Source organism: Haliotis cracherodii, unplaced genomic scaffold (genome assembly GCF_022045235.1).
Source record: "Haliotis cracherodii isolate W230 unplaced genomic scaffold, xgHalCrac1.p SCAF_9, whole genome shotgun sequence".
Classification (NCBI taxonomy): Eukaryota; Metazoa; Mollusca; class Gastropoda; order Lepetellida; family Haliotidae; genus Haliotis; species Haliotis cracherodii.
The window spans coordinates 8,760,085-8,904,263 of NW_027266343.1; the positions used below are offsets into that span (position 1 = coordinate 8,760,085).

Genomic DNA, 144,179 nt, shown 5'->3' on the forward strand with positions numbered 1-144,179 from the left:
CTCTTGACTACAGGAGATCTACAACATATAGCGGATCTAACTGCAATTCTTGTTTTAACCAAGCCCGGGTTTGACATTCCAGTAACTGGATTCAGGTTGATTGCAAGATATGCAAACATCGTCATAGTGATTGTTGTGAATTCCTCAAAGTTTTGTTTGTTTGTTAGTTGTATAACGCCGCACTTAGCAATATTTCAGCTGTATGACGGCGGTCTGTAAATAATCGAGTCTGGACCAGACAATCTAGTGATTGACATCATGTGCAACGATCCACGCAATTGGGATACGATGACATGCATCAACCAAGTCAGCGAGCCTGACCACCCGATCCCGGTAGTCGCCTCTAACGAAAAGCGCTGTCGCCCTTTTACGCCAAGAATGGGTTGTTGAAGATCTGTTCTACCCCGGATCTTCACGGGTCCATTGACGCAGGGATTTGTGTAAAGTCATTCTGACAGCATACAATGCCAACTTAAAAGTTATACTCACTTACTTACTTACTTTGGAGATTTAACGTGCGCTTTCCGACTGATGCGTATTTCGCTCAATGTCTCCTCAGAGTAATATAGTACGGTACTTAGAGTTCATGTGAGATTATACTCAGGTTAGGGAGATGTCTAATCTATATAACGTGTTATTATTCTACCTAACAATGTATTTAATGAAATGAATGTAAAACAAACTCAACGGCTAAAAGGTTTCATTGAAAAAACTACCCCTGGTCTTGCCTAATAAAACAACTGACACAGATTAAACGCAACTTACAAACACAATCATAATCTGGTTAAAATCTGTATCACTCAACGAGTTGGAGTAGCTTACTCTGCCCACAGTATGACAGTATTGGGCAGCTCAGTAATTAGGAGGTAAAACCTGACAGGTACACTGGTCACACTTGACTGGTCTGTCTGATGATTAGGTCGTCTGACAATTGGGAGTGAACCATAGCAAGTTCAGCGGGATATCTGCGAAGCTATTTGCTCCTTTTATGGGACCGATTAGTTTTATGCGCACGGGCCTCGGCACAAGCGTGGTGTTGGAAGACAAGTTATACATGTACATCCAATATGGTGACTGTTTTTCGCTATTCATATTCTAAATTCATTCATAATACCACAACATTTTAGTACTCCTTGAAACTCTACAATCACTTCAATATGTACAATAGATTGAACAAGAACAAATGATATATTGCAGATTATTCAATCATTGTCTCTATTATCAGCCGCTACGTTTGTATCGTTTGCATTGTACAAAGAAATATTTTGTCTGTCCTTTTGCAGATTTAGCCTCAGAATGTGCTCATTCGAATTAGGAACGAAAATAATTGCTTATCATGAGTATATATATATATATGATACAGTTAAAAGTTACTTGTACACTGTAGATGTATTCACTTTAAAGTCGTGTACGACCTTCGCGAGCGAGTTGAATGATCCAGGTTAATTGAAACGAAGTCTAGAAAGGGTTATAGAATTTTGTATTTGGTAATGTGTAGGTTTGTTAAATATGATTTTTTTATTACTTTTATTCAGAATGTTAAAAAAATAATTATGCGCTTAAAAAAAGAGCGGACTTGATGGGAGATATGACGTTAGCCACCTGAGATTGTCTGGTGGACACGGTTTAACCTTACTGTGCCCTCATTAGGCACACGTAACTGGAATCTCCGTGTCCACAAGAAACTACGAAGTTTACAGTTAGACCATTTTATCCCTATTGGAAACACTTTTTATATACACTTTTTAACGAGTACGGTTGGAGAGAAGATAAAGCAGAACTTCATACAGGAATGGAGTAAGTCGGTCAGACAGGAGGAAAGTAGACATGGAACAGGAAAGAACAAGCTCCGACTTTATCGACATTTTAAGACAAGTTTTGAAGTTGAACGGTATTTACAGTTTCCCCTACCCCGGTCTCACCGCCGTGCTATAGCTCTATTCCGCTGTGGTGTTGCCCCGCTCCGTGTTGAGACAGGTCGCTACAATAATATACCATTGAATGAACGGGTGTGTTTTAACTGTCATGAATGCGTGGAGGATGAAAGCCATGTTTTATTTCATTGTCCTTTATATAGAAGAAGAAGAAGAAGAAGAAGAAGAAGAAGAAGAATATTTTATTATAGTGTCACCCGCTGTACATATAAAATGACAAGGCAAGAATGTAAAAATTCAGCGGCCGGCCAAAATGGCCTACGAGACACTAAAAGACTCATAAAAACACTATTTTATATATGTACACACCACATTTAATAGCAGTTATTAAAATAACATTCATAATATTATCCCCCATACAAACATCCTATATACACACAACCACATCCATTCCCACATCCAGGTCTTCACTCACAGCAGCTTACGCAAACCACGCAAACACACCCGCACATTCAGACACACCCAAACCCTCATTGACATCACTTCAATCACATCCGAACCCTCGCTCGAACCCTCACCGTCACACATCACTCTCACACACACCCTATTTCTTAAACACACCCTCACCTGTATCCGTTCCCGCATCCACACCAACTCCCTCATCCGCACCCATCAACCCTGTCCTCACTCGCATCCACATCCCTCCCCGTCTCCACAAAAAAGAAGCACCAACCACGCACAAAGACACCAACAAAGTAACAATCTACCGCCGCATACACACACTCCCTCCCAACGACACCCCCCCCCCCCCCCCCCCCACACACACACACACCCACCCACACCCACACCCGCGACAACATGAAACAAGCACCCATCACAACCCCTCGGGCCAGCCACCCATCACAACCCCTCGGGCCAGCCACCCATCACAACCCCTCGGGCCAGCCACCCATCACAACCCACAGCACCCCCACACATCAACCCTACAACACAGCAAAACATGATAGATGATAAGAATTATCACACGTACACAACTACCCAGTTTATTGTTTTATATATTTTCTTCTCCGATACATTGTGAAGATTAATGCAGCAAGTGGTTTAACCAGTTCGTCGCACTGCATTAAGAATACGGTTTGGTCTGCCGGAGACATGGTAATAAACGAGGGGTTAATAAGGGATACTTTCTGCCAAACATTAAGTCTTAGATCTCTATAACAGTCACACGTTACCAAAAAGTGAACTTCATCTTCAACAGTTTGGCCGTTACATAATTTACAGACGCGTTCAGAAACAGGGGTTTTCGGGCGTGTATAACGACCTCTTTCTAATTCTAAGGGTAAAGTTCCACAGCGAAGTTTAGCTAAAGTGCTTCGCCGTGATCTATCCAGAATATGACGTACATAAAATGAAACATTCAGTGTATTTTTAAACAATCTAAACGTTCTAAGCTTATTGCCTGTAGTATGGCCAGTGTCATTCCAAACTCCACGCAACCAGTTTTCTCTGTCAAGTTCTATCAGTTTTGATTTCAAAATTTGGAAATCTATATTACCAATATTATAGAGATCCAAAAATGGTAGATCAAAAGAACCAAACATTCTTACAACTCTGCTGTCCCAGGACTTTCGGTATGACAGAGACCAATTTCTGATACGAGCTATAATTCTCTGCGGGGGAGCTGAATTCAACTTCTTCCAGAAACGCACAACTTCGATTTTATGTTTAGTGATAATCGATGACCAACCCATCTCCCCTCTTACAGCCAAATTAGGAGTAGTTTTTCCTACACCCAAGAAAAAGCGACACGCTCTATTTTGGATGGCATTTATGCAACTAAATTCTCTGGTTCCCCAAATTGCTGCACCATACGTTAAGATAGGTTGTACAAGATTGTCATACAAAGTACTGAAAACATCATAGGTCATTCCTCCAACTAATTTAAATTTACTAATAATTACACTGAGGGCTCTTCCAGCAGATTTAGCAATTTGTTTAGCTGTGAAATTTAAATCTAGGTGTTCCTGGAGCCAAAGTCCCAAATATTTATATGCATTACAAATTTCAATATTCTCTCCTCCACAGTGAAAACTGATACTGGAACGCGTAACAGACTGCTGTCTATAATGGACAATTTTAGTTTTTTTTGTATTAATTTGAAGACGCCATCGTCTGCACCAGTTATCAACGCAATTTAACATTCGTTGTAATGAGTGCTCGTCGCCGGCTATAAGAGCAATATCATCGGCGTATAAGAGTAAACTAAGCATAGAATCATCGCCGAAGTCAACACCACAGTGCAGGTCATTAATTTCCTCAACCAAGTCGTTAATGAACACGGAAAAAAGTGTCGGTGATAACACACAGCCCTGCTTCACTCCACTGTACACAGGGAAATCCTCTGTCAAGTATCCGTTAAGGGACACACAGGATCGAGCGCCATCATATAACGACTTCACTGCAGAAAAATATTTTCCGTTAACACCAAGTTTAAGTAATTTGTACCAGAGACAATCCCTGTTTACTCTGTCAAACGCCTTCATTGCGTCTATATAGCATACAAATGTAGAGCGTTTTTGAGATTTCCTATTATTAATAACAGAATATAAAGAGTATATATGTTCTACAGTGTTCCGCTTTCTACGGAATCCATTCTGCTCATCGGCCAAAATAGTATTACGTTCAAGCCACTTTGTAAACCGTGTGTTTAAAATGTCAGAATAGACTTTACAAGGTACTGATATTAAGGAGATCCCACGGTATCCAAGTGGGTCTCGGGGATCGGCATCTGGTTTCAGGATTGGTGTAATAATACTATGGCGCCAAACATCAGGACAGGTATTATATTCAAAACAAAAAGTAAAAAGCCTCAGTAAAATGTCCACACAGGAACTATTTTTGAGCGCTTCTGCAGGTTCTGCAGGTATATAAAAACATTACTGATAGACTTTTAACTACGTGTACGAATCTCTGTGCTACTTTTCAAGTTTTATCTGATGTTGATAAGTTCTGTTTTATTATGTCCAATGATGATTTGTTGTTTCTAACGGCCAAAAACCTGCAAACTTTAACTCGAAAAACGCAAGAATATTTTATATAATGATTTACCTTCGTGATATATTTTACCACTTATAAATTCTACTTGTATTTATTTTTATGTGACCTCGTCTCTCATAACTCATACTGAGTGATTCTGTACTTTTATCTATGTTCTATGTATATATGTATGTAGTATGTTGTACAGAAGTGAGACATAAATAAACAATTGTCTGTCTGTCTGTCTGCCCTCACCCTGGTTGTTGTTGTCGTTGTTATTGTTGTTGCAGGTGAACTCTGTTCAATTAGTATATGAAATGCCCAAAAATGTGAACTCCAGACAATAATAACCTGAGAGTAAATCCACGTGCGTCTGCCTTTCCCCTCGTCCATCTTCGAAATTATTATATCATGCCAGAGTTCTGAAATTCAGTTACAATGTTGCTGAACACTAAAATCTGATGGACGTATTGTGCAGAACCTGTTTGACACTATGGGTTCCAGGACCACTAATATTGGGAAGAGTGGCACTCTGAGCTGAAAAAGTTTGGTCCTAACCGCCCGAACAGCTACAAGTTTGTAAGCTTGTAGACATCATTAAGAAAAAATTAACAGTCCCATGCTGAGACCTTTCTCAAAATTCAGGCCGGTGGCAGGCTGCCAACAAAGAGAAGAAAGTATCACAACCCCGACACAAGTGTGCTCAGTCAAACAATGAACTTACGCCCGGCAGAAAACAACTCCAGTTGAGTTATAATTATTTTTAATGGAAACCGTATCTTAATTTGTTCTTGCACTGTATCATATCGTGTATTTCATCTGTATATGTGTAATGTGTATATGTATAAATGACTACACTTATACCGCTTATTCTGCAACTGACTATAATTAATCATCATATTATTGTCTCTCCATTTACCATGGCTGACTGCACTAATAGCCTTTTAACAGTGGACACCAATTTCAGTATACATGTAGGCTTTTTGTTCAAAAAGGTTTATGCAGGAAATTATATGTTACAATTAATTGTGTACTAATTACATGTTTGAATGTTATCAGATTTGCGTTCTGAGATACGGTGAAGTAAGCATCTTCTACAATTAACAACACATGTATATATAAAAATACAAAACTCACTGTCGGAATTTTTCGTGGAAATCATTCGATCAAGTAAAAATGACTGCGTGACAAGACGAATAAACTATTTATACCCTATAAAAGAAACTGCCTTATTTTAGGAACAGTGCTATAAGAGGACATGTGAAATTTCTAACAAGAAGATAACCTGAAAATCATATCTGTCGGAGACCTACCAAATTACCAAGTTTTATCATTACTATATTTATTACAATGCAAATAATTTAGTGATACATTTTTCAGAGGAGAGGGCATACACACAGGTATATTGCTTCCGTGTGTGAATGCAGGTTGTACTTTGCATCTCAGTTCTCAGTTTCATACCGGCTGTATATCTGAATTTGTATATGGAACCATGCGTACAGCATGACAATTACTTGCTATTCGTCAGCCTACAACACACATAACACGGTCAAACAATTTTGGGCACCGCTTTTGCAAGTTATTTAGTACAATAATGTTTTATTAAAATCTATTTCAATTTGTGTTCACCATTTTACCTATTCCATGCATATTTATGTTGCTACATCTTATTGCTCATGTTGCCAACGTATTATAAAACACTTTAATGTTTCTCTGTCCTAATCTAACGTTATAACATTTCAGGTCATTACCATCATCTAATACACAAGAGATGATACCAAGACATATTTTATTCGGTTTTATGGTCTATGCGGTCTTACAATTGATTTTATTTGTCTTTAAATCTTATGTCTAGAACATATTTTCACAAACAGGGCTGTTAGCTGATATAAGGGAGGTAACATCCAGTTGAATTCCCAGTTGACGTACTTACTTTTTTTAATCAAATATGAGGACTGTATACGACTTACGTTTGTCTCTTAACGACGTTTCTACAATTACTATTTTGAATGAGCCGTTAATATGCCAGTTGTGACAGGGATGATAGTATGGTAGCTGTAGCAGACAGATTGACAGTCGTTGTTACGTGCGTCACTAGGTTATTAGTACGACATTGACCTCGTTGATTGGTACTATACTTTGAGGATTTCTGTGGCCAGTTGCGGACGTAATTCAAACTCCTTCCACACTGACACCGCATCAAATATATTTGCGTACCGATTACATAACTCTTATGGACAGGGTGGTGTGGTAGATCGTAATTGACCGAGAGCAGGTATTGTAGAATCACCTGTAAATAAGGCCGACACAGAATAAACGTAAGAAGGCTGTTTTTTTCTGAACTGTTACCATTTTCATACCAAAAGTAACAATGCATTTGAAAGTTGCTTTAGTGTTATAATATTCACTCAAGTTTTCCTCAATCGCCTGTAAACATAACTCTCTTTGGTCAGTTCGACACCACATATAATTAAATAGTTATTTCGAGATGTCGTTAGAATGTGAGATATTCAGCCAGACGTCATGCAATGAGAGACGAATCGGTTTTTGTTTCCATTAAAATACGCACACGCGTACCTGTATATTGCATACCTAGTGTCACTTAATTTCCCAGTGTGATGTATCAACGGGACATAAAATGGGAAATGAAAAAGAAACTAACTAAACTTTAATGTGTTGGAAAATAACTCCAATGAATTGGTGTACACGCACATGAATTCGTATGATAAACTGTCAAAACGTTTTGAGAGGTAAGGCCGGTTTAATTAAAGATCGTTGCAATATGTAAACAGGTGAAATTTGTAATACTTCTGTAAAGGAAACATCCAACCAAAGGCCCTTTTTAAATAGTAATGTAATGATATAATATAAAGTATATTTCACATGATACAATATACTTTGCACACATGGGCGAAATATTTTAATAACGCCATAAAATAGTTGAATTAAGTTAAAATGAGTTAAGTTTCGTGTCATGATACTTGAAAGATATACATATATGTATTTGCGAAACAAGAACGTGAGTTTTAAGTAAAGGAAAATATTCTCGCCAACTGGCCTGCCCATGGGCCAAACCCTTTTCTCGCCCATGGGCGAAATATTTAAAATCGCTATAAAATAGTTGAATTAAGTTAAAATGAGTTAAATTTTGTGTCATGATACTTGAAAGATACACATATATGTATTTGCGAAACAAAAACATGAGTTGTGTAAAGGAAAATATTCTCGCCCATGGGCCTGCTCATGGGCCTACCCATGGGCCAGTCTTCGCCCACGGGCAGGCGCATGGGCGACATAGTGTAAGTATTGAGTTTTTGAACCTTTTTTTCATTTTTTCTTCCTTGGTATGTTCCCATGAAAACAGAATGTTTATTTTTGTAAATACCTTTGACCGAGACTGGGCAAAGACCGTAGACTTTTGGATTTCCAGAATTAAAATGGGACGTGTTGGTCACTATGTATTATATCATGCATTATTAGTTAATAAAATACCATGACATGTATTGCGACTAACATATGCCAGCAACATTCCCATTGATGATATGAGCTGCTAGACAAGGAGCATAATCAAAACAGATGAAATGATCGAATCGTTTGTCCAGCTTACAATGGGAGGACAGCCTAAGATTACGCTGGTAAAGGATTCGAACTCAGGATAAATAGATCCTTCCACGACAAATTGAGGCAAAGTTTTCATATAGATACATGACATTACTTGGTCTTTTAGGTACATGCATCTAATTTCGATTTCATCTTTGAAAAGAATTTCCAAGTCAGTCGTTAGGCCTGTATGGATGCCATGAAGCCATATACATAGACGTGACGTGACGTGCTTGATACGCCACAATTGCCTGTTTGCTATTTTAGTTACTATACCCAAAGTCTCCTGGCGGTCACACGATAGATTTAATATGTCACGCAGAATATTTCATGAATAGGAAAGGATGAATCTCACTATTGACAAAATGCAACTTCGATTTTGCGCAGTTTGTTTTGAAAGTGTAGTTATCTTGACGATGCACATTTTGTGTTCCCTGTGTTACATTCACACAAAGCAGGTAGTGTGCAGAGGACGCCCATTCTGGTACCTCCTGAAACTGAGTCTTTGATGCATAAAGATCGATCGTATTGTGTTTTCGTTTGTACGTGATATTATTTGTCAAAATGAGATGAACTCCCATTTATTTAGTAGGGTATGTTTTTCATGTATATGAATGCACAGACCTTGAGCAATGTACATGTATATAGGCACTGAATGTTATATTGCTAATGTAATAATTAGTGTGAGGGGAACTTCCATTATGCACAATTTAACAACTACGAACATCACAAGATTATCTGATCAAGACTCAGTTGTATACATGCCGCCGTGGCATGGCAGGAGAACTAATCACTATTCTTATCCTAATTCTTACCAACAACGTCATCACCATCCTTATCTTGATTCTCATCAACAACGTCGTCACCATCCTTATCTTGATTCTCATCAACAATGTCATCACCATCCTTATCTGGACTTTCACCAACAATGTCAACACTAACCTTATCTTGATTCTTATCAACAATGTCATCACCATCCTTATCTGGACTCTTGCCAACAATGTCATCACCATCTTTGTCTTGCCTCTTGCCTCTTGCCAACAACGTCATCGTTAACCTTATCTGGACTCTTGCCAACAACGTCATCACCATCCTTATCTGAACTCTCAGCAACAATGTCATCACTAACTTTATTTTGATTCTTATCAACAACGGCATCACCATATTTATCTTGATTCTTACCAAAAGCGTCATCATTATCCTTATCTTTATTCTTACCAACAGCGTCATCAATATCCTTATCTTGATTCGCATCAACAGCGCCTTCACTTTCCTTATCTGAACTCTTGCCAACAACGTCATCACTAATCGTATATGAACTCTCACCAACAACGTCATCACTTTACTTGTCTTGATTCTTCCCAACAGCATCATCACCATCCTTATCTTGAATCTTCCCAAACAGCGTCATCACCATCCTTAAATGGACTCTTGCCAACAACGTAATCACTTTCCTTATCTGAACTCGTGCCATCAACATCATCGCCATCCTTCTATTGATTCTCACAAACAATGTAATTACTATCCTTATCTACACTCTCACCAACATCGTCATCACCATCCTTATCTACACTCTAATTAACAACGTCCTCACTATTCATATCTACACTCTCCCCAACATCGTCCTCACTATATATATCTACACTTAAATTAACAGCGCTATCACTATCCTTATTTACATTCTCACTATCAACGTCACCACTATTTATATTTACACTCTCCCCATCATCGTCCTCACTATACATATCTACACTTAAATTAACAGCGCCATCACTATCCTTATCTACATTCTCACTAACAATGGCATCACCATCCTTATCTGGATACTTACCACCAACGTCATCTCCATCAGCATCTACACTCTCACCAACAACGTCATCACTATCCTTATCTGGACACTTACCAGCAACATCATCTCCATCAACATCTACACTCTCGCCAACAACGTCATCTCCATCCATATCTACACTACTCTCTCACCAACAACTTCATCACTATACATATCTACACTCTAATTAACAGCGTCATCACTATCCTTATCTACACTCCACTAACAGTGTCCTCTCTATTCCTATCTACACTACACTCTCACCAATAATGTCACCACTATCCTCATCTACACTCTCAATAACAACTTCATCACTATACATATCTACACTCTAATTAACAGCGTCATCACTATCCTTATCTACACTCCACTAACAGTGTCCTCTCTATCCCTATCTACACTACACTCTCACCAATAATGTCACCACTATCCTCATCTACACTCTCAATAACAACGTCATCACTATACATAACTACACTCTAATTAACAGCGTCATCACTAAACATATATACACTCTCAATAACAACGTCATCACTATCCTTATCTACACTCTCACTAACACCGTCATCTCTATCCCTATCTACACTACACTCTCAGCAATAACGTCACCACTATCCTTATCCACACTCTAATTAACAGCGTCATCACTAAACATATATACACTCTCACTAACAACGTCATCACTATCCTTATCTACACTCTCACTAACACCGTCATCTCTATCCCTATCTACACTGCACTCTCAGCAATAACGTCACCACTATCCTTATCCACACTCTAATTAACAGCGTCATCACTAAACATATCTACACTCTCACTAACAACGTCATCACTAAACATATCTACTACACTCTAATTAACAGCGTCATCACTATCCTTATCTACACTCTAATTAACAACGTCCTCACTATTCATATCTACACTCTCCCCAACATCGTCCTCACTATACATATCTACACTTAAATTAACAGCGCCATCACTATCCTTATCTACATTCTCACTATCAACGTCATCTTTATTCATATCTACACTCTCACTAACAACGTCATCACTAAACATATCTACTACACTCTAATTAACAGCGTCATCACTATCCTTATCTACACTCTAATTAACAACGTCCTCACTATTCATATCTACACTCTCAACAACATCGTCCTCACTATACATATCTACACTTAAATTAACAGCGCCATCACTATCCTTATCTACATTCTCACTATCAACGTCATCTTTATTCATATCTACACTCTCAATAACAACGTCATCACTATACATATCTACACTCTAATTAACAGCGTCATCACTATCCTTATCTACACTCTCATTAACACCGTCATCTCCATACCTATCTACACTACGATCTCGGCAATAATGTCACCACTATCCTTATTTACAGTCTCACCAACAACGTCATAAATATCTTTATCTACAATCATAACTATAAAGTCATCTCCATATATTCCTGTCTATACTCGTACAAACAACGTCGTCGTCACCTCCATCCATATAAACATTCTCACAACATCGATATTCCTACCTACACTCTCACAAACAAAACTATCTCCATCTATATCTACAAACCCGCAACAAACCCAGCACCATACCGTTCAACATTAGCGAAAAACAGCGTTGGTAACGCTAAAGCACTAAGAATATATGCTCGTAAAGTTTGAATGTTGTGAGTGTTCGCGATAGTGTACATGTATGTAAGGTAGGGCACTAAATACGGTAGGAAAGTGAAATTCACAAAGAAGTAAAAAAAACCTCTGAGCACCCTGCCTCCAGCTAACCATTGCCATCAACGTCATCACTTTCCTTATCTTGATTCTTCCCAACAACGTCATCATTATCCTTATCTGGATTCTTCCCAACAACGTCATCACTTTCCTTATCTGGCCTCTTCCCAACAACATCATCACTATCCTTATCTGGACTCTTGCCATCAACGTCCTCACTTTGCTTATCTTGATTCTTTCCAACAACGTCATCCCTTTCCTTATCTGGCCTCTTGCCATCAACATCATCACTTTCCTTATCTTGAATCCTCCCAACAACGTCATCACCATCCTTATCTGGATTCTTCCCAACAACGTCATCACTTTCCTTATATGAACTCTTGCCATCAGCATCACCACCCTTATTTATACTCTTCCCAACAACGTCATACATATCCGTACATCTTGAAAGTTACCAAAATGCGTCAGCGTTAGCCAGACTTGTAACACGACATAAGAAATAGTGCTTCGCTATAGCACAATGTTTTGTTCCGAATGGTGTGTCTGTAACAGTATTAACTGCGCCGCTACCAATATCGTGTAGAAAACACTCGAGCAGACTAGGATGGTGTAAACCTCACTGAAATCGATGCCGACCCTCAACAACTTATCTATCTTATATATAACCAGTATCATGATCCAATCCCGAACTATTCAATATGTTCCAAGTGTTTCACTGGGAGCAGTACCGCCAGATGAACACGATATCAATGTGCAGGCGAATTCATGTAAGATCAAATCTTTTCGTCATTGTTCATTGTTCCATACTTGTCTATACATCATCCAATAGACATGTACACATGAACATGGAATCTTTTCTCTACTGCATGGAAACCTGTCGCGTTCTTGCCCTTACAAAAACAAGCGAAAAGTATCAATATTTACAAAAACGCGGCAATGCGAGATATTTTGACCTTGAACAATGTCGCATTGACGCCCTTTGCTAAAACGACCAAATATACAAAGCTCAACTGCGCGACAGCGTGACAATGAGCAAAATGTCACGTTGTCGCATTTTCGCACTCTCGCGCTTTGGTTGATTTTGACACTTTTTACCTATTTTTGTAAGAACGACAACGCGACAATGTCCCCCTTCTATACCACTGTGATATAAACATTGTCAAAAACAACACTGGCAAAGTTATATAGTTTTTTTCTGTTTTATTGTTTAAAAATGAAATAAAAGAAAAAAACATGGAAAAAATATGTGATGTGTCATCAATACATGACCAGGTAAAGTGGATGTGTTATTGTTTGTGGGACAGCGGACAGGGTTGCCTTTCAGGGATGCTGGCATCTTCTAGAGGCATGTCAGCTGCAAACGTCCAACAAACAGCCAAGGACAAAGTTTCCGAGCTATCAGCGCTGCTCAGTAATAACCCCCTCGTCTTCCTCGTCCTATTAATAAATGAAAATAATAATTACGAATACGGCAATATAGTATAAATAGTGTTGCATTTAAGTGAAAATAGTGGTATAAGAAGACTGTGAAACTTATGGCAGCACACGTATGGTACATAACCATGTATGGACGATCCTTCATCGTCTTGGGACATTTTTCAGTTTAGGTCCCGACGTCCATAAGTGAAAATGTGTAGTGTAAGTAGGGTCATTTTGGCTGCTACATTGATATAGCGCCCAGAGTCGTACACAGCAATGATCATGACTATCAAGAGTGAACATCTAAACATTACCAAAGAATACCGTTACTTCTTTGAATAAATATTGGGATTGTTGATACTTCTCAGGTCGGGTATGGTGCTGATAAACCAAGAAAACATAGTCAGGGACCAAAACCTGCAAATCGAATTGCAATGTCTTTAAGTTGGAAGTTTTTTGCTTCAGCAAAACAAAAGATACAGGTGAATGTGGGCATACCGTAGTCGCCGAAATCAGGGGAGTCACGGCCGTAGTCTCCATAATTATCGTTGTCATAGCCACCATATCGTCCTGGGCCTCCCATTCGGCCATATCCGTTGTCGTAGCCGTCATATCCGTCATAACCGCCGTAGCCACCTCCGTAGCCACCGCCGCCACCGCGGAATCTACCCATGCCACGACGCCCAATCCCGCGGTGCAACATGGGACGGCGGAAACCCATGAAGGCATCACATGTAGTCAAGGCAATCAGACAAAGGGCGACAATCACTGTTGATTGCATGGTTGGTAATATATTTGATCTGAGAAAGAAGAAGGTCACCGATAATGATGAGTATGTGACTCCAAAATGAATGTGAAGGACGAGGTTTGTATGTTATTTAGCGCCGCACAAATCAATATTTCAGCTATATGACAGCGATCTGTAAATAATCGAGTCTGGACCAGACAATCCAGTGATTAACACCATGAGCATCGATCTACACAATGGGGATACAATGACATGCATCAACAAAGTCGGCAATTCTGACCGCCCGATCCCGTTAGTCGTTTCTTAGGACAAACATAGTCGCCTCTTACGACAAGCATGGGTTCCTGAAGACCTTTTCTACCCCAGATCTTCACGGGTAAAAGCACGAGGTAGGATAAGGAACCGTGTTTCCCTTCTGAAATAGTGACATTATAAATTTGCATGGACATTACTATACACGTGATAACAGTAAGTGTAAAAAAAATAAAAAGTGTAATTCCCATGAACATAGGCAATAACATATTGAAACAAGACAATTAAATTTGATTTACCTGATCGAAATGGAACAGATACCACGCAATAAAATTCTCCATCCAAATAAGCTGCCTTCATACATATTTTTAACATTCGTTTTCGGTTTTGAACGTGCCAAAATAAACTGCCGGAAAAAGAAAATATGTACTTGAAAATTTGACCAAAATATTACAAACGTTATCTAAACCTTACTGGGCTGAACACAGAGAGCGAAGCACTGCAAGCTAAAGGCCCAGAACACAACTACGATATACGTACAAAATACATCACCATTGAATAACCATTTCTTGTTTGTTTCCTTTTAGCCACCTTCAAACATGGGTGTATTTCTAAATCATAGTCAAAGGTTGGTATAAACGACGGACGCGCGATGTCAACAATTACACAGTCAAAACGAAATGGCCGTAGAGTGTTGTTTAAATAGTTCAGTCCTCTTTAAGGATGAGCCGTATACGTGTCGTCGTTCAGATCAACATAGACGGAGGCTCTAAGAACCGAGACTATACTTGTAGACTGGTCTTAATACAGAAGGAAAAGAAATATTGAGGATTGGTACAAACATTATTTTCCGTAATTTTCATTGAATAAGGATTCCTGTAATACCATTACTTTTTAAATTGTTTCACATTACCAAATACCATTACGAATATTCTTCTATACATGTAAATTGTGAGCTCTATTGTTCTCAATTCGTAACATGTCCAGTTCCTTGTCTATTTCTTCATCACTTCAAAACTCTTGTTTAGAAATACTTGCAAATAGACATGCCAGTTGACTTAGTTTATCTCACATCAAGCTGATTCTGCTTACCTTCAGATGTGTGTCTTCAACGATGGAACACCAAAGATATGATAGCATTGACAATTTTCGATTATATTTATACCAAAATCTTGAACATGAATAGTGTAGATCGTTGTCGTCACAGATGTCAATGATTGAAGAAGCAATAACTCTTGGAGTGACAGTGCACTGTGTGTGAGGCAAACCATTGTTCCGTCATCATGGCTGATTGATGATGGTCAACTTCCGTCATTGCCCCCCGGCCTCCAGTCAATGACGACCTACTGTGTGACATCACATCTTACATGGAAGTCACGATTTATATGTTGCTTTGGTAAGTGTGCTGGTCGCGACGTGATGTATATCATGTGCTATTATATCAAGACAGTTTTGTATGAAACAGTTTTCTCTTCCATATCCAGATGTGTCGAGTCACGGCACCTGTGACGATGAAGGTTAAAGCGCTAAGAAATATCATTTTGAAACTTGATGAATTCACTTTTCTCTAAGCGAATACTTTGATTTAGTGTAAGATTATTTGAGCACGCCGTGATTTGTGTGTGAAATCAAGCTATATGAAATTAAAACACAGCGGCAACCGCGAAGTTCTCAAGTATAGTCGTGTCCGTTTGAATGTTTGATTTTAGAAAATGCTAGGTTCAACTGTATTTTGGACTATCGCCAGTGCCAGTTACGTATTGTCGTCTCTGCTTACGTTATTTCGCCTCTCGCTCAATACCTATTCAACACATTGGCACTTAAATACAGGTGATGACAATCGATGTGCGTGTTTCCTCAATGAACAATTCAGCTGCAAGAAACTGATTCTCAACATAATACACGTGTGGATCTTCTTGTCAAATATCATGTTCATATATGTCATCGAGTGCCCTGCCAGAGTTCCAATATTCATGAGTGTCGCATCCAGGCATCCTTACTCTCTGGTCAATGGATCAATGTTGTTATATGCAAGGCCTCCGCAAAGCTTTCAAAAGTTTAATGGTAAACATGCGGAGGATAATGTGACCAAACTGATGTCGGATGCAATTCCAACATCCATATGTTACAGTCAATGTGTAAAATTAGTCATTTTGTAAAATGATGGAAATATAAAACGCCAAAATATTTCAGTTATTTTACAAATATTTTTGCCATTTATTATATGATTTTTTTATGCTCTATTTCATTAACCATTGACTGATATGATAGAAAAAAAAAGAAAATGAAGGTCAATGTATGTTTTAACTTTGTTTTGCTTCTAATCCTAGACCTGAGTCATTTGTGATGTTTTTATACCCTTTTGAACTGCTTAATAACGTTTAGTCAATCTGAAGGAAAAATATTTTAAAATGAAAGAAATATCTGACGTTTTGTAAATGGCCTATGTAAAATGTCAGTCATTTTGCACATTGCCTGATTTTACATATTGACTTAACATATATATGCTTGACTTTGCTTTGGGGGGGGGGGGGGGGGGGGGGGTGGGGTGTCTTCTGAGTATGGCAAGGGTTTTGTCGATGTTTACACTGTCACTGAGACAGGCTGAAATTAGTCCTGGCTTAACGCTTTATTTTTTATTTATATTTTTTTTTTACATTAGGTGCCACGATTTTACACCAGACTCTACAGGACCACGTGGCTGGTCTAAATGAGAAATATAAATGAGAAATTGTTAATATTCATAATAATGCTAATGGTGTGAATGTCTTAAATATTATCACTGAATTAATAGCTTCAAAATCTAAAATGTATATATCAAGCATCTACATTTTATCAATATGTAATGCAAATGTGAAAAGGTAAAATTAGATATTGGGTTTTATGTATATTGTCCATTGAGATCTGTTGATAGCTTCAGTAAAATTCAGTTCAGGTTAGTTCCAACTGAACAGAATGGTTTGTGAAGAATGTTTTTAGAGTTGTTCTACTCCTCCGTTTTCGATGGGCATTCTTTCAATACAGAATTGCACGTTTCATCATACATGTAGCCTCAAACATCACTCAGTGTACCAGCAAAGTGGCAAAACCTGCGTCATTTGAGGCATCCGTCATCCATTACACTGACACCATGTAGATGTTATACCACAAAGCGGCTTAATGCCAACTCACGTACCTTCATGCAAGATTGTCTTTCGTGGTCACTTGGAAATTGCATGTCATCCTGCATCCTGCACATATATATATATATATATATCGTTATAACCGTAGTTCGTTATAAGCATATATACAGCTTAATACAGCTAATTATCGGGACCAAAAAAGTAGTTCGTTATATCCGTCAGTTCGTTATAAGCGTGTTCGTTATAACCGTAGTTTACTGTATTTGTAAAGTAACAGTGCAACATTAACGACTGAAATGACAAATCTATTAATACATCCTAGAGTTCAATTTGGGTTTCATCAACTGGATAAACATTTGTTCTTTTTCCAGTCTCAGCTGCTTGTTACTTGTATACAATTTATAAAACGGAAAAATAGTAAATTTCCCGTTTCCGCAATCATCAATGTGTTTGCTGACACCTAAGCATCGAACATTATGGTCTCTAATCTGCTGTTTGTGTACAGTGACTCTATCTTTTAATTCCATGCCGGTTTCACCGATGTAGTTTTCGCCGCATCCCGAACATCTCATAACATACACCACATCTTTGCTGCGGCAGTTCATGTCGGCTTTCACATTGAAACCCTGGCCATTTGCAAAAAAGGAAAGTAGTACCTTCACTTATGATGTTACACGTGCCGCATCTTGGTGTGTTATATCTACTTACACATGGTACACTCTCTGTACAAGAATATTTGGATGGACAAAGAATTTGCTTGAGATTGTTTGGTTGCCTGGTACTTTTTATAATTTTAAATTTATTCAGTCCTTATATATATGCTTGCCAGCCATACTCTGCACATCAGTTGCTTTTGAATAATATGTATCAAAATGTGAAGTCATGTGTTTTAATTTAGACTTGCTGGATCTCTTCATACTCTTATTTGTAGATGACATTATCCTATTTGATAGCACTGTTCTCGGGTTACAAAAACGTTTAGATAAGTTGGTGGATTATTGCAATAAGTGGCAATTAAAGTTAATTCTACCAAGAGTAAAATCATTATTTTTCGTAAGACAGGTAGGCTTAAAAGCTATGAAAAGTTTTTTCCTAATGGCAGCCCTCTTGAGATAGTCCAGTTATAAATATCTTGGAGTACAAGCTCGGGTTCCTGGTATAAAACTCAAAAGATATTACCCCAACAAGCTTGGCAGGTAATATTATTGTTACAATCACATATGTACAATTTTCCCCTGAAAATGTTACTTCGTATTTTTGATGTTAAAGTACTGCCCATATTATTATATGGTTCAGAGATAAGTGGATTTCATCCCTCTAAAGATATTTTAAATGTTCATGATAAATTCTGCAAGCTTATTTTGAAACTGAGAAAAACTGTTCCTAATATTGTAGCAACAGCTGAACTTGGGAGATACTCGTTAAAAGTAAACCAACATCTGAAAATTATTAAGTACTGGCTGCGTTTATTAACTCAGAACGAAAACAGTATATTATATCACAAGTATGTGTACCAGTATGACCGGTCAAAGGGTATGACCGGACCAAAGGGTCTAGATTGATGGGCACTGAAAGTTAAAAATCTGTTATTTTCCTTTGGTTATGGTGAAATTTGGAATAGACAATCAGTTTCTTGTATTCATTCTTTTATATCCGCTTTAAGAACACGATGTATTGATATTGATAACCAGTGTCTCTTTGAATCTTTTGACAAATTATCTTCATTATATTTGTATAAAACAAATAAGCTATCAAATGAATATGAAAATTATTTAAGTGTTGTGAATATTGCTGCATTTAGGATTACTCTCTCTCAGAGTCCACTTTGTCCATTTTGTATCATTCCAAATGTAGAAACAGAATACCATGTTGGTTTAATTTGTCCGTTTTATGACGATATTAGAAGTAACTTTCTACTCCATCAGAGCATAAATGTAAAGTTTTATTTACCACCAGTAATGCTTTCACAATCAATAATCTTGCCAAGTTTACATTCTTTGCTCTTAAAATGAGGAGCAAGCAGTTGTCCATTATATAAACTACTAATTCTACCACCGTATGTATATGGTCTCAGATACCCTTGTACTGATAAGTATTGATATTACTACATGCACTTGTGGCGCAACATGTTTGAATGCTTGAATATATATTGTAAAATGGGCCTGTGGCCTGATTTACTGAAATAAACCACAACCACTTGCTTGATAACGGTGTTAGAACCTACACCAAAACTAACTGTAAAAAAGACCGGGACGAACTGACGGATATAACTTAATATTTGGTCCCGGCCATTTGCTGTATGGGTGTTGTATATATGCTTATAACGAACTACGGTTATAACGAACAAAAATGAGTGGTCCATTGGAGTTCGTTATAACCGTAGTTTACTGTATATAATCAGTAATACAAAGGATTTTCCTTTGTGCATGCCTTCCAATGTGTAGTTACGCGTTTCTTTCTTCTTTTCCCCTGTCCAAAAAATGACAAATAAAGAAGGACGCGTTCCGGGCCCAACAAAGTATCTACTGATTATTCTTCTTATCTGTTTGTTTTTCTTCTAGTTCAAAGAGATTCGACTGTATGAATAAGTTACTTTTAAAAGTAAAACATATGAAAATAGCACGCAAAGTAATTAAATATTCGTGAAAAGAAATATATGTTCTGTCGTTCCAGAAAGAATGCATGAAATTTATTTCAGTAGGAACAAAACTACAAAATCCAGCAAAGTTCGTCTTGCACAGTATATGGTTTACACTCACTGTGCCGACAGCTTGGGGTTGTTGTTGTGGTGGTGGGGAATTATGAGACAGTGTCGGTAAGCATGTTTAGGGGTGGTGTGAAAGGTATTAACGTACAGGTATCGTGTACATATTATAAAAATCAGTGATTTTCTTATTTGATTTGTATGTGCCGTTTGTGAATACATTCGATATCAAACACAACAACGACTTTCTCCACCGTAAGAAATTAATATGTATCTATGTCTTGAGATGACCCCTGTCGGTTACTATTGTTTAAGGATTAAGCATACCTGTCGGCACCTGTAGTCCAGAAGAACAGGTGCCGACACAGTGGGGAGACTCCCATTATATTGATCAATCGTTGACATGAGCTGAGTGATTGCTGTCTCGATGGATAGCGGCATTGACACCTTGGGATAAAATGTATTCTTTTACCATAAGGAGATATACCTAGTACCTAAAAAGCTATTCCACTTGCTGCAATTTCACATCTTGCCAAACAGTTACACGTAATACAATGTCAGGTATTGCGATATTGCAATACATAGTTGTGATTCTGTCAGCTGAGGCCAATCATTCGATCATTTCTGTCAGGGAATAAGTAGGAGAGGTACATTCAACTGTCACCATTGTTGTTGTGATAAAAGGGACACGCGATAAATGACCCAGGGTCATGTGGAAAGGGTCGCGAATGTCTCTATTTGTATCATTATTTGAAGTACTTCCCAACTGACTCACTTGATACGTATAAAATGAATCCCATGTGACGGGCATCATTGGCTGCCTGTTGCGAGTAGGTCTGTCCACATTAATGTCATTGCTGTGATTTGTGTTTGGTAGGATTTCAGTTTGAAGGCTGTCGTTCTTGCAGTGAGAGTGTTAATGTGTGTGGATGCTGTGTAATAGATGCTTGTGTAGATACTGGTGTGGATTCTGGTGTGAATGATGGCGTGGTTGGTGGTGTGGATTCTGGTTTGGCTGCGGATGTGGATGTTGATGTAGATTCTGGTGTGAACGCCGGTGTGGATGGTGGTATGGATGGTGGTGAGAATGGTTTGTTTGTTGTTTAACGCCGCGATCAGCAATATTCCAGCCATAGGTCTGTAAATAATCGTATCTGAACCAGACCTATCCAGTGATTGACATCATGAACATCGATCCACGCAGTTGGGATCGATGACATGCATCAACCAAGTCAGCGGGCCTCACCCGATCCCGTTAGTCGCCTTTTACGACAAGTACATGTATAGTCGCCTTTAACGGCAAGCATGGGTTGCTGAAGACCTATTCTACCCCGGATCTTCACAGGTCAACCCTAAAAGGCGACCGACCGAACCCTGCATCGATCTAGGCAATTGGGATACAGACAGACAGTTTATTCAGCATGCAAGGCAATATGGCCCTTAGTACAGTTCGGTTTTAACAGATACATTAACATCAATGTGATCTTGAAAATAGCATATTATATTCACCTAAGTCTCAATACATTGCTAAAGATTTGATAACATCTTCATTGGTCGAGTTCAACAAATTGATCATTAACTGATTGTCTTTTTACGTGTAACATCTAAATGAGGTAGAAACTTTAATCTCGAGGTTTTATATTTTTCACATATAAAAGGAACATGAAACTCGTCTTCAGTCTCCTGGTTGGTACAGGTAGTATATATACAAATTACAAAATCACTATCCTTGGCTCTACGATATTTCTTGACAAGGAAGTTAAGGAGAGATATTCTGAATGTACAAAGAGCTCTCATAAGAGCTTTATCTTGCAATATACTTAAAATAAGTTTATTATTGTAACAATGATTTGATACTAGTATAATGCTTGAGGAAGTGTGAAAAGGAAACTTGTTGGTGCCAGTTTTGCTGAAATACATCTAATAATCTAAATGTATGTAAAATAGTTTTTCATTACCAGTGTCTTGTAAGATCCATTCAAAGGAAAATCTAGTATCAAATAATATGCTTCTTACACAAGACACCCAATTCGTTTTCCCTTCACCATCTAATTGCTTCAGCATTTTGTAACATTGAAACGGGTACCTGTGAGCTTCCATATTTAATAATTTTATCCAGTATTAAACAACACGCAGCTGGCTATGAACATCAAACCATCAAACATCGAATTTGCTGTGAAAAATGAGATATATTTATTTTCCTTGAACAATTTATTAACAGGAAACATTGCCTTAGATACCTGAAGCGCTAAGGTCTTAAAAGCCTTTGACCAATTTAGCCTTGAGGACAATAATAGTCCTAAATACTTATAATAACTTGCAATTTTTAAATGATTTATTACCATATATCCAGTTTTCATGCTTCGATACAATTCCACCATTTCTAAAAAAACCAATAACATTGGTTTTCTCGCAATAAAAATGACCTCTAGGTTTACATAAATATTTGGAGCAAAGTGACTGTAGAACAAAGAATTGACAACTGTAGAATACTCAGAGCGAAACCCTGGTTGAGCTTCAGATATCATTTGATTTACTTCAAGCCAAATTCTAAGTCGTTTTTCAACAATAAATGCAAATAGTTTTCTCATGACATTCAAAACAGATATACCTCTGTAATTATTTTGTTGACTAACATTTCGTAATTTGTATGAAGACATTATCATTCAAATATCCCATGTATCGGGGAAAATACATGTATCAAGGATTTTATTGAACAAGAGTAACACATATGGTATCAGAAAATCTCCTGATATTTTGTAACATTCTGGTGGGACTCCATCAACGCCTGACGCTTTACCATTTTTTAAGACTTATTAATGCTTCCCTCACTTCTTGTTCTGTGATCTCACCAGTTCACAATTCTTTCGTGAATAGAATATCAGTACATTCATAACACATATGACGATCTAAAAAATCAGATATTAATAGATCAAATTCTGTTTTTGCCGTCATGCACATTGGATTCCATAAATTCTGAAAATAGCAAAGTTATAGAACTGTCTGGTGATTTATTACGTAAGAACAAAACGTTTTACAATGCGCTGCTATTAATTTCTTCACTCAGTTTTATGTCATAGAGTTTTTTCTTACATTCACAAATCTTGTTAAATTCTGATTGAGCACTTATATATTTCTGCAAGTTCAAGACATAAATACTTTCTAGATTTCATATTCTGACACTCGCTGTCAAACCAGGCTGGCTGAGATAGACCATATTTACTGGACCAAGAACAAACAGCGCCAGCACTCGTAGCACAACATATCACAATATAAGTGAGCTTAGTAACTGCTGCGTTAAGGTAATACTTCAAAATGACTGCAAACTCATTGAACAATTCTCCAATTAAAGTATTACCGAGATGAGGTGGTAGGAAACATCTTGCTCAGGAGGAAGTCTATATTTTGGTACAGGGGTTATATCAATAAGGCAGATGAAGTGTTGGCATTATTTTTGTTGGAAAGAGCAAGTAAGAGTAAGATTTTTTAAGTGACAGACAATAGGCAAGTGATCTGAGTAGGTTTTTTCAACCACTGACATACGGGTTATAGATTTAAATAAACTCGATGAAACAATATAATAAGCCACATTACTACTTCCTGCGTGAGAAATGAATGTAAAATTACCTGGACTATCTGAGTTTGTCCTAGAATTTACGATGTGAACCCCATGTAACTTATACAATTCAAGTAAGACTCTACCACAGTTATTTATGTAAAAATCACTGACACATCGTTGTTGACAAAATTCATCTGAAGTATATTCTTTATAAACAGGTAGATAATCTATCTCATCATCTATCAAATGATCTTATTCCTTACCGGTCCCTGCATTTAAATCTCCACATAGGATGAATTGGGATACGATGGCATGCATCAACTAAGTCAGCGAGAATGACCACACGATCTAACAAGGAATCATCAAGGGGCGGTGTGGATGTTAGTGTGGGTGGTGGTGTGTATGCTGGTGTGAATGCTGGGTGTGATGCTGGTGAGTATAGTTTGATGCCTTTTTTAGTAATAATTACAGCAATATCACGGCCGGGGACAACTGAAATGTTTTTTCACAACATTGTGACTAGCGAAAGCTTTAACCAGTGGGCTATAGAACATGCTGGTCGTCATGAAATGAAGGAATACGGGTATCCCAGTCCTCTAAGGTGCGAGTTGCGTCCGAAACCTATGGCCGTGTTCGTGTTTCCCGTGTGTCGTCCCATCACTTCGAGCTGGCATGCCGTCAAATAATTGAAATACAGTTCATTCACTCACTATTGCAGTGAAAATAAAATAAAATAAAACAGAAGTCGTTAGGTAATTCGTGATTTATTAATTTCAGTTCCATTTTAATACAAAACCTTCCTATTTCACAATTAAAATGGTTGTCTTTACGGTACCTCGACAATTTAATCATTGTCCATGCCTACCCGTGCGTCAAGCACGAATGTTCCCCGGCGATAATGACCTGTAAAAATAAAAAGGAAAGCGTTAAAGGAAAAATAAAATATTCCCCTAAATATTTTTCAAACTGATTCACCTGATTTGCGCCTTGTTTATTTAAATTTATATATCTACATGTACCCAATCAAATATTAACTTTGGTGATTGAATCTGCTGATAACATACTTGAACATACTATATTTAAATTGTGTTGCATTTACATGTATTTAACGTCCATCAAATGCAATTAATTGAAAGCTTATTCATTTAATTCATTGCTTTTTAAAAATAATTTTTACAGAATACGCTTTCGACATAGATACCAAGCCATCGACTGACATTATATAAACATGTATATCGAGACGCAACATCGTGGACGACCTATATGTGTAGCACAACAGAGTATATTCATGTTTTGATAGAACCCGTGAAGATCCGGGGTACAATAGGTCTTCAGCAACTTGATGTAAAAGGCGACTATGCTTGTCGTAAGAGGGGACTAACGGGATCGGGTGGTCAGGCTCGCTGACTTGGTTGAAGCATGTCATCGTATCCCAATTGCGTGGGTCGATGCTCATGATGTCAATTACTGGATTGTCTGGTTCAGATTCGATTATATACAGACCGCCGTCAAAAAGCTGGAATAGTGCTCGAACCGACGTTAAACAAACAACCAAACATGTTTTGATAGAGCCTGCTGAAGCAGCTTCTAAACTATTTGACGTAGAAATGCTTTTCAGAGCACTCCAAATATCTTACCGTTGTCAGACTTCATCCTAATATCTGCGACCTCTTCCAAAGCGGTTGAACCGACCTCCAATGCTTGATCCTATACCGGGTCCAACTCCAAATGATCTTGAGTTGAATCCGTTTTGGTACCCGTTAAGATTACCCAAACCATTGTAACCACTGTAACCATTGTAACCAATGTCATGACGTCCGTGACCATGTCCATTCAGATGGCTGTTGCCAGTATACAGATGAGGCACCCGCTGAGTGATGGTATGCGTTGTGTCACCACGTTGAATGTGTCGCGTTTCATAATCATAGTGGTTAACACCGTGTCCGTGTGTGACACGGGCCTGGCGACCGATGCCGTGACCACGTCCGTGCCTAGCATTGTACACTTGGCATGCTGCTCCGGCAACCAGACACGCTAGAGCAAAGGCGATAGTCTTCATATTTGTATCTGTAAGAAAGAGGGACGTTCCAGGAAAAAATCAGAAGGACTAATTTCATCCACTCGGAAAGATGAATTTACAAACCATACTTACCGTAGGACGGAGAGCTACGAAGAGTACGTCAAAGACAATACAAACCTCATTTTCGATATGATGATAAATATATATATTTATCGAACATAAGGTTGTTATTATTTCGGACGTACTCTCTATACTATTTATGAATGCGAATGAGTGAGTGAGTATGGTTTTACGCCGCCTTTAGCAATATTCCAGCAATATCACGGCGGGGACACCAGAAATGGGCTTCACACTTTGCAAGTGGGCAAGGGAGCGTGACTTCAGAACGCAAATAACCACTAGGCTTCCCCAACGTCCCAGTCCTATAATCATGGTCAAAATACATATCTATATATGAATATGCATCCAGAAGTCTATAAGATGAATATGTATAAATGTACACATGCTCAGTTGTGACTTTTACATAAACACAATAGTCTTTGTATGAAAATTGTTTATTTATAGACATAAGGTTAACATGACAACATAGAATTCTAGCATCAACCAAATCTGCTGACATATGAACTAAACGAAATGTTGAAAAAATATAACCAACTTGCATGTTCTACCTGTTATAAAGTATAAAGATAAGTTAGTTTAAAATACAATTTTGATATATTAAACTATATCTAACATCTATCCACAGAAACTGCCTGATCAAAGCATGCATGACAAGTCATACTCACACGTGGTATCTTTGCAGTCAAATGATCAACTGAAATCTTCGTGATTCGGAAGTTATTTATGCGTAAAATTTCTTTGCATCTACGTGGGTGAGACGTCATTAGTAACATCAAAATCACCGCCGGCTGAGTTGATGTGACAATTCTAAGACAGGATAATAGTAACAGAGTGCCCAATGTTTAACGGGTGACCTTTTAGGCTTGCTGATCAGTCACTATATCACTGATGACTTCTTCCGCCTACAGTTCAGACAGGTTGGCGGGTGAAACAACGTTATGTCAGTACTAAACGTCAAAGGAAACATCATCGTTATGTGAAAAAGATGATGAAGTGATAGCCAATGATTTTGTATCAATGGAAAATTTCTTCTCGCTGAGTGATTTTAAGTTACTGTACTTTCGAATCAAAATCTACACAATTTTGAAATATTCTATCAATTTTCATTTTTTTTCATAATGTTTTTTTCTGTTCTGTGGTGCTGCGATAAAATTTATTATTGAAAAGTAAGTACCATGGTAATGTTAAGTGTGTTGTGCAATGCAGTGTCCTGCTATGTTGTGCTTAGTACATGTTATGTTTGTGTGGAATAAAGACTGCTCTCTTATTCTGTTTATAAATAGCAAGTATACCCCATATTTCCAGCATTTAATTGTAAATATACTACAGTTATACAATATACAGATCACGTACGTGTTTTCACAATCGAGTTGTACATTGTTGTCAAAGGTGCTTATTTTGTAGGTTTTAAGAGGGCGTGTGCCAAGTGAGACCGTCTCATCTGTTTCCTATTTTGATATAAGCATAAAGATTTAGGATGACCCCTTCCACAAAACTGTATGACAAGAGGGATGAGTTCAACTTTCCAATAGTCAACTTCATGTAGAGCAATATTCCCGCAGCTCCAGCCTTTGGTGTTTACATTTCACAACTTTTGAGATACAATTGAGCATGCTCTTTCTACCAAGACTTCAAAGAGCGTCATACGACTCTTGCTCAGAAGTTGTTCGATCAAGGTTACAACATTAAAGCTTTCAAAAAGTTTTAAGGCAGACATTTCCAAATCTGACGCATCAGTGACAAAAATGATGTCTGATGCCATTCCCTATTTTGACTTGTACCATATGGTCCCATGTTGTTTCAGGCGAACAAGATGACGTCGGATGTAGACCTATTCCCGCTGCTCTCTGATTCAAATCGTGTGTTGAATGGCGATGTGGATGACGAAAGTTCACAAAGTTTGTCTAAATGTCAGTTATATGACAGAGAAGTGCTTGATGATTAGTTGCAAACTTTTGACACACACGTTTATGAAGAAACTAACAATGTTGGGATTCCTCTCTCGGGTGACGGGTCAGTCATTAGTGGTGAGGGTGAATATGTTGTCAAACCGGAGTTACACAACCAGAGAGGACATTCAGAACGTATTGGTTATCTCATGTCAGACCTGTCCTCTGTTCCAAAAGAAGACTTTGTGTCAAAACTGGTAGGAAGGGCAAACAATGGCACCATTGAGTTAGATGCTCTACGCCATGTCGTACTGAATATGTGTAAACAGTATGAAGATCTCCCTCACCCCATAGGCTCCTTAACCTCACCCCATAGCTCCTTAACCTCACCCCTCAGGCTCCTTAACCTCACCCCTCAGGCTCCTTAACCTCACCCCTCAGGCTCCTTAAAGAGAAAAATGGATAGAAGATCGAGATATGGAGAAACTTTGTCGAGATAACTAGCAAGAGATAATTTTGTATTTTTCAGAGGCTATCTTAGAAATTACAGTGATGATTTATTTGAAGTTTTATCTGGACACAGACTGGAGAAGGAACACATGCACATCAAACTTATGAACAGAGACAATAGACTTAATATGATGTGCTGGAACGCAAGGTGAATCGTGTCGAGTGTGCCTTACCTCAACAAGTGTTTATCTCAGCATTGTATTGACATATGTGCCATTGGAGATCACCAACTTAGACAGTACCACTTGTCTTTTATGGATGTCCTCAATGAAACCTACTTAAAATATCTCTAGAGTAACAACACCACACTTACAGTGCGTGCTGAAGTGGAGGCATCGCCATACTGTGCCATAAAAGGCTCCAAAAGTATATATCCGATCATACAGTGGACTGTGATAGGGGTAACATGGATAGAGCTCATCAACCAAGATTCCAGGTAAACTTACCTCCCTCAAACAGATCACTAGTTGTGTTCCTGCAACAACTGCAGGACTTTTATGAAGCATACGCTCTCAGAGGACAAGTTGTCCTCCTTGGTGACTTCAATGCAGGACTATGTGGACCAAGGTACTGCAAGAAACTTGACCAGAGAGGTAAATCCCTCACAGATTTTGTCAAGAAAAATAGTCGTGTAGCTGTCAATATGCGGAATGATTTTATAGGTCAAAGCTTTACTTTCCAAGCTTATGATGATGGATATCATTCGATTATATTCTGATTTCTGAATATATCCGATCAGCTCCCAGTAATATGCTCCTTGATTAACAGCATCATTGAAGAAGAAGAAAGTCAACCTCACTTCTCCAAACCTTCTTGGGAAAAGGTGAAAAGGGATGTCACGCTAAAGGATTACACCAGTAGCGTCTCCAACCTGCTGCGGACAGTGTCTCTTCCAAAGCAGGGGTGCAGTTCAGAAACCGTTGAGACATTTTATGTACAGTTCGCTGTGGTATCAAATCATCAGATCAATGTATTCCACAATCCAAATTATCTTAGCACTTAAAGCCGTATTGGAAAGGTGCAGTGAGAGAACATCGCTATGATGATGCGCAGAAATATATTGATTAAGGGTGGACGTCCAAGGGGGATGGATCATGAGGAGTTCAAACAATATAAGGAAATGAAAGACTCAAGACTGCTGCCCTGAAGTTTGAGGCTGAAGAGTTCAACAAGCTCGACGAGATAAGTGACATTGGCCAGAAGCTCTTCTGGGCCCTGCTACGACGAAGAAAAGGAAACAACAGATTTCATGTTTGAATATTAAAGACAAACAGGTCCAACACCCCAAACAGATATGCAATGCCCTTGCAGACAATCTCAAAGATGTATTTATGGACAAATCTGAACCACATTTCAATGATGAGTTCAAATGGGACATTGACAAAGAAGTTGAGAAAATACGTCAAACAATCCAAGCAGAAGGTAACAAGGCTGAACTTCTATTTACTTCACAGGTAGAGATATTTCGATTGTGCCTCTCACTTAAAAACAACAAGGCAGCAGGTGCTGACAAAATCACCGATGAACAAGTAAGGATAAGAGTTTATGGATGAACAACTTCTTTATTACAATTAAGAGCGACGTTTCTGTATAGGTTCTAACACCTTTATCAAGCAAGTAATATACTGAGTGGGGTTGGCAAGTATGTATACAGGTAGGAAGCGACCCGTGAAGATTCCGGGGTAGAATAGGTCTTCAGCAACTCATGCTTGCCGTAAAAGGCGACTATGCTTGTCGTAAAAGGCGACTAACGGGATCGGGTGGTCAGGCTCGCTGACTTGGTAGATACATGCGTGGATCGATGCTCATGATAACAATCACTGGATTGTCTAATCCAGACTCGATTATTTACAGATCGCCGTCATATAGCTGGAATATTGCTGAGTGCGGCGTTGAACAACAAACCAACCAACCAACCAACAAGTAGGAGGCAATGTATTATACAGTAGAGATATTGTGATACTGGAATGATGTATCTTTTATGTACGTACAGGATAGTGATGAACACTTAAAGTGTGTGTGTCTTGCTTTACTATTCAATCCACATTACAATCAGGATATATCCCAAGTGATTGGAAGAATGGGGTTATAGTACCCAGATTTAACTTCTTCCAGTTATATTTAAACTGTTTGAACTTGTGCTATCCAAAAGACCTCCACAGATCACAGATTCTAACACCCTTCCATGTAATCAACAGAATGGTTTCCAAAAAGGAATTTCATCAATCCACACATCATTTCTTGTACAAGAAACAGCTTACCATTACTCAGAGCGTTCTGATGTAGTTCATGTAGCCTTCCGTGAAAGCTCTAAGGCTTTCGACACTGTCTACCAGCCTGGCCTTCTCCCGAACCTCTTCTATATGGAAGTGCCACATCCTCTCTGGACAATTTTTGATCATATTTACACGGATATGAGAAGTTGTGTCCTAGCAAACAACGAGAAGTCATACTGGTTTCATCTTCACAGAGGTATTCGACAAGGGAGCATTTTATCTGCAAAACAATACCTCATGTATATAGCTGAGATCTTAGTTAGGAGTAAGAAGGGATCTGTTGTACTGGACGTCGGAATTACAGCTCCCACCAAAGCTGACGATATCACTTTGATCTCTTCAGTGCCAACTCATCTTCAAGAAAAGGTGTCTATTTGTGAAACATACAGTGGGCAATGGAGGTTTACATTTTCTCCTTCAAAGAGCAAATTATTAACCTTTGGCCAATCAAGTGCTGCTAACATCAACATAACGTTCTATGGTCAAACCATCCCTACTACAAGAGAAATTAAACATGTTGGAATTTTACTTGACTCGGAATATAGCTTATTGGAACGGACATTAGATGCCTGCTCAAAGATGAGGTCTACCACGAGTCCCCGTAAGAGTACTGAACCCTCTGGTGAGTTCCAACATCTTAAAGATGTGTATAGATGTATCTTATGTATAGATATGAATTGTGGTGTGGCTTAAGCAAAGCTGAACTGTTATCATTAGAGCTTGTCCAGAGAGCTGCTTTAAAAATTGCACAAGGCCTCCCTCGAAGCACACCGAAGGATATTTGTAATGCCCTAAGTGGATGGATACCCATGGAAATGTCTGTTTCCAGGGAACCTATGCAATAGCAGAATAACGTTCTTTCCGAGAAGAATCTTCAGTACTAGGCTCTCCCTCTCAAATTACTATAATTGCTCTACCACTTCCCTGGGCTATGTTCCTGACATTAAACGTATTTTGGCTAAATATAATCTTGAGCGATTCCTGAAAAGCTTTACTACCCCTGGCACATTAACCAGCTGTCATACCTCGAAGAAAAATGTGAAAGATGCCATTAAAATGAATTATCTTGAAGCCTGGAGAAGACGCATAAACTCTGATCAAGACCTAAAACATTTTGAACTAATTCATCCGGTTATATCCCCCACAAAGCATGGAAAATTCTTAAAAGACATCCAGAACTAAAACAAGCTGCAACTTTCGCAGTCAGGAGACCTGGGAAAGTCCAGAGTGTGTGTGGCATGTACAAGTTTGCCCACCAGGACTTGCTCGTTCATGTTGTGTGTATATGTCCACAGACAGATCATCTCAGACACAATTTGTGGTGTAGCACAGTGGACACTATGACACAAGTCAGCGTGGCTCTCCATAACAAGCAGGAAATCGAGTTAGTTTCCTGTCTCCTAGCATGAAGGCCCCCAATTCCAGCAAATCCCGAGAAGGTAGGGAACTTTGCAAAAGCTGCAAAAGAAATATATAGACCTTGTAAAGAAACATGATATGTTTTGACATGTGAGCAGGGATAACATAAGAATGCCTCTTTACGTACACTTGGAAATACTGCATTAATACTTAGTAAATTGAATAGAAACGTAATACGGATATCATTGGCCATAAAAGCAAAATTAGCAGGCCAAGAGGTGCGAAATGAAGAGGTTTAATGTGTTATGGTGTCAGTTACAAGTTTCACGGATCAAAATGATCACAACAAGGACATGCAAACCATTTGTCGCGAAACACGTACGATTACAAGGCTTTGGGATCGGTTTCAACAGCATGGGTCAACACGTGATTGGCCAAGGTCGGGACGACCAAGAGTAACCACCCCGCTCAAGATCGCTACATCCGACTGCCACACCTACGTGAGAGGACGACCTCAGGCACCTCACCGGGAGGAACGTCTACGTACTATTGCCATGATAGGAACTGAAGTCAGCGTGCAGTGTCCATTACCTTCAATGTTTCACAGTCTGTGATTAGCAGACTATGGAACAGGTACCAATGTATCAGGTCAACGACAAGAGTAGAGGCTTTATCAATCTGAAACCAGGCTCAAACGGCGAATTAAATTTGCTGCAAAGTTTCATCGATCAGGCTACTGGAGCTACAGGTTACGAATTAAAATCGTCTATATAACGAACTGCGGTTATCACGAACTAACATCAGTGGTCCCTTAGAGTTTGTTATAACCGTAGTTTACTGAAATTTGGGCTTAGGACATTTAGGTAACATACCGACATCTCTATGGGCACTAATTGTGCCTCCCTCCTTGTTATGTATTTGTTTATCTGTATGATTCAGAATTTCTGCTCAGATCGGCAAATTAGAAAACGGGAATTTCCCCAAGAAGTTTTCCTTTAGCTCCACCGAGTTACCCGCCTGAACTAACACCGGACAGGACATTCTAATTACGCTCATCATTTCCGTGAACAACTGATATAACTCTTTTATAGGTTTCATCAACACATAGTTATCGTACAGTGGACTCTGCTTTTAGTAGAATTTTTTTATGCTTATTTAAATTAACTGTTAGATTGGCATTCTAGAAGTTGGCAAGATATGTACAATTTCCTGCACTTCATTTGTATCAGAGGTGTCAGTGGTGTAGGGAACGTCAGCACTGGGATAATCGACGTCGGGATAATGCCATGCTTCTGACGAATCGAGGTTCATTCTCGACTTCCATGGCAGAAGGCAGAGTCACAGGTCAATACTATCGGAACAACGACATTGCACCACTCGCCTGCCAATTGCATGACCCTGTTTATCTTTCACAATGATGTGGCACGTGCTCATCGTTCAGGGATTGTGACCAAATTCCTCCAACAACAAAACACACATGTCATGCCATGGTCAGCACTCAGTCCTGACCTTTTCCCAAATGAACACTCCTGGGACGTCATTGGCAGATGTGTACGCCACTTCCAAAGAACTCGGTGCTGCTCACACAAGAGCGAGTGAGTTGGGTTTAACGCCTTTTTTTAACACTATTCCAGTTATATCATGGCGTGTGTCAGCTTAATGTGAGAGTAAAGCCCAAAGTGATGCAGGTCTCAGGCGTTTACCACTTCGGTGAAACCAACGAGCACGGTTATGGTGCTGACAAACCTAGAAACATAATCGGGGTGAACCGGGATTCGAACCCACAATCATAGGTTTCTGGCGTGTCCAAGGGACGCAACTCTTCACAGCGAATCGCGGCGCCTTAGACGACTGAGCCACCCGTGCCCACCTCTCACATGAGTCAAGCTGACATAAGACTCATCAGAACCATGCCTCGAGGAACTCGTGCATATCTGGTCATCTGAGTTGGTTATACCCGATATTGGTGACGTTGGGTGCAAAATGCAAAAATCAAATTTGTTCCCCGACCTCTATAACGACATAGTGTGCCACCATCTCATCACACCAACCATTAGAACCCATTAGATCTGATTGATTACGCCCCAGCAGATATCATGATATCGTATCATATCGTATTTATAAGAAGATATGTCTCGAGGATTCCCACTATTTCCAACTTTTTTGCTTTGTATATGATAAAAAAACAAAAGCAGAATCGACATTTAAAACCATGTAGGCTACAATAAAAGTTGTATATGATGAAAAAGCAGAATCGACATTCCAAACCATGTTAACTACAATACCGTTCTAACAGACCGAGACATCTGATTGGGTAAGGTTTCAATAATACCACTTCCGGGTACTTCCCATTCTATTTTTGGAAACTCAAGAAAATAACGTAAATTATCAGACCTGACTTAAAGTCAATATGCATTTCTGACGAATGGCATGTGGTCGCCTCTCTGCTATTGAATATGACGTAGATCGTTGCATTGTATAATGATACTTTTTATTGCTCATGTATACTTCACAGTTTTCATGTGGTTCACATTGACGTGCTCTGATATAGCACAAATGTTTCACCTGAACTTAAATTGATAATTTCACGATATCTGGTATTGTATATGAGTTTTACTTGGAGTATACATGGTACTCGCGAACACCTGGTACCACCACTATTTGACAGTGGTTCATTAACACGTGCTTCTGATTAGTCGGAATCATAAAAGGGAAATTGGTGTAAGCAGAGATGTCTTATGACAAAGGAAAGGTTTTGTGTAGCTTTCATTTTCACCTGGACCATACAAGATGTTGCAAAACAATTTCACCTTGACAATATTATCATAGTTCACATGTGCGGTATATGAACAACACGTTGACAAAAAGACTTCTTATATCTCAGTTACATGTACCCGGTAGGATCTGATGGCAATGTGGATGTTAACATTCTAACGCCTAACTGGCAGTTTGGCTTGGGTTCCCCAGGGAGTGTATATTATGTATAGATTATCAATATTATGACGTTTCCGTCCTGACATAAAGTATATGCCCTGGATCAATTCATCGGGTAATAAAGAACATCCCACAAATACATGTATTGATGCAACTTAAGTGAGCGAATACTTTTTTCACTTGCGTTGCAGCAATACTACCAACGAACGTTATCGCAAACTGGACACATGTAGCAAATGCAAACTGGCTATTCCGAGTGATCAGCTGTTTGTTCATCCAGTTATATCACGTTGTCCTGAAAATACTCTTGTCTCGATTAGCTGGATGATACCTGGAGCAACATCCCATGTCATCGTAGCATGATGACACAATGTCTCAGAGCTCACCAACCCGACCCTCTTACAACAAGGTGTGTCACTAATCAATGCTCTAATCAAAGGCTTGATCCCGCCCCCACTCTCTGATTGATGGTGTAGATATTACAGGAAGAACACTAATTCACAAATGTTTTAATCACATACTTTTATTATCAATTCAGGCAGAACCTCAATACTTCAAATACAAAATGAATTGAGTATGCTGGTGCAAGAAAAAAGCCTTTACGTCATAATAACATCCTTCCTTTTGACTTTGGAGTATGTCCCTCAGTGATGGTGGCCTGTAATGCGAAATCAATGCAAGATTATACTAAGAACATTAGAAACTTTTTTATATTCTCTTGAACACATATCAGCTGAATTAAAGTTACTGACAACACATGCGCTGTTAAAGTATTATCTAGCAGATAATTAGAACCGATAACATCGCAACAAAACTTCATGTAAAGAAGCACGAAATAATTAATCGGACTATCATTTTCCAGATTAAGCTTTGTGTTGTGATGACAGTTCCTGTAAGTATTAACTACTCGTCCTTTGTTTTTAAAATTGATATATTGAATCAGTACTGTACACACAGGTTGTCAAGCATAGCTGTGGTAAAACATTAATCAATGCGATACCGATTGTAAACTATTGAATAACATACCGTGATCCAAGTGGTGGCCTAGAGCTCGCTGATATACACCAGGCTTTGTCTGTACAAAACTGGTGCCGACATTCCCATGTCCATGGCTACCAAAAGAATGTCCAGGTCCATGGTCACCATGCCCATGTCCGCCAAATCCAGGAGTAATTCTAGGTCCATAATCACCATGCCCATGTCCGCCAAATCCAGGATTAATTCTAAGTCCATGATCACCATGCCCATGTCCGCCAAATCCAGGATTAATTCTAGGTCCATGATCACCATGCCCATGTCCGCCAAATCCAGGAGAAATTCTAGGTCCATGTCTGTCTATCCCATGTCCAACAAAACCAGAAGTAATCCCAGGTCCACGAGTACCAAAGCCAGGTCCGCCAAAACCAGGAGCTATTCTAGGCCCATGGTTACCATGGCCAGGTCCAATTCCACCATTAATTCCATTGCCTGTATACACATGGGGAACCTTTCTAGTGATGGTGTCGATATGGTCACCGTGTCGGACATGGATCACTTCTAGGTCGACGAGGTCAACACCAAAACCAGGGCTAACATTTACAGGACCAGGACCAGCACCAGGACCATGACCAGGGCCAGGACCATAGTTGAGTCCTTGACCACGGAAACTTCTGTTTCTGTATCTACCTCTATACATTTGGCACGAAGCCCCGACAACCATCACGGCAAGAATTACTGCGAGAGTCCTCATCTTACTTGTCTGCAGAATACATGGAATTTAGAATTATTAAACACATTTTTTCAGACATAAATGATACTAAAACAATCCTCAAATATTAATATTAATTCATGTTGATATATGAAGAATCACTCATATTCAAGAGATATTAGATTGGTTCGATGCACAAACGAACATACTGGTATGTTGTGTGAACCAACACTCATGAACGCATCACATGTGACGTCATAGATCCATGACTCGAGATTTGTCTCGTGCAATATTAGAGTGTTAAGTTTGGAAATTACATGCAGCATATCGTGATAAGAACAAAGACACTGTGGTAACACTTGACTGATCGCTAGCTTTGTCATTAAGTGGTACACATTGGCTACATATCTTCTTAACGTACTTGTACATACTTCTCTATATGTTACTATTGTTAGCTTTTTATTTGGCGGTGAGTATATTTCCACATGATTTATCTTCTGACGTCAGCTATCACAAACTTAGCCAGTGAGTTGAAATGATAAATTTCAAATCAAAACAAGTGAGTATTAATTAGCTTTGAAATTAGCTTTGAAATTAGCTTGAATAAACATTTAGCCATTTACCTATGTTGTGTCGCCAAAAGGCCAAAGATTTACCAAAACGGCAAACGTATAAGCCCCCGAATTTCGCTATGCAGAGCTGCACCCTACAGACATACCAGAAACCTACGATCGCCGTTTCGAATACAATATTCGACCTGATAGTGCTTCTAGGCTGAGGAGCACCATTTCTGTGCTCATGGGTTTCACGGAAACGGTAGGTTTCATCAAGCTTAAATGCGTCATAATATAACTGAAAAAAACCTGTTCAAATGGGCGTAGAATCAAACCCACTCGCTGCACGTACTGCATGCGTTAAGATGCAAAACTCACCCTTTCAGTGGAGATTTCCTATGAATCCTCTGTACCCGTCAGGTGGTACTTATATATCAACAGTTAAGATGAGTAGGCGTGTTGCACGCGTAAATAAAACGTCATTGTCCAATACGATACTCCTGGGGTCAAATACATGACTGAGGACACTACTGGCCCTGTCCACAGATTACCCGAGGGTAGTGATACAGTATGTATTGCTAATCTCGTTATTTATGCATAATGCCCGTGTCATCTGTCAATAGGATACGGTCAATGTAACAACAAAACTGAGTAAACATATGGTAATGCCATGTCTATATTTGATAGAGGTCAAGTCAAGCTGGCATGCAGAGTTGAATGTTCAATACAAAATCACTAATTGTCTATCTATTGTGTGATGTTTACATATATTAACTTGTGTGTTTTATGTAAATAAGTCAGTCTCTATACATTTGCGATTATTTCTTGCTAACGTATTCTTATGTTGTATATGGGTAACCCAATGTAATCGATAAGGCTAAAATGAAATACATAATTAACATCTTAGAGATTCCATAGGAAATACACATTTCGTTTTATTTCTTTACCTTATTCTAGATTTATGGAACAGTAGACTTTGGTAAATTGTGACAATTCAGGTCGATTTTTAAGTACTTCTTTTATTTTAGTTGAAGAGGGCATTGTCATATAGTTCCACAGTTTGCGACTCATTTATCAACTCATTACCAATTACATAACAGTTATATTTCTAAATTACCTGCAGTGTTGACATTTTGATGACTCATTGCTAGCTTAATGACCGAAATGATGTCCGTTGCAATCGCATATTTTGGAGTAAGCGTTCGCCTGTTACTCCGAAAGACCGGGTTCGGTTCCCCTCAAGGGTACAGTGTGTGAAGACAATTTCGTGTGTCCCCCGTTTGAAGGAATATTGCTAAAAGAGGCGTAAAACATCCTCCCTCAATCCCCTATTTTGACTTGTGCCGCATGGCCCCGTTTTTTATCAGGTGAACACTTTTCATGCTTTTGCATGTGTTTGTGACTGACGCCGGTGGAGCAGGTACGTTCACTTTCTTCTAACTTCTGGTGTTTTCGCGAACTGATAGTGATTCATAAACACGTAGTTGAAATCATACTACATTGACTCTTAGCAGAGACTGCTTATGATCCTTGAAATGGTATTGTCTGCCCGTGGAATGAAAGATCAGTGGAAACGCCAAAAGAAACGCAAAATATAGAAACATAATTATGGAAAAGTTAGTATGTTAAGAAGAGATGTTTCCAAAGTGGACTAATAAATGAGGAAACTAACAATCAGTCAAGTGTTACCACAGAGTGTCTTTATTCTTATCACGATATGCTGCACGTGATTTCCAAACTTTAAATGCTCATCCTGCGCGAGACAAATGATGCATCTCGAGTCATGGATCTATGACGTCACATGTGATGCGTTCATGAGTGTCGGTTTACACAACATACCAATATCTTCGTTTGTGCATCGAACCAATCTAATATCTCTTGAATATGCGTAATTCTTCATATATTAACCATCATGTAGAGTATTGGCGTTTCTTTTGGCGATGAGTATATATATAGCCACTGAGGACAATTAATAGAACAAAGATGATACTTGATTTAACAATGGCTGTGAAATGAAGTGGAAAAAAATCAAATGCCCCAAAATATATCATTGATATTTTAGCTGACCGCAATAAAAAAAAAACTCTGACGAGGATCAAGGCTGCATTAGAGTCAAAAACTCGATGCACCCGATCATAGTGAGGACAAACGGTCGGCTTTCACAGTTGACGCTTAAAAGACCTTGACACATGACATCAAGGATTTCTTTTGTATCCTCTCACTTCTGTACCAGGCAGGTGACAGGCAGTGGTACAAGTACGGTTAAAAGGTGTCACTACGTATTGAAGCCATCTTCAATCAGCTGATTGAAATATCGTGTGTTTTATGTTTACATATTAATCTAACTAGGAAAAAGGTTGTGGGTATGAGATGTGAGGTGAAATAGGGTCTAACGTCGCGTCCAAAATTATTGCACTTACATGTATATGTGTACTTGTGGGTGGTTGCTTGTACTAGTCCGGACTGATGCCGATTTTATAGTGCTAGCTCATTGAGATACCATGCCGCAGTTTAACATGAATACCCCACTCAGACACAGTATACTGACTCCGTGGCGTCCAGTCCTTGTTTTAGCCCTTTAATACCGAAAGCCGCTCTGTTAACTAGACCACTTGTCACGCATGAAACAAAGAACACGTTGGTTAATAATATTGTTAATTTGGATAGACTTTTAATTTGGTTACAGTTAGTACGACAACATTTGGTCGTATTTCATGAAACGTGTGGTTTACATTTAGCTCATTTGGATTTGTTCTAATAAATTATGTAACAAAGAAAGCTTCAACGCTGTATGGGAGACACGTGGAAGACATTTCTATATTTGACGCATCACTGAAAAAAGTGATGTCTTATGCAATTCTTTAATTGGAATTGTTCCATGTGTTTCCGTTCGTGGTCAGGTGAACACTTGTCTTGTCTTGCCTTGTGTTTGTGCCTTGCCTTTTAACATACAGGCACGGTTCATATGGTATATAATAAGCGTCAAACATGTTTTAATATGGTTGTGATATGAGCTTCAGCAGAAATTAAAAATAATCTTTTATTAATTGTATGTTTATGTGATATGGCATACAATGTATAAATCAAACATGGTGGAACTTGGTAAATTTAAGGTAAAATTACTTTTCGTATCACACTGACTGTGCGTGACACATATGTGACAAATTAATAGGTTGCTGCTTCCCGATGTATTTAGACTTGAAGGTAATTAATGTGGATTTACTTATCCAAACTTTATGAAATGAATATAAAATATCAACTCCAGAGAAAAGTCAGTCTCTTTTATCCACCGAAACATATTTCTTTGGGCTTAATAGGTTAAAGAGCGGTGAAAAGTATGTGAATGGATTATTGGGAATCAGAGTGACGACACCAATGAAAGCCTCTTTAACTAGACATTTTCCAGGGTATCAAGTCATTAGTGCAATGTAATGTAATGTCACACTGTACACAGATGGTCGCTAAAAGTAGGCGTCCAGAATCTTGGGTTTGTTGATAAATGAGGGCCGGATTAACGACTACTGTTTCACTGCTATTGGCTCAAGTACCCAATGCAACGAAGGTTAGTTCATCCAGTAATGCACACGTGGGATTCTGAGTTAGAATTGGTCCCCAGCAACCACTTTATAAGAGGCTACCAAATGGATGGTGTGATCAGACTCGGTGACTTGGTTGACATCACCCTATCATACCCAACCGCGTTGAAGGTTTTCATTACTTTCATACACAGACTTTGATTCCGTGAAATCTTGATCGCGAAAGTACTCGGTTCCAAATTAAAATACAGAGGTATCTATCTACTCAACAGTGCGACTACATTAAATTTCAAAACACAGTAGTTTTATCTCCTAAATCACTGGATTATCGGTGCGGACTCATACACATAAAATAACAGTATCATATCATATCCACACACACGAACACAGCATCATCTATACACACAGGTTATCTTATCCACACACACAACTCATACACACAGTACTACATCTACTACATTCCTCTGGCCCGTGAAGATCCGGGGTAGAATAGGTCTTCAGCAACCCATGCTTGTCGTAAAAGGCGACTAACGGGATCGGGTGGTCAGGCTCGCTGACTTGGTTGATGCACGTCATCGATCCCAATTGCGTGATCGATGCTCATGATATTAATCACTGGATTGTGTTGTCCAGACTCGATTATTTTCAGGCCGCCGTCAAATAGTTGGAATATTGTTGCGACTGGCGTTAACCAATAAACAAACGCTCAGTGATGTCCCCTATACTTCACTATAACCCCGCTATTGCTACGATTGTCCAATGGGGTTTACTATGAAACTGAAAGTATTTATTTACATGATTTCTTTATTGATATTCTTATCACCAGCCTTGTATTACCGCTTCGCCTTCCAGCCGATGTAAAACGATTTATTGTTTATTTTGACGGTAAAGCTTCCATAGCCTAAGGGATGTAGTAATATGGACTTGCGTCGACGCCCATGTCAAAGTACCTCATCATCAAATGTTTGACAGGCATTACTTAGAAGTTGACGGATGACAAGATAGACACAAATTTATGGATACAACTTAATTTTGTAAAAAGCGACGTAAGTCGATATAAGGATCTTAACGTATTAAAGAAGTTGTTATCCATGAAATTGTGTCTACTTTACCCATTATCAGACAGTTAAAAGGGGTTTATAACTTTCTTACTCATATGCGGTTTTCTGTTTAGGAGTCAATGACATTTATTGTGAAGACGGAACCTACTAAACGCGTACGTTCAATGCATAGTTTATGGTCCTGGATATAACACAAACATCCCCATTCGTGAAAGGATTACTATTGGTTTTCATTATTATTAAAAATGACCCGTGAAGATTCCGGGATAGAATAAGTCTTCAGCAACCCATGCTTGCCGTAAAAGGTGACTATGCTTGTCGTAAAAGGCGACTAACGGGATCGGGTGGTCAGGCTCACTGACTTGGTAGATACATGTCATTGATCACAATTGCGTGGGTCGATACTCATGATATTTATCACTGGAATATCTGGTCCAGACTCGATTATTTACAGACCGCCGTCATATAGCTAGAATATTGCTGAGTGCGGCGTTAACAATAAACCAACCAACCAACCATTACTATTAATCTTCCATGTCTCCGTGATGGGATACGACATAACATAGCCTTCGGCGCGGATACACATCAAAGTCAATGATAGACATACAGTTCACGTTGTGATTAACAAACACAAATACAGATAGTTGATGTTACTATACATCTTGATGGGCCTATAATGAGCTATCATGTCTCTGAAAAAGAAAACATATTATTTTAACGAAGTGCTACCAAATCACATATACGTTAATGCACAGAATAACATACTGTCTGTTCATAAACGGATTAACCATTCGTCTTCATGTTTGTAAATCTGTCATTGTAGACCTATATGGTTCCTTCCATGTCACCGTGACAGAAGATTATATTCGCTTGCCTTCGGTACAGATGACGCGGGTTCGAATCCCGCTGGCTACACACGTTTATCATATAACTGTCCTATTAGCAAGGTAAAATCCAGCAAGAAAGTGCCAAGTGGTGGATAACCAACATTATAGCTAAAATGGATAGAATTATCATAAAAACGCCCGCATGTTATCAGAAATGAGCGGGCCACTGTAACTTGATAATGCCCTCATATAACTTGACGACGGGCCATTATCACGCCCGTTGTTAAGTGACGTCATAGGATAGGGATAGGTGACGTAACGTTCAATAGTGACGTCATCTGGTTTGTTCTATGACGTTTCCATATTTGTAAAAGTGGGTCAGTGACATTCGTGTTGATTGCAGTAAATATTTCAAAATCGACATTGTTGTTTATTTTTATTTGATAAAAAATTCCATCCATTTTAGCTATAATAACGGTAACGCTATTTTTCAGGGCATTATCATTTGCAGAAGCCCTCGGTCTTTTCAAATGCCCTCCTTCGTCGGGCAGTTAATGAAAGACCTCGGGCTTCTGCAAATGATAACGCCCTGAAAAATAGCGTTACCCTTATAATAAAGTTAGTTAACGCACAGTCAAAGACAGAGGCGCCATGCTATGTAGTGGATGCAACCCGACGGTGGAGGCAGTTGTGGAGTTGAACTACATGTAGCACTATAAGTGCATGTACAGTACATAGTGTCACGAAGTCATCAAGTTATAACGACAAGGGTAACTCAGAACAGTATTGTGAAATCAGTAAATTACCACATAAGATTAATGTTGGTGGATTGTTGTTTAAAGCCGCACCCAACAATATCCCAGCAGTATGGCGGCGGTCTGTGAATAATCGAGTCTGGACCAGATAATCCAGTGATTAATATCATGAGCATCAATCCTCGCAATTGGGATATAATAACATGCATCAACCAAGTCAGCGAGCCTGACCACCCGATCCCGTTAGTCGCCTCTAGATCTTACGACAAGCAAAGTCGCCTTTTACGGCAAGCATGGGTTGATGAAGACCTATTCTACCCCGGATCTAAATGAATAATTCAATAAGTTATATCTATACATATGTATTTGCTTGCTATGAAAAATACAATACAATGGGCTGGAAGCAGGTAGGAATTCGGTGTTCGTAAATATGTACTGTTAAACTGCGGTATGGTATCTCAGTGTACTAGCACTATTAATCGGCATCAGTCCGGACTAGTACAATCATCCACTCTCTCTCTCACACACACACACACACACGCACGCATGAACGCACGCGTTGCGGCTGCACCATAGAAAACACTCCTCGGGCGTATAGTTTCACGCTCTCCAGCTTTGCAGCAATGGCACATACAAAAGGCCCCCACAAACTTGGAGCACGGTTGGCCCAGCCATCTGAGGCGCCGCAATTACATGTGCAGAGTTAAGTCCTTTAGGAATGACAGGAACCTATGATCGTGGGTTGAGATCGAATCCCGGTTCACCCTGATTATATTTATAGTTTCGTCAGAACCATACCCGTCTTCGTGGAATTCACGAAAGTTTACACTTTTAACACCTGCATCACTTTGCTCAGCGACGTTAAACAAAAATCACTCGTTAAATCCTTTCACAAACTGTATTTATGTAACAAGCAAACTCCACTGTGTGTATGCAATAAGAAATAAAACAATAAGACTTTTTATAAACTACCATACATTTATTACCATCTTCATACTGCGAATGAAAAGAAGACATGGCTGCTTCATAAACCTTTTCATCGTGAGATCGGGTTTGTGTTCGGACGGCATTGCTGGTTGCCTGCAATGCATAATCAATGAAATAATGAGCAGAAAATAGATGATTTCCTATTCCTTCTAACAAATATTGAAATATGTTGTATAAATAAAATTGAGCTATTTGCCAACGAATTTAAATATAAACCAAAACTGCCGACAGAATGTATGGACATTTTAAAGATTAAGCAAATTACATGTCCTGTTTTACTTTTGGAAACCCATCCCCTCGCTATGACACTTGACAATCAGTTTTAAAAATGTAACATGATGTTTTCATGGGTTCATCCAAATCCAATAAATTCTTTAAACCCATTGTTCCCATTGGTCATGTACAAATGGAGTTTGCAGAATTAGAACAGGATGTGTTTTATGCTGCGTAATACAAGTTTATAAAGTATTAAACTATCTTTACCAAATGTACAGAAAGTCAAATAAGGCTTTGTCCAAACTGGTCAAATGTGTTTTCGGAAGTAACCAACTGAACACTACACCTGATTGACAATACTTTGGAGCTTATATTTAGAAGACTAATTAACGTACCATGTGGGGCGTGTGAGACAATTCAATATCCGTGTCCACCAAAATGGCTACCATGATGGTGTACCGAGATGCTGCTGCCGCCATATACATGACCATGACCGCCATATCCATGTCCAAATCCACCATGCATTCCATTGCCTGCGTACACATGTGGAACATGTCTGGTGATGGTGTCGATATGGTTGCCATGGGGGACGTGGTGTACCTCAACGTCGACGTGGTTAGCACCAAAACCAGGACTAATGCGAGCGTGACCAGATCCATGACCATAGCCATAGCCATGACCAAAGCCATGACCAAAGCCTCGACCAACGCCATGACCAAAGCCATGACCAAAGCGAGGACCAAATCCATGGCCATAGCCGCCTCCATAAAACTGGCATGTCGCCCCGACAACCATGACTGCTAGAATAACGGCAATAGTCCTCATCTTATGTCTCTGAAATCAAAGAGATTTGGAATAATTTAATACGTTTAAAACAAACATGAAAAGGTCTTCAAATGTGTTTGTCCTTATACCTGGACCCTAAAACTATAAGGGTCAGGAAGAACGGGTTTAGGGACGGATTTGCGTTGATCAGGGAAGAAACCTGAATCATGTCCAGTAATGGTGGTCTAACATATTGTAGGGGGTAACGGGTGGCCCAGTTGCCTTAGGCACCGCGATTTCGCTGTGCAGAGTTGCGTCCCTGGGCATGCCAGAAACCTATGATTGTGGGTTCGAATCCCGGTTCGCCCCGATTATGTTTCTATGTTTGTCAGCGCCATACCCGTGCTCGTGGGTTTCACCGAAGTGGTATACGTCTGAGATCTGCATCACTTCGGGCTTTCCTCCCACATTAAGTTGACACGCCGTGATATAACTGGAATACTGTTAAAAGTGTCGTTAAACCCAACTCACTCACTCACTAATATATTGTCGATTTGAGTTCTACGTTTGACAGAATTTGGTCTGTATTGTATCACAGCAGCCTTCATGGATTTACTTTATAAGTTGTGCCCATGGGATTTTGTCAAAGACCTGCATCAGTTCGGGCCTTTTCCCAACATACCAGCTGACACACCGTCATATAGCTGAATACTGTTATCAGCGACTTTCACTCACTCAAGAAAGTGGCAATCGTTTATGACCCGCATCGCTTATATCGTAACTGAATTACCATACTTTCAGATTGTAACTTACCTGTTTACAAAGTCAAGCCTTGGAATGCCTCCACTGCATGTCTTAGGGAAACCTATATATCCATCAGTTTAAGTGAGCAGGCGTATTGCACAAGTAACTAAGACGTCATGGTCCATGGTGACATTACTCCCTGAGGTCAAATACAAGCTTAAGGCAGTGGACAATACTGACCATGATGACAAATAACCTTGGGCTAGCTAGTACAATGATAAATTGCTAATTATTACGTTTGCCACTGCTACCTAGTGTCATCTGTCAATAAGGTAGAACATTTTGCAACTATGTATTTGCTTCCGTGAGACAGAAAATTGTAACACACACATAGACACACACACACACACGTGCGCGTCGCTATATAAGTGCAATAATCTTGGACGCTACGTTAATCCCCATTTCATTTCTCCTCACCTTGCGTTTTGGCGTCCAAAGCAATGCTATTCGGCAGATAATCGAGACAGAATATTCTTTGGCGTTGGCGTTTTGTTATATAGAGATAGATGTTTTGCTACTGATAACTGTGGTTCATGACTATTTACTCATTTCTCTTAATTAGATCTGAATTGACCATACATAGAAGTAATTTTACAATAAAACAGAGGAATATCTTTTTTTAGGTGCCAGTTTACAGCATAGTACATTTGGATGTTCTAACCATAAATTCTTTACTGAACGAGTGAACTACAGTTAACTACGGTTGTAACGAACTCAAATTGACTACTAATTTTAGTTCGTTATAATAGTAGTTCGTTATAAGCAAATATACAGCATAACTACAGCAAATAGTCGGGACCAAAAAGTAAGTTCGTTATATCCGTCAGTTCGTTATAAGCGTGTTCGTTTTAACCGTAGTCTACTGTTTTCGCAACGAAGTTCTCTATGTCCAGTTTAACTGATCGAATCCGCGTTTGTATGGTTTGTCCTTCCTATTGAAGTGTAAGAAATAACATTGTCCCGTATTGTATTCCCATGCTAATAGTTATTGCCACTCGCTTGATATCTGCGTCTTATGATAAGGGTGACAATAATTATTCAATATAACTACAGATAGTTGTTGTCTAGCAAACCTTATATAATCAACCATTTAGTCAAATATATTTTCTTCTCAATGAAGAGACGTCGCTTTTATATTGTGTATTGTGTACGTTGTTTGATGCAATATGTTTATGTGACCCTTTTCTAGAAATCAACACAATTTCACAGTATTTCTTTATTGACCCAAGGTTATTCGGATATCACATTCGTAGCTGATTTAAGTTCGGGTTGCAATACAAATATATTTGATTGTATTAGATTTGATGTGGCTTCAAGCAGTCTTCAGTCGTCCAATTGGTGTCGTGGTACGGAAGTAACCCGTTTGCTGATCATTAATTACCTTTGATGGCAGAAGATGATTGGCTTCCAGATTTTTTTTTCCTTTTATGTGCCATGCGAATCATATGGGAAATAAGAAAGGTTTCTCTTAATGAAATTTGAAATATCAAGAAAACTGTACCTCGTAACTTTTGGATCCTAGACATGAATGTATGGCCGGTGATTTCTACTGCTTACAGTGAGAAAAGCTCATGTGTTTGTACACTAGTGAATGTGCATATGCATGTGTGTGCGTGTGCGTATGCATATGTAGATGCGTATGTGTATGCGTATGCGTGTGCGTATGTGTATTATGCGTATGTGCATGTGCACGTGTATGTGTATGTGTATGCGTGCGTGTTTGTGTATGTGTATGTGTTTGTGTTTGTGTTTGTGTATGTGTTTGTGTTTGTGTTTGTGTTTGTGTATGTATGTATGTGTATATGTGTATGTGTGTATGTGTTTGTGTTTGTGTTTGTGTATGTGTATGTGTATGTGTGTATTATGTATGTGTAAGTGTGTATGTGTGTGTATGTGTTTGTGTATGTGTTTGTGTATGTGTATGTTTGTATGTGTGTATGTGTATGTGTATGTTTGTGTATGTGTTTGTGTATGTGTGTATGTGTACATATATGTGTGTATGTGTTTGTGTATGTGTATGCGCATGTGCACGTGTGTGTGTATGTATGTGTATGTTTATACATGAGTGTATGTGTCTGTGTATGCGTATGCGTATACGTATCTGCATGTGCATGTGTATGTGTATGTGTATGCATATGTCTATGTGCATGTGCATGTGTATGCGTATGCGTATGCGTATGCGTATGCGTATACGTATACGTATGTGTATGTATATGTGTATGCATATGTCTATGTGCATGTGCATGTGTATGCGTATGCGTATGCGTATGTGTTTGTGTATATGTGTTTATGTGTATGTGTATGTGTTTTGTGTTTTGTGTATGCATATGTGTATGTTTATCTTTATGTTGTTCATGTGCATTGATATGTGTAAAAGTATGCGTACGCAGGTACGTCTGCGTATACGTATTGGATATCCATGCGCATCAGTTTAGGTATTTGCATTTGTTAGCACATGTGTGTATGTGTATATACCTGTATGCATATGCTTATGCGTATGCGCCTGTGTATGCGTTTGTGCATGTGTGTATGAGTGCGAGTATATGTATGTATAATCATTAATCAACAGCTCACTTAAGCACTAATAAATTGTGTTCACATTGTTGGAATTAATGCTCTCTTAGCAGAGTAGACCACATCAGTGCAGGGTGTGTAAAACAGCGCATATAGTACAACTTCTGCAGACATCAGTACACATTACCCTGGTGTATGCACCTCGTTTACAGAAGGACGTCATTGTCACAATCCGTCATAGTGTCACCCAGAGGACGTCTATCAACTGCTACAATACAATATTGTTAATTACGGGTTGCCTCTTACATAACAATAGTCTATTGTTTTGCCTTCGGTTGTACTTAATGTAGCTTTGAACAAATTGGGTCTTTCCACCTTGTCGCTTATGTAACGTTACAGATTGGTCAGCGATATGCCCGCGGATGTAGCTGTAATCCCTCAAGTTCACTAACTTTTAACTGCTGATACATATACATGATACAAACTACTCAAGCATATGGATCTGAAACAAATATATACAATACAGCCCCTGCAAGTCTAAAATATTTGGCAAGTCCAGATTACTGCGGTATCTGAAACTGAAAATGAAGAAAGTCTCTTGGCTCCTGTTTATTATATCTATAATTTATAACTATAATTTAACAACTGTTTTTGTTTGAAAAGTATGTTTATTTCAGAGACTAGATGTTAGTCGGTGCAAACATGAAACGGTCATTAAGCAATGTGTTCGTTGTATTAAAGATGCTGCTATCCTCCAGCAACAAGGTACATGTGACTTCACACAAAAGGTGCGTGATTTATTTAAGGACTTAATGGATGCTAGGATGGCTGTCACAGCTCCGATACCTGCGCTTAATGGGGCTACAGCAGAAAGGGAATAATTAAGATAAAATGGAAAAGTCATGATGTCGGTATTGAAAATTAGATGGACCCAAAGTCTTACGCTTTGTAGTTTCATATAATATCACCATAATATTGGTAAACTTCAACGCACGAGAATAATGTAACTCGAATGTTTCATGGACCGTTTATAGTATTCCACTAGGTGTATAAGGAAAAATAGTGGTGAAAGGTAAGTAAATGGATCAGTGATGACACAAGGTGTTCATGAAAAGTGTACGCATGTCCTGCTCTACTGGTAGCACGCGATACTTAACTACCGCAATTTAAATTAGCATATCTTGCAGTAGACTGGTCGATATGTCGAAAATTAAGATTTATAGCTCACCTGGTACGAAGTTCCGCGGTGAGATTATGTCAGCTCCACCAGAAGATCGAATGGTCGGTCCCTAACTGACATGAAATACTCTACAAATCGCATGCCTAATGTCCCTTTTTCGCTGTTTTCTATCAACAATGGTCTTACCACAGGAAATGCTTCATATCCGAAAAATATATGCTTTCTATTGTAATAAAAAAGTAACTTTTCATGGCTATTTTTGAGTCGACACGGTCTGTTTCTTTACGCATTTGAATCGGAATTTATGCTGGGATTGGCAAAATCAAAACAAGGCAATTTGGCCCAAAAGGGTATAATTTAAGCTTCAGGTACATCGATGATCAGTTGTCGTTTAATAATGGTCAAAGAACCCATTCCGTTCCACTGATTTACCTACCTTAACTAGAAATAAGAGAGACCAGACAAAAACTCTTTACACGACTCTATGACAAGTGATATGAGTTCAGGTTTCCTACAGTCAACTTTCCCTTTCTGTCGAACAAGATTTCATCGGCTCCAGTCTTCGTTGTCTATATTTCACAACTTGTAAGGTACAATCGAACATGCGCTTTCTATCAACATGTCAAAGTGCGTCATGCGACTCATGCTCAATCGTTGTTTGATCAAGGTTACAACATTTAAGGTCTCTGTAAAGCTTTCAAAATGTTTTAGGGTATACATGTTGAGGACATCAGGGACATAACTGATATCCGATGCTATTCCCTACTTTGACTTGTGCCATATGGAGCAGTGTTTTGTCAGGTGAACATTTGACTTGCCTTTGCTTGTATTTGAGACGAGCGCCGCCGATGCGTACTCTCATCTTTCCCGAACACACGGTATCATCACTATTTGAAAGTGCCTCATAAACACATATGATATAGTCCGAATTATACAAAAGGTATTTTCTTCAGGCACCAAACAAACACTTTTTATATGAAAATAAATGTGGTGGAAAGAGGGAAAAATAGCAACTAGATCAAAAGAAAGTTCATTACGTTAAGAAAGACGTCGCAACGAAAGAGAAAAACACGCATCCAGGGAATATGGAAACGGAAATAGCACTATTTTTTTAATACCATTGTGTTTTCACTTTAATGCCAAACACGCATCAGTCAGTTTGTCCCAGTTAGCATTTGGGGTCAGGGTAGATAATTAATAACTCATGATTGCTAGAGAGCCGTCTAAATGCATGGAGACTGGGTGGTCAGTCTCTGTGTCTTGACTGAGTGTGTGCCAGTGTGCTGAGGGTGGCATGGCGCGTTGCTTTTGCTTTCAAATATATACTCACCGCCAAAAGAGACGCGAACCGTCGAAACTAATAGAGAAGTATGTACGTTTAGCAGAGATGTTTCCAATGTGTACAACTTAATGACAAAACTATCAATCAGTCAAGTGTACCACAGCGTTTATTTATTCTTATCACGATATGCTGCATGTGATTTCAAATGGTGCATCTCGAGTCATGGTTCTGTGACGTCACATGTGATGCTTTCATGAGCATCGGTTCAGACAACGTACCTGTATGTTCGTTTGAGTATCGATCCAATCTAATATCTTTTGAATATGAGTCTTAACATATTAAACAACAGCGTTTCTTTTGGTGATGAGTATATATAAAACGTCACCCCAGAGAATAATCAGTCTCGATCATCTAAGGAAACAGCTTCGACTGGGCGAAGAGGGCAAAATAACGGTTACAAAAATATGAATCGTTTTGCCTGTTCCAGACTCGAATATTTACGGAAATCTGGAATATTGCATCTGCATCGGTAAACAACGTTCACTCACTCACCAGTCATCTTTGGAGCACATGCACTGTACAAATGGATCCCATTATGTTACATGACCTCCGGGGTAGAATAGGTCTTCAGCAACCCATGCTTGCCGTCAAGGGCGACTAACGGGATCGGGTGGTCAGGCTGGCTGACCTCGTTGATATCTTCGAATCCAAAATGCGTGGATCGATGCTCATGATCTCAAACACTGGATTGTCTTGCTTAATTCGATGCTAACTACATTCGCTTATATTTATTGCTAAAGGTAAATGAGATTTTATGTTGCATCATAACCTTCTTAATGCTAGTATATATGTTGATTACTTGTAACCTCGTTGATCCATAGCTAAAGCATAGCATCATCAATAGACCATCGAGATACTGTACTCACATGCACATATGTCAATGGAAAATATTATTTTAACGTAAAGTGAAGTACAAGTATACTCGACCCGTGAACATCCGTGTTAGAACAGGTCTTCAGCAAGCCACGCTTGCCGTAAAAAGTGACTATGCTTGTCGTAAGAGGCGACTAACAGGATCGGGTGGTCAGGCTCGCTGATTTGGTTGATGCATATCATCGTATCCCAATTGCGTGGATCGATGCTCATGATGTCAATCACTGGGTTGTCTGATCCAGACCCGATTATTTACAGACCGCCGTCATTTAGCTGGAATTTTGCCGAGTGCAGCGTTAAGCAACAAACACACATTCAAACAAACATCACCTCTGAAAGTATGCCTTTCCAACGGAATGCATGAATAGTTTTATCAGCTTTGCAATGCGATTTGTGAAATGCAATGTTGATATACTCGGGTATGAACAGTGTGGGTTCCAGGGGTTTTAACACGTCTGCCTCGCTCCGTGGCGACTCTGTCCGGGATAAGTATTTCATTCGTTTATTATTCAATCACCTAAATATTACTTTCCCATGTCGATGGGCATTTTATGATTAAAAATAACCATGACTCATTCATTCCCCTGATGATGTTGTAAACATATACTCCGAAAAGTTGTGTTCCTCGTAATAAAGAAGTTGACATCCATAAATTCCCTTCCTTAAGAGTATTGTGTTAATTTATATCTTCTTTACTGACGAAAATGTTTTAAATCTTGAATGTATAGAGCAAATAACTGATAACAACGCAAGAAGCTACTGTTAAAAACGGATTAGGCACTAGGTGAGGAGAGGTGAAATGGGGTTTATCGTATCTTTCAAGATTAGTGCACGATGTGCCGATTTTATAGTGCATTTAGTGGATATTTAGCAATATTCCAGCAATATCACGGCTGGGAATACAAGAAATGGCTTCACTCAGTGTACCCATGTGGGAAAAAGAACCTGGTTTTGTATGTGACGAGTGCTATACCAATGGCTACCCCAACGCCCGCTTTTGTTTGTAAATCTACTCAGCATCTTGATAACCACACTTAATAAACACGCATGTTGTACTGATAGTTTGGATAAAGAAGGAACACATGACTAAAGATCATAATAAATATATGTTTATTTTCAATATAGAACAACAGCCATCAAAACATCACTCACGCCATTGCATCGTGTAGCATGACAACCCCAACTACAAGACGACTAACTGCAGTAGCATCTGTATTACATTTGCCAAGCGGATAGACCACAGTGGACTTAAGGCATGTCACTTAGATTCCCATGAAAGCTGGGTCATAGGCAGCAGGTCCTGCCGGGGCAACGGCAGTGGCGGCAATAGTTGTGGGGGCAGCAGCAGAGGAGGCAGCATACGCATCGAGTTCACCAATATAACCAGGACCTGGAATGAATGAAATGGACAGATATGACAATTGACGAATTGCTTGATTTGTTCACATGCTTCTGTATGTGTGTCTAAGTTACTGCCTGTTTTCCTGTCACATTGCACTATTATACTTACCGTAACCCTGTGAATGAATGGCACCGGTGCCCTGTGATCCTGGATGGACTAATCCCTGGTTGAGCCCTGAGCCGAGACCAAGAGGGGAAACACCCAGGCCGAGAGAGGGGATTCCAAGTCCGAGTTGTGGGATTCCAAGTCCTATATGTGGGATTCCAAGGCCGATATGGGGGTTTCCAAGTCCGAGATGTGGAATTCCAAGGCCGATATGGGGGAATCCAGGGCCAAATGCACCGAACGGGGGAACACCGATCCCTCCGAAAGGACGGATACCAATTCCTAAACCATGTGTTGTTGTCATGGCAACAAAGCAGACAGCGGCAACAGCAAGAAGCTTCATTTTGTTAATCTGTGAAAATAGAGAAACGAACTTATTCCATGTATTTGACTACTGTACATGGAAATATGAGGGTCAAACACATTCAGTATGTTACCTTCGTTTCGTTTCGTTCCGTGTACATGGCCATGCATATCTATGATACCAGAAACAATATATATGTAAACACACTATTGATACAAGTATTATTTCATATTTTCGGTGGGTCTAAGACTTTTGTCAGAGACAAAGTATTTATTCGGTTCCTGCTTAAACAATTCTATAAAGGGAGCAGAACAGCCGACCATTTGTTTTTGTCACAGCACATTTTATTCAGGACATCCTGCATATTCAGCTGATATTTATTTTATTTTTTATTTGTTGTAAAACCTGAGTCAAGATTATTTTGTTTCCAATCTTTCCTGGAACAAATTATTTCTGCTGCCAAAACTACCAGGTCCTTCAGTAAAGATTGTTCTTTAGAGATTGGACAATGTGGTGCTATATATAAATACATATTAATTAAATAATTATACTTGAAAAAGTCTTTGTTGTCAAATGATTTGAGAGTTAAAATGTAGGCTAATTGATGCCTAAGATACGTAAGTTATAGTATATCATACATAGAACTTTGCGAAAAAGAATTCACATACACATAAAAAAACTGAGACAGAAACACTTACGTTTTGGTTGAGGTCTACCGGGACTGACTGATTCAGAAAGTGAAGTGTCCACTGCACAGTCCTTCCTTTATATTATCATGAATGCGGGGGTACAAAGCGGGTCATAAATTGTGCATGTCAACAAAATGACCAGTTGACAACACGTTATACAACGATGACTGTGTCTACCCGACAGGTGATTAATGTATGCTGTATTAGCGTGATACAGTTATGTCATTTGACGGTAACAACAAACAGTGAATTAGATCACACACTTGATGTTTCTGACGTTCTTGCACTTGTCATTTCAGTTGCAGTATGAAACCTCAGTTTATAGATTTAACTTGAAGAGATGAAAAGAGCGTAACATTACGTAACCTGAAGTATAGTTTATCTATGAATAATAGTTATAAGTTAAATGAAAACCATTTGACCAATGTATTTATGTTAAATTTTATCATGACATGTTAACTGTAATGCCATACATTTTACCTTATATCAAAGTGACAAAATCCAACATGTATTACGAATATGACTTGATTCATATCCGATGGTCCGAAGATGGCATTAACGATGCAATGGCAAGGTTGGTGTTTTAGCCATGTGATTCAAGCTTTCGATTTTCCGTATGGGTATAAGGTGTGAAGTCCATTCCGGGTCTTATTTGACTTTTTTTTTAACCAAACTCACTCAAACAAACCTCACTCACACTAAGAAGCATTTACATGTTAGTCCAATCGATTCTATTGAGCATAGTTTTTTACGCTAAATGAACTGGCTTTAAAAGAAACATATACAGTAAACTATGTTTATAATGAACACGCTTAAAACGAACTGACGGATTTAATGAACATTTTTTAGTACTTCCGTTTGTTGTACCTATGCTGTATATATGCTCATACCGAACTATGGTTATTACGAACTAAAATTAGTGATCCCTTTGAGTTCGTTAAACCAGAGTTTACTTTATATATGTTTACATATATGTGTTTCAAATATACACATATACATTTTGAGTGGAAAGCGGATTATTATGTGTGTGAGTTGTAAATGTTTAAATGTTACTCGATAAGAGTATATTGTTTGTATTTTTCTCCACAAGACACATTAGTTGTGTTACTGGTCTGAATACAAATGTGTTAAATGTCACACGTTCAGCTGCACAGATCATACAGGCTGTGTCGTCGCACTGTAAACTATTGTGCTTCAAGCCTTTTGACTTCGATAATAAAACATCGATACCAATATAACGAGTCTTAATTTTTTCATGTGTATTTTGATCAACCTTGTAACATCAGGACGGTGGTTTGGTGAAGAGGTTCAAGCGGTTCTCTTGTGGGTGCAATGTTTGAAGCATTCGTAGAATCCAGAACATATTGCGGTTGACATGTTTTACCCATGGTGTCATCTCATCCCGAAGGTGTGGATCGTTGCTCATGATATTAGTCACTAGATTGTTTGGTCCAGACTTCATTATTCACATGCTATCTCATATACCTGGACTATTGCTGGGAGTGACGTTAAACGACAAACAAATAACGCTCACAAAAAATACATCCCCGTGCAGACCTTGATTTAGCATATCGTGTAATCATGATAATTGTCATTCATAATATTATTATTTTAAACATGTTAACCATACTTGTGAATATAGATTTGAAAGGCATTTAGAAGTGACACACACAAGGAAGAGAATACATGGATGTCGACTTCTTTATTATGAGGAACACAACGTTTCGGAGTATATGCTTACTCCTTCATCAGGTGAATGAATGCCATGAGGCAGAGAGCATATAGATTCCTCTCATGACGGGGGAAAAGGAGATAGTTTCCCTCGTGGCTGCGCCACTCGTTAAAATATCTCCTTCTCTCTCGTCACTCGATGAGAGAAACATGATATTTCATTCGACACATGAAATAGTCTCTATTTACTCAATCGATTTCACAAAAGTGATGTTCAAGGGTTCATTCATACTGCTACCCTATTTTGACGTCACAGTGCACTCAAACATAGTATGGGGTCATTCTGCAATCTAACATATTGTGACGTCACAGAAAGACATTGTGTGGGGCATGCGTACAGAAATACAGCAATAAGTATTGAAGTGGCAAGAAAATGTACAATACTTGTTTCAAGAATACTAGTATTTGAGGTAATTTAATTTTGGTTTGAAAGTATTAATAAGATAACTTTCTTTCCTTTTTCTCAGTGCATCATTTTCACATTTGTAAAACGGGAACATCATAAAATTTGGTGCTTTATTCCCGGCATATTGATCAATATGTTGACTGAATTGAATACACCGGCAAGAGGGGTCCCATATGTGTTGTCGGTTGACTCTCACTCTCTCACTCTATATACATATTGCTACATAAGGGATTTTCGTTATAGACGAATCATCAATTCCAAAGGTATGGTCTCAATCCCTATCCATAGTGGTTCAACTTCATCGGCATATAGTGTACTCTTGTTAGTCTTCTCGGTACAATCTCGGTACAATACCAACATATGATCAGTTACGTTATGTGAAATTACCATCACCAAACCGTCACACACGAGTGGCCATTTCCATTGTCCATTGTCGATCAATTAGCCCTGACCACTAAATAACACCACCACCACAAACTGAATATATACCAGTCATCGTTGTATAATACGTTGACAACTCATGATTTCAATCACTGGATTGTCTGGCTTAATTCGATGCCAACTATATTCGCTTATATTTATTGCTAAAGGTAAATGAGATTTTATGTTGCATCATAACCTTCTTAATGCTAGTATATATGTTGATTACTTGTAACCTCGTTGATCCATAGCGAAAGCATAGCATCATCAATAGACCATCGAGATACTGTACTCACATGCACATATGTCAATGGAAAATATTATGTTAACGTAAAGTGAAGTACAAGTATACTCGACCCGTGAACATCCGTGTTAGAACAGGTCTTCAGCAAGCCATGCTTGCCATAAAAAGTGACTATGCTTGTCGTAATAGGCGACTTACGGGATCGGATAGTCAGGCTGGCTGACTTGGTTGATGCACATCATCGTATCCCAATTGGAAGGATCGATGCTCATGATGTCAATCACTGGGTTGTCTGATCCAGACTCGATTATTTACAGACCGCTGTCATACAGCTGGAATATTGCTGAGTGTGGCGCTAAACAACAAACATACTTTTAAACAAACATCACCTCCTGCAGTATGCCTTTCTAACGGAATGCATGAATAGTTTTAGCGGCTTGGCAATGCGATTTGTAAAATGCGATGTTGATATACTCGGGTATGCATGTTGTAGGTTCCAGGAGCTATCCACCGTCCGCTCCGCTCCTTGGTGACTCTGTCCGGGATAAGTATTTCATTCGTTTATTATTCAATCACCTAAATATTACTTTCCCATGTCGATGGGCATTTTATGATTAAAAACCATGACTCATTCATTCCCCTAATGAAGTAGTAAACATATACTCCGAAACGTTGTGTTCCTCGTAATAAAGAAGTTGACATCCATAAATTCCCTTCCTTAAGAGTATTGTGTTAATTTATATCTTCTTTACTGACGAAAATGTATTAAATCTTGAATGTATAGAGCAAATAACTGATTACAACGCAAGAAACTACTGTTAAAAACGGATTAGGTACTAGGTAAGGAGAGGTGAAATGGGGTTTATCGTATCTTTCAAGATTAGTGCACTTATATAACGATGTGCCGATTTTTTAGTGCATTTAGTGGATATATAGAGGTTATCACGCGAGTGTGTTTGAGGATGGTAAATATCCTGCATTAGGAATAAACATTGTATTTAGCGAGCCTTGGCGAGCTAAATACATAGTGTTTATTCGTAATACATGATATTTACCATCCCCAAACACACAAGCGTGATAACCTCTTTATCACATAATGTCAGTCTTTAATTCTGTGCTTCAAAATCGCTTTCCCTCTCTCCCAAACATTACTGAAACATTGCGAGTTTTCCTGGAATGCGCGCATTAATATTTATGACGTCATAGTTTAAGTGATGTGTCATTCGGACATTGACAGTGGCCAATATAGTTCCAACTGAAATCTGTTTCTTATACAGTGACGAAGCAACATATACGCAAAACAACAATTGTTTTTAATTGCCTTTCGCGGCCATCCATCGGTCTGTCCGCTAGAGTAACTGCCCTTTGTCAAAGGGAAGCTACTCTAACCCTAGTCTATGAGACGTCACGGCCACGGTCAGACATTGTTGACAGTCGGTCTGTCCTGTCATAACGTTAAGAAGTGAGTCAGATGTGCACAGAGCGACAAAACGAAACAAGGACACAATTCAAACATATTTCGGCCAAATCCAACTATTTTAATTTGTGGAGAAGTTTTCAAACCGCAGAGGTCTACTAGCACAGATATGGCTACTGATCCCGTTTGGCTAGTCCTCGTGCCCTCGCAAAATTGTTTCGAAATTTATGTCTCCAAAGTTGCCAAAACTTATAAAATGCCTTAGCTACGTCACAGTTGGACACTGATTTTCAGTATATTAGTCTGTTCTTTTGATAATGATAGCAATTATCCCTGTAGTTTATCCAGATTCCTGATGGTTAATTCTGACTCGATCGCCGAATGAGGAGGGCGACGCCATGGTTGTATATAAATACTGAAAGTAGTCCCTACTTGACCTTTGATATTTGCATCTCTATCCGCATATGACCCCAACGGATATCGTTTTTATCCGTTGGCTTTATCCTGCCGAGAAACCTACCAATTATATGATAAATAGCAATATTCCAGCAATATCACGGCTGGGAATACAAGAAATGGCTTCACTCAGTGTACCCATGTGGGAAAAAGAACCTGGTTTTGTATGTGACGAGTGCTAAACCAATGGCTACCCCAACGCCCGCTTTTGTTTGTAAATCTACTCAGCATCTTGATAACCACACTTAATAAACACGCATGTTGTACTGATAGTTTGGATAAAGAAGGAACACATGACTAAAGATCATAATAAATATATGTTTATTTTCAATATAGAACAACAGCCATCAAAACATCACTCACGCCATTGCATCGTGTAGCATGACAACCCCAACTACAAGACGACTAACTGCAGCAGCATCTGTATTACATTTGCCAAGCGGATAGACCACAGTGGACTTTAGGCATGTCACTTAGATTCCCATGAAAGCTGGGTCATAGGCAGCAGGTCCTGCAGGGGCAACGGCAGTGGCGGCAATAGTTGTGGGGGCAGCAGCAGAGGAGACAGCATACGCATCGAGTTCACCAATATAACCAGGACCTGGAATGAATGAAATGGACAGATATGACAATTGACGAATTGCTTGATTTGTTCACATGCTTCTGTACATGTGTCTAAGTTACTGCTTGTTTTCCTGTCACATTGCACTATCATACTTACCGTAACCCTGTGAATGAATGCCACCGGTGCCCTGTGATCCTGGATGGATTAATCCCTGGTTGAGCCCTGAGCCGAGACCAAGAGGGGAAACACCCAGGCCGAGAGAGGATATTCCAAGTCCGAGTTGTGGGATTCCAAGTCCGATATGTGGGATTCCAAGGCCGATATGGGGGTTTCCAAGTCCGAGATGTGGAATTCCAAGGCCGATATGGGGGAATCCAGGGCCAAATGCACCGAACGGGGGAACACCGATCCCTCCGAAAGGACGGATACCAATTCCAAAACCATGTGTTGTTGTCATGGCAACAAAGCAGACAGCGGCAACAGCAAGAAGCTTCATTTTGTTAATCTGTGAAAATAGAAAAACGAACTTATTCCATGTATTTGACTACTGTACATGGAAATATGAGGGTCAAACACATTCAGTATGTTACCTTCGTTTCGTCACGTGTACATGGCCATGCATATCTATGATACCAGAAAGAATATAAATGTAAACACACTATTGATACAAGTATTATTTAATATTTTCGGTAGGCCTAAGACTTTTGTCAGAGACAAAGTATCTATTCGGTTCCTGCTTAAAACATTCTATAAAGGGAGCAGAACAGCCGACCATTTGTTTTTGTCACAGCACATTTTATTCAGGACATCCTGCATATTCAGCTGATATTTATTTTATTTTTCATTTGTTGTAAAACCTGAGTCAAGATTATTTTGTTTCCAATCTTTCCTGGAACAAATTATTTCTGCTGCCAAAACTACCAGGTCCTCCAGTATAGATTGTTCTTTAGAGATTGGACAATGTGGTGCTATATATAAATACATATTAATTAAATAATTATACTTGAAAAAGTCTTTGTTGTCAAATGATTTGAGAGTTAAAATGTAGGCTAATTGATGCCTAAGATACGTAAGTTATAGTATATCATACATAGAACTTTGCGAAAAAGAATTCACATACACATAAAAAAAACTGAGACAGAAACACTTACGTTTTGGTTGAGGTCTACCGGGACTGACTGATTCAGAAAGTGAAGTGTCCACTGCACAGTCCTTCCTTTATATTAACATGAATACGGGGGTACAAAGCGGGTCATAAATTGTGCATGTCTACAAAATGCCCAGTTGACAACTCGTTATACAACGATGACTGTGTCTACCCGACAGGTAATTAATGTATGCTGTATTAGCGTGATACAGTTATGTCATTTGACGGTAACAACAAACAGTGAATTAGATCACACACTTGATGTTTCTGACGTTCTTGCACTTGTCATTTCAGTTGCAGTATGAAATCTCAGTTTATAGATTTATTTTGAAGAGATGAAAAGAGCGTAACATTACGTAACCTGAAGTATAGTTTATCTATGAATAATAGTTATAAGTTAAATGAAAACCATTTGACCAATGTATTTATGTTACATTTTATCATGACATATTAACTGTAATGCCATACATTTTACCTTATATCAAAGTGACAAAATCCAACATGTATTACGAATATGACTTGATTCATATCCGATGGTCCGAAGATGGCATTAACGATGCAATGGCAAGGTTGGTGTTTTAGCCATATGATTCAACTTTCGATTTTCCGTAAGGGTATAAGGTGTGAAGTCCATTCCGGGTCTTATTTGACTTTTTTTTAACCAAACTCACTCAAACAAACCTCACTCACTCTAAGAAGCATTTACATGTTAGTCCAATCGATTCTATTGAGCATAGTTTTTATGCTAAATGAACTGGCTTTAAAAGAAACATATACAGTAAACTATGTTTATAATGAACACGCTTAAAACGAACTGACGGATTCAATGAACATTTTTTAGTACTTCCATTTGTTGTACCTATGCTGTATATATGCTTATAACGAACTATTGTTATTACGAACTAAAATTAGTGATCCCTTTGAGTTCGTTATAACCAGAGTTTACTTTATATATGTTTACATATATATGTTTCAAATATACACATATACATTTTGAGTGGAAAGCGGATTATTATGTGTGTGAGTTGTAAATGTTTAAATGTTACTCGAAAAGAGTATATTGTTTGTATTTTTTTCCACAAGACACATTAGTTGTGTTACTGGTCTGAATACAAATGTGTTAAATGTCACATGTTCAGCTGCACAGATCATACAGGCTGTGTCGTCGCACTGTAAACTATTGTGCTTCAAGCCTTTTGGCTTCGATAATAAAACATCGATACCAGTATAACGAGTCTTATTTTTTCAAGTGTATTTTGATCAACCTTGTAACATCAGGACGGTGGTTTGGTGAAGAGGTTCAAGCGGTTCCCTTGTGGGTGCAATGTTTGAAGCATTCGTAGAATCCAGAACATATTGCGGTTGACACGTTTTACCCATGGTGTCATCTCATCCCGAAGGTGTGGATCGTTGCTCATGATATTAGTTACTAGATTGTTTGGTCCAGACTTCATTATTCAAATGCTATCTCATATAACTGGACTACTGCTGGGAGTGACGTTAAACGACAAACAAATAACGCTCACAAAAAATACATCCCCGTGCAGACCTTGATTTAGCATATCGTGTAATCATGATAATTGTCATTCATAATATTATTATTTTAAACATGTTAACCATACTTGTGGATATAGATTAAAAAGGCATTTAGAAGTGACACACACAAGGAAGAGAATACATGGATGTCGACTTCTTTATTATGAGGAACACAACGTTTCGGAGTATATGCTTACTCCTTCATCAGGTGAATGAATGCCATGAGGCAGAGAGCATATAGATTCCTCTCATGACGGGGGAAAAGGAGATAGTTTCCCTCGTGGCTGCGCCACTCGTTAAAATATCTCCTTCTCTCCCGTCACTCGAAGAGAGAAACATGATATTTCATTCGACACATGAAATATTCTCTATTTACTCAATCGATTTCACATAAGTGATGTTCAAGGGTTCATTCATACTGCTACCCTATTTTGACGTCACAGTGCACTCAAACATAGTATGGGGTCATCCTGCAATCTAACATATTGTGACGTCACAGAAAGACATTGTGTGGGGCATGCGTACAGAAATACAGCAATAAGTATTGAAGTGGCAAGAAAATGTACAATACTTGTTTAAAAAATACCAGTATTTGAGGCCATTTAATTTTGGTTTGAAAGTATTAATAAGATAACTTTCTTTCATTTTTCTCAGTGCATCATTTTCACATTTGTAAAACGGGAACATCATAAAATTTGGTGCTTTATTCCCGGCATATTGATCAATGTGTTGACTGAGTTGGATACACCGGCAAGAGGGGTCCCATATGTGTTGACTCTCACTCTCTCACTTTATATACATATTGCTACATAAGAGATTTTCGTTATAGACGAGTCATCAATTCCAAAGGTATGGTCTCAATCCCTATCCACAGTGGTTCAAATTCATCGGCATATAGTGTACTCTTGTTAGTCTTCTCGGTACAATCTCGGTACAATACCAACATATGATGAGTTACGTTATGTGAAATTACCATCACCAAACCGTCACACATGAGTGGCCATTTCCATTGTCCATTGTCGATCAATTAGCCCTGACCACTAAATAACACCACCACCACAAACTGAATATATACCAGTCATCGTTGTATAATACGTTGACAACTTTCATGTTGCGGGACATTTACAATTTATGATTGTATGTGTACTGTATCTGCGCAATTTAAACGTCCTTGTTTGTACAAATTATTTCTACAATTATTGTATATTTTCATGCCACTACAATACCAACTGCTGTATTTCTGTATGTGTGGTACGTATGCCCAACACAATTTTTTGCGTCTTTCTGTGACGTAACAATATGTTAGATTGCACTGTGACGTCATACTAACAGTATAAATGAACCTTTGAACATCACTTTCGTGAAACCTGTTGAGTACATTATATAGCTGTTCTTTGGACTATGTAAACAAAAAGAAAGATCTTTTGTTATCAGCTTGCATGCATATTTAGTATTGGGAGGCATTCTGTAGAATAAAGACAATACTGGAGCAATTTGATTTGTAATAATGCATGCAAAATGCTGTTTTCGATGCACAGATCTGAATTAGTAGACAGATAGCTTAATGGTGTCCGTTGATATTGTTTGTGTCTGTGGTTTATCTCTTTCTTTTTTCAAACGCTGACAGTGACCTAATTCGATGCTAACTCCAATCGCTTATATTATTGCCGTAAAAGGCGACTATGCATGTCGTAAGAGGCGACTTACTTGATCGGATGGTCAGGCTCGCTGACTTGGTTGATGCATGTCATCGTATCCCAATTACGTGGATCGATGCTCCTGATGTCAATCACTGGATTGTCTGATCCAGACTCGATTATTTACAGACCGCCGTCATATATGTGTAATATTGTTTGGTCAGCGTCAAACAACAAACAAACAAAATGAATATTCACAAGTATGGTTAACATGTTAAAAAAATAATATTATGTTTAATAATTATCATGATTACGCGATGACACGATATCAAGGTCTGCACGGGGATGTAGTTATTGTGAGCGTTATTTGTTTTTTGTTTAATGTCACTCCCAGCAATAGTACATATATATGGCGATAACATGTAACTAATCAAGTTTTGACCAGACAATCGCGTGACGGATCCACAACTTCGGGGTGAGAACACAACGATTCACACGTGTCAACCGCAAGATGCTCTGGGTTTTACGAATGCTTCAAACATTGTACACCATAAGGAAACCGCTTGAACCTTATCACTAAACCGCCATCCTGATGTTACAAGGTAGATAAAAATACACATATAAAGACATTGAGACTTGTTATACTAGTATCGACTTCTCTGCATCAGAATGTTTTATTATCGAAGTCAAAGGGTTTCATTTAACTTAAAACTATTATTCATAGATAAACTATACTTTAAGTGACGTAATGTTACACTCTTTTTATCTCTTCAAGTAAGGATATGAAAAGATATGAAATCTATAAACTGAGATTTTATACTGCAACTGAAATGACAAGTGCAAGAACGTCAGAAACATCGAGTGGGTGTTAATTCACTGTTCGTTGTTACCGTCAAATGGCATAACTGTATCACGCTGATACATCATACATTAATCACCTGTCGGGTAGACACAGTCATCGTTGTATAACGAGTTGTCAACTGGTCATTTTGTAGACATGCACAATTTATGACCCGCTTTGTACCCCCGCATTCATGTTAATATAAAGGAAGGACTGTGCAGTGGACACTTCACTTTCTGAATCAGTCAGTCCCGGTAGACCTCAACCAAAACGTAAGTGTTTGTATCTCAGTTTGGTTTTGTGTATGTGAATTCTTTTTCGCAAAGCTCTATGTATGATATACTATAGGTAGATAGGTATCTTGGGCATCACACGCCTTTTTTCAATTATTATTATTTAATTGATATGTATTTATATAGAGCACCACATTGTCCAATCTCTAAAGAACAATCTATACTGAAGGACCTGGGAGTTTGGGCGACAGAAATAATTTGTTCCAGGAAAGATTGGAAACAAAATAATCTTGACTCAGGTTTTACAACAAATAAAAAAAATGAAATAATTGTCGGCTGAATATGCCGGTTGTCCTGAATAAAATGTGCTGTGACAAAAACAAATGGTCGGCTGTTCTGCTCCCTTTATAGATGTTTTCAAGCAGGAACCGAATACATACTTTGTCTCTGACAAAAGTCTTAGACCCACCGAAAATATTAAATAATACTTGTATCAATAGTGTGTTTACATTTATATTCTTTCTGGTATCATAGATATGCATGGCCATGTACACGTGACGAAACGAAGGTAACATACTGAATGTGTTTGACCCTCATATTTCCATGTACAGTTGTCAAACAAATGAAATAAGTTCGTTTCTCTATTTCCACAGATTAACAAAATGAAGCTTCTTGCTGTTGCCGCTGTCTGCTTTGTTGCCATGACAACAACACATGGTTTTGGAATTGGTATCCGTCCTTTCGGAGGGATCGGTGTTCCCCCATTCGGTGCATTTGGCCCTGGATTCCCCCATATCGGCCTTGGAATTCCACATCTCGGACTTGGAATTCCACATCTCGGACTTGGAATTCCACATATCGGACTTGGAAATCCACATCTCGGACTTGGAATCCCCTCTCTCGGCCTGGGTGTTTCCCCTCTTGGTCTCGGCTCAGGGCTCAACCAGGGATTAATCCATCCAGGATCACAGGGCGCCGGTGCCATTCATTCACAGGGTTACGGTAAGTGTAAAAGTGCAATGTGACAGGAAAACAGGCAGTAACTTAGACACATGTACAGAAGCATGTGAACAAATCAAGCAATTCGTCAATTGTCATATCTGTCCATTTCATTCATTCCAGGTTCTGGTTATATTGGTGAACTCGATGCGTATGCTGTCTCCTCTGGTGCTGCCCCCACAACTATTGCCGCCACTGCCGTTGCCCCTGCAGGACCTGCTGCCTATGACCCAGCTTTCATGGGAATCTAAGTGACATGCCTTAAGTCCACTGTGGTCTATCCGCTTGGCAAATGTAATACAGATGCTACTGCAGTTAGTCGTCTTGTAGTTGGGGTTGTCATGCTACACGATGCAATGGCGTGAGTGATGTTTTGATGGCTGTTGTTCTATATTGAAAATAAACATATATTTATTATGATCTTTAGTCATGTGTTCCTTCTATATCCAAACTATCAGTACAACATGCGTGTATGTTAAATGTGGTTATCAAGACGCTGAGTAGATCCACTAACAAAAGGGGACGTGCGGGTAGCCATTGGTTTAGCGTTCGCACGTCACGAACAAAACCAGGGTTCTATGTCCCACATGGGTACATTGAGTGAAGCCCATTTCTTGTATTCCCAGCCGTGATATTGCTGGAATATTGCTAAATATGCACTATATGCACTTTAAAATCGGCACTAGTCCGGTCTGGTCCAGGTCACACACTCACGCACGTGCATGCACGTCGCTATATAAGTGCAATAATCTGGAAAGAGACGTTAAACCCCTTTTCACCTCTCCTCACCTAATAGCTGATCCGTCTTTGACAGTTGCTTCTTGTGTTGTAATCTGTTATTTACTCTATACATTCAAGATTTAATACATTTTCGTTAGTAAAGAAAGATATAAATTAACAAAAAACTCTTAAGGAAGGGAATTCATGGATGTCAACTTTATTACGAGGAACACAACGTTTCGGAGTATATGTTTACTACATCATCAGGGGAATGAATGAGTTATTTTTAATCATAAAATGCCCATCGACATGGGAAGGTAATATTTAGGTGATTGAATAATAAACGAATGAAATACTTATCTCGGGACAGAGTCGCCAAAGAGCAAGGTGGACGTGTTAAAAGCCCCTGGAACCCACATCGTGCATACCCGAGTATATCAACATCGCATTTCACACATCGCATTGCAAAGCTGCTAAAACAATTCATGCATTCCGTTGGAAAGGCATACTTTCAGAGGTGATGTTTGTTTGTTTGTTGTTTAACGCTGCACTCAGCAATATTCCAGCTAAATGACGGCGGTCTGTAAATAATTTAGTCTGGATCAGACAATCCAGAGATTGACATCATGAGCATCGATCCACGCAATTGGGATTCGATGAAATACATCAACCAAGTCTGGCAGCCTGACCATCCGTTCCCGTAAGTCGCCTCTTACGACAAGCATAGTCGCTTTTTAAGGCAAGCGTGGCTTGCTGAAGACCTGTTCTAACACGGATGTTCACGGGTCGAGTATACTTGTACTTCACTTTACGTTAACATAATATTTTCCATTGGCATATGTGCATGTGAGTACAGTATCCCGATGGTCAATTGATGATGCTATGCTTTAGCTATGGATCAACGAGGTTACAAGTAATCAACATATATACTAGCATTAAGAAGGTTATGATGCAACATAAAATCTCATTTACCTTTAGCAATAAATATAAGCGAATATAGTTGGCATCGAATTAAGCCAGACAGTCCAGTGATTGAAATCATGAGCATCGATCCACGCATTTGGGATTCGATGATATCAACCAAGTCAGCCAGCCTGACAACCCGATCCCGTTAGCCGCCCTTTACGGCATGGGTGGCTGTAGACCTGTTCTACCCCGGAGGTCATGTAACATAATGGGATCCATTTGTACAGCGTATGTGCTCCAAAGATGACTGGTGAGTGAATGAACGTTGTTTACCGATGCAGATGCAATATTCCAGATTTCCGTAAATATTCGAATCTGGAACAGGCAAAAACACGTCGTTTTTTTGTAACCGCTATTTTGCCCTCTACGTAAGTGTTTCTTTAGATGTTGTGGTGATTGTGGTCACGGCATAAAATCAGTTGTCATAGCATGATGATAAGAACAACTGCAGAGTGTCAATACTATCACGTCGAATGTATTGAAGAAAGCTCAAACCAGTATTAACTCTCCATCGGACTCGGCGCTGAGCAAAATTGAGAACTGCAGAATTTGATGTAATATATTTGACATAAAAACATTGATTTCTCCGCATGATATCCACATACGACGTACTCGCTCCAGTAAGTTTTGTTACGTTAAGTATATGTCACAGAGCTACTTATATTTATTATCCTAATCTGACTCCCGCAGGAGATATTGCTTGTGTGAAGGCAGACAATATCTGCTAGGAGACTGACATAAGCGTTTGTATGAGGGTTCATTCTTGACGTTTTCCAACAGTACAAGGACATGACAGTCAGCATACCGAACACTTTGGTTAGTTTGTAGGTGACTGAGTCCAGGGCCGAGACGCCCTTTAGTTGTGACGTCGAAGTAACGTCATAACATAATCCCTTCACTTTTCGACATTGACGTCATAAGGGAACGCGCCACATGTTCAGACTATCGGTATACTCAACACGAAACTCTTAACCAATTTACCATTTAAGCAAAATAAAGTCTTTCGTTCAACTTTGCGGTTTAAGTATATGAACAAGAAATATATTAGATATGTCACAGTTACAAACAGTAGTTATGCTGCACATGTTTTCGTCGAAGAAACGTAATGCATTGCCATATCTGTCTTGTACTTACTGAGGTAAGGTACTTGATATTGGACCATAAATAGATTCAACCTCATGGATTTTGATACCAATTATATCAACACTCGTCGATAAAAGTAGAAAGCCTCCTGCAAGACGCAGAGTTTTGGTACTATAGTTGATGTATGTTGATATGTTTTATATCAAACTCGGGTGAGATTCTCTGTGTGTAGACTAAATGGTCTTGCATCAATCATAACCTAGTTTGCAATTTTGAGAATTCACATCGGTCAGCATATTGTGCACAAATTTTGGAGGCTTCATCCGGATTGACCCATAGTTCATAGATCTCAATGTATTGATTTGATCATGCTTAATCTATGTGGACCTTTGAAATTTAATTTCGAATAAAGATGGAAGATGGAAAATGAAAGATTGTAAATACTCGACCCATCCAAAGTCATACTTTAATAGAAATAGTCTTGCCTTGTTTGCTTCATATATATATTTTACAGATTAAAATAACTGCAGCAAAGAGGGTTCGGGTGATCCTGGCTCAGTCAGGTTGGTGGGCTCATCATCCGTTCAGGGTTTCATGTCCCCTCTACACGCAGCCCAGACAGCGAATGGGACTTCTCCCAGGAAGCACTACCTCGTCGAACTCATTAAAAACTGTTCGGAGCGGGTGATCATGGTGAGTCCCAACACTGCAGCCTTCTGCATTACTCAGATTGTCAGAAGGCCGCGGGTACACTCCCAATGTCAGTCAACAGATTGGGAGGTACCAAACCTAAGTCACCGAGAACAATGGGGAGTCGGCGCTACTTGGTGATGCAAGCCATCTGACTATGCTTTTTAAAGTATTCTGAATAAGTCATACAGTCCGTAAGAGTTGTTTCGTGTTAAACTTTATAGGTTGCATGATTAGAAAACATATTCTGCCAAAAAAGTAACATAACAATATGAACATTTAATTTTTTGTTTTTTTATTACGTGTTTGAATCGTTATCTATCGTGAAGCTGTCCGATTTTCGATCACAAACGTTGATACTACTTACTTTCGTTTATCCGACATACTCGTTAATCCGACATAATCATATGCAACCATCGATGTCGGATTAACGGGACTTGACTGTATATGATACACGTGGTGAATTACGTGAAGCTGACAAGATTGAGTTACATACATGGTGATCACTTTAACTTTTCAGTCCAGTTCAGTGTAACCTCACCCATTTTTTTAACAATGGGTATAATCTCTTTTCAGTGCTATCTGTCCTGATACTGAAATAGTTCGAGGAAGCACATTTTAAACCTCATGGAACAGAACAGTTATCTTGCCTCTTCATAAGAGTGGGAACAGAGAGGACGCAAATAGTAAGTGAGTGAGTGAGTTGGGTTTTACGCCGCTTTTAACAGTATTCCAGTTATATCACGGCGTGTCAGCTTAATGTGGGAGGAAAGCCCGAAGTGATGCAGGTCTCAGACGTTTACCACTTCGGTGAAACCCACGAGCACGGGTATTGTGCTGACAACCCTAGAAACATAATTGGGGCGAACCGGGATTCGAACCCACAATCATAGGTTTCTGGCGTGCCCAAGGGACGCAACTCTGCATAGCAAATCGCGACGCCTTAGACGACTGGTCCACCCGTGCCCCCTAGGAGGCAAATAATTATAGTGGCATGACACTGTGAAGTGTGCTTCGTAAATTATACATTTATTCTTATTGAATGACTTGTGCCCTGGTCAAATGCATATGATTAAACTGAAGGATCCCAGGGTAGTTTTCGCAAACGTTATAGCCCCGTTGATAATATGTATATTTTGCAAGCAATTATCAACAGTATTTATCCACGAGGTGGAAAAAATGTATGCTGTGTTTGTTGATTTTCAAAAGACTTTGGTTTTGTAAATAGTTCCAAATTATGAGGTGTTCTAAAGAATAGAGGTGTTTCGCACGGCAGGAGTATTGTTGTGCGGCGTCAGGCAAAACATATTCACTTTTTTTTATGCAAATTTTGTGAATGGCGAGTGCTACCGGTTGAGCAGGATATGCTTACCCTTTTCGCGAACACCTGGTGTCATCACTGATTTTCAGTGGTCAATTTTGGTATAGTTTACACAGCTGTTTTGCCCTTTACGCCAAATGGAATCTTTTTCGGCAGATAATCTAGACCTTTGTATTATCCTGCATTGACCATTTATATTTCAAAGATGTTAAATGCCTTGCAATTAGTTTAAGACTCCTTGAAAGGATGTGTAAGATAATAATAATCTTCTTTCAGATGTTTTTGAATGTCCACTGTGTGTGAGACAAGGCTGCGTATTGAGCCCGTGTTTGTCTTCCATGTTTATAAATGGTTAGCTCATTCTGTTAAATCCTCTTTTTTGCATGGTATACACCTTTATCCTGACTCAGTCCAACTGTTTCTCTTTCCCTTGTGTGACTCTGTATATGGTTCCCAAGGCCATATCAATGCACAAGGACAGTTTTGTATTGATTACCATTGAACTGTACATCTTGTAAATGATTTTTTTTAAAGTGTGACTTTTTTAAATAGGGATATTTTATCTAAACACGAACAGTGGACTCACAGAGGTTCGAATATTGAAAATATTCCATATTACAATATATTTCAGACATTTCGAAGACATTGACATGGTCGAATCATAAAATAAATGCGTCACTTCAAACCAATAAAGTCGTTAATGTTATATAATTGAGTCACTGTTTATTAAAAAATCTATCACATTAGGTCTTTGAAAGGCACTTTTAAGTTGAAATAACATGAATACATGACATTGTTTATGGATGGTTTAAGCTGTCTAATAAATGGGATGCTACAAATGCAAATGCATGCTACAAATGCGTGAAGGGTTTTTGCAGGTTTCGGCTATGTATGGTAGCAACAATTTAAACATATTACTTGAGCTTTACCTCAGTACTTGTACAGCAATATACAGTCAAGACTGACGCGATGTACTCCTCCTAAAAGCGTACACTTTAAACAATCCGTTTGCTCGGAATTATACCTTAAAGTTATAACAGTTTAAACTTTTTTTTTAGCCCTGGCTCATTTTGAATGTCGTTCACACCAATTAGAAATAAAAAAAACAGGAAGGTATGTTCAGCAACCAAGAGAAATAACATGTCTTACCCTCTCTTTCAAATTTGACATATTTTTATATGCGTAATGTGCTGATGGACTCCTCACATTTCTTGAATAAACTTCTGTAAGGAATGACATAATTTACTGTCCATTGTTGTCGTCGACCAATAAGTCCAGATCAATAAATAACAACGCCGACACACATTTAACATAGACCGGCCATCGTTGTGTAATACGTTGACAACCCGTCATGGTGCAGACACATTTACAATTGATGACCGTAAGTGGACCCGTGCATTTAACCGTCTGTCTTACTATAAAAGGTTGACGTTTTGGTACAGACTTCACTTTCCGATTCGGACTCTCCTGGCAAACCTATTCTGATCTGTAGAAAAGTAAGTATTCTTGTGTCCAGTTTAATGTCGTCATCGCTTATATTAATTTCATTTCGTGTTCACATGAAGAAGATATGTGGTATATGAAACAGGATCCTTCTCGTGGATTATCCATGTGCACATATATAATTGTTTTCACAATTCTACCCGCTCTTGTCATGACATATCATTCCGTTTTCTTTAACATCTTAATATGCAGTGATAAGGAATGTTAGCACTGTCATGTTATTTCAATCCATTCTTCAAAGAACAATACTTTAGACCACTGGATGCTTCATAATCTACTTTAATTCGTTTCAAATTTCAGGAAGATATATTATAACAATTGGACGTTTCTGGGTGATTATTATTTCATTCGGACAAAGGCGATATTAAAACGTTTTGAGTTGTCAAAGTCAGTGTGTTAGGGAAAATGCATGCGTAACAAACATATTTGGTAGGCATGCCTCTTAGTGTCTTTTCACTTGCATTTGTAAATCATCGTCAAAAAATAAATCATGTCAATTAGTATTTTACGGTTTCAATTAATACATGTGCCTTTTCTCTTACTTCCCAGATTCTAATAAACCATGAAGGTCCTTGCTGTCACCATTGTCTGCCTTGTTGCCATAACAACAACACACGGTTTTGGAATTGGTTTCCCTCCTTTCGGTGGGATCGGTATGCCCCCTTTCGGCTTTGGAATTCCCCATTTCGGCCTTGGAATTCCCCCCTTCGGTCATGGAATTGCCCCCTTCGGTCTTGGAATTTCCCCTTACGGTCTTGGTGTTTCCCCTCTTGGTCTCGGCTCAGGGCTCCTCAACAAAGGACTAGTTCAGCCAGGATTACAGGGCGCCGGTGCCATTCAAACCAATGGTAATGGTAAGTGCATTGTTGCAATGCGATAGAGTGAATGAGTGAGTGAGTGAGTGAGTGAGTCAGTCAGTAAGTGAGTGAGTATGGTTTTACGCCGATTTTAGCAATATGGCGGGGGACAGCAGTAATGGGCTTCATACATTTTACCCATGTCGGGAATCGAACCTGGGTCTTTAACGCTTTAACCACTTAGCTACCCGACCGTCCCGCAATGTGATAGAACCACTAACAGTAAATGAGAACACGGACAACCTTGCTGATGTCTTCCGATGCTTATGCAATTTAATTAAAATGAACACGCAATAAACCAGAAAAAAGACTACAGTGTTGATGTGTTTGTACAAGAGGTATTACGTATCGTGTCAAAAGTCAGATCATTGTATTGTGTCTCCTGCAGGTCCTGTGTATGTTGATCTCGACGCTAATGCTGCTGCTGCTGCTGCTCCCACGACTATTGCCGCTACTGCTCAAACAGGATCTGCTGCCTATGTCCCCGCTTACATGGCACTCTAAATGAACAAGGAACAGGGTCATAGTTCGGGATGGAACAAAATCAGTGCTATCCGTTCTGGTTCAGACAGTTTTGCATTGAAAGTGTTGGTGTCAGATTCTGTCAGTATTACTTCACGCAGCTGTCTTCAAAGTTGACATGTTTTGCACCCTAAACAAAGGTGTTTGGGATGTAATCGCTTATATGTATAACTGTTAATAAATATCCTTACAGTATATTCATGTGTTGTATGTTCAATTATTTCCAATCTATACATGTCCAGTACACTACACGGTAACACACGTCCATCATGCTATTTTCACTCGGAGATATAGATATATATCGGACTTAACAACTGACTTGCCTTTGCATGTGTTCGTGACGGGTGCCACCAGTGGGGCAGGATACGCTCACCTTTTCACGAACACCTGGTATCATCACTAGTTGATAGTGATTCATAAACATATTCTCATTATAAAGTTGGCATCGTACTGTCGACTCTGCTTTTTGCAGAGATTTCTATTGGGTATGGAAAGTGTTTTGTCGCTTCACTTTATCCCTTTGCTGAAACTGTTCGATTAGTTCATTCTTTCACGCTTTCATAAGTTTGATAAACGGAAACAAGAAAGGATACCTTGTAATGTTGGTTTAGTCGTTGAAAACAAACTTCTCACATGTATCATAAACTACATAAACGTGTCATACAATAAGAAATGTTAGGTGTATTAAATCGTCTGCTGACTGATCTACTGAGAAAATGGCCGTATAAAGGGAATCAGTCAATGTAATCAAAATGAAAATACACGAATGCTGAATGCACTTTTTGCAGTGTTATATGAAATATAGGTGTAGTTGTGGGGGAGATGAATGGTTTGGGACAGCAACATAAACTGACACTATAGAGCACATATTTGTGGCGTCGAACTGCAAAATGGGCTTAAAAGTTGTAGCCGTTGAGTGATATACATTGAAAGAAACCCGTCATGTTATACAGATTAAAATACACGATAATCATCAACCATCTTTATCTTGGAGAAGTCATATAGCTGCAATAGTTCTGAGTGCGGTGTTACAAACAAACAAAATTGAATCAGTTGTGATGCTGACATGTCAAAGCACGGGACAGGTAAAATTGTTCCACCCGGTCCGATATATTGGATCAACTTTTGGCCTGCAGACTTGTCAATTCCAAAGCTCAAAAATATCTGTATACAGAGATATATATTACTGGATCCAGCAAATGTACTCACCGAATCCATGTCTCAAAGATTAACCATAGTTATACAACCAAGGAAGCATTGCCTTTATATTCACAGAAAGTATTTGTGACAAGTGGAATTAAGACACCGTTCATTCTCAAAAACTTAAAATATTTGCTTGAATGTGTTGAAATGTCGGAAAATTATTATTAATTACATTAATAATTTAAGCAAACTTAAGGGGAAATTTCATTTTTTCACCCATGGCGAATTTGTCACTAAATGTGATGACAATATGTATAGTTACAACTCTATTATCAAAGGTTCAGGGCAATTTGTGAGAAATGTCACCTGAAGTTAACTGATAAAACAATGTGTGAAATCCTGTTTTTCCTCAAAGACAACATCTTTGGGAGCTTTAGAAATAGGATATGCAGGAATGATGTACATGTATTCATCCCCATGGACACTAATTATGCTCCCCTCTCAGCTGATTTGTTTCTTTATCCATATGAATTGCATTGTCAGAATCTAAACAAGGACATTTGGTCAAGAGGTATAATCTAAGCTGCAGGTATATCGATGATCTGATATCGTTAAATAAAGATCAATAATGGCAGGATACTTTCACCTTTTCGCCATCCCCTGGCATCATCACTAATTGATAGTGACTCATAAACACATGCTTATTAAAGGGTCAAAACCGTAAAATAAACTTTGCTTTCAGCAGATATTTCTTATGATTATGATGAAGTTTTAGTCGCTTTAATTTTAAGTATTTACCTGCACTAGAAATTGTAGATTTATACACCTACGTATACCTCCATGTTTTGCACTAGTCTACTAATTTCGAAATAACGACAGCCGTAATTCATATGTACAAACACTCTTCCAAAAAAAGAAACGCACAGGTAGTATGTAGTTGATTAAAGCTGACTACGAGAACGAGATACTGATTTCAGCGCAACCTTGTGCCCTTATGTGACATGACAATGAACAGTTTTCAATGCCTTTGTACAACGATAACATGTGACTATCGAGCTCCTTAATTTCATATTTGCATCTATGAGAATATTAAATTAAATATATCGACTTCATATCGACAATGCATTTACTAAAAATCTACCTGTGCGTTTCTTTTTTTTGAAGAGTGTATATACAAACATACACAAGCTTGGCGATCACGTGTCTCCGTGTGTTAAAGCTGATAACCTTATCCTTTACGTTTATGTATGTTCTACACAGTACGTTGCCCATTTTCAGTCCAGACTTCAGCATTGTAATATAACCTTATGTACCTCAACAAAAACAGGGTGCACGGGTGGCCCAGTCGTCTTAGGCGCCGCAATTTGCTATCTAGAGTTGCGTCCCTTTTGCATGTCAGATAACTATGATTGTCGGTTCGAATCCCGGTTTGGCCCGATTATGTTTCTAGGGTTGTCAGCACCATACCCGTGCTCGTGGGTTTCACCGAAGTGGTAAACGTCTGAGACCTGCATCACTTGGGGCTTTCTTCCCACATTAAGCTGACACGCCGCGATATAACTGGAATACTGTTAAAAGCGGCGTTAAACCCAAATCACTCACTCACTCAACCAAAACAGTGTATCTGTAGCGGTAATAGTAACTGGTACATTAATACACTTCATAACATTTCGACATTCATTTTTGTATGAGTTTTATGCAGAATGTACACAGACACCTTTCTGTATCTGTGTATACATAATACAAATTTAGAAAAACAACTAAACATACAGTTTGACTCTTGGTATGTATTTTCATTATGACCCAAGAAATAAGAATAATATCTGGATAGTGTATGATGCACATATTGAGTAAAGCTGATAACATTGAATGACATAAATGGGTTGTCACTTAAACTATTCAGACTACAATATAGTGTTACCCAACCCATTTCTTTTACCAATGGGCATAACCACTTTACGACCGCTTTCATTGCCAACTGTCCTCTTAATTGAAACTCAATGTGATAATGGGGATATGTGTGACCAATCCACTTTAGACAGGTAAGATTGGCAGTTAAGCAGAAAAGGAAATATTGTAGAGTAAAAACGAATTAAAAATCTCCATTGCTAAGTTCTACAAGTTCTCATCTGATCTAATAGTACCATATACAAACTTATGTGTAACAATTTATTTGAGAAAGCACATTTTTAAATCTCTTAGAACTTAGGAGTTATCATTCATAAGAGTGGGGATAAACAAAATCCAAATAATTATGGAGTCAAATAGCAGCCAAGTGTATTCAGTACATTATATACGTCTGTGCTCAACAATACTGGTGTTCTGGTCAAATGCATATGCTGTTGATAATATATTTATTTTGCAAGTAATTATCCTACGGCATTTGTTTAGGAAGAAGGTAAGGTTTATGCTGCATATGTTGATTTTTCAAAAGCCTCAAATCATAGTGTGTTTTAAAGAATTATAGTGTTTTTTTTGCAAGGATATTACATGCTTTACAATCTGTTTAAAACGCCTTGAAATTAGAAGATAAACAAACTGTGTTTTCAATGTTCAGCTTAGTTAACTGTAGATTTAACCGTGTTAAATTTAATTTGAAAACATAAGCGCAACGTGAGTTTTCAAATAGCACATTTAGTGCAGGAGAATGCGACCGATATCGAACTATAGTTTTAACCATAGAAAACGTATTCTGCTAGTGCCTGAAAGTAGATATGTGAATAGGTGTTATAATATGATGTTTCATACATCAGAAAATGGGAAATGTGATTAATTGGGCTTCAAAAGTTAGCAAAAAAATCTTTTTCTGCCTGATTTGACTATGTATGTGAACAACAATCTAAGCATAATACTTTTCACATATTATTAATTATCTTGTATTTTTATTTCGTGTGAAGGTTATATATGGTAAATTGTAGGGTGATGGGCTCCTTCCGGGTATTGAAACCAATAGTTATACCTTTTGTAAATAATCCGTTTGCTCGGAATTGTATGTTAAGGTTATAAAAGTTTCCAAATTTAAAGTAGCTCAGGTTCGTTTTAAATGTAGTTCACACCAATTGAAAATAAAAACAAGAGGATCTAACGGCAGCCAAGACAACTGCGAGTACGTGAACTGTGTTGTTGTTACACTACCGAAGATAAGGTTCTCTTTGCTATGATTTGGAATGCATTAGGGCAACATATATTCGTCAAAATTTACCCATCTTGTTGTATGTAATAAGCGAATGTCTTCCTGTGATACACGTACAATTAGAAATCTTACAATGCAATGTAAATTGTATTTAAAATAACATGAATTACTCTCTCTATCCCTCTCTCTCTCTTTATCTCTCTCTCTCTCCACAATTTGTCATGTATTCACCCTATATGTGTAATGAGCTGATGAATTCCTCACATTTCTTGAATCAACGTCTGTAAGGAATGACAGAATTTACTGTCCATTGTTGCCGTCAATCAATGAGTCCTTGTCAATAAATAACAACACTATCACACAGCTAACATAGACTGGCCATGATTGTATAATACATTGACAACTCGTCATAGTGCAGACACATTTACAATTTATGACCGTAAGTGGACCGGTGCATATAACCGTCTGTCTTAGTATAAAAGGTTGACGTTTTGATGCAGACTTCACTTTCCGATTCGGACTCTCGTGGTAAACCTATTCTGATCCTTAGAAAAGTAAGTATTCATGTGTGCAGTTTAATGTCGCCATTGCATATATTAATTTCATTTCGTGTTCACATGAAGTACTTGCATGGTATATGGAACCGGATCCTTCTCACGGATTATCCATGTGCACGAATATAATTATTTACATAATTCTTACCGCTCTGTTCATGACGGAATACATATTATTGCATTTTCTTAAACATCTTAATATGCAGTGATGGGAATGTTAGCATTATCATGTTATTCCAATCCAATGCTAAAAGAACAATAATTCAGATCACTGGATGCTTCATAATCTACTTTACATTCGATTCAAATTACAAGAAGATAAAAATAAATATTATAACGATTTTGACGTTTCTGGGTGATTGTTATTTCATTCGGACAAAGGCGATATTTCAACTTATGAGTTGTCAAAGTCAGTGTGTTTGTGAATATACAAACGTGTTTGATAACATGTAAATATGCGTTTACAATTTAGGATGGAGTTGAATATAAAGCTGCTTTTTGTTCATATAGTTTTAGTTCTCAGTGAAGAAAGCTAAAATTGTTTACAGTATGTCCTTCATTTGCATTACATTTTGTAAATCATCGTCAACAAAGAAATGACGTCAAAAAGTATTTCACGGTTTCAATTAACACATGTACATTTTCTCTTACTTCCCAGATTCTAATAAACCATGAAGGTACTTGCTGTCACCATTGTCTGCCTTGTTGCCATAACAAGAACGCACGGTTTTGGAATTGGTTTCCCTCCTTTCGGTGGGATCGGCATTCCTCATTTCGGTGGGATCGGCATTCCCCACTTCGGCCTTGGAATTCACCCCTTCGGTCTTGGGATTCCTCCTCTCGGACATGGAATTTCCCCTTACGGATTTGGTGTTTCCCCTTACGGACTTGGTGTTTCCCCTCTTGGTCTCGGCTCAGGGCTCCCCAACCAAGGATTAGTCCATCCAGGGTTACAGGGCGCTGGTGCCATTCAATCCAATGGTAATGGTAAGTGAATTATTGCACTTTGATAGAACCGTTAACAGTAAATGAGAACACGGACAACCTTGCTGATGTTTTTCAAGGTTTATTATCAAGTAATACATCTCCTATTTATTTATTTTCTATTCTAAAGATTCTGGTTCTGGTACGATCTCGATGTCTTTATAAATTTACAGAAATGAACATACAGTAAATAAGAAACATGGCTTAATAGTCAGTTCATTTTATTTTATCTCGATGCTTATACAATTGATACAAAAGAAACCAGCAGTAGATCAGAAACATGACTACAGTGTTGATGTGTTTGTACAAAAATGCATTAGGTATCGTGTCAAAGTCAGTTTATTGTCTTTTGTCTCCTGCAGGTCCTGTGTATGTTGATCTCGACGCTAATGCTGCTGCTGCCCCCTCTGCTGCTGCTCCCACGACTATTGCAGCAACTGCTGTTGCTCCGATAGGACCTGCTGCATATGACCCCACCTACATGATACTCTAAATGAATAGAAACAGTGTCTTAGTTCGGGTATTCAAAATCAAGGCTATCCATTCTGGTTCAGCCAGTTTTGCATTGATAGTATTGGTGTCAGATACTGTCAGTATTCCTTCAAGCAGTTGTGTCTTCAAAGTTGACATGATTTCCATTCTAAACAAAGATGTTTGGGATGTAATCGCTTATATGTATAACTGTTAATAAATATCCTTACAGTATATTTATGTGTTGTATGTTCAATGATTTCCAATCCATACATGACCAGTACACTACACGGAAACACACGTCTATCATGATGATTTCACTCGGAGATATAGATATATATCGGACTTAACAACTGACTTGCCTTTGCATGTGTTTGTGACGGGTGCCACCAGTGGGACAGGAAACGCTCACCTTTTCGCGGACACTTGGTATCATTACTATTTGATAGTGATTCATAAACATATTCTCATGATATAGTTGGCATCGTACTGTCGACTCTGCTTTATGCAGAGATTTCTATTGGGTATGGAAAGAGTTTTGTCACTTCATTTTTTTCCCTTTGGTGAAACCCACGAGCACGGAGGTGGTGCAGACAATTCAGAAACAAATTGGAGTAAGAGATCATGATTGAATATATAACATAATGTAATTATATTAAAGAACTTGCTTAACTTTCATTTTAATCCCTGTGTTTATATTTATTCCTCTTGCATGTAATTTGATTCCTGTTCGCAAACTCTTTCTGTAAGACTTGTACGTTTGATTAGTTCATTCATTCACGCTTTCATAAGTTTGATAAACGGAAACAAGAAAGCATGTCTTGTGATGTTGGTTTAGTCGTTGAATAAAAACTGCTTAGATGTATCATAAACTACATAAACGTGTCATACAATAGGAAATGCTAGGTGTATTAAATCGTCTGCTGACTGATCTACTGAGAAAATGGCCGTATAAAGGGAATCAGTCAATGTAATCAAAATGAAAATACACGAATGCTGAATGCACTTTTTGCAGTGTTATATGAAATATAGCTGTAGTTGTGGGGGAGATGAATGGTTTGGGACAGCAACATAAACTGACACTATAGAGCACATATATGTGGCGTCAAACTGCAAAATGGGCTTAAAAGTTGTAGCCGTTGAATGATCTACATTGAAAGAAACCCGTCTTGCTATACAGATTAAAATACACAATAATCATCAACCATCTTTATCTTGGAGAAGTCATATAGCTGCAATAGTTCTGAGTGCGGTGTTACAAACAAACAAAATTGAATCAGTTGTGATGCTGACTTGTCAAAGCACGGGACAGGTAAAATTGTTCCACCCGGTCCGATATATGGGATCAACTTTTGGCCTGCAGACTTGTCAATTTATCTTTCGTACTGGATTCCAAAGCTCAAAAATATCTGTATACAGAGATATATATTACTGGATCCAGCAAATGTACTCACCGAATCCATGTCTCAAAGATTAACCATAGTTCTTAATACAATCAAGGAAGCATTGCCTTTATATTCACAGAAAGTATTTGTGACAAGTGCAATTATGACACCGTTCATTCTCAAAAACTTAAAATATTTGCTTGAATGTGTTGCAATCTCGGAAAATTATTATTAATTACATTAATAATTTAAGCAAACTTAAGGGGAAATTTCATTTTTTCACCCATGGCGAATTTGTCACTAAATGTGATGACAATATGTATAGTTACAACTTTATTATCAAAGGTTCAGGGCAATTTGTGAGAAATGTCACCTGAAGTTAACTGATAAAACAATGTGTGAAATCCAGGTTTTCCTCAAAGACAACATCTTTGGGAGCTTTAGAAATAGGATATGCAGGAATGATGTACATGTATTCATCCCCATGGACACTAATTATGCTCCCCTCTCAACTGATTTGTTTCTTTATGCATATGAATTGCATTGTCAGAATCTAAACAAGGGCATTTGGTCAAGAGGTATAATCTAAGCTGCAGGTATATCGATGATCTGATATCGTTCAATAAAGATCAATAATGGCAGGATACTTTCACCTTTTCGCCATCCCCTGGCATCATCACTAATCAATAGTTTCTCATAAACACATACTTATTAAAGGGTCAAAACCGTAAAATAAACTTTGCATTCAGCAGATATGTCTTATGATTATGATGAAGTTATAGTCAATTCAATTTTAAGTATTTACCCGCACTAGAAATTGTAGATTTATACACCTACGTATACCTCCATATTTTGCACTAGTCTACTAATTTCGAAATAACGACAGTCGTAATTCATATATACAAACACTCTTCAAAAAAAAAGAAACGCACAGGTAGTATGTAGTTCATTGAAGCTGACTACGAGAACGAGATACTGAGTTTATCGCAACCTTGTGCCCTTATGTGACATGACAATGAACAGTTTTCAATGCCTTTGTACAACGACAACATGTGACTATCGAGCTCCAAAATTTCATATTTGCATCTATGAGAATATTAAATTAAATATATCGACTTCATTAGGTACAATGCAATTACTAAAAATCTACCTGTGCGTTTCTTTTTTTGAAGAGTGTATACACACAAACACACACACACACACACATGTACACAGATTCACAGACAATTCAAAACGCGTTGGCATTGATACCTGATTTTCTTCCAACTATGTATTAGTCGTAAAAACTGCTTGTTTTTGCGATTCGCTATCTAGAGTTGCGCCCTTTTGCACGCCAGAAACCTATGATTGTTGGTTCGAATCCCGTTCGCCCTCATTATGTTTCTAGGTTTGTCAGCAAGATACCCGTGCTCGTGGGTTTCACCGAAGTGGTAAACGTTTGAGACCTGCATCACTTCGGGCTTTCCTCACACATGAAGCTGACACGCCGCGATATAACTGGAATACTGTTAAAAGCGGTGTTAAACCCAAATAACTCACTCACTCAACCAAAACAATGTATCTGTAACGGTAATAGGTAACTGGTACATTAATACACTTCGTAACATTTCGACATTCATTTTTGTATGAGTTTTATGCAGAATGTACACAGACACCTTTCTGTATCTGTGTATACATAATACAAATTTAGAAAAAAACACTAAACATACAGTTTGACTCTTGGTATGTATTTTTATTATGACCCAAGAAATAAGAATAATATCTGGATAGTGTATGATGAGTAAAGTTGATAACATTGAATGACATAAATGGGTTGTCACTTAAACTATTCACACTCCAATACAGTGTTACCCGACCCATTTCTGTTACCAATGGGTATAACCACTTTACAACCGCTTTCATTGCCAACTGTCCTCTTAATTGAAACTCAGTGTGATAATGGTGATATGTGTGATCAGTCCACTTTAAACAGGTAAGATTGGCAATTAAGCAGAAAGAGAAATATTGTAGAATAAAAACGAATTAAAAATCTCCATTGCTAAGTTCTACAAGTTCTCATCTGATCTAATAGTACCATACACTAACTTATGTTTAACAATTTATCTGAGAAAGCACATTTTTAAATCTCTTAGAACTTAGGAGTTATCATTCCTAAGAGTGGGGATAAACAAAATCCAAATAATTATGGAGTCAAATAGCAGCTAAGTGTATTCAGTACATTATATACGTCTGTGCTCAACAAGACTGGTGTTCTGGTCAAATGCATATGCTGTTGATAATATATTTATTTTGCAAGTAATTATCCAACGGCATTTGTCTTAGAAGAGGGTAAGGTTTATGCTGCATATGTTGATTTTTCAAAAGCCTCAAATCATGGTGTGTTTTAAAGAATTATAGTGGTTTTTTTGCAAGGATATTACATGCTTTGCAATCTATTTAAAACGCCTTGAAATTAGAAGATGAACAAACTGTGTTTTCAATGTTCACCTTAGTTAACTGTAGATTTAACCGTGTTAAATTTAATTTGGAAACAAACGCTCAACGTGAGTTTTCAAAAAGCACATTTAGCGCAGGAGAATGCGACCGATATCGAACTATAATTTTATCCATAGAAAACGTGTTTCAAAGTATCGCTGCAGTATTCTGCGAGTGCCTGAAAGTAGATATGTGAATAGGTGTTATAATATGATGTTTCATACATCAGAAAATGGGAAATGTGATTAATTGGGCTTCAAAAGTTAGCAAAAATGTCTTTTTCTGCCTGATTTGACTATGTATGTGAACAACAATTTAAGCATAATACTTTTCACATATTATTAATTATCTTGTATTTTTATTTCGTGTGAAGGTAATATATATGGTAAATTGTAGGGTGATGGGCTCCTTCCGGGTATTGAAACCAATAGTTATACCTTTTGTAAACAATCCGTTTGCACGGAATTGTATTTTGAGGCTATAACAGTTTCCAAATTTAAAGTAGCTCAGGCTCGTTTTAAATGTAGTTCACACCAATTAAAAATAATAACAAGAGGATCTAACGGCAGCCAAGACAACTGCAAGTACGTGAACTATGTTGTTGTTACACTACCGAAGATAAGGTTCTCTTTGCTATGATTTGGAATGCATTAGAGCAACATATATTCGTCACAATGTACCCATCTTGTTGTATATAAAAGGGAATGTCTTCCTGTGATACACGTACAATTAGAAGTTTTACAATTTACGTACATCATACAGTGTAAATTGTTTTGAAAATAACATGAATTACTCTCTCCCTCTCTCTTTATCTCTCTCTCTCTATCTCTCTCTCTCTCTCTCTCTCTCTTTCTCTTTCATGTATTCACCCTATATGTGTAATGAGCTGATGAATTCCTCACATTTCTTGAATCAACGTCTGTAAGGAATGACAGAATTTAATGACAACTGTTGCCGTCAATCAATGAGTCCTTGTCAATAAATACTATCACACAGCTAACATAGACTGGCCATCGTTGTATAATACGTTGACAACTCGTCATAGTGCAGACACATTTACAATTTATGACCGTAAGTGGACCGGTGCATATGACCGTCTGTCTAAGTATAAAAGGTTGACGTTTTGATGCTGACTTCACTTTCCGATTCGGACTCTCCTCGTAGACCTATTCTGATCTGTAGAAAAGTAAGTATTCTTGTGTGCAGTTTAATGTCGTCATCGCATATATTAATTTCATTTCATGTTCACATGAAGTACTTGCATGGTATATGGAACCGGATCCTTCTCACGGATTATCCATGTGCACGAATATAATTATTTACATAATTCTTACCGCTCTGTTTATGACGGAATACATATTATTGCATTTTCTTAAACATCTTAATATGCAGTGATGGGAACAAGTGGACGTTTCTGGGTGATTGTTATTTCATTCGGACAAAGGCGATATTACAACGTTTTGAGTTGTCAAAGTCAGTGTGTATGTGAATATACAAACGTGTTTGATAACATGTAAATATGCGTTTAAAATTTAGGATGGAGTTGAATATAAAGTGGCCTTTGTTAATATAGTTTTAGTTCTCAGTGAAGAAAGCTAAAATTGTTTACAGTATATCCTTCATTTGAATTTGTAAATCATCGTCAACAAAGAAATGACGTCAATAAATATTTCACTGTTTCAATTAACACATATACATTTTCTCTTACTTCCCAGATTCTAATAAACCATGAAGGTACTTGCTGTCACCATTGTCTGCCTTGTTGCCATAACAAGAACGCACGGTTTTGGAATTGGTTTCCCTCCTTTCGGTGGGATCGGCATTCCTCCTTTCGGCCTAGGGATTCCCCACTTCGGCCTTGGAATTCCCCCCTTTGGTCTTGGAATTCACCCCTTCGGTCTTGGGATTCCTCCTCTCGGACATGGAATTTCCCCTTACGGACTTGGTGTTTCCCCTCTTGGTCTTGGCTCAGGGCTCCCCAACCAAGGATTAGTCCATCCAGGGTTACAGGGCGCTGGTGCCATTCAATCCAATGGTAATGGTAAGTGCATTATTGCATTGTGATAGAAACGCTAACAGTTAATGAGAACACGGACAACCTTGCTGATGTGTTTCAAGGTTTATTATCAAGTAATACATCTCCTATTTATTTATTTTCTATTCTACAGATTCTGGTTCTGGTACGATCTCGATGTCTTTATAAATTTACAGAAATGAACATACAGTAAATAAGAAACATGGCTTAATAGTCAGTTCATTTTATTTTATCTCGATGCTTATGCAATTGATACAAAAGAAACCAGCAGTAGATCAGAAACATGACTACAGTGTTGATGTGTTTGTACAAAAATGCATTAGGTATCGTGTCAAAGTCAGTTTATTGTCTTTTGTCTCCTGCAGGTCCTGTGTATGTTGATCTCGACGCTAATGCTGCTGCTGCCCCCTCTGCTGCTGCTCCCACGACTATTGCCGCAACTGCTGTTGACCCCACCTACATGATACTCTAAATGAATAGAAACAGTGTCTTAGTTCGGGATGAAACAAAAGCAGGGCTATCCATTCTGGTTCAGCCAGTTTTGCATTGATAGTGTTGGTGTCAGATATTATCAGTATTGCTTCAAGCAGTTGTGTCTTCAAAGTTGACATGTTTTGCATTCTAAACAAAGATGTTTGGGATGTAATCGCTTATATGTATAACTGTTAATAAATATCCTTACAATACATTCATGTGTTGTATGTTCAATGATTTCCAATCCATACATGACCAGTACACTACACGGTAACACACGTCTATCATGATGATTTCACTCGGAGATATAGATATATATCGGACTTAACAACTGACTTGCCTTTGCATGTGTTCGTGACGGGTGCCACCAGTGGGGCAGGAAACGCTCACCTTTTCGCGGACACCTAGCATCATTACTATTTGATAGTGATTCATAAACATATTCTCATGATATAGTTGGCATCGTACTGTCGACTCTGCTTTATGCAGAGATTTCTATTGGGTATGGAAAGAGTTTTGTCACTTCTTTTTTTCACTTTGGTGAAACCCACGAGCACGGAGGTGGTGCAGACAATTCAGAAACAAATTGGAGTAAGAGATCATGATTGAATATATAACATAATGTAATTATATTAAAGAACTTGCTTAACTTTCATTTTAATCCCTGTGTTTATATTTATTCCTCTTGCATGTAATTTGATTCTTGTTCGCAAACTCTTTCTGTAAGACTTGTACGTTTGATTAGTTCATTCATTCACGCTTTCATAAGTTTGATAAACGGAAACAAGAAAGCATGCCTTGTGATGTTGGTTTAGTCGTTGAATAAAAACTGCTTAGATGTATCATAAAGTACATAAACGTGTCATACAATAGGAAATGCTAGGTGTATTAAATCGTATGCTGACTGATCTACTGAGAGAATGGCCGTATAAAGGGAATCAGTCAATGTTAACAAAATGAAAATACACGAATGCTGAATGCACTTTTTGCAGTGTTATATGAAATATAGCTGTAGTTGTGGGGGAGATGAATGGTTTGGGACAGCAACATAAACTGACACTATAGAGCACATATATGTGGCGTCAAACTGCAAAATGGGCTTAAAAGTTGTAGCCGTTGAATGATCTACATTGAAAGAAACCCGTCTTGCTATACAGATTAAAATACACGATAATCATCAACCATCTTTATCTTGGAGAAGTCATATAGCTGCAATAGTTCTGAGTGCGGTGTTACAAACAAACAAAATTGAATCAGTTGTGATGCTGACTTGTCAAAGCACGGGACAGGTAAAATTGTTCCACCCGGTCCGATATATGGGATCAACTTTTGGCCTGCAGACTTGTCAATTTATCTTTCGTACAGGATTCCAAAGCTCAAAAATATCTGTATACAGAGATATATATTACTGGATCCAGCAAATGTACTCACCGAATCCATGTCTCAAAGATTAACCATAGTTCTTTATACACCCAAGGAAGCATTGCCTTTATATTCACAGAAAGTATTTGTGACAAGTGCAATTAAGACACCGTTCATTCTCAAAAACTTAAAATATTTGCTTGAATGTGTTGAAATCTCGGAAAATTATTATTAATTACATTAATAATTTAAGCAAACTTAAGGGGAAATTTCATTTTTTCACCCATGGCGAATTTGTCACTAAATGTGATGACAATATGTATAGTTACAACTCTGTTATCAAAGGCTCAGGGCAATTTGTGAGAAATGTCACCTGAAGTTAACTGATAAAACAATGTGTGAAATCCTGTTTTTCCTCAAAGACAACATCTTTGGGAGCTTTAGAAATAGGATATGCAGGAATGATGTACATGTATTCATCCCCATGGACACTAATTATGCTCCCCTCTCAACTGATTTGTTTCTTTATGCATATGAATTGCATTGTCAGAATCTGAACAAGGACATTTGGTCAAGAGGTATAATCTAAGCTGCAGGTATATCGATGATCTGATATCGTTAAATAAAGATCAATAATGGCAGGATACTTTCACCTTTTCGCCATCCCCTGGCATCATCACTAATTGATAGTGACTCATAAACACATGCTTATTAAAGGGTCAAAACCGTAAAATAAACTTTGCTTTCAGCAGATATTTCTTATGATTATGGTGAAGTTTTAGTCGCTTTAATTTTAAGTATTTACCCGCACTAGAAATTGTAGATTTATACACCTACGTATACCTCCATGTTTTGCACTAGTCTACTAATTTCGAAATAACGACAGCCGTAATTCATATGTACAAACACTCTTCCAAAAAAAGAAACGCACAGGTAGTATGTAGTTGATTAAAGCTGACTACGAGAACGAGATACTGATTTCAGCGCAACATTGTGCCCTTATGTGACATGACAATAAACAGTTTTCAATGCCTTTGTACAACGATAACATGTGACTATCGAGCTCCATAATTTCATATTTGCATCTATGAGAATATTAAATTAAATATATCGACTTCATATCGACAATGCATTTACTAAAAATCTACCTGTGCGTTTCTTTTTTTGGAAGAGTGTATATACAAACATACACAAGCTTGGCGATCACGTGTCTCCGTGTGTTAAAGCTGATAACCTTATCCTTTACGTTTATGTATGTTCTACACAGTACGTTGCCCATTTTCAGTCCAGACTTCAGCATTGTAATATAACCTTATGTACCTCAACAAAAACAGGGTGCACGGGTGGCCCAGTCGTCTTAGGCGCCGCAATTTGCTATCTAGAGTTGCGTCCCTTTTGCATGTCAGATAACTATGATTATCGGTTCGAATCCCGGTTCGCCCCGATTATGTTTCTAGGGTTGTCAACACGATACCCGTGCTCGTGGGTTTCACCGAAGTGGTAAACGTCTGAGACCTGCATCACTTGGGGCTTTCTTCCCACATTAAGCTGACACGCCGCGATATAACTGGAATACTGTTAAAAGCGGCGTTAAACCCAAATCACTCACTCACTCAACCAAAACAGTGTATCTGTAGCGGTAATAGTAACTGGTACATTAATACACTTCATAACATTTCGACATTCATTTTTGTATGAGTTTTATGCAGAATGTACACAGACACCTTTCTGTATCTGTGTATACATAATACAAATTTAGAAAAACAACTAAACATACAGTTTGACTCTTGGTATGTATTTTCATTATGACCCAAGAAATAAGAATAATATCTGGATAGTGTATGATGCACATATTGAGTAAAGCTGATAACATTGAATGACATAAATGGGTTGTCACTTAAACTATTCAGACTACAATATAGTGTTACCCAACCCATTTCTGTTACCAATGGGTATAACCACTTTACGACCGCTTTCATTGCCAACTGTCCTCTTAATTGAAACTCAATGTGATAATGGGGATATGTGTGACCAATCCACTTTAGACAGGTAAGATTGGCAGTTAAGCAGAAAAGGAAATATTGTAGAGTAAAAACGAATTAAAAATCTCCATTGCTAAGTTCTACAAGTTCTCATCTGATCTAATAGTACCATATACAAACTTATGTGTAACAATTTATTTGAGAAAGCACATTTTTAAATCTCTTAGAACTTAGGAGTTATCATTCATAAGAGTGGGGATAAACAAAATCCAAATAATTATGGAGTCAAATAGCAGCCAAGTGTATTCAGTACATTATATACGTCTGTGCTCAACAAGACTGGTGTTCTGGTCAAATGCATATGCTGTTGATAATATATTTATTTTGCAAGTAATTATCCAACGGCATTTGTTTAGGAAGAGGGTAAGGTTTATGCTGCATATGTTGATTTTTCAAAAGCCTCAAATCATGGTGTGTTTTAAAGAATTATAGTGTTTTTTTTGCAAGGATATTACATGCTTTACAATCTGTTTAAAACGCCTTGAAATTAGAAGATAAACAAACTGTGTTTTCAATGTTCAGCTTAGTTAATTGTAGATTTAACCGTGTTAAATTTAATTTGAAAACAAACGCGCAACGTGAGTTTTCAAATAGCACATTTAGTGCAAGAGAATGCGACCGATATCGAACTATAGTTTTAACCATAGAAAACGTGTTTCAAAGTATCGCTGCAGTATTCTGCTAGTGCCTGAAAGTAGATATGTGAATAGGTGTTATAATATGATGTTTCATACATCAGAAAATGGGAAATGTGATTAATTGGGCTTCAAAAGTTAGCAAAAAAATCTTTTTCTGCCTGATTTGACTATGTATGTGAACAACAATCTAAGCATAATACTTTTCACATATAATTAATTATCTTGTATTTTTATTTCGTGTGAAGGTTATATATGGTAAATTGTAGGGTGATGGGCTCCTTCCGGGTATTGAAACCAATAGTTATACCTTTTGTAAATAATCCGTTTGCTCGGAATTGTATGTTGAGGTTATAAAAGTTTCCAAATTTAAAGTAGCTCAGGTTCGTTTTAAATGTAGTTCACACCAATTGAAAATAAAAACAAGAGGATCTAACGGCAGCCAAGACAACTGCGAGTACGTGAACTATGTTGTTGTTACACTACCGAAGATAAGGTTCTCTTTGCTATGATTTGGAATGCATTAGAGCAACATATATTCGTCAAAATTTACCCATCTTGTTGTATATAATAAGCGAATGTCTTCCTGTGATACACGTACAATTAGAAATCTTACAATGCAATGTAAATTGTATTTAAAATAACATGAATTACTCTCTCGATCCCTCTCTCTCTCTTTATCTCTCTCTCTCTCCACAATTTGTCATGTATTCACCCTATATGTGTAATGAGCTGATGAATTCCTCACATTTCTTGAATCAACGTCTGTAAGGAATGACAGAATTTACTGTCCATTGTTGCCGTCAATCAATGAGTCCTTGTCAATAAATAACAACACTATCACACAGCTAACATAGACTGGCCATCGTTGTATAATACATTGACAACTCGTCATAGTGCAGACACATTTACAATTTATGACCGTAAGTGGACCGGTGCATATAACCGTCTGTCTTAGTATAAAAGGTTGACGTTTTGATGCAGACTTCACTTTCCGATTCGGACTCTCGTGGTAAACCTATTCTGATCCTTAGAAAAGTAAGTATTCATGTGTGCAGTTTAATGTCGCCATCGCATATATTAATTTCATTTCGTGTTCACATGAAGTACTTGCATGGTATATGGAACCGGATCCTTCTCACGGATTATCCATGTGCACGAATATAATTATTTACATAATTCTTACTGCTCTGTTCATGACGGAATACATATTATTGCATTTTCTTAAACATCTTAATATGCAGTGATGGGAATGTTAGCATTATCATGTTATTCCAATCCAATCCTAAAAGAACAATAATTCAGATCACTGGATGCTTCATAATCTACTTTACATTCGATTCAAATTACAAGAAGATAAAAATAAATATTATAACGATTTTGACGTTTCTGGGTGATTGTTATTTCATTCGGACAAAGGCGATATTTCAACTTATGAGTTGTCAAAGTCAGTGTGTTTGTGAATATACAAACGTGTTTGATAACATGTAAATATGCGTTTACAATTTAGGATGGAGTTGAATATAAAGCTGCTTTTTGTTCATATAGTTTTAGTTCTCAGTGAAGAAAGCTAAAATTGTTTACAGTATGTCCTTCATTTGCATTACATTTTGTAAATCATCGTCAACAAAGAAATGACGTCAAAAAGTATTTCACGGTTTCAATTAACACATGTACATTTTCTCTTACTTCCCAGATTCTAATAAACCATGAAGGTACTTGCTGTCACCATTGTCTGCCTTGTTGCCATAACAAGAACGCACGGTTTTGGAATTGGTTTCCCTCCTTTCGGTGGGATCGGCATTCCTCATTTCGGTGGGATCGGCATTCCCCACTTCGGCCTTGGAATTCACCCCTTCGGTCTTGGGATTCCTCCTCTCGGACATGGAATTTCCCCTTACGGATTTGGTGTTTCCCCTTACGGACTTGGTGTTTCCCCTCTTGGTCTCGGCTCAGGGCTCCCCAACCAAGGATTAGTCCATCCAGGGTTACAGGGCGCTGGTGTCATTCAATCCAATGGTAATGGTAAGTGAATTATTGCACGTTGATAGAACCGTTAACAGTAAATGAGAACACGGACAACCTTGCTGATGTTTTTCAAGGTTTATTATCAAGTAATACATCTCCTATTTATTTATTTTCTATTCTACAGATTCTGGTTCTGGTACGATCTCGATGTCTTTATAAATTTACAGAAAGGAACATACAGTAAATAAGAAACATGGCTTAATAGTCAGTTCATTTTATTTTATCTCGATGCTTATACAATTGATACAAAAGAAACCAGCAGTAGATCAGAAACATGACTACAGTGTTGATGTGTTTGTACAAAAATGCATTAGGTATCGTGTCAAAGTCAGTTTATTGTCTTTTGTCTCCTGCAGGTCCTGTGTATGTTGATCTCGACGCTAATGCTGCTGCTGCCCCCTCTGCTGCTGCTCCCACGACTATTGCAGCAACTGCTGTTGCTCCGATAGGACCTGCTGCATATGACCCCACCTACATGATACTCTAAATGAATAGAAACAGTGTCTTAGTTCGGGTATTCAAAATCAAGGCTATCCATTCTGGTTCAGCCAGTTTTGCATTGATAGTATTGGTGTCAGATACTGTCAGTATTGCTTCAAGCAGTTGTGTCTTCAAAGTTGACATGATTTCCATTCTAAACAAAGATGTTTGGGATGTAATCGCTTATATGTATAACTGTTAATAAATATCCTTACAGTATATTAATGTGTTGTATGTTCAATGATTTCCAATCCATACATGACCAGTACACTACACGGTAACAAACGTCTATCATGATGATTTCACTCGGAGATATAGATATATATCGGACTTAACAACTGACTTGCCTTTGCATGTGTTTGTGACGGGTGCCACCAGTGGGACAGGAAACGCTCACCTTTTCGCGGACACTTGGTATCATTACTATTTGATAGTGATTCATAAACATATTCTCATGATATAGTTGGCATCGTACTGTCGACTCTGCTTTATGCAGAGATTTCTATTGGGTATGGAAAGAGTTTTGTCACTTCATTTTTTTCCCTTTGGTGAAACCCACGAGCACGGAGGTGGTGCAGACAATTCAGAAACAAATTGGAGTAAGAGATCATGATTGAATATATAACATAATGTAATTATATTAAAGAACTTGCTTAACTTTCATTTTAATCCCTGTGTTTATATTTATTCCTCTTGCATGTAATTTGATTCTTGTTCGCAAACTCTTTCTGTAAGACTTGTACGTTTGATTAGTTCATTCATTCACGCTTTCATAAGTTTGATAAACGGAAACAAGAAAGCATGCCTTGTGATGTTGGTTTAGTCGTTGAATAAAAACTGCTTAGATGTATCATAAACTACATAAACGTGTCATACAATAGGAAATGCTAGGTGTATTAAATCGTCTGCTGACTGATCTACTGAGAGAATGGCCGTATAAAGGGAATCAGTCAATATAATCAAAATGAAAATACACGAATGCTGAATGCACTTTTTGCAGTGTTATATGAAATATAGGTGTAGTTGTGGGGGAGATGAATGGTTTGGGACAGCAAAATAAACTGACACTATAGAGCACATATATGTGGCGTCAAACTGCAAAATGGGCTTAAAAGTTGTAGCCGTTGAATGATCTACATTGAAAGAAACCCGTCATGTTATACAGATTAAAATACACGATAATCATCAACCATCTTTATCTTGGAGAAGTCATATAGCTGCAATAGTTCTGAGTGCGGTGTTACAAACAAACAAAATTGAGTCAGTTGTCATGGTGACATGTCAAAGCACGGGACAGGTAAAATTGTCTACCCGGTCCGATATATTGGATCAACTTTTGGCCTGCATACTTGTCAATTTCTCTTTCGTACTGGATTCCAAAGCTCAATAATATCTGTATACAGAGATATATATTACTGGATCCAGCAAATGTACTCACCGAATCCATGTCTCAAAGATTAACCATAGTTCTTAATACAACCAAGGAAGCATTGCCTTTATATTCACAGAAAGTATTTGTGACAAGTGCAATTAAGACACCGTTCATTCTCAAAAACTTAAAATATTTGCTTGAATGTGTTGAAATCTCGGAAAATTATTATTAATTACATTAATAATTTAAGCAAACTTAAGGGGAAATTTCATTTTTTCACCCATGGCGAATTTGTCACTAAATGTGATGACAATATGTATAGTTACAACTTTATTATCAAAGGTTCAGGGCAATTTGTGAGAAATGTCACCTGAAGTTAACTGATAAAACAATGTGTGAAATCCAGGTTTTCCTCAAAGACAACATCTTTGGGAGCTTTAGAAATAGGATATGCAGGAATGATGTACATGTATTCATCCCCATGGGAACTAATTATGCTCCCCTCTCAGCTGATTTGTTTCTTTATCCATATGAATTGCATTGTCAGAATCTGAACAAGGACATTTGGTCAAGAGGTATAATCTAAGCTGCAGGTATATCGATGATCTGATATCGTTCAATAAAGATCAATAATGGCAGGATACTCTCACCTTTTCGCCATCCCCTGGCATCATCACTAATTGATAGTGTCTCATAAACACATGCTTATTAAAGGGTCAAAACCGTAAAATAAACTTTGCTTTCAGCAGATATTTTTTATGATTATGGTGAAGTTTTAGTCGCTTTAATTTTAAGTATTTACCCGCACTAGAAATTGTAGATTTATACACCTACGTATACCTCCATGTTTTGCACTAGTCTACTAATTTCGAAATAACCAGAGCCGTAATTCATATGTACAAACACTCTTCCAAAAAACGAAACGCACAGGTAGTATGTAGTTCATTGAAGCTGACTACGAGAACGAGATACTGAGTTCAGCGCAACCTTGTGGCCTTATGTGACATGACAATGAACAGTTTTCAATGCCTTTGTACAACGATAACATGTGACTATCGAGCTCCATAATTTCATATTTGCATCTATGAGAATATTAAATTAAATATATCGACTTCATTAGGTACAATGCATTTACTAAAAATGTACACAGATTCACAGACAATTCAAAACGTGTTGGCATTGATACCTGATTTTCTTCCAACAATGTATTAGTCGTAGAAACTGCTTGTTTTAGCCTCATGGCGTAAACGATACACACATAAATTACATCAATTGCATGCCAAAGAAGCATAACAATGTAATAAACTCTGTTTATTACAATATTAATTTCATTCAATATATTCCCGTTAAATGCCAGTAGCATTTAAGGCTGACCATAAACAATTCCGTAATTAATTTCAGAAATACTGATTCTTGTTCAGATCACAATATTCACGTCCGAATGAAACAGCTGATGTGGCGGCCGCATCTCTGATGAAGTTAATGTTGAAAAACAATACGTGTTTCGTCATCATTGTCAGCTGAAATTTTGAAATAATGATACGTGCAACTATAGGTTCAAAACTGAACAAACACACACACAAGCTTGCCGATCACGTGTCTCCGTGTGTTAAAGCTGATAACCTGATCCTTTATGTTTATGTATGTTCTACACAGTACGTTGACCATTTTCAGTCCAGACCTCAGCATTGTAATATAACCTTATGTACCTCAACAAAAACAGGGGGCACGGGTGGCCCAGTCGTCTTAGGCGCCGCGATTTGCTATCTAGAGTTGCGTCCCTATTGCACTCCAGAAGACTATGATTGTGGGTTCGAATCCCGGTTCGCCCTCATTATGTTTCTAGGTTTGTCAGCACCATACCCGTGCTCGTGGGTTTCACCGAAGTGGTAAACGTCTGAGACCTGCATCACTTCGGGCTTTCCTCACACATGAAGCTGAAACGCCGCGATATAACTGGAATACTGTTAAAATCGGTGTTAAACCCAAATCAGTGACTCACTCAACCAAAACAGTGTATCTGTAACGGTAATAAGTAACTGGTACATTAATACACTTCGTAACATTTCGACATTTATTTTTGTATGAGTTTTATGCAGAATGTACACAGACACCTTTCTATATTTGTGTATACATAATACAAATTTAGAAAAAAAACTAAACATACAGTTTGACTCTTGGTATGTATTTTCATTATGAACCAAGAAATAAGAATAATATCTGGATAGTGTATGATGAGTAAAGCTGATAACATTGAATGACATAAATGGGTGGTCACTTAAACTATTCACACTCCAATACAGTGTTACCCAACCCATTTCTGTTACCAATGGGTATAACCACTTTACGACCGCTTTCATTGCAAACAGTCCTGTTAATTGAAATTCAATGCGATAATGGTGATATGTGTGATCAGTCCACTTTAGACAGGTAAGATTGGCAATTAAGCAGAAAGGGAAATATTGTAGAGTAAAAACGAATTAAAAATCTCCATTGCTAAGTTCTACAAGTTCTCATCTGATCTAATAGTACCATACACTAACTTATGTTTAACAATTTATCTGAGAAAGCACATTTTTAAATCTCTTAGAACTTAGGAGTTATCATTCCTAAGAGTGGGGATAAACAAAATCCAAATAATTATGGAGTCAAATAGCAGCTAAGTGTATTCAGTACATTATATACGTCTGTGCTCAACAAGACTGGTGTTCTGGTCAAATGCATATGCTGTTGATAATATATTTATTTTGCAAGTAATTATCCAACGGCATTTGTCTTAGAAGAGGGTAAGGTTCATGCTGCATATGTTGATTTTTCAAAAGCCTCAAACCATGGTGTGTTTTAAAGAATTATAGTGGTTTTTTTGCAAGGATATTACATGCTTTGCAATCGATTTAAAACGCCTTGAAATTAGAAGATGAACAAACTGTGTTTTCAATGTTCAGCTTAGTTAACTGTAGATTTAACCGTGTTAAATTTAATTTGGAACCAAACGCGCAACGTGAGTTTTCAAATAGCACATTTAGCGCAGGAGAATGCGACCGATATCGAACTATAATTTTATCCATAGAAAACGTGTTTCAAAGTAGCGCTGCAGTATTTTGCGAGTGCCTGAAAGCAGATATGTGAGTAGGTGTTATAATATGATGTTTCATACATCAGAAAATGGGAAATGTGATTAATTGGGCTTCAAAAGTTAGCAAAAATGTCTTTTTCTGCCTGATTTGACTATGTATGGGAACAACAATTTAAGCATAATACTTTTCACATATTATTAATTATCTTGTATTTTTATTTCGTGTGAAGGTAATATATATGGTAAATTGTAGGGTGATGGGCTCCTTCCGGGTATTGAAACCAATAGTTATACCTTTTGTAAACAATCCGTTTGCTCGGAATTGTATTTTGAGGTTATAACAGTTTCCAAATTTAAAGTAGCTCAGGCTCGTTTTAAATGTAGTTCACACCAATTAAAAATAATAACAAGAGGATTTAACGGCAGCCAAGACAACTGCGAGTACGTGAACTATGTTGTTGTTACACTACCGAAGATAAGGTTCTCTTTGCTATGATTTGGAATGCATTAGAGCAACATATATTCGTCACAATGTACCCATCTTGTTGTATATAAAAGGGAATGTCTTCCTGTGATACACGTACAATTAGAAGTTTTACAATTTACGTACATCATGCAATGTAAATTGTTTTTGAAATAACATGAATTACTCTCTCCCTCTCTCTTTATCTCTCTCTCTCTCTATCTATCTCTCTCTCCCTCTCTTTCTCTTTCATGTATTCACCCTATATGTGTAATGAGCTGATGAATTCCTCACATTTCTTGAATCAACGTCTGTAAGGAATGACAGAATTTACTGACAACTGTTGCCGTCAATCAATGAGTCCTTGTCAATAAATACTATCACACAGCTAACATAGACTGGCCATCGTTGTATAATACGTTGACAACTCGTCATAGTGCAGACACATTTACAATTTATGACCGTAAGTGGACCGGTGCATATAACGGTCTGTCTAAGTATAAAAGGTTGACGTTTTGATGCTGACTTCACTTTCCGATTCGGACTCTCCTCGTAGACCTATTCTGATCTGTAGAAAAGTAAGTATTCTTGTGTGCAGTTTAATGTCGTCATCGCATATATTAATTTCATTTCATGTTCACATGAAGTACTTGCATGGTATATGGAACCGGATCCTTCTCACGGATTATCCATGTGCAAGAATATAATTATTTATATAATTCTTACCGCTCTGTTTATGACGGAATACATATCATTGCATTTTCTAAAACATCTTAATATGCAGTGATGGGAACAAGTGGACGTTTCTGGGTGATTGTTATTTCATTCGGACAAAGGCGATATTACAACGTTTTGAGTTGTCAAAGTCAGTGTGTATGTGAATATACAAACGTGTTTGATAACATGTAAATATGCGTTTAAAATTTAGGATGGAGTTGAATATAAAGTGGCCTTTGTTAATATAGTTTTAGTTCTCAGTGAAGAAAGCTAAAATTGTTTACAGTATGTCCTTCATTTGAATTTGTAAATCATCTTCAACAAAGAAATGACGTCAATAAATATTTCACTGTTTCAATTAACACATGTACATTTTCTCTTACTTCCCAGATTCTAATAAACCATGAAGGTAATTGCTGTCACCATTGTCTGCCTTGTTGCCATAACAAGAACGCACGGTTTTGGAATTGGTTTCCCTCCTTTCGGTGGGATCGGCATTCCTCCTTTCGGCCTAGGGATTCCCCACTTCGGCCTTGGAATTCACCCCTTTGGTCTTGGAATTCACCCCTTCGGTCTTGGGATTCCTCCTCTCGGACATGGAATTTCCCCTTACGGACTTGGTGTTTCCCCTCTTGGTCTTGGCTCAGGGCTCCCCAACCAAGGATTAGTCCATCCAGGGTTACAGGGCGCTGGTGCCATTCAATCCAATGGTAATGGTAAGTGCATTATTGCATTGTGATAGAACCGCTAACAGTAATGAGAACACGGACAACCTTGCTGATGTGTTTCAAGGTTTATTATCAAGTAATACATCTCCTATTTATTTATTTTCTATTCTACAGATTCTGGTTCTGGTACGATCTCGATGTCTTTATAAATTTACAGAAATGAACATACAGTAAATAAGAAACATGGCTTAATAGTCAGTTCATTTTATTTTATCTCGATGCTTATGCAATTGATACAAAAGAAACCAGCAGTAGATCAGAAACATGACTACAGTGTTGATGTGTTTGTACAAAAATGCATTAGGTATCGTGTCAAAGTCAGTTAATTGTATTTTGTCTCCTGCAGGTCCTGTGTATGTTGATCTCGACGCTAATGCTGCTGCTGCCCCCTCTGCTGCTGCTCCCACGACTATTGCCGCAACTGCTGTTGACCCCACCTACATGATACTCTAAATGAACAGAAACAGTGTCTTAGTTCGGGATGAAACAAAAGCAGGGCTATCCATTCTGGTTCAGCCAGTTTTGCATTGATAGTGTTGGTGTCAGATACTGTCAGTATTGCTTCAAGCAGTTGTGTCTTTAAAGTTGACATGTTTTGCATTCTCAACAAAGATGTTTGGGATGTAATCGCTTATATGTATAACTGTTAATAAATATCCTTACAGTATATTAATGTGTTGTATGTTCAATGATTTCCAATCCATACATGACCAGTACACTACACGGTAACACACGTCCATCATGATGATTTCACTCGGAGATATAGATATATATCGGACTTAACAACTGACTTGCCTTTGCATGTGTTTGTGACGGGTGCCACCAGTGGGGCAGGAAACGCTCACCTTTTCGCGGACACCTGGTATCATTACTATTTGATAGTGATTCATAAACATATTCTCATGATATAGTTGGCATCGTACTGTCGACTCTGCTTTATGCAGAGATTTCTATTGGGTATGGAAAGAGTTTTGTCACTTCATTTTTTCAATTTGGTGAAACCCACGAGCACGGAGGTGGTGCAGACAATTCAGAAACAAAATTGGAGTAAGAGATCATGATTGAATATATAACATAATGTAATTATATTAAAGAACTTGCTTAACTTTCATTTTAATCCCTGTGTTTATATTTATTCCTCTTGCATGTAATTTGATTCTTGTTCGCAAACTCTTTCTGTAAGACTTGTACGTTTGATTAGTTCATTCATTCAGTCTTTCATAAGTTTGATAAACGGAAACAAGAAAGCATGCCTTGTGATGTTGGTTTAGTCGTTGAATAAAAACTGCTTAGATGTATCATAAAGTACATAAACGTGTCATACAATAGGAAATGCCAGGTGTATTAAATCGTCTGCTGACTGATCTACTGAGAAAATGGCCGTATAAAGGGAATCAGTCAATGTAATCAAAATGAAAATACACGAATGCTGAATGCACTTTTTGCAGTGTTATATGAAATATAGGTTTAGTTGTGGGGGAGATGAATGGTTTGGGACAGCAAAATAAACTGACACTATAGAGCACATATATGTTGCGTCAAATTGCAAATGGGCTTAAAAGTTGTAGCCGTTGAATGATCTACATTGAAAGAAACCCGTCATGTTATACAGATTAAAATACACGATAATCATCAACCATCTTTATCTTGGAGAAGTCATATAGCTGCAATAGTTCTGAGTGCGGTGTTACAAACAAACAAAATTGAGTAAGTTGTGATGCTGACATGTCAAAGCACGGGACAGGTAAAATTGTCTACCCGGTCCGATATATGGGATCAACTTTTGGCCTGCATACTTGTCAATTTCTCTTTCGTACTGGATTCCAAAGCTCAATAATATCTGTATACAGAGATATATATTACTGGATCCAGCAAATGTACTCACCGAATCCATGTCTCAAAGATTAACCATAGTTCTTAATACAACCAAGGAAGCATTGCCTTTATATTCACAGAAAGTATTTGTGACAAGTGCAATTAAGACACCGTTCATTCTCAAAAACTTAAAATATTTGCTTGAATGTGTTGAAATCTCGGAAAATTATTATTAATTACATTAATAATTTAAGCAAACTTAAGGGGAAATTTCATTTTTTCACCCATGGCGAATTTGTCACTAAATGTGATGACAATATGTATAGTTACAACTTTATTATCAAAGGTTCAGGGCAATTTGTGAGAAATGTCACCTGAAGTTAACTGATAAAACAATGTGTGAAATCCTGGTTTTCCTCAAAGACAACATCTTTGGGAGCTTTAGAAATAGGATATGCAGGAATGATGTACATGTATTCATCCCCATGGACACTAATTATGCTCCCCTCTCAGCTGATTTGTTTCTTTATCCATATGAATTGCATTGTCAGAATCTGAACAAGGACATTTGGTCAAGAGGTATAATCTAAGCTGCAGGTATATCGATGATCTGATATCGTTCAATAAAGATCAATAATGGCAGGATACTCTCACCTTTTCGCCATCCCCTGGCATCATCACTAATTGATAGTGTCTCATAAACACAATGCTTATTACAGGGTCAAAACCGTAAAATAAACTTTGCTTTCAGCAGATATTTCTTATGATTATGGTGAAGTTTTAGTCGCTTTAATTTTAAGTATTTACCCGCACTAGAAATTGTAGATTTATACACCTACGTATACCTCCATGTTTTGCACTAGTCTACTAATTTCGAAATAACGACAGCTGTAATTCATATGTACAAACACTCTTCAAAAAAAAAGAAACGCACAGGTAGTATGTAGTTCATTGAAGCTGACTACGAGAACGAGATACTGAGTTCAGCGCAACCTTGTGCCCTTATGTGACATGACAATGAACAGTTTTCAATGCCTTTGTACAACGACAACGTGTGACTATCGAGCTCCAAAATCTCATATTTGCATCTATGAGAACATTAAATTAAATATATCGACTTCATTAGGTACAATGCATTTACTAAAAATGTACACAGATTCACAGACAATTCAAAACGTGTTGGCATTGATACCTGATTTTCTTCCAACAATGTATTAGTCGTAGAAACTGCTTGTTTTAGCCTCATGGCGTAAACGATACACACATAAATTACATCAATTGCATGCCAAAGAAGCATAACAATGTAAAAAACTCTGTTTATTACAATATTAATTTCATTCAATATATTCCCGTTAAATGCCAGTAGCATTTAAGGCTGACCATAAACAATTCCACAATTAATTTGAGAAATACTGATTCTTGTTCAGATCACAATATTCACGTCGGAATGAAACAGCTGATGTGGCGGCCGCATCTCTGATGAAGTTAATGTTGAAAAACAATACGTGTTTCGTCATCATTGTCAGCTGAAATTTTGAAATAATGATACGTGCAACTATAGGTTCAAAACTGAACAAACACACACACAAGCTTGCCGATCACGTGTCTCCGTGTGTTAAAGCTGATAACCTGATCCTTTATGTTTATGTATGTTCTACACAGTACGTTGACCATTTTCAGTCCAGACCTCAGCATTGTAATATAACCTTATGTACCTCAACAAAAACAGGGGGCACGGGTGGCCCAGTCGTCTTAGGCGCCGCGATTTGCTATCTAGAGTTGTGTCCCTATTGCACGCCAGAAGACTATGATTGTGGGTTCGAATCCCGGTTCGCCCTCATTATGTTTCTAGGTTTGTCAGCACCATACCCGTGCTCGTGGGTTTCACCGAAGTGGTAAACGTCTGAGACCTGCATCACTTCGGGCTTTCCTCACACATGAAGCTGAAACGCCATGATATAACTGGAATACTGTTAAAATCGGTGTTAAACCCAAATCAGTGACTCACTCAACCAAAACAGTGTATCTGTAACGGTAATAAGTAACTGGTACATTAACACACTTCGTAACATTTCGACATTCATTTTTGTATGAGTTTTATGCAGAATGTACACATACACCTTTCTATATTTGTGTATACATAATACAAATTTAGAAAAAAAACTAAACATACAGTTTGACTCTTGGTATGTATTTTCATTATGAACCAAGAAATAAGAATAATATCTGGATAGTGTATGATGAGTAAAGCTGATAACATTGAATGACATAAATGGGTGGTCACTTAAACTATTCACACTCCAATACAGTGTTACCCAACCCATTTCTGTTACCAATGGGTATAACCACTTTACGACCGCTTTCATTGCAAACAGTCCTGTTAATTGAAATTCAATGCGATAATGGTGATATGTGTGATCAGTCCACTTTAAACAGGTAAGATTGGCAATTAAGCAGAAAGGGAAATATTGTAGAATAAAAACGAATTAAAAATCTCCATTGCTAAGTTCTACAAGTTCTGATCTGATCTAATAGTACCATACACTAACTTATGTTTAACAATTTATCTGAGAAAGCACATTTTTAAATCTCATAGAACTTAGGAGTTATCATTCCTAAGAGTGGGGATAAACAAAATCCAAATAATTATGGAGTCAAATAGCAGCTAAGTGTATTCAGTACATTATATACGTCTGTGCTCAACAAGACTGGTGTTCTGGTCAAATGCATATGCTGTTGATAATATATTTATTTTGCAAGTAATTATCCAACGGCATTTGTCTTAGAAGAGGGTAAGGTTCATGCTGCATATGTTGATTTTTCAAAAGCCTCAAACCATGGTGTGTTTTAAAGAATTATAGTGGTTTTTTTTTGCAAGGATATTACATGCTTTGCAATCGATTTAAAACGCCTTGAAATTAGAAGATGAACAAACTGTGTTTTCAATGTTCAGCTTAGTTAACTGTAGATTTAACCGTGTTAAATTTAATTTGGAACCAAACGCGCAACGTGAGTTTTCAAATAGCACATTTAGCGCAGGAGAATGCGACCGATATCGAACTATAATTTTATCCATAGAAAACGTGTTTCAAAGTAGCGCTGCAGTATTTTGCGAGTGCCTGAAAGCAGATATGTGAATAGGTGTTATAATATGATGTTTCATACATCAGAAAATGGGAAATGTGATTAATTGGGCTTCAAAAGTTAGCAAAAATGTCTTTTTCTGCCTGATTTGACTATGTATGGGAACAACAATTTAAGCATAATACTTTTCACATATTATTAATTATCTTGTATTTTTATTTCGTGTGAAGGTAATATATATGGTAAATTGTAGGGTGATGGGCTCCTTCCGGGTATTGAAACCAATAGTTATACCTTTTGTAAACAATCCGTTTGCTCGGAATTGTATTTTGAGGTTATAACAGTTTCCAAATTTAAAGTAGCTCAGGCTCGTTTTAAATGTAGTTCACACCAATTAAAAATAATAACAAGAGGATTTAACGGCAGCCAAGACAACTGCGAGTACGTGAACTATGTTGTTGTTACACTACCGAAGATAAGGTTCTCTTTGCTATGATTTGGAATGCATTAGAGCAACATATATTCGTCACAATGTACCCATCTTGTTGTATATAAAAGGGAATGTCTTCCTGTGATACACGTACAATTAGAAGTTTTACAATTTACGTACATCATGCAATGTAAATTGTTTTTGAAATAACATGAATTACTCTCTCCCTCTCTCTTTATCTCTCTCTCTCTCTCTCTATCTCTCTCTCCCTCTCTTTCTCTTTCATGTATTCACCCTATATGTGTAATGAGCTGATGAATTCCTCACATTTCTTGAATCAACGTCTGGAAGGAATGACAGAATTTACTGACAACTGTTGCCGTCAATCAATGAGTCCTTGTCAATAAATACTATCACACAGCTAACATAGACTGGCCATCGTTGTATAATACGTTGACAACTCGTCATAGTGCAGACACATTTACAATTTATGACCGTAAGTGGACCGGTGCATATAACCGTCTGTCTAAGTATAAAAGGTTGACGTTTTGATGCTGACTTCACTTTCCGATTCGGACTCTCCTCGTAGACCTATTCTGATCTGTAGAAAAGTAAGTATTCTTGTGTGCAGTTTAATGTCGTCATCGCATATATTAATTTCATTTCATGTTCACATGAAGTACTTGCATGGTATATGGAACCGGATCCTTCTCACGGATTATCCATGTGCAAGAATATAATTATTTATATAATTCTTACCGCTCTGTTTATGACGGAATACATATTATTGCATTTTCTAAAACATCTTAATATGCAGTGATGGGAACAAGTGGACGTTTCTGGGTGATTGTTATTTCATTCGGACAAAGGCGATATTACAACGTTTTGAGTTGTCAAAGTCAGTGTGTATGTGAATATACAAACGTGTTTGATAACATGTAAATATGCGTTTAAAATTTAGGATGGAGTTGAATATAAAGTGGCCTTTGTTAATATAGTTTTAGTTCTCAGTGAAGAAAGCTAAAATTGTTTACTGTATGTCCTTCATTTGAATTTGTAAATCATCTTCAACAAAGAAATGACGTCAATAAATATTTCACTGTTTCAATTAACACATGTACATTTTCTCTTACTTCCCAGATTCTAATAAACCATGAAGGTACTTGCTGTCACCATTGTCTGCCTTGTTGCCATAACAAGAACACACGGTTTTGGAATTGGTTTCCCTCCTTTCGGTGGGATCGGCATTCCTCCTTTCGGCCTAGGGATTCCCCACTTCGGCCTTGGAATTCACCCCTTTGGTCTTGGAATTCACCCCTTCGGTCTTGGGATTCCTCCTCTCGGACATGGAATCTCCCCTTACGGACTTGGTGTTTCCCCTTACGGACTTGGTGTTTCCCCTCTTGGTCTTAGCTCAGGGCTCCCCAACCAAGGATTAGTCCATCCAGGGTTACAGGGCGCTGGTGCCATTCAATCCAATGGTAATGGTAAGTGCATTATTGCATTGTGATAGAACCGCTAACAGTAAATGAGAACACGGACAACCTTGCTGATGTGTTTCAAGGTTTATTATCAAGTAATACATCTCCTATTTATTTATTTTCTATTCTACAGATTCTGGTTCTGGTACGATCTCGATGTCTTTATAAATTTACAGAAATGAACATACAGTAAATAAGAAACATGGCTTAATAGTCAGTTCATTTTATTTTATCTCGATGCTTATGCAATTGATACAAAAGAAACCAGCAGTAGATCAGAAACATGACTACAGTGTTGATGTGTTTGTACAAAAATGCATTAGGTATCGTGTCAAAGTCAGTTTATTGTCTTTTGTCTCCTGCAGGTCCTGTGTATGTTGATCTCGACGCTAATGCTGCTGCTGCCCCCTCTGCTGCTGCTCCCACGACTATTGCCGCAACTGCTGTTGACCCCACCTACATGATACTCTAAATGAACAGAAACAGTGTCTTAGTTCGGGTATTCAAAATCAGGGCTATCCATTCTGGTTCAGCCAGTTTTGCATTGATAGTGTTGGTGTCAGATACTGTCAGTATTGCTTCAAGCAGTTGTGTCTTTAAAGTTGACATGTTTTGCATTCTCAACAAAGATGTTTGGGATGTAATCGCTTATATGTATAACTGTTAATAAATATCCTTACAGTATATTAATGTGTTGTATGTTCAATGATTTCCAATCCATACATGACCAGTACACTACACGGTAACACACGTCCATCATGATGATTTCACTCGGAGATATAGATATATATCGGACTTAACAACTGACTTGCCTTTGCATGTGTTTGTGACGGGTGCCACCAGTGGGGCAGGAAACGCTCACCTTTTCGCGGACACCTGGTATCATTACTATTTGATAGTGATTCATAAACAAATTCTCATGATATAGTTGGCATCGTACTGTCGACTCTGCTTTATGCAGAGATTTCTATTGGGTATGGAAAGAGTTTTGTCACTTCATTTTTTCAATTTGGTGAAACCCACGAGCACGGAGGTGGTGCAGACAATTCAGAAACAAAATTGGAGTAAGAGATCATGATTGAATATATAACATAATGTAATTATATTAAAGAACTTGCTTAACTTTCATTTTAATCCCTGTGTTTATATTTATTCCTCTTGCATGTAATTTGATTCTTGTTCGCAAACTCTTTCTGTAAGACTTGTACGTTTGATTAGTTCATTCATTCACGCTTTCATAAGTTTGATAAACGGAAACAAGAAAGCATGCCTTGTGATGTTGGTTTAGTCGTTGAATAAAAACTGCTTAGATGTATCATAAAGTACATAAACGTGTCATACAATAGGAAATGCTAGGTGTATTAAATCGTCTGCTGACTGATCTACTGAGAAAATGGCCGTATAAAGGGAATCAGTCAATGTAATCAAAATGAAAATACACGAATGCTGAATGCACTTTTTGCAGTGTTATATGAAATATAGGTGTAGTTGTGGGGGAGATGAATGGTTTGGGACAGCAAAATAAACTGACACTATAGAGCACATATATGTTGCGTCAAACTGCAAAATGGGCTTAAAAGTTGTAGCCGTTGAATGATCTACATTGAAAGAAACCCGTCTTGCTATACAGATTAAAATACACGATAATCATCAACCATCTTTATCTTGGAGAAGTCATATAGCTGCAATAGTTCTGAGTGCGGTGTTACAAACAAACAAAATTGAGTAAGTTGTGATGCTGACATGTCAAAGCACGGGACAGGTAAAATTGTCTACCCGGTCCGATATATGGGATCAACTTTTGGCCTGCAGACTTGTCAATTTCTCTTTCGTACTGGATTCCAAAGCTCAATAATATCTGTATACAGAGATATATATTACTGGATCCAGCAAATGTACTCACCGAATCCATGTCTCAAAGATTAACCATAGTTCTTAATACAACCAAGGAAGCATTGCCTTTATATTCACAGAAAGTATTTGTGACAAGTGCAATTAAGACACCGTTCATTCTCAAAAACTTAAAATATTTGCTTGAATGTGTTGCAATCTCGGAAAATTATTATTAATTACATTAATAATTTAAGCAAACTTAAGGGGAAATTTCATTTTTTCACCCATGGCGAATTTGTCACTAAATGTGATGACAATATGTATAGTTACAACTTTATTATCAAAGGTTCAGGGCAATTTGTGAGAAATGTCACCTGAAGTTAACTGATAAAACAATGTGTGAAATCCAGGTTTTCCTCAAAGACAACATCTTTGGGAGCTTTAGAAATAGGATATGCAGGAATGATGTACATGTATTCATCCCCATGGGAACTAATTATGCTCCCCTCTCAGCTGATTTGTTTCTTTATCCATATGAATTGCATTGTCAGAATCTGAACAAGGACATTTGGTCAAGAGGTATAATCTAAGCTGCAGGTATATCGATGATCTGATATCGTTCAATAAAGATCAATAATGGCAGGATACTCTCACCTTTTCGCCATCCCCTGGCATCATCACTAATTGATAGTGTCTCATAAACACAATGCTTATTAAAGGGTCAAAACCGTAAAATAAACTTTGCGTTCAGCAGATATTTCTTATGATTATGGTGAAGTTTTAGTCGCTTTAATTTTAAGTATTTACCCGCACTAGAAATTGTAGATTTATACACCTACGTATACCTCCATGTTTTGCACTAGTCTACTAATTTCGAAATAACGACAGCTGTAATTCATATGTACAAACACTCTTCAAAAAAAAAGAAACGCACAGGTAGTATGTAGTTGATTGAAGCTGACTACGAGAACGAGATACTGAGTTCAGCGCAACCTTGTGGCCTTATGTGACATGACAATGAACAGTTTTCAATGCCTTTGTACAACGATAACATGTGACTATCGAGCTCCATAATTTCATATTTGCATCTATGAGAATATTAAATTAAATATATCGACTTCATATCGACAATGCATTTACTAAAAATCTACCTGTGCGTTTAAGAGTGTATATACAAACACACACACACACACACACACACACACACACACACACACACATACACACACAATGTATTAGTCGTAGAAACTGCTTTTTTTAGCCTCATGGTGTAAACGATACACACATAAATTACATCAATTGCATGCCAAAGAAGCATAACAATGTAACAAACTCTGTTTATTACAATATTAATTTCATTCAATATATTCCCGTTTAATGCCAGTAGCATTTAAGGCTGACCATAAACAATTCCACAATTAATTTGAGAAATACTGATTCTTGTTCAGATCACAATATTCACGTCCGAATGAAACAGCTGATGTGGCGGCCGCATCTCTGATGAAGTTAATGTTGAAAAACAATACTTGTTTCGTCATCATTGTCAGTTGAAATTTTGAAATAATTATACGTGCGACTATAGGTTCAAAACTGCACAGTTGCGGTTACCAAAATGTGTTTACCGGTATGTATTAACATAACACAAGCTTGGCGATCACGTGTCTCCGTGTGTTAAAGCTGATAACCTTAACATCCTTTGTGTTTATGTATGTTCTACACAGTACGTTGCCCATTTTTAGTCCAGACCTCAGCATTGTAATATAACCTTATGTACCTCAACCAAAACAGGGGGCACGGGTGGCCCAGTCGTCTTAGGCGCCGCGATTCGCTATCTAGAGTTGCGTCCCTTTTGCATGCCAGATAACTATGATTGTCGGTTCGAATCCTGGTTCGCCCCGATTATGTTTCTAGGGTTGTCAACACCATACCCGTGCTCGTGGGTTTCACCGAAGTGGTAAACGTCTGAGACCTGCATCACTTGGGGCTTTCCTCCCACATTAAGCTGACACGCCGCGATATAACTGGAATACTGTTAAAAGCGGCGTTAAACCCAAATCAGTGACTCACTCAACCAAAACAGTGTATCTGTAACGGTAATAAGTAACTTGTACATTAATACACTTCATAACATTTCGACATTCATTTTTGTATGAGTTTTATGCGGAGTGTACACAGACACCTTTCTGTATTTGTGTATACATAATACAAATTTAGAAAAAAAACTAAACATACAGTTTGACTCTTGGAATGTATTTTCATTATGACCCAAGAAATAAGAACAATATCTGGATAGTGTATGATGCATATATTGAGTAAAGCTGATAACATTGAATGACCTAAATGGGTTGTCACTTAAACTATTCCCACTCCAATATAGTGTTACCCAACCCATTTCTGTTACCAATGGGTATAACCACTTTACGACAGCTTTCATTGCAAACTGTCCTCTTAATTGAAACTCAATGTGATAATGGGGATACGTGTGACCAATCCACTTTAGACAGGTAAGATTGGCAGTTAAGCAGAAAAGGAAATATTGTAGAGTAAAAACGAATTAAAAATCTCCATTGCTAAGTTCTACAAGTTCTGATCTGATCTAATAGTACCATATACAAACTTATGTGAAACAATTTATCTGAGAAAGCACATTTTTAAATCTCTTAGAACTTAGGAGTTATCATTCCTAAGAGTGGGGATAAACAAAATCCAAATAATTATGGAGTCAAATAGCAGCTAAGTGTATTCAGTACATTATATACGTCTGTGCTCAACAAGACTGGTGTTCTGGTCAAATGCATATGCTGTTGATAATATATTTATTTTGCAAGTAATTATCCAACGGCATTTTGTCTCAGAAGAGGGTAAGGTTTATGCTGCATATGTTGATTTTTCAAAAGCCTCAAACCATGGTGTGTTTTAAAGAATTATAGTGTTTTTTTTGCAAGGATAATACATGCTTTGCAATCTATTTAAAACGCCTTGAAATTAGAAGATGAACAAACTGTGTTTTCAATGTTCAGCTTAGTTAACTGTAGATTTAACCGTGTTAAATTTAATTTGGAACCAAACGCACAACGTGAGTTTTCAAATAGCACATTTAGCGCAGGAGAATGCGACCGAAATCGAACTATAGTTTTATCCATAGAAAACGTGTTTCAAAGTATCGCTGCAGTATTGTGCAAGTGCCTGAAAGTAGATATGTGAATAGGTGTTATAATATGATGTTTCATACATCAGAAAATGGGAAATGTGATTAATTGGGCTTCAAAAGTTAGCAAAAAAAGTCTTTTTCTGCCTGATTTGACTATGTATGGGAACAACAATTTAAGCATAATACTTTTCATATATTATTAATTATCTTGTATTTTTATTTCGTGTGAAGGTTATATATGGTAAATTGTAGGGTGATGGGCTCCTTCCGGGTATTGAAAGCAATAGTTATACCTTTTGTAAACAATCCGTTTGCTCGGAATTGTATGTTGAAGTTATAACAGTTTCCAAATTTAAAGTAGCTCAGGCTCGTTTTAAATGTAGTTCACACCAATTAAAATATAAACAAGAGGATCTAACGGCAGCCAAGACAACTGCGAGTACGTGAACTATGGTGTTGTTACACTACCGAAGATAAGGTTCTCTTTGCTATGATTTGGAATGCATTAGGGCAATATATATTCGTCACAATGTACCCATCTTGTTGTATATAATAAGCGAATGTCTTCCTGTGATACACGTACAATTAGAAATCTTACAATGCAATGTAAATTGTTTTTAAAATAACATGAATTACTCTCTCGATCCCTCTCTCTCTCTTTCTCTCTCTCTCTGTCTCCACAATTTGTCATGTATTTACCCTATATGTGTAATGAGCTGATGAATTCCTCACATTTCTTGAATCAACGTCTGTAAGGAATGACATAATTTACTGTCCATTGTTGCCGTCAATCAATAAGTCCTTGTCAATAAATAACAACACTATCACACAGCTAACATAGACTGGCCATCGTTGTATAATAAGTTGACAACCCGTCATAGTGCAGACACATTTACAATTTATGACCGTAAGTGGACCGGTGCATATAACGGTCTGTCTTAGTATAAAAGGTTGACGTTTTGATGCAGACTTCACTTTCCGATTCGGACTCTCCTGGTAAACCTATTCTGATCCGTAGAAAGGTAAGTATTCTTGTGTGCAGTTTTAATGTCGTCATCGCATATATTAATTTCATTTCGTGTTCACATGAAGTACTTGCGCGGTATATGGAACCGGATCCTTCTCACAGATTATCCATGTGCAAGAATATAATTATTTACATAATTCTACCCGCTCTGTTCATGACGGAATACATATTATTGCATTTTCTTAAACATCTTAATATGCAGTGATGGGGATGTTAGCATTATCATGTTATTCCAATCCAATCCTAAAAGAACAATAATTCAGATCACTGGATGCTTCATAATCTACTTTACATTCGATTCAAATTACAAGAAGATACAAATAAATATTATAACGATTGGGACGTTTCTGGGTGATTGTTATTTCATTCGGACAAAGGCGATATTTCAACTTATGAGTTGTCAAAGTCAGTGTGTTTGTGAATATACAAACGTGTTTGATAACATGTAAATATGCGTTTAAAGTTGAGGATGGAGTTGAATATAAAGTTGCCTTTTTGTTAATATAGTTTTAGTTCTCAGTGAAGGAAGCTAAAATTGTTTACAGTATGTCCTTCATTTGCATTACATTTTGTAAATCATCGTCAAAAAAAGAAATGACGTCAAAAAGTATTTCACGGTTTCAATTAACACATGTACATTTTCTCTTACTTCCCAGATTCTAATAAACCATGAAGGTACTCGCTGTCACCATTGTCTGCCTTGTTGCCATAACAAGAACGCACGGTTTTGGAATTGGTTTCCCTCCTTTCGGTGGGATCGGCATTCCTCATTTCGGTGGGATCGGCATTCCCCACTTCGGCCTTGGAATTCACCCCTTCGGTCTTGGGATTCCTCCTCTCGGACATGGAATCTCCCCTTACGGACTTGGTGTTTCCCCTCTTGGTCTTGGTTCAGGGCTCCCCAACCAAGGATTAGTCCATCCAGGGTTACAGGGCGCTGGTGCCGTTCAATCCAATGGTAATGGTAAGTGAATTATTGCATTGTGATAGAACCGTAAATGAGAACACGGACAACCTTGCTGATGTGTTTCAAGGTTTATTATCAAGTAATACATCTCCTATTTATTTATTTTCTATTCTACAGATTCTGGTTCTGGTACGATCTCGATGCCTTTATAAATTTACAGAAATGAACATACAGTAAATAAGAAACATGGCTTAATAGTCAGTTCATTTTATTTTATCTCGATGCTTATGCAATTGATACAAAAGAAACCAGCAGTAGATCAGAAACATGACTACAGTCTTGATGTGTTTGTACAAAATGCATTAGGTATCGTGTCAAAGTCAGTTTATTGTATTTTGTCTCCTGCAGGTCCTGTGTATGTTGATCTCGACGCTAATGCTGCTGCTGCCCCCTCTGCTGCTGCTCCCACGACTATTGCCGCAACTGCTGTTGACCCCACCTACATGATACTCTAAATGAACAGAAACAGTGTCTTAGTTCGGGTATTCAAAATCAGGGCTATCCATTCTGGTTCAGCCAGTTTTGCATTGATAGTATTGGTGTCAGATACTGTCAGTATTGCTTCAAGCAGTTGTGTCTTCAAAGTTGACATGTTTTGCATTCTAAACAAAGATGTTTGGGATGTAATCGCTTATATGTATAACTGTTAATAAATATCCTTACAGTATATTAATGTGTTGTATGTTCAATGATTTCCAATCCATACATGACCAGTACACTACTCGGTAACACACGTCTATCATGATGATTTCTCTCGGAGATATAGATATATATCGGACTTAACAACTGACTTGCCTTTGCATGTGTTTGTGACGGGTTCCACCAGTGGGGCAGGAAACGCTCACCTTTTCGCGGACACCTGGTATCATTACTATTTGATAGTGATTCATAAACATATTCTCATGATATAGTTGGCATCGTACTGTCGACTCTGCTTTATGCAGAGATTTCTATTGGGTATGGAAAGAGTTTTGTCACTTCTTTTTTTTCACTTTGGTGAAACCCACGAGCACGGAGGTGGTGCAGACAATTCAGAAACAAATTGGAGTAAGAGATCATGATTGAATATATAACATAATGCAATTATATTAAAGAACTTGCTTAACTTTCATTTTAATCCCTGTGTTTATATTTAATCCTCTTGCATGTAATTTAATTCTTGTTCGCAAACTCTTTCTGTAAGACTTGTACGTTTGATTAGTTCATTCATTCACGCTTTCATAAGTTTGATAAACGGAAACAAGAAAGCATGCCTTGTGATGTTGGTTTAGTCGTTGAATAAAAACTGCTTAGATGTATCATAAACTACATAAACGTGTCATACAATAGGAAATGCTAGGTGTATTAAATCGTCTGCTGACTGATCTACTGAGAGAATGGCCGTATAAAGGGAATCAGTCAATATAATCAAAATGAAAATACACGAATGCTGAATGCACTTTTTGCAGTGTTATATGAAATATAGGTTTAGTTGTGGGGGAGATGAATGGTTTGGGACAGCAACATAAACTGACACTATAGAGCACATATATGTGGCGTCAAACTGCAAAATGGGCTTAAAAGTTGTAGCCGTTGAATGATCTACATTGAAAGAAACCCGTCTTGCTATACAGATTAAAATACACGATAATCATCAACCATCTTTATCTTGGAGAAGTCATATAGCTGCAATATTTCTGAGTGCGGTGTTACAAACAAACAAAATTGAATCAGTTGTGATGCTGACATGTCAAAGCACGGGACAGGTAAAATTGTTCCACCCGGTCCGATATATGGGATCAACTTTTGGCCTGCAGACTTGTCAATTTCTCTTTCGTACTGGATTCCAAAGCTCAAAAATATCTGTATACAGAGATATATATTACTGGATCCAGCAAATGTACTCACCGAATCCATGTCTCAAAGATTAACCATAGTTCTTTATTCAACCAAGGAAGCATTGCCTTTATATTCACAGAAAGTATTTGTGACAAGTGGAATTAAGACACCGTTCATTCTCAAAAACTTAAAATATTTGCTTGAATGTGTTGCAATCTCGGAAAATTATTATTAATTACATTAATAATTTAAGCAAACTTAAGGGGAAATTTCATTTTTTCACCCATGGCGAATTTGTCACTAAATGTGATGACAATATGTATAGTTACAACTCTATTATCAAAGGTTCAGGGCAATTTGTGAGAAATGTCACCTGAAGTTAATTGATAAAACAATGTGTGAAATCCAGGTTTTCCTCAAAGACAACATCTTTGGGAGCTTTAGAAATAGGATATGCAGGAATGATGTACATGTATTCATCCCCATGGACACTAATTATGCTCCCCTCTCAGCTGATTTGTTTCTTTATCCATATGAATTGCATTGTCAGAATCTGAACAAGGACATTTGGTCAAGAGGTATAATCTAAGCTGCAGGTATATCGATGATCTGATATCGTTCAATAAAGATCAATAATGGCAGGATACTTTCACCTTTTCGCCATCCCCTGGCATCATCACTAATCAATAGTTTCTCATAAACATATGCTTATTAAAGGGTCAAAACCGTAAAATAAACTTTGCGTTCAGCAAATATATCTTATGATTATGTTGAAGTTTTAGTCGCTTCAATTTTAAGTATTTACCCGCACTAGAAATTGTAGATTTATACACCTACGTATACCTCCATATTTTGCACTAGTCTACTAATTTCGAAATAACGATAGCCGTAATTCATATGTACAAACACTCCTAAAAAAAGGAACGCACAGGTAGTATGTAGTTCATTGAAGCTGACTACGAGAACGAGATACTGAGTTCATTGCAACCTTGTGCCCTAATGTGTTATGACAATGAACAGTTTTCAATGCCCTTGTACAACGACAACATGTGACTATCGAGCTCCAAAATTTCATATTTGCATCTATGAGAATATTAAATTAAATATATCGACTTCATTAGGTACAATGCATTTACTAAAAATCTACCTGTGCGTTTCTTTTTTTTGAAGAGTGTACATACAAACACACACACACACACACACACACACACACACACACACACACACACACACACACACACACACACACACACACACACACACACACATATACACGGATTCACAGACAATTCAAAACGTGTTGGCATTGATACCTGATTGTCTTCCAACAATGTATTAGTCGTAGAAACTGCTTGTTTTAGCCTCATGGTGTAAACGATACAGACATAAATTACATCAATTGCATGCCAAAGAAGCATAACAATGTAATAAACTCTGTTTATTACAATATTAATTTCCTTCAATATATTCCCGTTAAATGCCAGTAGCATTTAAGGCTGACCATAAACAATTCAACAATTAATTTGAGAAATACTGATTCTTGTTCAGATCACAACACTCACGTCCGAATGAAACAGCTGATGTGGCGGCCGCATCTCTGATGAAGTTAATGTTGAAAAACAAAACGTGTTTCGTAATCACTGTCAGTAGAAATTTTGAAATAATGATACGTGCAACTATAGGTTCAAAACTGCACAGTTGCGGTTACCAAAATGTGTTTACCGGCATTTATTAACACAAATAAGCTTGGCGATCACGTGTCTCCGTGTGTTAAAGCTGATAACCTCAATATCCTTTATGTTTATGTATGTTCTACACAGTACGTTGCCCATTTTCAGTCCAGACGTCAGCATTGTAATATAACCTTATGTACCTCAACAAAAACAGGGGGCACGGGTGACCCAGTCGTCTTATGCGCCGCGATTCGCTATCTAGAGTTGCGTCCCTTTTGCAAGACAGAAACCTATGATTGTGGCTTCGAATCCCGGTTCGCCCCGATTATGTTTCTAGGTTTGTCAACACCATACCCGTGCTCGTGGGTTTCACCGAAGTGGTAAACGTCTGAGACCTGCATCACGTGGGGCTTTCCTCACACATGAAGCTGAAACGCCGCGATATAACTGGAATACTGTTAAAATCGGCGTTAAACCCAAATCACTCACTCAACCAAAACAGTGTATCTGTAACGGTAATAAGTAACATGTACATTAATACACTTCGTAACATTTCGATATTCAAGTGTATTCAGTACATTATATACGTCTGTACTCAACAAGACTAGTCTTCTGGTCAATTGCATCTGCTGTTGATAATATATTTATTTGGCAAGTAATTATCCAACGGCATTTGTCTAAGTAAGGGTATGGTTTATGCTGCATATGTTGATTTTTCAAAAGCCTCAAATCTTGGTGTGTTTTAAGAATTATAGTGGTTTTTTTGCAAGGATATTACATGCTTTGCAATCTATTTAAAACGCCTTGAAATTAGAAGATAAACAAACTGTGTTTTCAATGTTCAGCTTAGTTAACTGTAGATTTAACCGTGTTAAATTTAATTTGGAACCAAACGCGCAACGTGATTTTCAAATAGCACATTTAGCGCAGGAGAATGCGACCGATATCGAACTATAATTTTATCCATAGAAAACGTGTTTCAAAGTATCGCTGCAGTATTTTGCAAGTGCCTGAAAGTAGATATGTGAATAGTTGTTATAATATGATGTTTCATACATCAGAAAATGGGAAATGTGATTAATTGGGCTTCAAAAGTTAGCAAAAAATGTCTTTTTCTGCCTGATTTGACTATGTATGTGAACAACATATTAAGCATAATACCTTTCACATATCATTAATTATCTTGTATTTTTATTTCGTGTGATGGTAAATTGTAGGTTGATGGGCTCCTTCCGGGTATTGAAACCAATAGTTATACCTTTTGTATACAATCCGTTTGCTCGGAATTGTATGTTGAGGTTATAACAGTTTCCACATTTCGTTTTAAATGTAGTTGACACCAATTAAAAATAAAAACAAGAGGATCTAACGGCAGCCAAGACAACTGCGAGTACGTGAACTATACTGTTGTTACACTACCAAAGTTAAGGTTCTTTTTGCTATGATTTGGAATGCATTAGGGCAACATATATTCGTCAAAATTTACCCATCTTGTTGTATATAATAAGCGAATGTCTTCCTGTGATACACGTACAATTAGACGTCTTACAATTTACGTACATCATGCAATGTAAATTGTATTTAAAATAATATGAATTATTCTCTCTCTCTTTATCTCCCTCTCTCTGTCTCTTTTTATCTCTCTGTCTCTCTCTCTCTCTCTCTCTCTCTCTCTCACTCCACAATTTGATATGTATTCACCCTATATGTGTAATGAGCTGATGAATTCCTCACATTTCTTGAATCAACGTCTGTAAGGAATGACAGAATTTACTGTCCATTGTTGCCGTCAATCAATGAGTCCTTGTCAATAAATACTATCACACATCTAACATTGACTGGCCATCGTTTTATAATAAGTTGACAACCCGTCATAGTTCAGACACATTTACAATTTATGACCGTAAGTGGACCGGTGCATATAACCGTCTGTCTTAGTATAAAAGGTTGACGTTTTGATGCAGACTTCACTTTCCGATTCGGACTCTCCTGGTAAACCTATTCTGATCCTTAGAAAAGTAAGTATTTTTGTGTGCAGTTTAATGTCGTCATCGCATATATTAATTTCATTTCATGTTCACATGAAGTACTTGCATGGTATATGAAACCGGATCCTTCTCACGGATTATCCATGTGCACGAATATAATTATTTACATAAATCTACCCGCTCTGTTCATGACGGAATACATATTATTGCATTGTCTCTAATATCTTGATATGCAGTGATGGGAATGTTAGCATTATCCTGTTATTCCAATCCAATCCTAAAAGAACAATAATTCAGATCACTGGATGCTTCATAATCTAATTTACATTCGATTCAAATTACAAGAAGATAAAAATAAATATTATAACGATTGGGACGTTTCTGGGTGACTGTTATTTCATTCGGGCAAAGGCGAAAAAAACTAAAATTGTTGACAGTATGTCCTTCATTTGCATTTGTAAATCATCGTCAAAATAGAAATGACGTCAATAAGTATTTCACGGTTTCAATTAACACATGTACATTTTCTCTTACTTCCCAGATTCTAATAAACCATGAAGGTACTTGCTGTCACTATTGTCTGCCTTGTTGCCATAACAAGAACGCACGGTTTTGGAATTGGTTTCCCTCCTTTCGGTGGGATCGGCATTCCTCCTTTCGGCCTAGGGATTCCCCACTCCGGCCTTGGAATTCCCCCCTTTGGTCTTGGAATTCACCCCTTCGGTCTTGGGATTCCTCCTCTCGGACATGGAATTTCCCCTTACGGACTTGGTGTTTCCCCTCTTGGTCTCGGCTCAGGGCTCCCCAACCAAGGATTAGTCCATCCAGGGTTACAGGGCGCTGGTGCCATTCAATCCAATGGTAATGGTAAGTGAATTATTGCACTTGGATAAAACCGCTAACAGTAAATGAGAACACGGACAACCTTGCTGATGTGTTTCAAGGTTTATTATCAAGTAATACATCTCCTATTTATTTATTTTCTATTCTACAGATTCTGGTTCTGGTACGATCTCGATGCCTCTATAAATTTACAGAAATGAACATACAGTAAATAAGAAACATGGCTTAATAGTCAGTTCATTTTATTTTATCTCCATGCTTATACAATTGATACAAAAGAAACCAGCAGTAGATCAGAAACATGACTACAGTGTTGATGTGTTTGTACAAAAATGCATTAGGTATCGTGTCAAAGTCAGTTTATCGTATTTTGTCTCCTGCAGGTCCTGTGTATGTTGATCTCGACGCTAGTGCTGCTGCTGCCCCCTCTGCTGCTGCTCCCACGACTATTGCCGCAACTGCTGTTGACCCCACCTACATGATACTCTAAATGAACAGAAACAGTGTCTTAGTTCGGGTATTCAAAATCAGGGCTATCCATTCTGGTTCAGCCAGTTTTGCATTGATAGTATTGGTGTCAGATACTGTCAGTATTGCTTCAAGCAGTTGTGTCTTCAAAGTTGACATGTTTTGCATTCTAAACAAAGATGTTTGGGATGTAATCGCTTATATGTATAACTCTTAATAAATATCCTTACAGTATATTAATGTGTTGAATGTTCAATGATTTCCAATCCATACATGACCAGTACACTACACGGTAACACACGTCTATCATGATGATTTCACTCGGAGATATAGATATATATCGGACTTAACAACTGACTTTCCTTTGCGTGTGTTCGTGACGGGTGCCACCAGTGGGGCAGGAAACGCTCACCTTTTCGCGGACACCTGGTATCATTACTATTTGATAGTGATTCATAAACATATTCTCATGATATAGTTGGCATCGTACTGTCGACTCTGCTTTATGCAGAGATTTCTATTGGGTATGGAAAGAGTTTTGTCACTTCTTTTTTTCATTTTGGTGAAACCCACGAGCACGGAGGTGGTGCAGACAATTCAGAAACAAATTGGAGTAAGAGATCATGATTGAATATATAACATAATGTAATTATATTAAAGAACTTGCTTAACTTTCATTTTAATCCCTGTGTTTATATTTATTCCTCTTGCATGTAATTTGATTCTTGTTCGCAAACTCTTTCTGTAAGACTTGTTCGTTTGATTAGTTCATTCTTTCACGCTTTCATAAGTTTGATAAACGGAAACAAGAAAGCATGCCTTGTGATGTTGGTTCAGTCGTTGAATAAAAACTGCTTAGATGTATCATAAAGTACATAAACGTGTCATACAATAGGAAATGCTAGGTGGATTAAATCGTCTGCTGACTGATCTACTGAGAGAATGGCCGTATAAAGAGAATCAGTCAATGTTATCAAAATGAAAATACACGAATGCTGAATGCACTTTTTGCAGTGTTATATGAAATATAGGTTTAGTTGTGGGGGAGATGAATGGTTTGGGACAGCAACATAAACTGACACTATAGAGCACATATATGTGGCGTCAAACTGCAAAATGGGCTTAAAAGTTGTAGCCGTTGAATGATCTACATTGAAAGAAACCCGTCTTGCTATACAGATTAAAATACACGATAATCATCAACCATCTTTATCTTGGAGAAGTCATATAGCTGCAATATTTCTGAGTGCGGTGTTACAAACAAACAAAATTGAATCAGTTGTGATGCTGACATGTCAAAGCAAGGGACAGTTAAAATTGTTACACCCGGTCCGATATATGGGATCAACTTTTGGCCTGCAGACTTGTCAATTTCTCTTTCGTACTGGATTCCAAAGCTCAAAAATATCTGTATACAGAGATATATATTACTGGATCCAGCAAATGTACTCACCGAATCCATGTCTCAAAGATTAACCATAGTTGTTAATACAATCAAGGAAGCATTGCCTTTATATTCACAGAAAGTATTTGTGACAAGTGGAATTAAGACACCGTTCATTCTCAAAAACTTAAAATATTTGCTTGAATGTGTTGCAATCTCGGAAAATTATTATTAATTACATTAATAATTTAAGCAAACTTAAGGGGAAATTTCATTTTTTCACCCATGGCGAATTTGTCACTAAATGTGATGACAATATGTATAGTTACAACTCTATTATCAAAGGTTCAGGGCAATTTGTGAGAAATGTCACCTGAAGTTAATTGATAAAACAATGTGTGAAATCCTGGTTTTCCTCAAAGACAACATCTTTGGGAGCTTTAGAAATAGGATATGCAGGAATGATGTACATGTATTCATCCCCATGGGCACTAATTATGCTCCCCTCTCAGCTGATTTGTTTTTTTATCCATATGAATTGCATTGTCAGAATCTGAACAAGGGCATTTGGTCAAGAGGTATAATCTAAGCTGCAGGTATATCGATGATCTGATATCGTTCAATAAAGATCAATAATGGCAGGATACTTTCACCTTTTCGCCATCCCCTGGCATCATCACGAATCAATAGTTTCTCATAAACATATGCTTATTAAAGGGTCAAAACCGTAAAATAATCTTTGCGTTCAGCAAATATATCTTATGATTATGTTGAAGTTTTAGTCGCTTCAATTTTAAGTATTTACCCGCACTAGAAATTGTAGATTTATACACCTACGTATACCTCCATATTTTGCACTAGTCTACTAATTTCGAAATAACGACAGCCGTAATTCATATGTACAAACACTCTTCAAAAAAAAAAGAAACGCACAGGTAGTATGTAGTTCATTGAAGCTGACTACGAGAACGAGATGCTGAGTTCAGCGCAACCTTGTGCCCTTATGTGACATGACAATGAACAGTTTTCAATGCCTTTGTACAACGACAACATGTGACTATCGAGCTCCAAAATTTCATATTTGCATCTATGAGAATATTAAATTAAATATATCGACTTCATTAGGTACAATGCATTTACTAAAAATGTACACAGATTCACAGACAATTCAAAACGTGTTGGCATTGATACCTGATTTTCTTCCAACAATGTATTAGTCGTAGAAACTGCTTGTTTTAGCCTCATGGCGTAAACGATACACACATAAATTACATCAATTGCATGCCAAAGAAGCATAACAATGTAATAAACTCTGTTTATTACAATATTAATTTCATTCAATATATTCCCGTTAGATGCCAGTAGCATTTAAGGCTGACCATAAACAATTCCACAATTAATTTGAGAAATACTGATTCTTGTTCAGATCACAATATTCACGTCGGAATGAAACAGCTGATGTGGCGGCCGCATCTCTGATGAAGTTAATGTTGAAAAACAATACGTGTTTCGTCATCATTGTCAGTTGAAATTTTGAAATAATGATACGTGCAACTATAGGTTCAAAACTGAACAAACACACACACAAGCTTGGCGATCACGTGTCTCCGTGTGTTAAAGCTGATAACCTGATCCTTTATGTTTATGTATGTTCTACACAGTACGTTGCCCATTTTCAGTCCAGACGTCAGCATTGTAATATAACCTTATGTACCTCAACCAAAACAGGGTGCACGGGTGGCCCAGTCGTCTTAGGCGCCGCGATTTGCTATCTAGAGTTGCGTCCCTATTGCACGCCAGAAGACTATGATTGTGGGTTCGAATCCCGGTTCGCCCTCATTATGTTTCTAGGTTTGTCAGCACCATACCCGTGCTCGTGGATTTCACCGAAGTGGTAAACGTCTGAGACCTGCATCACTTCGGGCTTTCCTCACACATGAAGCTGATACGCCGCGATATAACTGGAATACTGTTAAAATCGGTGTTAAACCCAAATCACTCACTCACTCAACCAAAACAGTGTATCTGTAACGGTAATAAGTAACTGGTACATTAATACACTTCGTAACATTTCGACATTTATTTTTGTATGAGTTTTATGCAGAATGTACACAGACACCTTTCTATATTTGTGTATACATAATACAAATTTAGAAAAACAACTAAACATACAGTTTGACTCTTGGTATGTATTTTCATTATGACCCAAAAAATAAGAATAAAATCTGGATAGTGTATGATGAGTAAAGCTGATAACATTGAATGACATAAATGGGTTGTCACTTAAACTATTCACACTCCAATACAGTGTTATCCAACCCATTTCTGTTACCAATGGGTATAACCACTTTACGACCGCTTTCATTGCAAACTGTCCTGTTAATTGAAACTCAATGTGATAATGGGGATATGTGTGATCAGTCCACTTTAGACAGGTAAGATTGGCGGTTAAGCAGAAAAAGAAACATTGTAGAGTAAAAACGTATTAAAAATCTCCATTGCTAAGTTCTACAAGTTCTCATCTGATCTAATAGTACCATATACTAACTTATGTGTAACAATTTATCAGAGAAAGCACATTTTTAAATCTCTTAGAACTTAGGAGTTATCATTCATAAGAGTGGGGATAAACAAAATCCAAATAATTATGGAGTCAAATAGCAGCTAAGTGTATTCAGTACATTATATACGTCTGTGCTCAACAAGACTGGTGTTCTGGTCAAATGCATATGCTGTTGATAATATATTTATTTTATTTTTAAGGTTTATGCTGCATATGTTGATTTTTCAAAAGCCTCAAATCATGGTGTGTTTTAAAGAATTATAGTGTTTTGTTCGCAAGGATATTACATGCTTTGCAATCTATTTAAAACGCCTTGAAATTAGAAGATGAACAAACTGTGTTTTCAATGTTCAGCTTAGTTAACTGTAGATTTAACCGTGTTAAATTTAATTTGGAACCAAACGCACAACGTGAGTTTTCAAATAGCACATTTAGCGCAGAAGAATGCGACCGATATCGAACTATAATTTTATCCATAGAAAACGTGTTTCAAAGTATCGCTGCAGTATTCTGCGAGTGCCTAAAAGTAGATATGGGAATAGGTGTTATAATATGATGTTTCATACATCAGAAAATGGGAAATGTGATTAATTGGGCTTCAAAAGTTAGCAAAAAAATGCGAGTACGTGAACTATGTTGTTGTTACACTACCGAAGATAAGGTTCTCTTTGCTATGATTTGGAATGCATTAGGGCAACATATATGTTGTATATAATAGTCGAATGTCTTCCTGTGATACACGTACAATTAGAAATCTTACAATGCAATGTAAATTGTTTTTAAAATAACATGAATTACTCTCTCTATTCCTCTCTCTCTTGATATGTCTCTTTCTCCACAATTTGTCATGTATTCACCCTATATGTGTAATGAGCTGATGAATTCCTCACATTTCTTGAATCAACGTCTGTAAGGAATGACAGAATTTACTGTCCATTGTTGCCGCCAATCAATGAGTCCTTGTCAATAAATAACAACACTATCACACAGCTAACATAGACTGGCCATCGTTGTATAATACGTTGACAACTCGTCATAGTGCAGACACATTTACAATTTATGACCGTAAGTGGACCGGTGCATATAACCGTCTGTCTTAGTATAAAAGGTTGACGTTTTGATGCAGACTTCACTTTCCGATTCGGACTCTCCTGGTAAACCTATTCTGATCCGTAGAAAAGTAAGTATTCTTGTGTGCAGTTTAATGTCGTCATCGCATATATTAATTTCATTTCGTGTTCACATGAAGTACTTGCGTGGTATATGAAATCTCACGGATTATCCATATAAGAATATAATTATTTACATAATTCTACCCGCTCTGTTCATGACGGAATACATATTATTGCATTTTCTTAAACATCTTAATATGCAGTGATGGGAATGTTAGCATTATCATGTTATTCCAATCCAATCCTAAAAGAACAATAATTCAGATCACTGGATGCTTCATAATCTAATTTACATTCGATTCAAATTACAAGAAGATAAAAACAAAAATTATAACGATCGGGACGTTTCTGGGTGATTGTTATTTCATTCGGACAAAGGCGATGTTTCAACTTATGAGTTGTCAAAGTCAGTGTGTTTGTGAATATACAAACGTGTTTGTTAACATGTAAATATGCGTTTAAAATTTAGGATGGAGTTGAATATAAAGCTGCTTTTTGTTAATATAGTTTTAGTTCTCAGTGAAGAAAGCTAAAATTGTTTACAGTATGTCCTTCATTTGCATTACATTTTGTAAATGATCGTCAAAAAAGAAATGACGTCAATAAGTATTTCACGGTTTCAATTTACACATGTACATTTTCTCTTACTTCCCAGATTCTAATAAACCATGAAGGTACTTGCTGTCACCATTGTCTGCCTTGTTGCCATAACAAGAACGCACGGTTTTGGAATTGGTTTCCCTCCTTTCGGTGGGATCGGCATTCCTCCTTTCGGCCTAGGGATTCCCCACTTCGGCCTTGGAATTCCCCCCTTTGGTCTTGGAATTCACCCCTTCGGTCTTGGGATTCCTCCTCTCGGACATGGAATTTCCCCTTACGGACTTGGTGTTTCCCCTCTTGGTCTTGGCTCAGGGCTCCCCAACCAAGGATTAGTCCATCCAGGGTTACAGGGCGCTGGTGCCATTCAATCCAATGGTAATGGTAAGTGCATTATTGCATTGTGATAGAAACGCTAACAGTAAATGAGAACACGGACAACCTTGCTGATGTGTTTCAAGGTTTATTATCAAGTAATACATCTCCTATTTATTTATTTTCTATTCTACAGATTCTGGTTCTGGTACGATCTCGATGCCTCTATAAATTTACAGAAATGAACATACAGTAAATAAGAAACATGGCTTAATAGTCAGTTCATTTTATTTTATCTCGATGCTTATGCAATTGATACAAAAGAAACCAGCAGTAGATCAGAAACATGACTACAGTGTTGATGTGTTTGTACAAAATGCATTAGGTATCGTGTCAAAGTCAGTTTATTGTATTTTGTCTCCTGCAGGTCCTGTGTATGTTGACCTCGACGCTAGTGCTGCTGCTGCCCCCTCTGCTGCTGCTCCCACGACTATTGCCGCAACTGCTCTTGACCCCACCTACATGATACTCTAAATGAACAGAAACAGTGTCTTAGTTCGGGTATTCAAAATCAGGGCTATCCATTCTGGTTCAGCCAGTTTTGCATTGATAGTATTGGTGTCAGATACTGTCAGTATTGCTTCAAGCAGTTGTGTCTTCAAAGTTGACATGTTTTGCATTCTAAACAAAGATGTTTGGGATGTAATCGCTTATATGTATAACTCTTAATAAATATCCTTACAGTATATTAATGTGTTGAATGTTCAATGATTTCCAATCCATACATGACCAGTACACTACACGGTAACACACGTCTATCATGATGATTTCACTCGGAGATATAGATATATATCGGACTTAACAACTGACTTTCCTTTGCGTGTGTTCGTGACGGGTGCCACCAGTGGGGCAGGAAACGCTCACCTTTTCGCGGACACCTGGTATCATTACTATTTGATAGTGATTCATAAACATATTCTCATGATATAGTTGGCATCGTACTGTCGACTCTGCTTTATGTAGAGATTTCTATTGGGTATGGAAAGAGTTTTGTCACTTCTTGTTTTCACTTTGGTGAAACCCACGAGCACGGAGGTGGTGCAGACAATTCAGAAACAAATTGGAGTAAGAGATCATGATTGAATATATAACATAATGTAATTATATTAAAGAACTTGCTTAACTTTCATTTTAATCCCTGTATTTATATTTATTCCTCTTGCATGTAATTTGATTCTTGTTCGCAAACTCTTTCTGTAAGACTTGTACGTTTGATTAGTTCATTCATTCACGCTTTCATAAGTTTGATAAACGGAAACAAGAAAGCATGCCTTGTGATGTTGGTTTAGTCGTTGAATAAAAACTGCTTAGATGTATCATAAACTACATAAACGTGTCATACAATAGGAAATGCTAGGTGTATTAAATCGTCTGCTGACTGATCTACTGAGAGAATGGCCGTATAAAGGGAATCAGTCAATATAATCAAAATGAAAATACACGAATGCTGAATGCACTTTTTGCAGTGTTATATGAAATATAGGTTTAGTTGTGGGGGAGATGAATGGTTTGGGACAGCAACATAAACTGACACTATAGAGCACATATATGTGGCGTCAAACTGCAAAATGGGCTTAAAAGTTGTAGCCGTTGAATGATCTACATTGAAAGAAACCCGTCTTGCTATACAGATTAAAATACACGATAATCATCAACCATCTTTATCTTGGAGAAGTCATATAGCTGCAATATTTCTGAGTGCGGTGTTACAAACAAACAAAATTGAATCAGTTGTGATGCTGACATGTCAAAGCACGGGACAGGTAAAATTGTTCCACCCGGTCCGATATATGGGATCAACTTTTGGCCTGCAGACTTGTCAATTTCTCTTTCGTACTGGATTCCAAAGCTCAAAAATATCTGTATACAGAGATATATATTACTGGATCCAGCAAATGTACTCACCGAATCCATGTCTCAAAGATTAACCATAGTTCTTTATACAACCAAGGAAGCATTGCCTTTATATTGACAGAAAGTATTTGTGACAAGTGGAATTAAGACACCGTTCATTCTCAAAAACTTAAAATATTTGCTTGAATGTGTTGCAATCTCGGAAAATTATTATTAATTACATTAATAATTTAAGCAAACTTAAGGGGAAATTTCATTTTTTCACCCATGGCGAATTTGTCACTAAATGTGATGACAATATGTATAGTTACAACTCAAAGGTTCAGGGCAATTTGTGAGAAATGTCACCTGAAGTTAATTGATAAAACAATGTGTGAAATCCAGGTTTTCCTCAAAGACAACATCTTTGGGAGCTTTAGAAATAGGATATGCAGGAATGATGTACATGTATTCATCCCCATGGACACTAATTATGCTCCCCTCTCAGCTGATTTGTTTCTTTATCCATATGAATTGCATTGTCAGAATCTGAACAAGGACATTTGGTCAAGAGGTATAATCTAAGCTGCAGGTATATCGATGATCTGATATCGTTCAATAAAGATCAATAATGGCAGGATACTTTCACCTTTTCGCCATCCCCTGGCATCATCACTAATCAATAGTTTCTCATAAACATATGCTTATTAAAGGGTCAAAACCGTAAAATAAACTTTGCGTTCAGCAAATATATCTTATGATTATGTTGAAGTTTTAGTCGCTTCAATTTTAAGTATTTACCCGCACTAGAAATTGTAGATTTATACACCTACGTATACCTCCATATTTTGCACTAGTCTACTAATTTCGAAATAACGATAGCCGTAATTCATATGTACAAACACTCCTAAAAAAAGGAACGCACAGGTAGTATGTAGTTCATTGAAGCTGACTACGAGAACGAGATACTGAGTTCATTGCAACCTTGTGCCCTAATGTGTTATGACAATGAACAGTTTTCAATGCCCTTGTACAACGACAACATGTGACTATCGAGCTCCAAAATTTCATATTTGCATCTATGAGAATATTAAATTAAATATATCGACTTCATTAGGTAAAATGCATTAACTAAAAATCTACCTGTGCGTTTCTTTTTTTTGAAGAGTGTACATACAAACACACACACACACACACACACACACACACACACACACACACACACACACACACACACACACACACACACACATACACACACACATGTACACGGATTCACAGACAATTCAAAACGTGTTGGCATTGATACCTGATTTTCTTCCAACAATGTATTAATCGTAGAAACTGCTTGTTTTAGCCTCATGGTGTAAACGATACAGACATAAATTACATCAATTGCATGCCAAAGAAGCATAACAATGTAATAAACTCTGTTTATTACAATATTAATTTCATTCAATATATTCCCGTTAAATGCCAGTAGCATTTAAGGCTGACCATAAACAATTCAACAATTAATTTGAGAAATACTGATTCTTGTTCAGATCACAACACTCACGTCCGAATGAAACAGCTGATGTGGCGGCCGCATCTCTGATGAAGTTAATGTTGAAAAACAAAACGTGTTTCGTAATCACTGTCAGTAGAAATTTTGAAATAATGATACGTGCAACTATAGGTTCAAAACTGCACAGTTGCGGTTACCAAAATGTGTTTACCGGCATTTATTAACACACACACAAGCTTGGCGATCACGTGTCTCCGTGTGTTAAAGCTGATAACCTCAATATCCTTTATGTTTATGTATGTTCTACACAGTACGTTGCCCATTTTCAGTCCAGACGTCAGCATTGTAATATAACCTTATGTACCTCAACAAAAACAGGCGGCACGGGTGGCCCAGTCGTCTTATGCGCCGCGATTCGCTATCTAGAGTTGCGTCCCTTTTGCAAGCCAGAAACCTATGATTGTGGGTTCGAATCCGGGTTCGCCCCGATTATGTTTCTAGGTTTGTCAACACCATACCCGTGCTCGTGGGTTTCACCGAAGTGGTAAACGTCTGAGACCTGCATCACGTGGGGCTTTCCTCACACATGAAGCTGAAACGCCGCGATATAACTGGAATACTGTTAAAATCGGCGTTAAACCCAAATCACTCACTCAACCAAAACAGTGTATCTGTAACGGTAATAAGTAACATGTACATTAATACACTTCGTAACATTTCGATATTCAAGTGTATTTAGTACATTATATACGTCTGTACTCAACAAGACTAGTGTTCTGGTCAATTGCATCTGCTGTTGATAATATATTTATTTGGCAAGTAATTATCCAACGGCATTTGTCTAAGTAAGGGTAAGGTTTATGCTGCATATGTTGATTTTTCAAAAGCCTCAAATCATGGTGTGTTTTAAAGAATCATAGTTCTTTTTTTGCAAGGATATTACATGCTTTGCAATCTATTTAAAACGCCTTCAAATTAGAAGATGAACAAACTGTGTTTTCAATGTTCAGCTTAGTTAACTGTAGATTTAACCGTGTTAAATTTAATTTGGAACCAAACGCGCAACGTGAGTTTTCAAACAGCACATTTAGCGCAGGAGAATGCGACCGATATCGAACTATAGTTTTATCCATAGAAAACGTGTTTCAAAGTATCGCTGCAGTATTTTGCGAGTGCCTGAAAGTAGATATGTTAATTATAGAATAACCCACGAGGTACGAGTGATTACGGAAAATATGTCACGAGTGAAATTAATGTTTGAAGTTCCGAGCTTTAGCGAGGATTTTAAAACATTAATTTCACGAGTGACATATTTTCCGTAATCAATCGTACCGAGTGAGTTATTCTATTTATTACCCATATTCATATTAAAGACATGTTTCAAGAAAAAAACAATCAACTGTCGCCGATCAAGAATCAGCTGTTTTGTATCAATCCGCGTGTGAAAAAACACTGTACACGCATTCCAACCGCATTACTCAATTAACATGTTGTTACGCGTGATAAAAAATAGTTCTGTTAAAAAATTGTAAAAATCACATTATTGCAGTTATATTTCTGTCCGATTTACACAACGTACACTATCTAGCATTGATAAAGAAGACAGGTTTCGAAAAAGGTTCATCAGGTTTTTTACTCAAAGCTTGTTTTGACAAGATCTCGTCACTGACAGACAGGCCCCGTCGTGCATCGGCAGATAGGCTACATGCATTTCACATTGAGAAGAGGAAACACGGAAAAACCTGTCAATTTTTGTATGTGTCATTTGACAAAAATGCCAAAACCTATAACAACAACATAGACGGAATGTACAGAAGTCTTGTTTGTTAGAGAAAAGTTACGAAAAGTTGGTAAACTTTTAAAAGTACGATTGCTGTCACAGTGTCGGAATGAATGACCCGACTTGACCCAGATATGAGACAGCCGAAACCAGGAATGACAAGAGAACCGGTTACAGTTTAATCCGGACAACAAGTTTAATTAACATCGTGTGTGATTTGAGACAAGTGTCACTGATGGGAAACATGTGCATGTGGGATTTCAGGAGGATTTGTCAAACGCGGAATATACACAGTCAGATGACGGGAGTTTGTTGATATTTTGATGTGATTCATAATGGTCGAATACCTGTTGATAGACAAACACGGTATCTGGAGACTGTCCGCATTCACGGAGTTCATTTAGGTCAATATCGGACACAGGATCAGCTCACTGGGGTAAGTTTTCCTTTCCTTGTATTTTTAATTATTTTTGTTTTGATTTCAAAACCTCCGAGTTCAGCATAGTGCATCGATTTTGCAACCAGATGCTGGTAATCATGTCGCTAAGGTAACACTCTATGCTACCCTTCATCTCCTTCAAATTAGACAGTTCGAATTCTGAACTGTCTGATGTGCATGCCGAAATGATAAATTTGCAAATAATAATGTTTAGTTGCACCTTTCCTGTGTCATTAACCCCCATAGTCATATGTTCAGCGGACGTCAGTCACCCTGCTTACCGTTCAGCGCCGTACTTTGCAGACGTCGCAGTTACGAAAAACGTATACATTGTATAAAAAGTGTCACGTCCTTATTTCTTCACACAACGTTACGAAATTGTACGAAATAGTGTATGTTTATGATGTCTTTCGGAAAGTCTAAATGTCGTTGCAAAATGAATTTGTTTTTATTCTCATGCCATCGTTGAAAGTGTGAGTAGTCATATTTTTCGTGTTTTTCTTACCTTTATAAATACATTTGTGAACTAAGTTCATGTCAAGTTTAGACTTTTCATTGTGTTTTCATGTTCATTGGCAGTTATCGATGTCATCATCGTTCACAAAGGCAAACCTGTCTATACAAAGTCCGGTTTTTGGATTCGGGTGGTCGTAAAATTCATCAAACAGCAAGCCCTCTAACACAGACGCAAACCAGGACTTGGTGGTGATGATCTTGGCGCCCTAGAAACAGTTTCTGGCAACATCACAATCTGAATCTTGGAACTTCAATCTGGCCATATGCAGTTTTGACAACAAAGATATTAAATGTGTTCAGAGGTTGAATTATACGAATAACTTTTCATGTCGGTCAGATCTCCGTCCGCTTTAACGAGGTCATTTACTTTGACAGGTCTTAAATGGCCAGCCATGTTTGTTTACAAACGGGGACGTAGTTTTGGTTTTTACTGTAAAATGAAAAATCATGTGAAATAAATGAAAAAAATGATAATGTGAAATTCCCATGTTGTTAATATGAAACTATGTGTCTTGTCTTAAAAATCTCGAATCAGTGAGATTCTAGCACGTAAAACATCTGAATGGAAAGGCTTGGATTTGTGAATGAATGGGATGAGAAAAAAATAGTTCCGTTGTCCAATGAAAATTGATCTTTGTTCCACTGACCAATCAGCTTCGAGAATCACTAATTGCACACTGTGCAAATATTAAAAAGTTATTACACTGCATATTTGAGCCCATATGGGTAATAAAAGGTGTTATAACATGATGTTTCATACATCAGAAAATGGGAAATGTGATTAATTGGGCTTCAAAAGTTAGCAAAAAAATCTTTTTCTGCCTGATTTGACTATGTATGTGAACAACAATTTAAGCATAATACTTTTCACATATTATTAATTACCTTGTATTTTTATTTTGTGTGGAGGTAATATACGGTAAATTGTAGGGTGATGGGCTCCTTCCGGGCATCGAAGCCAATAGTTATACCTTTTGTAAACAATCCGTTTGCTCGGAATTGTATTTTGAGGTTATAATAGTTTCCAAATTTAAAGTAGCTCAGGCTCGTTTTTAGTGTAGTTTACACCAATTAAAAACAAAAACAAGAGGATCTAACGGGAGCCAAGACAACTGCGAGTACGTAAACTATGTTGTTGTTACACTACCGAAGATAAGGTTCTCTTTGCTATGATTTGGAATGCATTAGGGCAACATATTTTCGTCAAAATTTACCCATCTTGTATATAATAAGCGAATGTCTTCCTGTGATACACGTACAATTAGAAATCTTATAATTTACGTACATCATTCAATGAAAATTGTATTTAAAATAACAAGAATTACTCTCTCTCTCTCTCCCTCCCTCTCTTTCTCTTTTTATCTCTCTCTCTCTTTCTCTCTCTCTCTCTCTCTCTCTCTCTCTCATTCTCTCTCCACAAGTTGACATGTATTCACCCTATATGTGTAATGAGCTGATGAATTCCTCACATCCCGTGAATAGACGTCTGTAAGGAATGACATAATTTACTGTCCACTGTTGCCGTCAATCAATGAGTCCTTGTCAATAAATAACGACACTATCACACAGCTAACATAGACTGGCCATCGTTGTATAAGTAAGTATTCCTGTGTGCAGTTTAATGTCGTCATCGCATATATTAATTTCATTTCATGTTCACATGAAGTACTTGCATGGTATATGAAACCGGATCCTTCTCACGGATTATCCATATGCACGAATATAATTATTTACATAATTCTTACCGCTCTGTTTATGACGGAATACATATTATTGCATTGTCTTAAACATCTTAATATGCAGTGATGGGAATGTTAGCATTATCATGTTATTCCAATCCAATCCTAAAAGAACAATAATTCAGATCACTGGATGCTTCATAATCTAATTTACATTCGATTCAAATTACAAGAAGATAAAAATAAATATTATAACGATCGGGACGTTTCTGGGTGATTGTTATTTCATTCGGACAAAGGCGATATTACAACGTTTTGGGTTGTCAAAGTCAGTGTGTTTGTGAATATACAAACGTGCTTGGTAACATGTAAATAAGCGTTTAAAATTTAGGATGGAGTTGAATTTAGAGTTGCCTTTGTTAATATAGTTTTAGTTCTCAGTGAAAAAAACTAAAATTGTTTACAGTATGTCCTTCATTTACATTTGTAAATCATCGTCAAAAAAGAAATGACGTCAATAAGTATTTCACGGTTTCAATTTACACATATACATTTTCTCTTACTTCCCAGATTCTAATAAACCATGAAGGTACTTGCTGTCACCATTGTCTGCCTTGTTGCCATAACAAGAACGCACGGTTTTGGAATTGGTTTCCCTCCTTTCGGTGGGATTGGCATTCCTCCTTTCAGCCTAGGGATTCCCCACTTCGGCCTTGGAATTCCCCCCTTTGGTCTTGGAATTCACCCCTTCGGTCTTGGGATTCCTCCTCTCGGACATGGAATTTCCCCTTACGGACTTGGTGATTCCCCTCTTGGTCTTGGCTCAGGGCTCCCCAACCAAGGATTAGTCCATCCAGGGTTACAGGGCGCTGGTGCCATTCAATCCAATGGTAATGGTAAGTGCATTATTGCATTGTGATAGAACCGCTAACAGTAAATGAGAACACGGACAACCTTGCTGATGTGTTTCAAGGTTTATTATCAAATAATACATCCCCTATTTCTTTATTTTCTTGATGTTTGGGATGTAATCGCTTGTTTGTATACCTGTTAATAAACATCCTTACAATATCTTCATGTGTTGTTCAATGATTTCCAATCCATACATGACTATCACACTGCACGTTAAAACGTGTTCATTATTTGTTGACTTTGCAAAGGATCTGACTCTGTACTACGAAATAAGTTGTGGTCACCTCTGTATTACCATTGTCTTAGTTGTAAGATGAGCAGACTTCTATGTAATATTTACGAAAATGTAAAAATGTGCGTTAGAAATAACCGGGAATTGACGGAAATGTTCGATAGTGAACTTTGAGTGAGACAAGGCTCATTTTTTATTAATGAATTAGCAACACAAATTCAAGATGAGTGTATTTCAACTACCTCCTGATATAACGCAATAGTTTTTACTATTATTTGCGGACCATATTATGTTATGTTCAAGTACTGTTGGTGGTTTACAGAGACGAATTAACGAATTGGAGCAATACTAATGATGAATGGAAGTTAACTGTAAACAAAGGTAAAACGAAAATCGTTGCTTTTACGAATGGTGGGGTACTTGCTCAAAAGGAAAAATGGTTTTACAAAGGCGAACGCCTAGACACTATCTCTTTCTACAAGTCTTCAGTTGTATATTTTACAAATCATCTTGCTTGGTCTATGCCTGCAAAGCAAACATCAATGCAAGCCCAAAAGGTACTTATCGGTGTGTTACAACAAATCTTTACTCTTGGAAATATTACTTACAAATCGTTCTTTTAGATATTTGATTTAAAGATAAGTCCGATATTACTATATAGAGCAGAGATCTAGGGACTCAGTAGGCTTGAAATATAATAGAAAAAGTACTTTTATATGCCTGCAAGAAATTCCTTGGTGTAAAGGTTAATACACCAAATGTTATGGTATGGTGATTGTGGCAGATTCCCAATGTATGTTAATAAAGGTTATTACATATTGGTTAAGATTCTTAAATACGCCATCTTAGAGGTTCACGAAAAATTGTTATACTTTCATTGTACTCTTTGATAAAAATGGAAAACGAAATTGAGTAACAGATGTAAAAGACTTGCTTATTTCCGTTGGTTAGGGCTACGCATGGTATGAACAAATCATACAATGCCATTCTTTTTTCATTAGATCATTGACACAAAGACTAAAATGTATATATTTACACAATTGGTCTCAATCTGTATCTGAATCAAACAAATGTATTTATCACAAAATGTTAAAAAATGATTATTATCCAGAACAGTAATTATCTTGTTTAAATGTAACAAATTCCAGGTTTCCTAAGCAAGATTTCGACGTTGTTCACATGCCCTTTTTATTGAAACTGGGCGTTACATGGGTTTTAAATGTGAAGAATTTGTTAATTGTGAGCCCTGAATGACATTAAGGATGAATATCGCTTTCTTGTTATGTGTCCATTTTATTAAACATAATGCATATACGTCAATATTACTTTGTCAATCTCAATTTCTTTAAATTCACATCTCTGTTAAACAACTTGAAATGCTTACTTTCATAAAATTTGTCTATTTACAATTATCATGCTATGAGACACAGGAAATATATTACGTTAAAGACTCTACTGCTCTGAATGTAATAATTATAAATATACTATTGGCCTGTGGCCTCCTCAATTCTGAAATAAAGAAATTTCAGTATACAGGTCTCTGACTTTTACCACTTTGCTGAAGCCCACGAGCACGGGTATGGACTGACAAATTCAGAAACATAATCGGGGTTACTCGGATGGAGTAATTGGTCATGATTAAAATAATTAGAATAAGTAATGTTAATTAAAGTACCGATGTAGCGTTCATTTCAATCCCTATGGGTAAAGGTTGTCCTTTTGAATGGAATTTGATTGGTTAATTCCCAAACTCTGACCTTTCTGTAACGACTTTCATTTAATATATATTAATTCACTCACGCTTTCGTAAGTTTGATAACAAACGTAAACAAGAACGGATACCTTGTGATGTTGGTTTAGTCGTTGAATAAAAACTGCATGCACGTTCCGTACAATATGAAATGTTAGGTAAATTAAATCGCCTGCTTTCTCCTGGAAAGAAATGACCAAAGGGAACCAGTGGATGTATTCAAATGAAGATACACGAATATTGACCAACTTACTTTATGTAGTTTTATATGGAACATATCAGCAGCTGTGAGATGAGGCTGAACTATGAATGGTTTGGGATAGCAAAATAATCTGACTGTGTAGAGCACATTCATATAGCGTCAAACTGAAAAAGAACTGAGAAAAAAAATATGCGATAATCATCCACGATCTTTTTAACGAAGTTGGCTGTTAAAGCACGGGGCAGGTTACAATGTTGCGACTCGGGCCTGAATACTTGCCCGCCCATATTTTGGACTGGATTCCAAAGCTCCATAAAAATCTGTTCACAGAGATATGTATTCCTTGATCCAGCAAATGTACTCACCAAATCCATGATTCATAGATTAACCAAAATCATTAATGCAACTAAGGCAGGATTGTCTTTATATTCACAGGAAGTATTTGAGATATGTGGAATTAATACCATGTGGATACCAAAAAAACTCAAAGTATTCGCTTAAATTAGTTCTATCCCACAAAACAAGTTTAAAGACCATCTTCATTCCTTCACCGATGGGGCATTAATCACTAAACGATGTGACCATATGTATAGTTACAACTCAAATATTCATACTCAAATATACATAAAAATACACATAGTCAAAGGTTCCGGACAATATTGTGAAAAACGTTACCTGACGAGAAAACACTATGTGAAAAACTTCATCATAGCGGATAGTTGTTATTTCAAGCATCAGAAACTGGTGATGAACATATGCATAACTTCTCTGAGGTTATTTTAAGAAGGGTGAGTGTGTGAGTGAGTGAGTGAGTGAGTGAGTGAGTGAGTGAGTGAGCTTTTAACAGTATTCCAGTTATATCACGGCGTGTCAGCTGAATGTGGGAAGAAAGACCGAAGTGATCTCAAACGTTAACCGCTTTGGTGAAACCCACGAGCACGGGTATGGTGCTGACAAACCTAGAAACATAATCGGGGCGTGCCAAATGGACGCAGCTCTGCAAAGCGAATCGCGGCGCCTTAGAAGACTGGGCCACCCTTTGTGCTGCAAAAATACATGCTTCTTTAATGAATACATACAATGGTTGGTGGTCGTTGCTTCAATAATTGTTTGTTTTCGTTTGTGTGTTGTTTAACGCCGCACTCAACATTATTCCAGCTATATGACGGCGGTCTGTAAATAATCGAGTCTGGACCAGACAATCCAGTGATTGACATCATGAGGATCGATCTACGCAACTGAGATGCGATAACATGCATCAACCAAGTCAGCGAGCCTGACCACCCGATGCCGTCAGTCGCCTCTTACGAAATGCATGGGTTGCTGAAGACCAATTCTCACCCGGAATCTTCACGGGACGCTTAAATAATGAATCAGTATAATGGAGTTGAATGTCGCCATAAAGGATAGGGTTTAGTCACGTTGTCATCATTCACAAAACTTTTGCCGAACAAAGTATGATATTGTTGTGGTTTAAGTAAAAAAATGAAGCTGTTTTCAATAGAAACACGACATGTCCTCTGTCACACTCACTCTTGTAAACTCGGGATTTCCTCCCACATTAAGCTGAAACGCCGTTATATAACTGTAATACTGACTAATACTAATAATGTTAAAAACTGAGTTAAACCCAACTCACTCACTCACTACGTATTCTCTTGTAAACAGTAAACATAATTTAACTCCATCTTGTACATGGCAGGTTTAGTTACAAAAGTGTGGTTGAAGTAATGGTGTAAATGCTACATAGTTACTTCATATACAGGTATATAAACTGTGTACCTGTAATGTTTGGGGTATTATTATAGTATTATTAGTTTTTTTAAATATGTTACAAAAATAAGAATAAGATATGAGTATATGGTGAATTACATCGCGTGAATCATCTTAACCAAAGCATCAAAACTGAGTTAATGACATTATTCACTGTCCTTTGTTGGCGTCCATCTGGATCAATCCCAGATGAATAAATAACACATCCATCACTCAGTGATATACCAATCACCGATGTACATTGTATAACACGTCGACAAATGGTGACAATGCAGACACATATATAATTTATGGCCGCACACGTACCTGTTCGCATGTACATCCATGCTCGTATAAAAGATGGACGTTATCGTGTATACCTTACTTTCCGAATCAGCCCGTCCTCGTAGGCCAACACAGTTCCGATCAAAGTATTCGTTTTTCAGTTAAATTTGTCACAGTTTCTTTACTGTATGACGTCATAAGTATTTACATTGTAGAAGAAATGACAGCTTAAGCCGCCCTCATGCTTAAGATGTAGGAATTTCCGCATTACCAGACCTGATCAGACCCAATTTCCAAAGAATAATGGAAGTCACAGTTTTCTTTCTCATCAGAGTTCGTTACAAAGTAAAAGGAAACAATGACAAATGCATGTATACTAACGATTATACATTTGGGATGAGAGAATTTTGCTTCAGACAAAGGTGATTTTATAACAGTTTGGCTTTCACATTATGATAATTTATTTTGTATAAAAAATATGTTCAATATACATAAAATATTCTGAGTTTTAAAAAATGTAAAGAAGTAAAGTAAAATAGTGTGTTTCCAAGTACAATAAGATGAGGTTGAATACAACCATCGAAGCAAGTCTATATTACCAAGGTTCCATCATGACTTTCACTTTATCATGTGATTATTAATAGGTATGACCCTAAGTGAATAATGTTTAGCAATTTGGTAATGGAAAATAGATAGTATATGCTTGATGAAATAAACGAGGAATGTTTTAACGTAGTCATTGTTAATATACTTGTAACCACTACTTCAAGTGCCACTGAAAAAGCTAAATACTTCACTATATATCCTTCATTTGATCGCATTAGTTTGTAATCATTACTATCACCATCACCACAAGTGTCGTCCGGGCTGGCGCTCGGCATTTAGGGGCTAAAACAAGGACTTGTCGCCTCGGAGTCAGTATACTGTGTCTGAGTGGGGTATTCATGTTCAACCGTAACATCGTACCTCAGTGGGTTAGCATTATAAATTCGGCATTAATTTTGACAAGCAGCAAGACAACACTGACACACACACATACACAGATATACACACAGACAGACACAAACACACACGCACAAACAGGCACACACACACACACACACACACACACACACACACACACACACACACACACACACACACATCTTGGACGCGACGTTAACCCCCTTTTCACTTCACTTCATAACAATGAGTGACTCAAATAAATATTTTACGTTGGCCAATACTACATGTACCTGTTCTCATATTCCCCAGATTTGAGTAAACAATGAAGGTCCTTGCTGTCGCCGTTGTCTGCCTTGTTGCCATAACAACAGCACATGGTTTTGGAATTGGTTTCCCTCCTTTCGGAGGGATTCACCCATTCGGTGCAGGCATCCCACCATTCGGTCTTGGAATTCCCCCTTTCGGTCTTGGAATCCCCCCTTTCGGTCTTGGAATCCCCTCTCTCGGACTTGGAATTTCCCCTCTTGGTCTGGGTGTTTCCCCTCTTGGTCTCGGGTCAGGACTCCTCAACCAAGGATTGGTCCAGCCAGGATCACAGGGCGCCGGTGCCATTCATTCACAGGGTTACGGTCAGTAAAGTTTTACCATGTGATAGGAATCATGCCTTAACTGAGAAACATTGATCCTATGCTGAAATAAGTGTACACATTTTCAAATAACTCTCGAATTGTGATTATGGGATGGTAATCATTTTATCCATTACAGGTCCTGGTTATATTGGTGAACTCGATGCGTATGCTGCCACCTCTGCTGCTGCCCCCACAACTATTGCCGCCACTGCGGTTGCTCCGGCAGGACCTGCTGCCTATGACCCCGCTTTCATGGGAATCTAAGTGACATGCCTAAAGTCCACTGTGGTCTATCCGCTTGGCAAATGTAATACAGATGCTACTGCAGTTAGTCGTCTTGTAGTTGGGGTTGTCATGCTGCACGATGCAATGGCGTGAGTGATGTTTTGATGGCTGTTGTTCTATATTGAAAATAAACATATATTTATTATGATCTTTAGTCATGTTGTGCTTCTATACTCACACTATCAGCACAACATGCATGTATTTTAAGTGTGGTTATCATGATGCTAAACGACATAAACGACTCGTGGTCGTTGGTTATCGTACAATAAAACACTGAAGGGAGAATAAATAAATAATCTCCTGATAAGTGTGTTCACTGGCATTCCGATTGCTCCCCTGTCATTGGTGTGTTATGGTTTGACATGCTGACACATTTGTACATCATAACACTCTGCAGCAAAACAAGAACGTCCTCTTACACTGTACGTATGTATGTATGTGTGTGTGCGTGCGTGCGTGCGTGCGTGCGTGCGTGCGTCGGTCTGTGTGTATGTATGTATGTATGTATGTATGTATGTATGTATACATTGAGAAATGTCGAAAGTTGATATATGGTATGATATGAAAACTGCTGTATAATAACCTTTTTATGTTATACCATAACATCACGATATACTTATTTGCAAGTGAATGCAATGTCAGATTCAGATTCAGATTCAGATTCAGATTCAGTTTATTTCTCAAAGAAACCACCACCGGTGGTACATGAGCGTTTACACCTATATATATATACATATGAAAATACAAAAAGATATCAACATGACAAGTGACAGGGTCAACGGTTCTTTCTTAATAACTTATATAGACATACAATATATCTGGACAAATTTCTTATATCTTTTAGCCTTTTGGGTGAAACAGTTTTACAGAGTTTAAAAATATTTGGCCACAAGTAGTATTTTTTGGGAATATACCGAATTCTTTGTTGGAGTAGAGCTTCGCATCTGAAAAGATAGTGAAACTCATCTCCAACCGAGAGTGAATCACAAAGTTGACAAAGTCTATCTTCTCTGGTATATTCTGCCATCGGCCAGTCTCAACGGGCAAATCGTGATTTGAGGTACGAAATTTTAATATCGGCATATAGTTGCCTTTAGGGAGTAACAGATAGTTTTCAAATTTTGGGTTTTGCTTATAGTGTTTATAATATATACCCTTTGGACTCGACTCCATACTTTCCCGCCACTTTTGCATAAACTGATCCCTAAGTGTCTGTTCTACCGTTGAAACTAGCCAATTTGTAGAGCATATATATGGTTTATGAAATATTTCACTTAGTCCGAGGTCATTTAGTATCTATTGAACACACACAATCCATGGAAAATTAGTTTTGTTATTCTCAGACTTAGAAATAATGTAGCGGTACAGAAAGTGTGATATTTTATTTATGCCATTTTGGCAGGTCAATTTGTGCCAATAAGCTATTATACGTTTAAACAGTTTAATATATATTGGTTCCCTGTTAAGTTCTCCATATACCATATAATTTGGCGTTGAGTTTCTTAATCCGGCTGCAAGTTTCAAGAATTTTATGTGTGTTTTTTCTATTACTTCTAAATTTTCAAACCCCCATACATCTGAACAATATAAAAGGATTGGAGCAACCATAATATCAAAAGCAGTTAGGAGACAATCGAGTGGTAGATTTACATTTCTAGCTCTTTTTAATATGCAGTACATCGCTTTCGTTGCACTTTCAATCAGAGCTTTTATTCCCATATCAAATCTTCTGTTTCTATGGAATTTTATTCCGAGGTATGTATATGTATCAACTATTTCCAGAGGCAGTTTATATAAAAAAAATATATTTTTGGAAGATTTAGCCGGACCTCCTCCGAAAATTAAAACCTTGTTTTTTGAAATATTTACGTTTAGTTTCCACCTTATACAATAACTTTGAAACACATCTAATGAGTTTTGTAGACCTTTTGGGGTTTCGCTAAAAAGTACAGAGTCGTCTGCATATAGGAGTACTATCAAATGTATCCAGACCTGGGCCTCATTATCCGTTAAGCAATCGATACTTATTCCTTCGCATTCGTTGTCGATTAAAAAGGTTTCCAGGTCATTGAGAAAGATTGAAAACAAAAGGGGGGGACAGATTTTCCCCTTGTCGTACACCTGATTCACATGGAAAATACTCAGATAATGTATTAAACTAGTGTCCAAAAGAAACGATACCACCTGTTTGCAACGACATAAAAGAAAAACTAAACAATGCAGAAGTTTAGGATTGGCGTTATGCTTTTGAGAAATCCTTTCACAACATCTGTACAAAAAGTTCATTTCAATAAAATTTGTACAACCAATATGACAAGCCTTTAAAGATGGGTGGGGTCGAAAAATGAACATTTCGTTAGAGCACTGATCACAGAAACAACGGGAAATGTCACACCACACGTCTCAAAGTCAAGTCAGTAGCGGGTATGTCCACCGTGAGCATCAATACATGCCAGAACACGCCTACGGACTGATGACGTCAAACGTCTGATGACGTTGGGAGTGATGCGTTGCCATTCCTCGAGGAGACATCGTTCCAAGTCCTGGACGTTGACTGGAGGCACACGGCGACGTCGGATTTGCCGATCGAGGTGGTCCCATAAGTGCTCGATGGGATTCATGTCTGGTGAACATGCGGGCCATGGCAAAACCTGTACGTTGGCGTTGGCAAGGAAGGTCTGTGTCAATCTTGCTGTGTGTGGCCTTGCATTGTCATGTTGGAAAAGGAGTCCACGAGGCTGTTGCTGAATAAAGGGCACCACTACAGGCCGTAGGATGTCATCAAGATAACGCTGTGCATTCAGGTTTCCAAGAATTACGACAAGCATCGTTTTGACGTCACCACATATGCCACCCCAAACCATTAACCCTCCACCTCCAAACGGCCGGACCTGTTGGATACAGTTAGGCGCCAAACGTTCACCAAATCGTCGGTATACAAGCTGCCGTCCATCGTTTCTGAAGATGAGGAATCTGCTCTCATCAGAGAACATAACACGTGCCCAGTCCCGCCGTTGCCAACGTCGAACTCGCCTGGCCCAGATCAGTCTGTTGTTCCGGTGTCGAGGTGTCAGGAGTGGTCCGCGGTAGGAATGACGTGGCCGGATACGGTACTGCCGTAGTCTCCTGTAGACGGTCTGTCGACTGATCCTGTGTCCCAGTGCTGTAGCCGCCGTGGACGTCGCTGTTACGGTGCGGTTCCTCAGGTGTAATACCCGGATGTAACGATCTTCACGGGGCGTGGTTACTCGTGGTCTTCCACTCCTGGGCCTGTCTGACGTCTGACCTGTCTGACGTAACCGCTGCATCAACCTGGTGACAGT

General features: G+C 37.9%; 15 protein-coding genes across 15 annotated transcripts; 10 read left to right on the plus strand and 5 right to left on the minus strand.

Annotated features, from left to right (window-relative positions):
• Positions 1-12,126: 12,126 nt before the first annotated feature.
• LOC139451688 (uncharacterized) lies at positions 12,127-12,510 on the minus strand. The gene has a single exon (XM_071233006.1). It carries the CDS (start codon positions 12,508-12,510, stop codon positions 12,127-12,129), a length of 384 nt encoding a protein of 127 aa, XP_071089107.1.
• Positions 12,511-25,535: 13,025 nt separating this feature from the next.
• On the minus strand, positions 25,536-36,718 carry LOC139451689 (uncharacterized). Its single transcript, XM_071233007.1, has 2 exons — positions 36,016-36,718; positions 25,536-25,948 (listed from the first exon to the last, which is right to left on the minus strand). The coding sequence occupies exons 1-2, from the start codon at positions 36,716-36,718 to the stop codon at positions 25,536-25,538; spliced, it is 1,116 nt and encodes a 371-aa protein (XP_071089108.1).
• A 7,570-nt stretch (positions 36,719-44,288) lies between these two features.
• On the minus strand, positions 44,289-45,367 carry LOC139451690 (uncharacterized). Its single transcript, XM_071233008.1, has 2 exons — positions 45,008-45,367; positions 44,289-44,489 (listed from the first exon to the last, which is right to left on the minus strand). The coding sequence occupies exons 1-2, from the start codon at positions 45,365-45,367 to the stop codon at positions 44,289-44,291; spliced, it is 561 nt and encodes a 186-aa protein (XP_071089109.1).
• Positions 45,368-53,352: 7,985 nt separating this feature from the next.
• LOC139453268 (elastin-like) lies at positions 53,353-53,940 on the minus strand. Its single transcript, XM_071234903.1, has 2 exons — positions 53,601-53,940; positions 53,353-53,480 (listed from the first exon to the last, which is right to left on the minus strand). Exons 1-2 carry the CDS (start codon positions 53,938-53,940, stop codon positions 53,353-53,355), a joined length of 468 nt encoding a protein of 155 aa, XP_071091004.1.
• Positions 53,941-59,737: 5,797 nt separating this feature from the next.
• On the minus strand, positions 59,738-60,325 carry LOC139453270 (elastin-like). Its single transcript, XM_071234905.1, has 2 exons — positions 59,986-60,325; positions 59,738-59,865 (listed from the first exon to the last, which is right to left on the minus strand). Exons 1-2 carry the CDS (start codon positions 60,323-60,325, stop codon positions 59,738-59,740), a joined length of 468 nt encoding a protein of 155 aa, XP_071091006.1.
• A 5,560-nt stretch (positions 60,326-65,885) lies between these two features.
• On the plus strand, positions 65,886-66,473 carry LOC139453266 (elastin-like). The gene is made up of 2 exons (XM_071234900.1): positions 65,886-66,225; positions 66,346-66,473. The coding sequence occupies exons 1-2, from the start codon at positions 65,886-65,888 to the stop codon at positions 66,471-66,473; spliced, it is 468 nt and encodes a 155-aa protein (XP_071091001.1).
• Positions 66,474-73,067: 6,594 nt separating this feature from the next.
• Positions 73,068-73,866, plus strand: LOC139453269 (postacrosomal sheath WW domain-binding protein-like). Its single transcript, XM_071234904.1, has 2 exons — positions 73,068-73,359; positions 73,751-73,866. The coding sequence occupies exons 1-2, from the start codon at positions 73,068-73,070 to the stop codon at positions 73,864-73,866; spliced, it is 408 nt and encodes a 135-aa protein (XP_071091005.1).
• A 5,519-nt stretch (positions 73,867-79,385) lies between these two features.
• LOC139453265 (postacrosomal sheath WW domain-binding protein-like) lies at positions 79,386-80,191 on the plus strand. Its single transcript, XM_071234899.1, has 2 exons — positions 79,386-79,701; positions 80,061-80,191. The coding sequence occupies exons 1-2, from the start codon at positions 79,386-79,388 to the stop codon at positions 80,189-80,191; spliced, it is 447 nt and encodes a 148-aa protein (XP_071091000.1).
• Positions 80,192-85,757: 5,566 nt separating this feature from the next.
• Positions 85,758-86,536, plus strand: LOC139451691 (postacrosomal sheath WW domain-binding protein-like). The gene is made up of 2 exons (XM_071233009.1): positions 85,758-86,070; positions 86,430-86,536. The coding sequence occupies exons 1-2, from the start codon at positions 85,758-85,760 to the stop codon at positions 86,534-86,536; spliced, it is 420 nt and encodes a 139-aa protein (XP_071089110.1).
• Positions 86,537-92,286: 5,750 nt separating this feature from the next.
• Positions 92,287-93,092, plus strand: LOC139453264 (postacrosomal sheath WW domain-binding protein-like). Its single transcript, XM_071234898.1, has 2 exons — positions 92,287-92,602; positions 92,962-93,092. Exons 1-2 carry the CDS (start codon positions 92,287-92,289, stop codon positions 93,090-93,092), a joined length of 447 nt encoding a protein of 148 aa, XP_071090999.1.
• A 6,024-nt stretch (positions 93,093-99,116) lies between these two features.
• On the plus strand, positions 99,117-99,894 carry LOC139451692 (RNA-binding protein 12-like). Its single transcript, XM_071233010.1, has 2 exons — positions 99,117-99,429; positions 99,788-99,894. The coding sequence occupies exons 1-2, from the start codon at positions 99,117-99,119 to the stop codon at positions 99,892-99,894; spliced, it is 420 nt and encodes a 139-aa protein (XP_071089111.1).
• Positions 99,895-105,923: 6,029 nt separating this feature from the next.
• On the plus strand, positions 105,924-106,723 carry LOC139451693 (BUB3-interacting and GLEBS motif-containing protein ZNF207-like). The gene is made up of 2 exons (XM_071233011.1): positions 105,924-106,257; positions 106,617-106,723. The coding sequence occupies exons 1-2, from the start codon at positions 105,924-105,926 to the stop codon at positions 106,721-106,723; spliced, it is 441 nt and encodes a 146-aa protein (XP_071089112.1).
• Positions 106,724-119,262: 12,539 nt separating this feature from the next.
• On the plus strand, positions 119,263-120,041 carry LOC139451694 (postacrosomal sheath WW domain-binding protein-like). Its single transcript, XM_071233013.1, has 2 exons — positions 119,263-119,575; positions 119,935-120,041. The coding sequence occupies exons 1-2, from the start codon at positions 119,263-119,265 to the stop codon at positions 120,039-120,041; spliced, it is 420 nt and encodes a 139-aa protein (XP_071089114.1).
• A 5,765-nt stretch (positions 120,042-125,806) lies between these two features.
• Positions 125,807-126,584, plus strand: LOC139451695 (postacrosomal sheath WW domain-binding protein-like). The gene is made up of 2 exons (XM_071233014.1): positions 125,807-126,119; positions 126,478-126,584. The coding sequence occupies exons 1-2, from the start codon at positions 125,807-125,809 to the stop codon at positions 126,582-126,584; spliced, it is 420 nt and encodes a 139-aa protein (XP_071089115.1).
• Positions 126,585-140,264: 13,680 nt separating this feature from the next.
• On the plus strand, positions 140,265-140,835 carry LOC139453262 (postacrosomal sheath WW domain-binding protein-like). Its single transcript, XM_071234897.1, has 2 exons — positions 140,265-140,571; positions 140,708-140,835. The coding sequence occupies exons 1-2, from the start codon at positions 140,265-140,267 to the stop codon at positions 140,833-140,835; spliced, it is 435 nt and encodes a 144-aa protein (XP_071090998.1).
• Positions 140,836-144,179: the final 3,344 nt, after the last annotated feature.

Coding starts and splice junctions, on each gene's coding strand:
- LOC139451688 (XM_071233006.1), bottom strand. CDS start 12,510: ATGTATGACGTTGTTGGGAAGAGTATAAATAAGGGTGGTGATGCTGAT.
- LOC139451689 (XM_071233007.1), bottom strand. CDS start 36,718: ATGAGGACTCTCGCAGTAATTCTTGCCGTGATGGTTGTCGGGGCTTCG. Junction 25,949..36,015: donor AGGCCACCACTTGGATCACG/GTATGTTATTCA, acceptor TCTTTCTTACAG/ATACAAATATGAAGACTATC.
- LOC139451690 (XM_071233008.1), bottom strand. CDS start 45,367: ATGGCCATGGATTTGGTCCTCGCTTTGGTCATGGCTTTGGTCATGGCG. Junction 44,490..45,007: donor TGTCTCACACGCCCCACATG/GTACGTTAATTA, acceptor TATGCATTGCAG/GCAACCAGCAATGCCGTCCG.
- LOC139453268 (XM_071234903.1), bottom strand. CDS start 53,940: ATGAAGCTTCTTGCTGTTGCCGCTGTCTGCTTTGTTGCCATGACAACA. Junction 53,481..53,600: donor CATTCATTCACAGGGTTACG/GTAAGTATAATA, acceptor CATTCATTCCAG/GTCCTGGTTATATTGGTGAA.
- LOC139453270 (XM_071234905.1), bottom strand. CDS start 60,325: ATGAAGCTTCTTGCTGTTGCCGCTGTCTGCTTTGTTGCCATGACAACA. Junction 59,866..59,985: donor CATTCATTCACAGGGTTACG/GTAAGTATGATA, acceptor CATTCATTCCAG/GTCCTGGTTATATTGGTGAA.
- LOC139453266 (XM_071234900.1), top strand. CDS start 65,886: ATGAAGCTTCTTGCTGTTGCCGCTGTCTGCTTTGTTGCCATGACAACA. Junction 66,226..66,345: donor CATTCATTCACAGGGTTACG/GTAAGTGTAAAA, acceptor CATTCATTCCAG/GTTCTGGTTATATTGGTGAA.
- LOC139453269 (XM_071234904.1), top strand. CDS start 73,068: ATGAAGGTCCTTGCTGTCACCATTGTCTGCCTTGTTGCCATAACAACA. Junction 73,360..73,750: donor CATTCAAACCAATGGTAATG/GTAAGTGCATTG, acceptor TGTCTCCTGCAG/GTCCTGTGTATGTTGATCTC.
- LOC139453265 (XM_071234899.1), top strand. CDS start 79,386: ATGAAGGTACTTGCTGTCACCATTGTCTGCCTTGTTGCCATAACAAGA. Junction 79,702..80,060: donor CATTCAATCCAATGGTAATG/GTAAGTGAATTA, acceptor TGTCTCCTGCAG/GTCCTGTGTATGTTGATCTC.
- LOC139451691 (XM_071233009.1), top strand. CDS start 85,758: ATGAAGGTACTTGCTGTCACCATTGTCTGCCTTGTTGCCATAACAAGA. Junction 86,071..86,429: donor CATTCAATCCAATGGTAATG/GTAAGTGCATTA, acceptor TGTCTCCTGCAG/GTCCTGTGTATGTTGATCTC.
- LOC139453264 (XM_071234898.1), top strand. CDS start 92,287: ATGAAGGTACTTGCTGTCACCATTGTCTGCCTTGTTGCCATAACAAGA. Junction 92,603..92,961: donor CATTCAATCCAATGGTAATG/GTAAGTGAATTA, acceptor TGTCTCCTGCAG/GTCCTGTGTATGTTGATCTC.
- LOC139451692 (XM_071233010.1), top strand. CDS start 99,117: ATGAAGGTAATTGCTGTCACCATTGTCTGCCTTGTTGCCATAACAAGA. Junction 99,430..99,787: donor CATTCAATCCAATGGTAATG/GTAAGTGCATTA, acceptor TGTCTCCTGCAG/GTCCTGTGTATGTTGATCTC.
- LOC139451693 (XM_071233011.1), top strand. CDS start 105,924: ATGAAGGTACTTGCTGTCACCATTGTCTGCCTTGTTGCCATAACAAGA. Junction 106,258..106,616: donor CATTCAATCCAATGGTAATG/GTAAGTGCATTA, acceptor TGTCTCCTGCAG/GTCCTGTGTATGTTGATCTC.
- LOC139451694 (XM_071233013.1), top strand. CDS start 119,263: ATGAAGGTACTTGCTGTCACTATTGTCTGCCTTGTTGCCATAACAAGA. Junction 119,576..119,934: donor CATTCAATCCAATGGTAATG/GTAAGTGAATTA, acceptor TGTCTCCTGCAG/GTCCTGTGTATGTTGATCTC.
- LOC139451695 (XM_071233014.1), top strand. CDS start 125,807: ATGAAGGTACTTGCTGTCACCATTGTCTGCCTTGTTGCCATAACAAGA. Junction 126,120..126,477: donor CATTCAATCCAATGGTAATG/GTAAGTGCATTA, acceptor TGTCTCCTGCAG/GTCCTGTGTATGTTGACCTC.
- LOC139453262 (XM_071234897.1), top strand. CDS start 140,265: ATGAAGGTCCTTGCTGTCGCCGTTGTCTGCCTTGTTGCCATAACAACA. Junction 140,572..140,707: donor CATTCATTCACAGGGTTACG/GTCAGTAAAGTT, acceptor TATCCATTACAG/GTCCTGGTTATATTGGTGAA.